At 42.2% G+C, this 127500-nt stretch overlaps 5 protein-coding genes and 1 long non-coding RNA gene across 14 annotated transcripts in view; 3 read left to right on the forward strand and 3 right to left on the reverse strand.

Moving 5' to 3' along the window:
• LOC126996022 (uncharacterized) overlaps positions 1-28 on the reverse strand; it is a 43244-nt gene extending 43216 nt beyond the window's left edge. For all 5 annotated transcript variants that reach the window (XM_050856015.1, XM_050856014.1, XM_050856012.1 and 2 more), the window contains exon 1: positions 1-28. This exon is cut by the window's left edge and continues 307 nt beyond it. The gene's annotated coding sequence lies outside the window, so the exon portion shown is untranslated.
• A 598-nt stretch (positions 29-626) lies between these two features.
• LOC126996026 (uncharacterized) lies at positions 627-2081 on the forward strand. Its single transcript, XR_007750878.1, has 2 exons — positions 627-1841; positions 1927-2081. It is a non-coding gene; the product is annotated as an uncharacterized LOC126996026 (long non-coding RNA).
• A 546-nt stretch (positions 2082-2627) lies between these two features.
• Positions 2628-11505, reverse strand: LOC126996025 (E3 ubiquitin-protein ligase RNF181-like). Of its 2 annotated transcripts, none has more exons than XM_050856017.1 (5): positions 11343-11505; positions 8531-8705; positions 7748-7856; positions 6910-7094; positions 2628-2725 (listed from the first exon to the last, which is right to left on the reverse strand). In XM_050856017.1, the coding sequence occupies exons 2-5, from the start codon at positions 8648-8650 to the stop codon at positions 2666-2668; spliced, it is 474 nt and encodes a 157-aa protein (XP_050711974.1). In that variant the 5' UTR covers positions 8651-8705; positions 11343-11505; the 3' UTR covers positions 2628-2665. The 2 variants fall into 2 exon arrangements, with proteins under 2 accessions (XP_050711974.1, XP_050711973.1); XM_050856016.1 differs by having other exon boundaries at positions 6910-7097.
• Positions 11506-12746: 1241 nt separating this feature from the next.
• On the forward strand, positions 12747-16723 carry LOC126996029 (uncharacterized). Its single transcript, XM_050856022.1, has 2 exons — positions 12747-13343; positions 14505-16723. The coding sequence occupies exon 2, from the start codon at positions 14525-14527 to the stop codon at positions 16706-16708; it is 2184 nt and encodes a 727-aa protein (XP_050711979.1). The 5' UTR covers positions 12747-13343; positions 14505-14524; the 3' UTR covers positions 16709-16723.
• Positions 16724-16845: 122 nt separating this feature from the next.
• Positions 16846-44587, reverse strand: LOC126996030 (mitochondrial folate transporter/carrier-like). Its single transcript, XM_050856023.1, has 7 exons — positions 44302-44587; positions 40213-40366; positions 26103-26240; positions 25632-25752; positions 25209-25322; positions 21778-21923; positions 16846-17403 (listed from the first exon to the last, which is right to left on the reverse strand). Exons 1-7 carry the CDS (start codon positions 44426-44428, stop codon positions 17211-17213), a joined length of 993 nt encoding a protein of 330 aa, XP_050711980.1. The 5' UTR covers positions 44429-44587; the 3' UTR covers positions 16846-17210.
• Positions 44588-44955: 368 nt separating this feature from the next.
• Positions 44956-98598, forward strand: LOC126996027 (uncharacterized). 4 transcript variants are annotated; one of them, XM_050856020.1, is made up of 26 exons: positions 44956-45044; positions 65165-65216; positions 69190-69281; positions 73267-73436; positions 73885-74132; positions 77468-77722; positions 78424-78552; positions 80341-80508; positions 80987-81130; positions 81631-81747; positions 82658-82837; positions 83243-83401; positions 84729-84936; positions 85609-85832; positions 86518-86811; positions 87597-87725; positions 88512-88634; positions 89142-89282; positions 89771-89970; positions 90538-90671; positions 91171-91308; positions 91961-92165; positions 92619-92759; positions 94440-94654; positions 95132-95176; positions 96082-96230. In XM_050856020.1, exons 1-25 carry the CDS (start codon positions 45031-45033, stop codon positions 95134-95136), a joined length of 3885 nt encoding a protein of 1294 aa, XP_050711977.1. In that variant the 5' UTR covers positions 44956-45030; the 3' UTR covers positions 95137-95176; positions 96082-96230. The 4 variants fall into 4 exon arrangements, with proteins under 4 accessions (XP_050711977.1, XP_050711975.1, XP_050711976.1 ...); XM_050856018.1 differs by lacking the exon at positions 95132-95176 and having other exon boundaries at positions 96082-98598; XM_050856019.1 differs by lacking the exons at positions 44956-45044; positions 95132-95176 and adding an exon at positions 51416-51565 and having other exon boundaries at positions 96082-98598.
• Positions 98599-127500: the final 28902 nt, after the last annotated feature.

Here is a 127500-nt window from a genome sequence, read left to right on the forward strand (position 1 = left end):
CCCCTGACACATCCTACGGGAGACTGGCTAACCTGGGAGCTTTTTCGCGTTAGGAGAGAGGGCGGGTTATCATCCTCCTCCCTCATTGGTTGGTTTGCCGTCCGCTCAGCCAATCAGAAGGGGCGTTATCCTCGTTCTTGGTTGTGATTGGGTGCCTTGGAGGAATTCTGACGCTGTGTTCGGTGTCGTGTTTTTTCTCTCGGCCGCCGCTGCCCACCTACCCAGGTATCCCGCGTTCGAACACCTGTCCAAGCGTTACCACACACCTCGCCTGAATGCTAACACACCCTTCCTTATAATGTCACATATATAACGGTAAAAACTATCAATAACACCTCATCTTAGCGTTAATCTTCCTAACTAACGAACTGACGTTATTTTCGTTCCGTGTTTCATTATTTCGTTACAGATTCACCTGGACGAACGCTATAACGCCCATCCCATTCACACGGCCGTCACCAACAAGCTCAGAGATAGGGAGAGAGAGATCACCCACCCACCAGCCTGCCTGCCTAACCCCCTCCTCCCCCCCGGACCTATGACAAGATAGCAATACGTAACTCACACTAGTTCATCGTCATCATTATTTACGCCTATTTTTTTTTTTTTTATGGTAGTACGCCTGTAGCGCCGGTAGGCTCTCTTGAGGGGCCTGGATGGAAGTCGGCCCCAGCCCGTCATGGCGCAGGCAAGTGTTTATAGTGGCGCCATCTTCTCTTGGCTCATGCTGCCGACCGGAACTCGTTCTTGATTCACTTGGACGGTTTCCTCTAGAGTCTGGGTTGATGGGTGGTCTTCAGGACAGCATGTGGGTAGTCTTAAGCCACTTGGCGGTGACCGAAAAATCCGAGGTGGTAGTGTGGGGATTCGAACCCGCGTCGTCCATCACGAGGTGAATGTAGGCCCAGCCCAGCAGTACCCATACGTATCTCACTCTTTAATTCATCACATGCAGTATTTCTTCTATTTTTCTTAGTTATCATTACGAGGTTAGGCTCTGAAATGTCTTTTCCCCAGATCTCTTATAATTCGTGACTCTTTTTTGCTTCAGCGTTTTTCGTTTTTTTTTTTTTTTTTTCCCCTTCTTACTTATCATGTCGAGGTTAGGCTTTCAATGGCTGTCCACCAGTTGTTTCCATTCGTCACTCATTTTTAAGTCCATCATCGTTCTTCATAGCTTTTTAGGTGCTGCCTAAAGCCCCGGTAGGTTTTCTTGAGGGCCTCTTGAACGACCCCAGCCCGTTAGTGGCGCAGGCGAATTTTATTTATAGTGGCTGCCGTGATGTATGATTCCTGCAGCTTGGCCTATGCTGCCCTCCGGTGTTCTACTTGATCGAAGTCGCTGAAGTTAGGGTTGGTTGAAGATCTTGGCAGCATGTGGGTAATATTCCTCCACTGGGCGATGGTTTGAAAAATTAGCGTGTTTCGGTGGGTCTCGAACTTACTTTGGTCCACGGACTCACCACGCCGGCACGCTAAACAGGTCACCGCCTCCTCCATATTAAGAGTGCAGACTTTTTATGTTCTACAATTGTCTCTTCATTAATTCTCCGGAGATAATTTGATTTAGGTGTGAAAGGGAATGGCACTCATACCTCACTCACTCAAGCTCATCTTTTATTATCTTTTTATTTCTTCAATTTTATTTATTATTTCACTTCATTCTTAACAGCTCATCAGAAGAGGTTAAACAAATTCAAGTGACTGATTTCAACATTATTTTTCTTTATTGAATAGAACAGTTAAAGTCTAGTAATTATGTAAATTCTAAGACTAGGAATGTTAAAGAAAGACTTACTGTGGAAATCATGAGAAGTGTAGCAATAGTAGTAGTAGTAGTAGTAGTAGTAGTAGTAGTAGTAGTAGTAGTAGTAGAAGTAGTAGTAGTAGTAGTAGTAGTAGTAGTAGTAGTAGTAGTAGTAGTAGTAGTAGTAGTAGTAGTAGTAGTAGTATAAGCAGTAGTAGTTGTAGTTGTAATATTTTTTGTTGTAAGAAATGATGGAAGGAAAGAAGAGAAGTAATGATGGACAGATAAAGGGTAGAAACAAATGAACAAAGAAACAAAAGGAAAAAAAAAATAATCCACATCTTTCATCCAAGATTTGAAAATGTAGATTCTATAGACTGCTGCTGCTATACACTCCTCCATCCATCTACCTAGTATCTACCCATCCATTTATTCACCCATACATCACATCATCCACCAAACCACTCAACCATCTACCTATCTACCCATCTTTATCCAGTTATAATTCACGCATACATTACAGCATCTGCTAACTCACTCATCCATCTACCTATCTAATACCTATCTTTATCCATCTATTAACTCACCCTTCTATCACAGCATCCACCAATCCATTCATCCATCTACCTATCTACCCATCTTTATCCAGTTATTATGCACCCATACATTACAGCATCTGCTAACTCACTCATCCATCTACTTTGTCATCCATCTACCTAAATAATATCTATCTATTAACTCACCCTTCTATCACAGCATCCACCAATCCATTCATCCGTCCTTCATCTCTTCTACGATCCATCGCCGTCACCGAAACAACTGGCCTACATGATGCATAACACTCCTCATGTGACCTTCAATACCTCATTATTAGGGGATATAAGAACTCTCTCTCTCTCTCTCTCTCTCTCTCTCTTGCTAGGAGAACATGGAGTGGTGGAGAATCTCAAGTTCAGCCTCTCTCTCCTTGGCCCTTTTCTGTGGAGAGAGAGAGAGAGAGAGAGAGAGAGAGAGAGAGAGAGAGAGAGAGAGAGAGAGAGAGAGAGAGAAAATAATATAAAATACTGATAAATATACAGTAAAGGTAACATTATTATACTATCATTCAAATATGCAAATATGTTATCACTTCTCAAACACTGTTGCAACTCACCTGTCAACACACACACACACACACACACACACACACACATATAATTCTACCCATACATACACCAGGAATGGAGTATTCGTATTCGGTATTCGTATTCAAATACATTCGAATGCCGTAGTTGGGTGTATTCGTATTCGAAATTTTATTGATAAAAATCAAAGTATTCTCATTTTTTATTCGACTACATGGGAAAAGTATTCGTACTCTGCGAATAATCTGACGAATTCTTCAATATTTATCATCAGAAATAACAGCCGTTGTTCCTCGCAACTCTAGCCTCCTGGTCGGACGTGTAATCGTCGTGTATAGTACAGAGTTCATGAGCTCATTTTACTGTTGCGTAATTTTAGAACAGTGCTATACCCAGTTATGTTAAGAAGGTATTTTTCAATGAAAGTATTCAGAATGTATTCATGAATACTTTCAAGAAGTATTCGTATTCGAAAGTTGAAAAGTTTCGTTTAGTCGGCGCAACATCTGTGGTCATATGCCGGAGAGACAGGAGGGGAAGGAATTATGGGAGAAGGGAACAGATCCCAGGAGACGGGACACAACCCCCGATTAATACCTGGTACCCATTCACTGCTGGGTGGACAGGGGTGTAGGGTATCGGAGAAGCCGCCCAAAATCTTCCACTCCGCCCGGGAATCGAACCCGGGCTCTCTCGGTTGTGAGCCGAGTGTGCTAACCACTGCACCACGAAGCCCCTATTCGTATTCGAATTAAAACCATTTCAGTGTATTCGAATTCATATTCGTTGCAATTTAACTTTCGTATTCGTATTCGAATTAAAACCATTTCAGTGTATTCGAATTCATATCCGTTGCAATTTAACGTGTTCGTATTCGAATACACATATTCACTCCATCCCTGAACCTAACCTAACAAAACCCCGAACAATTACCATACGTCATGACTCAGAAAAATTATATTTGCTTTCTTACTAATGATATTTTCTATATAACAAAGAGACCTCATTCCTTGTTGATTTATAACATAAGTCACTGGCTGTCGTGTGCTTGAAGAGACCCTTAACCTTAACTAACTATAACCTAAACAGTCACAACATATATGCACTCAAAAAATTCATAAATGCTTTCTTACTGATCAGACTCATTATCTGCGACAGTGATCTCTACCTTTGTTGATTTGTGACACAAGTTCCTGCCTATCATGTCTTTGAAGATATCCCAAACTTAACCTAACCTAACAAAACCCCAAACAATTATTAAAGGTTTTCACTCAGAAAATTCATCTATGCTTCCTTACTAATGAGACCTTCTATATAATAAACCGAATGCTTTCTTTGTTAATTTATGCTATAGTTTTCTGGATATCATGTGTTTGAAAACTCCCTAAACTTAACCTAACCTAACCTAACCTAATAAAACCCAAATCAGAAAAATCATATATTCTTTCTTCCTAAATGAGACTTTTTATATGACATAATGAGTTCTTCCTTTGTTAATTTATGTCATAATTTGCTGCCTATCATGTGTTTGAAAAATCTCCAACTTAAACTGACCTAACAAAACCCCTAAAAGTTACTATGTTTTTACTCGGAAAAATCACATATGCTTCCTCAGTAATGACTTATTATCTAACAAAGGGAGGTCTCTCTTGGTTAATAATTAATGCTACAAGTTTCTGTCTTTCTTGTATTTGAAGATACCCTAAAATGAACCTAACCTAACCAAGAACAGATACCATAATATAAGTCTTGACTCAGAAACATCATATATGCTTCCTTACTAATGAGACTTTTTATATAAAACACTGAAGTCTTTCTTTGTTGATTTTTACCTTAGGTTGCTGGCAGTCATGTGTTTGAAAATACCCTAAACTTAACCTAACCTAGCCTAACAAAACCCCGAACAATTACCATATGTCTTGACTCAGAAATTCCATATTTACTTCCTTACTAATTTATACCACAAGTCACTGGCTGTCATGTTCCTGAAGAGACCCTTAACCTTACCTAACTATAACCCAAACAGTCACTATATATATGCACTCAGTAAATTCAAAAATGCCTCCTAAATAATTCAGACTTATCATCTGACACAGTAAGCTCTTCCTTTGTTGATTTGTGCCATAAGTTCCCACCTATCATGTGTTTGAAGATACCCCAAACTTAACCTAACCTAACAAAATCCCAAAATACGTCTGTACCCAAAAAAACTCATTTATGCTTCCTTTCTAATGAGACCTTCTACATAATAAAGTGGAGGCTTTCTTTGTTAATTTATGCTACAGATTTCTGGATATCATGTGTTTGAAAATTCCCTAAAGTTAACCTAACCCAACTTTAAAAAAAAACTAAAAAAAAAAGTTACTCAGGAAAATCATCTATTCTTTCTTACTAAATGAGACTTTTTATATAACATAATGAGTTCTTCCTTTGTTAATTTATGCCATAATTTGCTGCCTATCATGTGTTTGAAAAATCTTTAATTAACCTAACTTAACAAAACCCAAAACAGTTACTGTATATCTTTACTCAGGAAAATCAAATATGCTTCCCCAGTAAATGACTTACTATCTAACAAAGGGAGGCCTTCCTTCGTCAATTTATTCTATAAATTTCTGGATATCATGTGTTTGAAGGTTCCCTAAACTTAACCTAAACTAATCAGGGATGGAGTATTCGTATTTGATATTTGTATTCAATTACATTTGAATACTGTACTTGTGTGTATTCGTTTTCGTATTTGAATAATTAATGATAGAAATCAAAGTATTCTCATTCATATTCAAATACAAGGGAAAAGTATTCATATTTGACAAGTAATCTGACAAATACTTTAAAATTTATCATTAGAAATAACAGCCGTTGTTCCTTGCAACTTTAGCCTCCTGGGCAGATATATAATCGTCGTGTAGAGTACAGGCTGATAAGCTCGTTTTGCTGTTGCAAACTATAGAATAATGCTATGCCCTGTTATGTTAAGAAGGTATTTTTCAATGAAAAATATTCATGAATGTATTCATGAATACTTTCAAGACGTTTTCATATTTGTACTTGAATTAAAACCATTTCAGTGCATTCAAATTCAATTTGTGTTTGTTGGAATTTGAAGTATTCGCATTTGAATACACAACTCTTGTATTCACACCCAGTGGCAGATCCAGCTCAGATGAAGGGGGGGATGATATACAAGATGGGTGCCATACCATACCATATCATATATATATATATATATATATATATATATATATATATATATATATATATATATATATATATATATATATATATATATATATATATATATATATATATATATATATATATATATATATATATATATATATATGCCTATTTCTTGTTTAATATTTGCTAACATTGCAATTAAATGTTAGATCTGTTAGATCTACATACTAAAGGAAAAAAGCAAAATTTGAATCCACCAAATCCATTTGGTGCCGCTTGGCGCTTTTTTTTTTTTTTTTTTTTAAAAAAAAAAAAACATAATGTCCACAATGTCTTTTATTTCCTTTGTATGTTTATCACTTCTTTTATTTTTATTATTATTATTATTATTATTAGTAGTAGTAGTAGTAGTAGTAGTAATAGTAGTAGTACTGTTATTATTATCATCATTATAATTAGTAGGCTAGTAGTAGTGTTCACAGGAATGATAGCCCCCCCCAGATCTCAGTGGATCTTTGAAAGGGTGCAATTTAGGTCCTGAGGCCCCCCCCCCTCCCCCCACATACCTGGACTCTCTTTTCTGTCCCACATCCGAATCAAACATACCACCTTACACCTTTCTCTGAACACACACACACACACACACACACATTACCAAAATTCATAGCTATCACCATAATCAACAATAAATATATTCTAAAGATTGCTTACTCTCATAATTTGTCTCTCTCTCTCTCTCTCTCTCTCTCTCTCTCTCTCTCTCTCTCTCTCTCTCTCTCTCTCTCTCTCTCTCTCTCTCTCTCTCTCTCTCTCTCTCTCTCTCTCTCTCTCTCTCTCTCTCTCTCTCTCTCTCACCTTCTCCTTCCTGTATTCCTCATAGTCTGGGTCATCAGTGGGCATCTCAAGGCGGCAGAGTGGGCAGGAGTTGGTGTGGGCAAGCCAGGGCAGGATGCAGGGTGGGTGGAAGATGTGGGAGCAGGGCAGCCGTTTCCCCTCCTCCTCCGCCTCCCACTCCTTCAGACACACTGCACACTGACTGCCTGCTGGAGAGCGGAGACAATGATGATGATGATGATGATAAAGGACTGCACTCTCTTCAAACTGACTTCACAAAATAAGTTCTATACATACTGGTCCTCAAAGCATCAGTATACATATTCATATATGCTTCCTTAGTACTGAGCCTTTCTAATAATGTGAAGTCTTTCTTTATTGATTTACTATGTTATAAGTTGCTGCCTATCATGTGTTTGAAGATATCATAAACCTAACCTAATGTAACACAAATCTGAATGGTTGCCTTATGTTGGAACTCAGGGAAATCATATATGCTTCCTTGGTACTGAGACTTATTACCTAACAAAGTGAGCTCTTTCTTTATTAATTGATGTTATAAGTTGCTAGCAAGCAGGTGTGTGAAATATCATACACTTGAGATTAGGATAACTTTTTTTCTTTCCTTCCCAGCGAGTGGTAGCAAGAAGCAATATGAAGGAAGATGAACAATACAAAACACATTAAATAAAAGCTTGACAAAGCAGCTACATTCAAACAACATTTTCCACTGCTGCAGCTTATTTTCTTTCTATCTGCCCCTTCCTGGCATACAGCAAAAGGCAGGAAGAAGGCAAGAGAGACAAGAGACAGCCACGATACCACCGCCAATACAGCGCAGCACCACACAGCTCCTCACCCTTTTTCTCCATGGTGACGGTGGGCAGGTCCTTCACAAACTCCTTGGAGGCTGGCGGTGGGGGCGACTCATCCGACCCGAATATTTGTGATATTTCCACCACGATGCCCTGCAGGAGGAAAAGCTGTTTTTGAGATGGAATATAATGGCAAGCTTACTTAATGTTACCCTGGAAGGTGGACATGGAGTGTTCTGGATTTTGTGTGCAGAACATTCTTGGCCTTTTTAACTTTCTGGTCTGGGATTGCCCCTTAGTGCAGCGGTTAGCACACCTACCTAAGAATCAGCGGGCCTGGGTTTGAATCCTGGCCTGGGCAGTCAGCATCCAGCTCACCCAGCCGTTCATCTTGCCTTTAGGGCTGATCCAAATGAGCACCTGGAGAAGGTAAACTCTGGTAACCCCGATGACACACCTGCCCTATGTCCCAGGGTAATGGGCTCTTACCCACCACAGACTCAAGGGCCAATGAGACAGACATAAGCCCCAAGACCACAAGCAGGGCAGCTGAACACCTGAGGAACTGTAGACTGACTGACATTACTGGTACCTTTTATAATAAGTGTCGTTCTCTGATTTGATTAGTCTTCCTACAGATATACAGATAAAAAATCTATTTCTGCTTGAACTCAATAGCAAAATAATAATAATAACAACAAAAGTGACTATTAAGAAGAGAAAGAAGAAAAAGTAGAAGAGAAAGAAAGAAAAAGAAGAATGAAAAGAAGAAGAAGAAAAGAAGAAGAAGAAGAAGAAAACTCTGCAGTGGAGCACGAGTGGGTTACCTCAACAGTCATCTCGGAGTAGCCAGCCTGCCTCAGTAAGCGAGCTATGTGCAGAAAATCATTGCGGGGCTCAGCAGGTGCGACAGGCTGGCAGTTGTGCTCATCAAAATAGGAGGTCATGGTGCCACTTCTGGGCTGCGTACTTCCTGTGTGGCTGTGTGGGCTGGGAGTTGGGCTGTAATGAGAGGTAAGATGAGTGGATGATTCTCTCTCTCTCTCTCTCTCTCTCTCTCTCTCTCTCTCTCTCTCTCTCTCTCTCTCTCTGTTCCTTGCTTGCTTCCACACACTTCAAATAAGACAAAAGAAAGCTATATACCTATGATCTACTACTAGTAAATGTGTAGTTAGCTCCGCCACCTCAAATACCATATACACTCTCACATTTCGGTTAAAGGGCAAAACTACGTACTTTTTAACCATAATATGAACACGCAAGTGGCTATAGACTAATCCATCCTGAGAAAATCTAACATAACCAACCATGCCAGCGTCGTCGATACATAAGAGGCAGTCGGGGTGGTGGCTGCAGTTCAGGGTGCATAAGTTAGGTTTGGTTAGTTTACAATAGTTTCTAACCCTAATATGAAGGCCCAAACTAACCTATCCTAAGCAAACCTAACGTGCCGGTATTATAGGGAAAAAAGAGCTGTAAAATGCAACAGCCTAAAGGGAAAATATAAATCCTTTTTTTGTGCCCTTGTGCTGTCTCCTTTGCGGTAAAAAAAAAAAAATAAATAAATAAATAAATAAATAAATAAAATATAAATAAAAGGAAAATAACCTGTAAAATGCAACAAAGGGAATAAATAACCAGAAACACGTAATATTGGGAAAACAACCTGTACAATACAATGGATGGAAAATATAAACCGTAAAAATGTAATATGGTGAAAAACAACCAGTAAACCGCAAGGTGAAAATTAAACCTCTGAAGAAATCACAAAGAAAAAATGAAACGGGAAGAACATAAACAGAAGGAAAAATTAAAACAGTAGGACATAAAGGGAAAATTAAACCAGGAAGATGCAAAATGAAGGAAAACCTAAACCAGAAAGACATAACTTGATGGAAAAAATAAACCCATCAGACTTGATAAAGGGAAAAATACAGTAAGGTGTAAAATGAGAGAAAACTAAATCTATAAGACTCATTAAGATAGGGTAGTGACCATAAGTTGTATAGATAGTAAAAGTAGTGTATATAGTATGATAGTAATGATTAAGAAAGTAATAGTAAGATGCAAAATAGAGAAAACTAAACCGATAAGACTCATTAATGGAATAAAATAAACCTGTAAAAGGTAATATAGGCATTCAAGGAAAAAAACCTAAACCTATAAGACTCATTAAGGGGATCAAATAAACTTGTAAAGTAGTATATGTAGTATAAGTAGTGTAGATAGTAAGATAGTAATGATTAAGGAAATAGTAAGGCACAAAATAGAGAAAACTAAACCAATAAGACTCATTAAGGGGATAAAATAAACCTGTAAAACGTAATAAAGGCATTGAAGGGAAAAAACTAAACCTATGACTCATTAATGGAATAAAATAAACCTGTAAAACGTAATAAAAGCATTCAAGGAATAAAACTAAACCTATGACTCATTAAGGGGATAAAATAAACCTGTAAAACGTAATAAAAGCATTCAAGGAATAAAACTAAACCTATGACTCATTAAGGGGATAAAATAAACCTGTAAAACGTAATAAAAGCATTCAAGGAATAAAACTAAACATAAAAGACTTATTAAGGGGATAAAATAAACCTGTAAAACGTAATAATGGTGTCCAAGGAAAAAAAAACTAAACCTATGACTCATTGAGGGGATAAAATAAACCTGTAAAATGTAATAAAGGCATCCAAGGAAAAAAAAACGGTTAAGATTCGTTTTAGGACCGTGCCAGTATCTCATTACCTACCTTATGAAACATCAGTAGCTCTTCATATATCTTTTCTACAAACCTTCAATAGTCATGGAAACGCTTTGAAAATCCAATGCAAGGCCTTTTTTTTTACTCTTGAAAATAGGGAATAATGTTTACAGGCTAAATCACCTCCTCTGGCAGTACCTCCTCGCTGAAATAAGACATATATATATATATATATATATATATATATATATATATATATATATATATATATATATATATATATATATATATATATATATATATATATATATATATATATATATGTATATATATATGTATATATATATATATATATATATATATATATATATATATATATATATATATATATATATGGGGGGGGGGTGCAGCCCCCCCCGTTAGTAGGTTGTAAAGTTCAGTTGGAGAAGTTTAAATATGCTCCCTGACCCTAAACCCTCTGTGAGCTATTTTGCGGCTACGCGGCTGCAGCGTCGCCGCGGCCGCCACCAGAGAAGGCGACGCGCTTTCGTAAACATTATTCCCTATTTTCAGGAGTAAAAAAAAAGTCCTTGAATTGGATTTTCAAAGCGTTTCCATGACTGTTGAAGGTTTGTAGAAAAGATGTATGAAGAGATAGTGATGTTTCATAAGGTAGATAATGAGATACTGGCACGGTCCTAAAACGAATTTTTACCAAAAAAACAAAACCTATAATTCATTAAGAGGATAAAATAAACCTGTAAAACGTAATAAAGGCGTTCAAGGAAAAAATTACACCATCTGCAACACAAGTGACTCAGCAGCACTCATGTTACCCCCCTTATCTCTTGTTTTGACTTATTTAATGGCGTGCAAATAGCCTTAAGGGGCTCTCCGGGTAGTTACAGGTATAAGGTGGCCACGAGTATTATATTTACCTTCCGCGGGAGGAGAAAAAGGGCAAAAAATAGAGGAGACAAGATTTTCACTGCCCAAAACAGCTGATTGCAGTGGCTGATCTTGATCTTGATGTCACAGGTGGCTTGAGATTTCTCCCCAGGCCTTTGTATCGGCAGCTCCTGTGAAGGGAAACAAAACACAGAAAGTCGGTGTTCAGCTACTCGGGGCAAGGTATCATTGCCTACACCTTGCACGCCACATGCTCTCCAGGAACTCTTTTTTTTCTTATTCTTCTATTGTCTTCTTTTTCCTCTTTCCTTTTTCTAACTTTTTCCTTTTGTTTTTCTCTTAATTCTTATTTTTTCCTCTTTTTCTTCTACTTCATCATCTTTATCATCATCATAATCATTTTCTTCTCCTTTTTCTTCTCCATCATCATCATCATAATAATCATTTTCTTCTTCTCCTTCTTTTTCTTCTTCATCATCATCATCATCTCGTCATAAAAGCATAACCGTCAATATCTCGGTCTCGGTCTGAGGATACATTTTCTTCATTTTCTCTTTTCTTTCTTTTCCGTGGCGTCACACTTTCTTCGGTTTTAAAATAACGTGCATTTCTTCCTGATGGAGGAGTAGTCATGTCGTGTACAGTACTTACCAAAAAAAAAAAAAAAAAAAAAAAAAAGTGTGTCATGAATTTCACAAAAGTTGATTATTTTTGCTCCTCACGGCTAGATTTCTCTTGTCAAAAAAATAAAATAAAATAAAATAAAAGGAAAGAAAAAAAAAACGGTCTAATTTTCCTTTGACTTCCTTAACTTTACACTTTTAATACCGTATATGTAGAATAACGAATAGATACAGGGTCTGCAAAACAGTAATTCCTTTTCTCTCTCTCCAAAATGGACCTTCGGAAATCAATTATGGTGAGGGTGATTTTGATGTATAAGCCTAAAATGTGTATTGATTTAGCTTTTTAATACCTGTCCTACTTTACTACGAGGTCACACACACCTACCTCTCTCTCCTACATCCCTTCCTTCCTCATCACCACATAACTATCATTCCCTTTCTCATCTTAACCTAAACATGGAAATTTCTCCCATATATTAATTCATTCCTTCTCCTCCCCATATATTATTCATTCCTTCTCCTCCCCCTCCATCTCTACCGTCCACTTCACCATTCCACCCTCGCGTTATTTACTCCTCCTTTTCGCTCCTCCTCCTCCACTTCAAGCCTCTTTTCTTCACTGAGCTTCTCCACAACTCTCCACTCAAGGCACCCACCTTTCGCATCTTCCTCCACCTCTGACGTTCATTTCCCTCCACCTTCACGTAGTACTCGTTAACCTGCTTGCCTCCTCCTCCACCCCTTCCACCCACTATACCTTCCTCCTCCTCCACCCCAACCTTAGGCCTTTCTCACATCCTCCACCCACACTTTCCTCCTTCATTTCCACCTCACATCTCTCTCGCATCTTGATCTTTCTCTCCATTTTCACCTTTCGTCTTTCGCACTTTGATCTTTTTCTCCTCCACTAGAAATCCCTCCTCTTCCACTTGCATCTTACGCCTCTCTCGGACACCTCCATATCTTTCCTCTCCAGTCCCTCCACCCACAATTCCACCTTACGTCTCTCGCCTCTCCACCTCCTCCCACACCTCCATCTCATTTTTCACCACCCACAATCCCTCCTTCATCTCCACTTCACTTCTCTCTCGCACCTCCATCCTTCTCCTCCTCCTCCTCCTCCAGCCACCTCCCACCCGTCCACCCCGCCAGCTTTCCCTCCCACTCCCAGATCCCGGTGGCTGTGGGGCCCAAGACTGGCTGACTGTGGTTTCTGGGGTTAGTTTGCTACTCACTACCCATGAACAAAGACAAGGGGCCACATCTCCTGCTCTCTTAGTGTGTCACATCTCTTCCACCACCCACTGATTGATATTCGCTGCCCATATTGAACATTGACCTTGACCTCGATTGCACGCCTCCTCCTCCATCTCCTTCTTCTCTTCCTTCAGTGAGTGAGTTTCGGTAAGTAGCTAAGTGGTTTGTTTCCTTGGGGTGCCGTATATGCAAATTGGTATACTATTGTTTTGTTTCGCTTTCGTTTTTATCTTCTTTTAATTGTTGAGGTTTGTTTAGAGTTCGGTAATTGGTTTGTTTTGCATGATTTCAGCGTATACGTGTTAGATTATTTTTTGTTATTAATTCTATGTGTGTGTGTGTGTGTGTGTGTGTGTGTGTGTGTGTGTGTGTGTGTGTGTGTGTGTGTGTGTGTCTTTAGTTAGTGGTTAGTTTGTGTTTAGGTCTGTTTTTCTTTATCTAAGCATGGATTTATTTTCTATTATTTTTCTGTGAGTGTGTTTATCTAATTAATTTCGCGTTTTTCTGTCTCCATATGTATTTTTTTTTATCTAATTTAGTATCAATATTACGTGTGTGTGTGTGTGTGTGTGTGTGTGTGTGTGTGTGTGTGTTGAGAGAAGAGTGCATTAGGGGTCGCCATGTCACTATACGCAAACGTCATATCATTAAACGTCGAAGAAAAATAAACATATGCAAACACACACTTCCGTATAACTTCTATCGGAGTGACCAGAGGAAAGAAAACAGGGAAAAAAGTGAGCACACAGAAAGTATACCTCCGTCTGGTAACATGTAATTCAGGTTAATGAGACGAGGAAAGTGCTGAGAAAATCCAGAAAACGACGAGGAAATAACAACTGAAATCCGTCGTCAGAGAGAGAGAGAGAGAGAGAGAGAGAGAGAGAGAGAGAGAGAGAGAGAGAGAGAGAGAGAGAGAGAGAGAGAGAGAGAGAGAGAGAGAGGCCTGAGGGAGATAACTGCTCCTCACAAAAATTTCTCCTCCCGAAGCTCCAATCTGACCCACTGCCTCCTCTCACTCTCCTCCGAGGCTGTCCCGCGGAAGGACTGAAGGAGGGCGAGGGTACTTTTATGACCCCTCTCTCTCTCTCTCTCTCTCTCTCTTTCTATTAGTTGTCTTTGCCGATTTCTAAAACTTTGCACAGGTGCTATTCTTCATTATCTGCCTGAAGAAGCGGGAGGTGGTGCGGGGGGGGGGGGGGGGCATGGGGGGGAGGGTAGATTGAATGCAGTGATGCTCTAATAACACTCTCTCTCTCTCTCTCTCTCTCTCTCTCTCTCTCTCTCTCTCTCTCTCTCTCTCTCCAGCCTCTCCACGCCCCGTCAGGATGGCCGGGGCGTGGCTGCCGTTGCTGCTGTGCGTGGTCGTAGCAGGAGCAGCAGAAGCAGGAGGAACAGGAGGATCAGCAGAACCAGCAGGAGCAAGCAGTGGCAGAGCAGGAAAATCAAAGAAAACGGAGATGCAAGATAACAAAAGGGGACGCTTGCTTAATGAGGATGAGCATTCGTTTGTAAACTACGGGAACTCAGTGGTCATTGGCCCCGCCCCACCCCGCCCCGAAGATACCCCGCCGCACACGAGAGCTAATTCGAAGTTTACGTCCAGCGAGCCCCCTACGTCACCCCCGCCGAAGGGACCGCCCAAAACACACATCTTCAGGACTTCGATCTCCTCCCCTTCGGCACCTCAAACAGACATGGCGGACATCCTCACCAACCTGCAGATCCTGAACATCCTCACGACGCAGGATTCATTTCCAAGACACCTCAAAAACGTCCAGCTAGGGGTGAGGAACGAGGGGTTGAGGCCACCGGAAGGGCAGATGGCTGGTGTGTATAATATCGCGGCGCGCAACACTATTCTCACAGGGCAACATCCCGCTTCGATGCTTCACCAGCTGCTCCTCAACCCCGCCCCTGACCCTGCCGGACCCAACCTCGCCTCCCCCTTCGAGCTGCCCCCCCTCCACACCCGTCCACTGCAGAATGAGTCCAATGGTTCAGTCTACTTCCCCGGCCTCGTCGACCCTCCAGACGTCACTCCAAACCCCACCCACTCCTTCCCAATCCCCACCCATTTCACTTCAAATCCCGCCCACTCCTTTCCAAGCTATGACCAACCCACTCCAAAGCCCGCCCATCCAGTCGTGACCCCCGTTCTGACCACTCCAAGCCCCCCTGCCCACTCCACCACTACTCCCACTAAGTCCTCGCCTGAAACCGTCCATTTCATCCTCGGTCCTGTCCCCATCCACTCCATCCCTAGCCCTTCTCACTCCTTCTTTGACGGTCCCCACTCCAACCCTACGCTCGCCCATCCTCCTAACTCCCCTCACTTTCCCATCGGTAACGCCCACTCCAGCCTATACCCCGCCCACTCCACCTTCAGACCCACGCCTTCAACCCCTAGCCCTACCCACACCCTTCCTTACCTCACCGTTACCCCTCCCCTCCCAACAACCAGCCCCGCTCCTCCTTCCCTGGGCGCGGCACCCCCCACGAGCAGCAGCCTGCTCCCCGTGGTTCCCCCGCCCGGCCTGGACTTGAGCCAAATCGTCAGCCAGCTGGCAGAGGCTAACATGGCCGGTCCCGCCCCTACCCCTGCCCTGCCCTCCCTCGGCCAGCTGACTGCACTCAGCCAGTACCTTCGGTGGCTCAAGGAGTTACACCAGGAACAGATGCAGCAGCTACAGCAGCAGCAGCAGCAGCAGGAGCAACAGGTGGAGTTGGATCTGGGGCCTGCTATCACCGAGGAGATGATCCTGGCCAGCCTTCTACACACCCACCACGTCCAGGAGGCTGACCAGGGCCCCCTGCCTCCCTCTATCGAAGCCCCCTATGTGCCTGCCCTGCACGGCCCCTTCAATGCAGAGCCCCCGGCCCCGCCGACCCCAGTCATGCCTCCAGCCCCGCCAAACTCCTTAGTGGATTTAATACCGCCGGATTATTTACTGACCCAGACTGACAACGGAAGTGTGGGAGGGGGAGGGGGAGGGGGAGGAAGCCTGCAGGATCTTTCGGTGCCCCAGGCTGACGCCGTGGGAGGTGGGGGAGGCCTGCAGGAGTGCGTCAAGAGCGGTGGCTGTGCCCTGCTGGCTGCCGGAACGCTGGCCGCGTTGCTCACTGGGGCACTCACCGTGCCCTTCATTTTTCCGGTCGCTGCTGCTGTCGGACTGGGCCGCCGCCGCCGGTCCTTAGAGAGTGAGGGCAGCGGCGTCGTGCTGGAGTACCTAAGGCAGAACCGCGGCGCCCTGCTTGCGGCGGGCATGGCACGGGTGGAGGCCGAGGTTGGGCGGTCCTTGGACCCCGCCCTGAGGCAGACACTGGAACAGAGCGACCCCCGGCACCTTCTGCCCTTACTGAGACACGCCCTCGCCGGCCGTGGCCCCCGCTCCTCGGGGCTCCTCAGGCAGATATGCGAGGCGGCGGCCTCTCCGGGGATGCCGCCCTCTATGCCCACGGTGGTCACGGCCCAGCACTGCCTCCTGCTGGCCGCCGCGGCTCACCTCTGACACCCTCACCCAAGATCTATATAATCTTGCCCTCACCCACCCGCCCCTGCCAGACACGCCCGCACCCTGACGCCAGCAGCTCGCAGCCCGGGAGCCCCCCCCCCCCCCCAACGCCACAAGGTTACTGACACAAGGAGGACACACAGATCAAAATAGTATTTACATTCACCTTGGCTCGTTTGAAGCAAACATAAAAGATGCGACAAGAACACTTTCCTCGACGAGAAATGGCAAATAAAACAAAATAATAAACAGCCGTGAGACTTCTCCAACCTTCAGCTGCTCTTTGGCGTGACTTGTCCTCGACGTGCAGCACAACCATCACCAGGGCAAGAGAAAGAGCAGAAGGGGGCGGGGCGGGCAGTCTTCCCGCGACCCCTCGAGCACCATTACCCCACTATACTGCCACAACACCGATGTCCCGCCGCGCCGCGACGTGCACGGTGCACCACAAGGCACACACAAGTTTAGGCAGTCGTTCCTTGCAGAGTGATCTTGACTCCTACTCGTCTGCCTTCTTGCTTTGGTCAGGGGCGGCGGGCTGGTCCTGGGGGGCTGGGGAAGAGTCGTCTGATCGCAACTGGAGGAGGAAGTGAGAGGTTTTCTCGTAGACTAGGAAGGTGAGGGCCGTGGCGGGCACCACGCGCATCAGGTTGGGGGACAGTCCCTTGTAGAAGCCGACGGGGCCGTGCTGTCTGCGGGGAGGAAACGTAGCAGTCAGAAACGGCAAGCTATGTTACAGTCCAATACGCCAAACTTGTAGGCTACCCAACCACACACAAAATACACGATGAAAGTTCCTTGCAGCTCTAGCGTCTGGCGTTGGTATATAAAGGATTTTTTTTTTTGTTTTTTTTTGGTATTTCGTTGGAGATATACCCCAATGGAGGAAGGCGGTGCATGCCGCGGAACCCCCCAGACGACTGGTAGAGAGATACCCAATTCTTCCAAGGAGGAGGCCCAACAACGGGGCTGAGGGTGTCGGAAAGAGCCCACCTTTCCACCCTCATGGTAACTGATAGATCTCGAACCCACGCCCCAGCAACCCGCCGAAGCACAAGGCGGAGACTCTACCGCGGGACCACGGGAGCCCCGCTATAAAGGAAGTAATTTTAGGGAACCACAGAAAATCTCTAATTGTATCTGGTATTGTGTGGTAATAACGGATCATTGTGGAGAATACGGTTTGGTGTGGGTGCTTGCAATGACTGTGTTGGAGCGTCGAACTGGCACAAGTTTAACACCGCACCTACCAAGCTGTGACTTCCTGCAGTGGTGAACCTGGGCCAGGAAACATTGTCCTTACGAGTGACAACTATTCCGTTCATTCTAAGTTTTGTTTTAATGTTTTAAATAGAGAGAATAGGTGCAGGCTGCCATTCTTTATTAGACAGGGTATTTGGAAAGTTATTTATTTATTTATCTGTGGCAGCCGAGTAAGCTGTCCTATCATGGTGTGACGTATTTGCAAGACTAATAGTGTAAAGGCGCAGGTAGCCTTCATATTGGTCTGTTTCCTGTTTATGTATTCATTGGTATCTGCGATGCAGTGACGTTCTTGTTCAGCAATGTTATGATTAGTCGTAAATAAAGAATACAAAATGCTGTTTCGCTGGTATAAAATAAGTCACTCCCACAGTCACCCACTCAGTTACCTCACTGACTACCCGAGATGCTTCACGCAAGGTAAGTAATGGATCGTTATGTCAGTGAGCTTCCCTGACCACCACAAGGGCACTGGCCGAAATAATAAGCTTAGTAGTACCTGTAATTAACAACTTGAAACTAATCTTACAGCATTTCTTACTCAAGAGACTACCAGTTTGTCAAATATTCCTAAAAACAACTTTCTAACTTTTTTTATATATAACTTATTAAAGAGAAGACTGCTTCATGTCACCAGTTTCCATTTTGCTTAAAATAAAAGATGATTCGTGCAGCTCATTGGAGACAGTCTGAAGTGCCTGGGACAATCAGGTTGACAAATCGTAAAAAAAATTGTAATCCTACCTACCTACTTACACTAAGCCATGCACTCAGTGATTAAAACCTGGCATTCCACATGATGGTATTATTGTCAGGAGCAGGAAGCTATGGCCTCAGTTGCTCATACTGCAGAATAACGCATGCAAAAAAAGCCAAGAAATAATTACGAAGTTCCAAAGACCAAGGTTATTAACATTAGTGAGCCGATTAGTCTAAAATCTGTCGCAAAGTAGTATTTATAAGTATTAGGTTTGCATTGCTGTGAGTGGTCTAGTTGCTAGAGAGGTAAAGTATGAGCTGCCATTGCCTTACCTGCCCTGGAGGTCCTTGTGTGCAAGACGGGGGAAAAAAACACAGATTTACTGCGGTTAAGTTTATATTTCTTTATATAAAATTCAGTGGTGGTATTAATGACAGTTTTCAATTGGGTTCATCCCTAAGGGTGTTGTCTATGTGTGAGAGGGAGTGGAGGCAGGTGGCAGAGCCCAGTACACCTGAGAACCTTTGAAGAAACATTATGCACATTATTAACACAAGTTCCTCATCATAATGACAAATCAACAATGCCCTTGCTTCTTAAAATAAAAAAAATATATAAATGAATTAAGTTACTCATCTCCCTTCACTTCTGATCATATACTTCACATAATTAATTCCCTTTGACAATTAAAAATTCTGAGAGGAAGATTTAAGACAATATCAATATATCACAGCAGCTGTCTCCACCTCACAAGGACCTCCTCCTGACAATAACACAAATAGTACAACTATGTATATACAACATTCACTGAGTAGGAAAATATATTTAAAAACTCGCTCCTCTGCTATCCCGGACCTTAACAACCTATCGCTTGCTGAGAACGATCCATGTGACTTGAGGGTAATGACGGGGGTGATAATGAGTCGTAGCAATGACGGGTAATACAGCGGTAGTGTGAGTTGCGGACACGACAACAACATATATAGCAGTGTTGAGGCCATGTCCTGCAGTGTTGCCATTCTCTTCAGTTAATGGAATACCTTACAACTATCTACACTTTACTCTGTGCTTGTACGCAAACAGGATATATGTCCAATGCTACACAGCCTCAGGACACGACCTGCATATACATGATCTTGGGAGCTGACAGTGCTGACTAGATAAGAGCTTAATGGTAGTGTACAAAGACATGGCGCTGACCACCAAGACTGACAACAACAGGGTGTACATGGGCATCAAGAAGGCTGGTGTGTAAACTGGTGGTGAGGAATGGCCAACTCCTCCTCCTCCTCCACCCTCACCTCCAGGGGACAATGTTTCCAGTAGTAACAGTGCCATTGATAAAAAGAGTATTGATAACAATGCCATGAACAGAAGACACACCCAGAATGCGTGCATGCACACACACACACACGCAAACACACACACTAACAATTTGCATTGAGATGCATTGCACCCGCTTTCCTCCATTGTCCCTCCAAGAATCATCGACAATTGTGAAAGGAGGAAAAGAAAATCTAATTATACAAGTCCACTGAATGTATGTACACACAACGCATATCAACCAGTTACTCACGCAACACATACCTAACAAGTGTTCCCTTCCACCGACTAAACAGATGCAAGTGTCTAACATGAAAAATAAAGGGGTGCAGAAAACACAACCAATGCCAAGCTCCAGGGTGGTACCATGCACCTCCCTGGCACAGCAATGCCTTTCCCTAGCTCCCTACAACTGAGCAGTCACTCCAAGCAACATGGGTTGAGCCAAGGGCGAGCAAGACTGACCTGCAGCCTTGAGCGGTAACTACACTGGCTGACCCTCTAATGAAACACTCATTAATGATCTATCTACCAGCTACATTATGCTTCACCTCATAAGATAATTCCTTTACCAATCACTCCAGGGTTCATCTATATCTAATCATCTAACAATTATCTAACATTTCATCACATTGATAACTAATTATCACTTTTCACATTAGTAATAAACAGAGAACCAATTATCCTCAGTTTTATTACTCAGCCATAGACTTAAGGGTGAGCATGTCTATAGTCAGTAGACATAGACACCCACAGTATGCCATCCACACACATCCCTTTGTGTAATCAACTCCCATCATCCAACCATTTCTGAACACCCGACTCGGCTAGACAGGTGTACAGTTGATTAAAAATCCTGATTATATTTTTCAATGTCTGACAAGCAATATTGAGGACAGCACAGTTACTACTAAAGGCTGAAGTGAAGCGAGGCGACACATGCCATCAGTGAATAAAATGTGGAATTGTTCCAATGCTCTGAAGAACACAGCATTCTTGTTTTTTTTAGACAGTGCTGGGAACAACTCAGACACAAGGGCAGTCTCATGACCCATCCACAGCTACCAACCGGGGAACAAGTAACCAGTAGCAGATTTTGTACCCAGCCATTCATTCAATCAATACAGTTTGCTTCTCTGATACAGCAGGTAAGCAATGAAAGACCTCAATGGAAGATAACCTAACTTGGAAAACCTTTGCCGCAAACTTAAAGCAAAGTCAGTGGCTAAAGGTTTACATACTGACCTGGGAACACCAGTGGAAAGCAAGAAACAGAATAACAAAGCCAAGTTCAGTGTGAAAATAATTTAAAGATGTGAATAGATGTGTATGGAAATAACTAACCACGCACATTCTCTCGCTCTCTCTCTCACACACACACACACACACACACACTTACTATATGGGAGATTTAAAGGAATAGTTCCCAGGGGTGTCAGTGCAATCTCACATTATAACTTAGAAACAGCACACAAGTGAAGACTGAAAAGTAAACAAAAAGAGCTACACAACAGTATGCACTTTGGGGGGTGGGGAGGAGCAATGAAGGATAGAAAAAGATGCAAGATGACACTGGCGCAGTAAAGACAATGAGTGAAGGTGGTGATGATGGTGGCAGCGGTGATGACAATGGTGGTGATAGCGCTAGAGCTAACGCAGCCCTCAGGAGTTGCTGCTCCCGGACACAGTCTCGTATATGAGGAAGACGAGGCAGATGTTGGGCATGACGTGGAGGAGGTAGGGGGAGAGGCCACGGTAGAAGCCTTGGAGACCTTCGTACCTCCAGGTCTCCTTGATGCAGTGCCGGAGGTTGTCGTAGTGGGCGTGCTGGTCCTGCATGCGGGCCCTCAGCACCTGGTAGGGGTAGGTGGTGACAGCGGCGAACAGCTTGGACAGGGAGGCGAAGGTGAGGTACTCCACCATAGTCTGCGGGAAAAGATGAGGCTGGGTTAGGCTCTCCTGCTGATCTGACCTGTACTTTAGCTTTAACTTTAACTAAAACTCATACAAGATAGAAGGTGAGGCACTCCACCCATAGTCTGTGGGAAAAGATGGGGCTGGGTTAGGCTGTCCTGCTGATCTGACCTGTTGACAACCTTGCTAAAACTCATACAAGAATAATATAAAGTGAAATTTAATAACTGGCCAATGTGAAAGATGGAACTAGATTAGGCTCTTTTTAATGTAACTTTTCTATATGCCTTGGAACAAAATCAAAACTTATTATTATTATTAGTGAGTTGATCTTGTGTAAAGCATGCCAAAACTAATGAAAGTAAAGTGCAAATCAACACTACCTAACCAATGGGAAATATGATACTGGGTTATGCTGTTATTGACTTGACCTGTAATAAAACATACTGAAACTAATAAAATAAATAAAGTAAGACTAAATACATAATAAGCACCTAGATGATAAAATTACTGAGGATAAGATTGCAAGGCTAGTCTCTTACTGATGGAATGCTGGTCAAGGACTTAAGAAAAAAAAAAAAAAAAAAAAATAAAAGAGAGAGAGAAGGAAGGAAGGTAAGAGGAGAGGGAGAGAATAAAGGGAAGAGAGGGAGAGCGAATCAGATCCAGGAAACATGAGAAGGCAGAAATGAGGAGCCAAGGGACTAGAATAAGAGGGGAAAAAGAGAAGAGAAACAGGTATGAAATAGGAAGAGGAGGAGGGAGACTAGTAATGGAGGAGGAAGAGACAGAAGGAAAGAAAAAGAGGGGAGAGAGAAGGGGAAAGACATATGATATAGCTCAGAGAAAAAGGGAAAGGGATGGAGAGGAACAGATAGGGAAAGATAAGAAAGGAAGGAAGGGAGGGAGGGAGAGGTGGGTAGTTTACTGTAGCTAAAACAGAGAAAGAGGGAAAGGGCAGGCAGGGAGTGATAAGGGAGGAAATGAAAGGAAAGGAAAAGGGAGAGGGGAGCTGTGGATAAGTTTCCTGCAAAAGGGAGGGAGAGGGAAAGGATCAGACAGGGAAGGAGAAAGAAGGAGAGGAAGGGATGAAGGGAGCTGTGTGTAGTCTGCTGTAAAAGGGAGAGAGAGGGAAAGGAAAAGGAGGAGGAGGGAAGGGAGATCGTCTACTGTAGCTAACTGACTGCTTGATTAAATTCCAGTTCAAGCCAGAATGACCCACGTGGAGGAAGAGGAGGAGTCCGCGCACTCAGTTAGGTCAAGCAGAAAATGGCAGGCACCCCCAGATACAAGGACAAAGAAAGGTTCAGAGCGCGGACGTGGTGAAGGACGACAAGTAGGGAAGGAAGGAGATTGGACAGCAGGTAGGATAGCTGTATGATGTGAATAGGAGATAGGGAAGAAATAAGGGTAAGAGAAGTAGATGAGAGTAACCGGTTATTGGGAAGAAGAAAATGTAAAGTGATAATGGAGAAGGATGATAAGTAGAAAATGAAGGAGATTGGACAGATTACAGAATGAGAATAGAAGAGAGGAAATAAATATGTGCAGGGTAGTGATAAAGAAGATAAGAGTAACAGGAGATAGAGAAGAAATAAGAGATAGGAGAGTGATAGAGAAGTAGGATGAGGGCATGACAGTAATAGGAGATAGAGATAAGGGATAAAGATAGAAGAGTGATATTGGAGAAAGATGAGAATAAAAAGGATACAGTATGAGTTACATGAGATAAAGAGAAGGGAGAAGAAAGGTATTATGAGTTACAGGAGATAGAGAAAAGGAAGAAGAAAGGTATAAGAATAAGAAGGGAGAAGAGAGTAACAGAAAATATTGAAAAAGAAGGAAAAAGAAAGGCGAGGGTGATAATGAGGAAAGAAGAGAAATGAATGAACAAGGAAGAAGGGAGGCAAGTAAGTGGATAGAACGAAGAGGAGGAGGAAAATGATGAATGAGAAAACGGTAGAAGCCAGGACGTGATTTTGTGGTAAGAAAAGAAGTTAAGAAGTAAAAGATATACCCAAGAGGAGAAAGGTGAGGAGAATAATAACAAGGAGGAGCAGACCAGACATTGCAAAGAGGAAAGTTGAGGCAATGAGGCAAGGAGTGATTGCAGTCATACAGAGAGAGTGGGGGAGCGGGAAAGGGTGAGGAGGTGAGCCCTGAATAATGCAAGCCAGGCCATCAAAAGTCAAGGGCAGGTGGCATTAAGAGTGAGATATGAGAGGAGGCACGTAGCTGGAGAACAGGAAAAAGCTAGGATGCTGGGAAAGATGTGAGAGCAGGCACATAACAGCAGAAGAGGATAAAGGAAGGACATTGAGAGAGATATGAGAGGAGGCACATAGCTGGAGAACAGGAAAAAGCTAGGATGCTGGGAAAGATGTGAGAGCAGGCACGTAACAGCAGAAGAGGATAAAGGAAGGACATTGAGAGAGATATGAGAGGTGGCACATAGCTGGAGAACAGGAAAAAGCTAGGATGCTGAGGAGAGCAGGCACGTAACAGCAGAACAGGAAAAAGGAAGGACGTTGGGAGAGAGATAAGAGCAGGCATGTAAATGGAAAACAGGAAATAGGTAGGATGCTGAGAAAGATGAGAGGGATAAACAAACACAAAACCTACACAAAAATTAATAAAAGGAAATGACCAAGGAGATAAGTGTCTGAAAGTAGTTAAAAGAAAAAGACGAAATGCATGTGTGAGACAGATAAACAGATGTAAAGGATTAAGAGGCTACCGATGCAGCACACAGGAAGGCAAAGATAATCATGAACAGCTGAGGTATACAACACATGCATACACTAGCAAAAGCTGTGATGGAGTGGTGAAAGCAGATGTTCCACTCACCAGCTTGGGAGGGATGACTATTACAAGGCAAAAAATATAAGGATAAGTAACATGTGAGAAGTATTGACGCAAGAACAAGTAAATACAAGCATAGTGATGGGAGGACATGAATAGAGACTGCATGTTATTCACTAGCAAGACAATACTGTACTGTTGATAGATGACTGGGAAGAATAATCTCTGAGCAGTTCTATATTGCCTTGCGTATAAAAACCACAGATGCAAGAGCGGGCATACATAAGGAGGAATAGTGAGAGAATAGAGCCAGTTACAAATGCACATAATTCACCAGCCTCATACTAATGGCAAGACAATTTTAGCACTGTTATGACGAGACGAGAAAGGATCATGCATATTGCCTCATGTATAAATAGCCTGCACACAAGAAAAGGTAGAACAGTAATGGATAGTGACAGACGACCCAAGACGAACACTCTGCATGCTACTCACCAGCTTGGCATCGATGGGGAGGTTGCGGTATCTGTTGTACTGTGCCTTCATCTCTTCGTATGCCATGAACTGCAGCGCCCCGTGACTCACGCCGAACACCCCCGGAACGAAGCCCTGCAACACGAGCAATGGGTTTGGTAAAGGGGAAATGTTGGGAAGAGCGTAAGTATTTAGGGAAAAAAATTGAAGACTTTAATTAAGAGCATGACAATAGTAGCAAAAGTGATAGCAAAGGTAGTTACAAGTAGTAGTAGTAGTAGTAATATGAAGGGGAAGAAAATAAGGTTAAAGATGAGAAGCAGAAAAAAATAAATAAATAATAGTAGACAGGGATGAAGAATTAATGGAAGGTCAAATCAGGAAAGCAAACTAATCAAGAAATATTACCACAAAACACCAACACAAGGCTGGGCTAATATTCACCTTGTAGAGGCCACGAACTCCCTCGTATTTGTAGGTCTTGATGAGTGCGTCCATCATGCCGTTGTAGTGAGTGGCACTCGTCGCCGCACTCGCACCCGCCTCTGTGTACTGGAGGCATAACCTGTGCGGAGGGGAAAAGGTATGAATGAGAGGGGATGTTACCTTTTCCTGTGTTGTCATATGCACTCCACCTGTGGCACACTTAACCTATCCACTAACTAGCCCTTGAGGATATATTTAGAAAGGAGACAACTGAAGGGCAAAAACCATAGCAGAGAAAAAACATGTCACTGCTCCCCAAAAGCAAAAAGTATAAGGATATCCAAATTCAAAATGGGTTGGGGAGGAAGTTAAGTCTTGAAGGAACTGAAGTTGTAGGCATGAGGAAATACATGAAGGAAGAGAGTATATGTAGAGGGAGCTGAGGAGTATACATAGGTCTCATGTGAAAATAAAAGGGCTGTAATTTACCTGGTTTTGACGACCCAGATGGGGTTGGTCATGACGAGAGTGAGCACGCCGGCCTCAGCAGCGGCCACCATATGAAGGCCGGGCCCCAGGTGGACTTTGCTGTTGCCGCCCTGTAGCCACGTCTTGATGGTGTTGTAGCTGAGGAAGAGAAGATAGAATACAAGTTAGTGAGGCTGCTGGGAAGTGCTGGTAGATGCTGTGGAGAGGAAGGAGTACACAGGTTAAAGAAGCAACCAAGAAGTAATGATTAAAATGGAGGATATTTTGAGATGCGAGGATGAAATGGTGATGACTGAGGCACTGAATAAACGAATGATTGTCTACAACTACATAAATAAGTAAATAAATCATCTGTTGGTTAGTGTGCTCTGTAAACTGGTTCTGTAAATTTAAACACAAAAAGTAAAGAACCATAAATAAATAACCCTACCAAAGTCAACTGCATCATAAAGTTGTCTAGTTATCTATTTATCATCCCACCCAAGGTTTTCTGTGTAATATTATCGGTCAATGTCACCTGGCCGGGAGGGTGAATACAATACAGCAATGAAGAGGGGAGGAAAGGGAAAGAAAGGTGATTATTGCAAAAGACTGGTGAGAAAAAAAATCGTAATCAGACCTTAGTGTGTACCTCGAGTGTTGTCTGTCCTTTTCTTATCTCATGCAAGGGCACATACACACACACTGATATTGACTGAAGGTTATAACCTTCAACATAGACAAAACACTTTACAGAGAGAGAGAGAGAGAGAGAGAGAGAGAGAGAGAGAGAGAGTACTTTCCCAGTGTAGGCCTATGTTCCTAAACTAAAAAAGATGGGGTATTGGAAAAAAAACAGCCCCATCTCCACCCATGGCCACGTGGCCCTTTATTTTTTCTAACCCCATAATCTCCACCATCACCTTCACCCCCTTATCTTCCTACTACTACTACTACTACTACGAAACATTTCAAAAGAACACCCCTTTCTCTTTTACTGAACCTGGCCTAACTTTATACACTTCCTCCTCTTCCTATTACGAAACATTCCATTATTTTTTATATATATATATTTTTTTAAATTTCTTCATTACCTTCAACCAACACCACAATCACTTCATCTACACCCTCTCCTTTCTCCTCTTTACTATTTCTACTTGCATTCCTAAGAGCCATTTCAAACTGCGTCGTACCTTCTCATATCCGTTCTACTACTACTACTACTACTATACTACTACATAACTACCACTACTACTATATCGCATCTAAACTTATATTACATAATACAAATTCACTACAGCTATGATATAAGAATAATATGAGGTATGGGCGCGTGAGGAAGGTAAGCGTGGGGGACAGTTGCCAAAATACACCCAGACATTCACGCATACATCTGTGGTCCTCCGTCCTTATGTAAGATACGATTACATAAGTTACGTCTTCGCTATACACACGCCCATGCCAACAATGAACTGCATACTCTCTCTCTCTCTCTCTCTCTCTCTCTCGTGTGTGTTGCTGGGCGTAAATCTGATATGTAAGGATTCAGTATAATAGCTCTTTCTCGTGCTGGTCACTGTGTGTGTGTGTGTGTGTGTGTGTGTGTAGGGATGGCAATGTCACCTTAAGAGGCTGCCTCACGTGAGGAAGGTGCCAAATATTCTCTCTCTCTCTCTCTCTCTCTCTCTCTCTCTCTCTCTCGAAACTGTGCCAACGTCTCGGTTCATACAAGACTGCTACATTTCTCTATCCAATTCATATGTCATGTCCTGTCACACACACACACACACACACGTATAAACGCACGCACACATGGAGAGCAGATATTGATGGAGTGTATGGGGCGGACGGAGTCGGGATGTTGCAGCCACGTGGGGGGGGGGGAGAGAGAGAGAGAGAGAGAGAGAGAGAGGAACGTTACACATAGGCCTATTGCAAGATGATCCAGGCCTTGACACACTAAACCCAGCCTATGAACGTATACTGCGGGCGTGACCCACTTCAGAGCAATCAATAATGACCTAACCGCCAGCAAAGAAGCCTCTCACCAGGGTCGTCATGCTAGAATGGGTGCAACACGAGGCACTTTCTTTTTTTATAACATATGGAGCAAGGTTACTATTCTTCCCTACACACACATACACACTGACACCTATGTAAGTCAATTTAGGGCACAGGTTATCATCTTACCTATCATCTTCGGGGTAAAAGAAGGAGGTAAATGAATTGGTATGGATAGGGGAGGTACAGGAAAGGATAGGAGGACGATCGCTTTCTTTCTGACAGCTAAAGAGAGAGAGGATGAGGAGCCAAGAGGGCGGTCAGCATGGAAACAGAGAGAAGGCAGGGGGGAGAGACATTGATCTTGCCCCTCTCTCTCTCTCTCTCTCTCTCTCTCTCTCTCTCTCTCTCTCTCTCTCTCTCTCATTTCGAATTCTCTGTCATCTCATGAATATATTATAACACTATCACTCTACAACAATCTCACTTCCGCTTCCCAGTCCTCCACACCCGTATGCATAACATGACCGAATAACCAGTAAATACAGGCGTCCAGCAATGCATGATAACGTTTCTTGCTGGACTTTGGATAACGTTAGACATGGCATGATATAAGAGGTAATGAGGGTGGGAGGAGGTGTGGGGGGGATATGCCACAGCTGCGCGTGGCCTCATTAAATCCTGAACGCACTGAACCCATAACATAAAGACACAAGATAATTGCAAGAAATGGGGAACGAAAATAGGAGTTAAAAAGAAGGCAGGTGCAAGATTTAATAGTGAAAAGGGGATAGGAAAAAGGGGTTAAATAGATGTCAGGGGCAAGATGATGGTAAAAAGGGAACGAAAAGGGGGTTACAAGGAAGGAAGGTGCAAGATATAGTAATGGTGAAAAGCGTAGGAGAAAGGAAAAAGGGGTTAAACTGAAGGAAGGTGCAAGACCAGAAAGCATGAATCAAAAGCTAACCTCCCCTCTTTGGTTGTACTGAAAATAGCAACAAAAAAAAAAGAGGGACACAGAGGTCGAGCTTCCCCCCACCTCCCTCTCTCTTCGTATTCTCTCAGCGGCAAGACTTGGGTGGCGAGAGCGCAAGGCGGCAGGTGATTGGTTGTCGTCAAGCCAAAGCAAGACTCGGCCCACGCTGCTCGCCCGTTGATTGGTGGATATTTTTAGAGTTGCATACACCCGCTCCCCATCTTTTATCACCATTTATCTTTACCGGCGTCAGGAAGACTACGAGTGCAGAGTGCTTGCCCAGACGACTGACAGACAGATCAGAGGGGTTAAAGGATGCCAACGGTGTGTGTAAGCTGTTGTCGAGTAATCTTAATCACACACACTGGGGTAAGGGGGTCCACATGGTAACGGAAGAGTAAACGCCTTGGTACACACACACACACACACGAACCCTGTCTCGCGTAAAGCAGGAAGGATAATAAAGTCTGCACCTAGTATCATAAAAACGGCAGAAGATAGATTGATGCGTATACAGGATTTTATTCGTTCCTGGGGAAAATTAACGAGTAAATGGTATAATGCTAATGAAGAGGTGATGTGTCTTCAGATAGTAATTAGTGAAAGGAAACCCTGTCAATTCTGTGGTGCACAAAGAGGCGATCAATAAAGGAAAGGCATAGTACGCGAAAGACATACCTATATAAAAAGTAATTGCAATAAAACCTAAGATACATAAGCAACTGGCCTGAATATAAGCAGCTAGTCCCATTATTTATCTATGCTTGTCTAATTATTCAGTAATAAGATCCCATTTAGTACTCAGCTCATACGGACTGTGTGTATGTGTGTGTGTGTGTGTGTGTGTTTGTGTGTGTGTGTGTCTGTAACTTTCGCTATCATTCACTCAGCACCTCCTTACTTTCCCTTAAAATACCACCTATCACACCAAGCGTAACTACGTACAAGATAAAAAAGCTAAAACAACACAAGGAAGAGGTTATGAGCTGGTGCAGGAGGACGGGGTAAAGGGAGGTGGAAGAGGTGGTGGAAGATAAGGTTAAGGATAACACAAAAATAAAAGAATATTGAACAAAATATAGATAGTAAACAGTAAGAAAACCCTAGAGCAAGCAAACAACTTTCAGAAGGATAGATGATGCCTATGTACGCTGCAAGAGAGTAAACTAGGGCGAATGAACGAGAGAGAGAGAGAGAGAGAGAGAGAGAGAGAGAGAGAGAGAGAGAGAGAGAGAATAATAAGGAGCGAAAACTCAACAAGCAAGACAACACGCACACACAAAAAATGTATATAATCTCAGACGAAAAAGAAAAATTAATTACAGAGGTCAAAGAACACACACGCACGAACAGCTCTCCAACATAAGCAATGATACGACTGGTTTACGAAACATACATACAGAGAGAGAGAGAGAGAGAGAGAGTAATGAATAAGGAACGAAAACTCAACAAGCAGACAACACGCACACACACAAAAAAATGTATATAATCTGACGAAAAATAAAAATTAATTACACGAATAGCTCTCCAACATGAGCAATGATACGACTGGTTTACGAAACACTTATAATTAAGATCAGAACATGCCCAAAATAATAAGCATATGTATATACTCTGTAGCCTGTAATTCAACACCACCAACAAAAATACCAAAAATCAACAAGAGCATCAACAACAACAACATTCCATTGAAAATTATTATGAGGATGAGCGTGGACCAAGCATTTACTCTGTCCTCGCCTCGCCTCCTCTCCTCTCCCCCGTCTCCCCAGCTACTCCACGACGCTTCTCTAAACAGTCAACAAAAAATAATCAAGGACTCTGGAGTGTTTTGGCGCGTAGAAGTGTTGTGGTAGTATTAGCAGTAGTAGAGGTGGTGGCGGGAAGTTAATTTTGTCGCAGTGGTAGTAGTAAACATTTTTTTTTTTTTTTAGTATTGACTGAAGTAGTATATAGTGGTAGTAAAAGGATTATTTTTTTGGTACGTCATAGAAGTATCATTCTCATCATACTATCAGGAAAAAAATAAAAAAATAAATAAATAAATAAAATAGCATCATCAGTACAGCAGCATCCCCTTCACCAACAACATCAAGCACCACAGAAAGCTACGCCACAAGCACTATCAGTGAAGACTAAGCCAAGGTCCATCTATTATCACCAACCTCATTCCGTCACATGCCCTCCCACGACAAACAACGGAGATGAGGCTACGCGCGTGTGTGTGTGCGCGTGTGAGTTGGAGGAGATAGAAATGCTGGAGAGTAAACAACCGAGTAAAGAAAGACGCAATGGGCTATGTGCGACGATACAAAAACTTATACACTTATTTCGTTAACTTATTAGGTAGTACTGATTTATCCTCCCCCCCTCCCCCTCTTCTTTTTCTATCCTTCTTACTTTACTGTCACTCTTAATTTTCCTATCTATGTGTGTTCATGGAGGGGCTTTTCTCGGGTCTGTATCAATTTTATTTTTTCTCCTTGCCCTTTCATGGGTCTCAACAATAATGATGATATTAATTCCTGTATTAATCTTTTATATGCCTCAAAGCAAATTATAACTGGTATTATCATTATGGAGATAAAGCAAAGGGAAAAGATAAGACGGATAGATTTGACATGATGATACTAATTCCTGTATTAATTTTATATATGCCTCAGAGCAAATTATAACTGGTATTATCATTATGGAGATAAAGCAAAGAGAAAGATAAGACGGATAGATTTGACAAAGACGCAATGACCTAACTGTTGAGTTCTACATACAGAAGAGCAGAATATGAAGGAGATGGTAAACAGATAGATAAGAAGAATAAAGCTGCATTGTACTGGGCGTGATAATAGCCACTGAGAGGGAGGAAATGCTAGTAATATCAGATAAAGTTTCAAAAATAGAGAAACCGTAATGTCTGTATGATCGTGAAAAAAATAAAAGCAAAATAGGATCGTGAAAATCAGATAAAAAAGCAATAACCTGCGTATGTATGTAAAAAGCAAAATGATAATACGAAGATGAACGAAGTACCACAACACGCAGTAGGTTTTCTTGGTGTGAGATAAAGGAACATACGACGGAGGAAAGAGCAAACACAAATACTGAGATAAGATAAAATCGAGGATACTTTTGAACTACATTCTACGCTCCATGGCCTGACTGGTTCAATGTCAATGGTCCCGCCACAAACACTGAATTGAAACGAACTTGAACCCCCCAAAAATGTGTAGTGCTTTATATTGTAGGAGAAATGCTGCGTTTTCTTGTAGCTATTTGTTCCTCCTTTTTTTTTCACCTTTCATTTGCCTTCTTTCCTTTGCCGTGGAAGAGAAAAATGTTCCTAGGTATATGAATTAAAACGTGAAGGATGGCTCATGGATATCAAATAATATACTGAGTTTGAAAAAAAAAAAAATTAGCTGAGATTATCAACAGATGTAGAGGTATGAGGTAAAAGTGGGATCCATATGCTAAATACACCCCCACCCACCCACACACATATGTAGAGGTATATGGTAAAAGTGGGACCCATATGCTAAATACACCCCCACCCACCCACACACACGTAAGCCATGACGCGGTGTACACCCCCACCCACCCACACACACGTAAGCCATGACGCGGTGTACATCTCCTGGGTAAACAGCACATTCAGCATTGCGCAGTGGCGAGATAAAATCGACGCACAAGACTAAACGGAGTGACCAAAGACCGAACCACACGCTACGTCATCCATCACATCCTCCCTCCCCTCCAATGCTACTCCTACTCCCCCGGCGGCGATAAGAGCTCATGTGTTGTGCAATGCGCCTGTTTTTACCCCGTCACACACACACACACACACACACTTCAGCAAAGGCGCCCGACAACCCGTACCCGACAAGCCGTAGTGGGCAGCGAAGGTCATCACTGGGCTAACATGGAGCTACCTTACAACTTTAGCCTGTATTCTCAGGTGCATTCGGCTCCACAACTACTACTTCGCAAGGCCACGAAGAAGTTTAGTCGGGTTCTCATGAGTGGGGTTTTGTTTCACATCCGTAGTGCAAAAGACTTGTCAAACTGTCACTAGGCTCATAAGACTTCCTTTGGAAATACTAACGGAAACTCTACGAAAGCCTTATCAAATGTGTGTGTGTGTGTGTGTGTGTGTGTGTGTTTACCTAGTTGTAGTTATACAGGGCCTGGGCTTACGCTCGTGTATTTGTCCAACTGTGTGTGGGTGGGGTGGGGGTTGGGAGGGGCGAAATATTTGAGAAAATGAATAAGTCCTCATCACCTGGTACACATCTTTGACCTTCACACACACACACACACACTAAAATAGCAAACTAAATGCACACGTGGGGCATATGTGTGCGTTCGTGCGTGCGCTACACATTGGTGCTTCTCCCTTTCTCCATACACGTGTGGCTTCTCATGGAGGCCTGCTGGAGGTCACCCCTGCCCCCCTCAAACCAACCCCCCATGACGTAAGCAACCGTCCTGCCTTGTGGTTGGTTACTGGCGGAGGAGTGGCGAGACGAGCCTCCAACCCCCAAAAACACCCCCTGCGTCCCCACCTACACACACACACACACACACACGGGCTTACGTTGTCCTTCACTTCTCTTCTTACAACAAAAACTACTTCTGTTACTTCTACTTGTTTCGTTTTGCGGCATAATTAATAATAAAGACGATAATACAAGTGAATACAGTACATACGTTGCATTGACAGTATTTAAAGTAGTAGTAGAAGTAGATTAGGTTTCTGGGGGTCGTTATGCGGGAATATGCTAAACACAACGTACTGCGCGGCCATGTTACTTTCTACAAGCGCGCACACACACAAACACACACACACACCTATTCGTCACCCACCACCACCTTCATTCTGACCTAAATACAATAGTAGCAAGTCAGCTTTCATCCTTTTATACAATGTTTCTTTGTACTCAGAGCAGCTCAACGTAATTGTTTCCTAGTCTAGGCCCTACTTCATTATCTCTTCTGAACGTTTTCCCATTTCCTTTTACCACATTTCCTCTCGTCAGTGATATATAACCCTTTTCTACTTGCTTTCTGCCCCTTTTATATTTCCTGTAAATTATTGAATGTGCAAACAACTTTTTCTACTTTACACACATTTTCCCTTTTTCTCTATTTGATAACAAATTCTGCATGGCTCCCAATATCTTCACTTTATCTCACATCCACCATTTCCTTACATCACTTCCTACACACCTCTGTTTGGCTCCATTTGTCACACCCGAGAACAACTTATTCAATCCATCTTCAACTTACTTTTATCATTTTAATATCTACCAAATCTCCATCTCTCCTAATCCACTATTTCCTTTCCTTATCTCTACATCAGCTTAGGTCTTTATCTGCCGTCGCCCGAGACAGCTCACCGGTTAGCACAGGAGAGCCAGCGTTCCAAAGTTCAAACCGTCCTTTACCTTCCAGTTCCAACCAGATTTACGACGAGGAACAGGCCTGGGAGAGAGCAAAAGAAAGGAAGGGACAAAGGGAGGCAGGCACGGCAGGGGGGAGTGAAATGAGGTTGGGATGGAGGGGAATTCCAAGAAACGATGTATGATTATTTCGACACAAGAGAAATTTTTCCTACTGATACGGGGTCACAACAACTGTCTTTTTCCTTGCCAATAATCCACAAATCCAGCTGCAGCGAGTTGTGCGACAGGCAGGCAGTGAAAGTTTCTGAAGATATACGGTCAGTGGTCACGGATTCATATTTTTCCTTGCAAAGAATCCACAAATCCGGGTGTAACGGTGTTCGATAAAGAATAAAGAATGCAAAATAAATAATGTTTTGATATAGGTAGTGATGCAAGTTTTGCTGAGATGTGTGCTTAAAAATTCATGAGTTTCCTAACAAAAAGCCCTCAAATTATAACGAGGTGTATAACAATAAAGTTAAGTGTTGCTTCGATATAGGTAGTGATAAAAGTTTTGCTACGAGATAATCAATGTGGTCACAGATATACAGGTTTGCCATACAAAGAGCCCCCAAGTTTTGCTGTAACGAGGTATATACGATAAGGAAAGCATAAGAAAGCAGAATTGGTCTGGTTTCGATGGAGGTAGTGTAATTTTTCTAGATATAAGTGGTCAGAGATTGCGAAGGGGCATGGTTAGATTTGTTTAGATTGAGGTGGTGAAAGATTTCTAGGTATATTACGTAACTGAGATGGCAATGAGTCCCTAAGTTTTGTTATAACCAGATCAAGGGGAAGTGAAGAAACGAGAGGGGGCAAGGGGGAGAGGGAAGTTCCAGGAAGGTGCGAAACGGGTGACGTAGAGAGGGGAGAGCAAGGCCTGGGAGAGAGGATGGATGTTGCGTCATAGGGGAAGAGAAAATTTTCCTAGATGTGTTTTTCTCCTTAACGGTCAAAACAACTCCTACCCCTTTCCCAATGCCCTTCCATTTGTCCCTGAGGCCTCGAGAAGTGAATAATATGACATTGGTGGAAGTCACTGGGAAGACACCAAGGACATTAAATTTATCGAAGAAGAGGAGTGTGAGCATCAGGCAAGCAGCGAGTCAGGGAGGGAGCGAGCAAGCGAGCGAGCCTGTCATGGTGAAATTCCCGTGTGGGAGAGTGACGTCAGCACAGCCCCGCGTTCCCATTGGCTACCGGCGGAGGCGTGTGCATGGAGGAGCCAATCACATGCCTTGTGCTGATATGTTGCAATTTCTCCCAGTGTCTAGACTCATTGCGATTTTGCAGACCGCTTTGTGTGTGTTTTGAGCGAGAGGTGGACGATGTATGACGCAACTATGTAGAAAATCGCTTATATTGGAGATTTGTGATATTAACGAGGTTTCCATTGTAGACGAGCTTGAATTCCATGTTATTGCTTCTATATTGATCAATCTCATATCTGCCAGACCTCACCTGATAGACTGTGTGTGTGTGTGTGTGTATCATCCTGCACGGACACATACTCAACCTGTTAGCATGCGCGCTGGTTTCTTCCATGGTAACACACACACACACACACACTGCAAGTCAAACCAAGATCTTTTTATCCAATATTCTCTTATCTTCCTCCTCTTCCTTTTCCCTCTCCTATGTTTCCTTTACACGCTTTCTTCCATCCTCCTCCTCGTCCCTTGCTGTGTACTTATCTCTGTAATCTTTTATTTTTTCTAACTTATCTTCCCTCCTCTCTTCCTTTATTTCCTTCTCTCCTCCTGCCTCCAATAGAAGTAGAAAAGGTAATGAATAAGAATAAGAAAAGTTATTGATGAAACAAGGAAGAAAAACATTATATATACCAACTCATTCTCTAACCTCCGAGAACAAACGGGGAGAGGAAAAAACCTATGTAGCATTCATCCTCTTCATTGTGTCCTCCTTTTAACGATTTTATCACCCTGGCGACCGTTAGTGTGAACAAAACTATATAGACGACGAAGAGAATTTGGAACGATTGTGAAACTGAAAATAATTAGGGAAGGAGAGAAGGGAGGGGGGGCGTTAAACTATAAAGCTAACCAGGTGGGCGGCGGCGGTGGTGGTGGTGACAATGCAGGTGGCACGTGTGTGTGTGTGTGTGTGTGTGTGCGTGAAAGATGGTATGCCTGAAAAAAATACTGGAGTAGCAACACAATAAAGAATAGTAAAATGAACCTTATCACCCTGTCACACGCACACACATACAGGAAGCAGGTCGCCAATAAACACATGAGGGACATACAAACAAGCACAATCAAGCACCTAGCAACGCCCTTCATGTCCCCCTTGTCACTTCCCCCCCTCTCTCTCTCTCAGCATGCATACCCCCTCTCTGGCACATAATTCTTTCTTCCTACCTTACCTTCCCCTCTTCTCTCCATCCTTTCTTTTGTCTTTTCCGCAAATAAAACCCTTCCCATTCCCTTTTTCGTCCCCTTCCTTCCAATTATATACCTATCTATATGTGCCTATTCCCTTTTTGTCCCCTATTCTCTTACGCCTTTCCTTTCTCCTCTCATCCTTTCCCTATTTGCCTGCCTTTCCAATCATTCTCAAATCAATGGGTGGAACTGATAACCATTTGTTAGACTGAACCAGAAGAGCAGGAGGAGGCTGTGGGACTGCGAAACATGAGAAGATAAACAACGATGTTGAGGCTAAAAATAAATGATGCTTTGGACTGGGTGAAGAGGACAAGATGAGGAACACTGTGGGCGGTAAGTGGAGGCTGAGGTCAATGAGAACAAGTGAATACAAGATATCGGTAAGGAATGGATAATAAATGGTTACGCAAGAAGGAGGAGGTTGTGGTAGAAGACGCAATAAGAGAAGAGGAGGTGGTAGGAAGACAAATGGTAAGAGTAAGCAAAGGTCACATGGAGGATGACTAGAAGCTTTGGAGGAGGAGAATACGAAAATAAAAGAAGAGGAGGAGGAGGAGGAGGACGAGGGGGAGAAGTGTAAGAGTGAGAAGGAATGAATAAATATTTCGATAACAGGAGGAAGAGGAGGAAAATGTTATACAAGCAGAGAGGGAGAGAGAAAGGAAAGAAGAAATATTTCGATAACAAGAGGAAGAGAAGAAGGAAGAGGAAGAATAGGGTAAGGTTACAGGGGTAGAAGCAAACACACACAGAGCCCGGATGAGGAAGTGTACATGCCTACGTGGACTCTTCCAGAAGGCCATCACACACACACACACACACACACATGTAAGCCTAAAGAACACACGCAAAACTTTTTTTTCTTCTTCTCAAGTGTTGTAATCTGCGGACACATCAATTAAGGGTCCTCGCCCCCCCCCCACTGACCGTCTCATACGCACACAAACACCTGGATGACCCCCGTAACCTCACCTTTACGATCTCTGACCTTTTCAAACGAACCTAGGGCTTTTTTTTGAGCCGTTATTATTATTATTATGGTATTGACAGACTGGCTAGACGAGAGAGGGTAGGCGACAGGTGGCATTGATGATGAAGGGTGTTGGTGGTGGTGACTGGTGGGGCCAGGCCACGCGCGCGTGTGTGTGTGTGTGGGGGGGGGGAAGTAGCCAAAATAACCCAAGTCACACCACTCTCTCCCTCTCGCTTCTGGACCTCCCTTCCTCAACTCCCATTACTTCTCTCCCTCCTCCTCCTCGTCCCTCTCTTCCTTACCTCTTCTTCCTCCCAATCACAGCCTCAAAACAACTGCCATTTTCTCCCCTCATTGGTCTCTTGTTAGTATCCTATCCCCTTTTGAAGACCCTCCCTTACCCCCATTCCCCTTATATAAATCACATTCTACTATCCGTTCCCATTTCCTCCCCTCCACCTCTATATCCATGACCCATTTCTATATTTTTTTCTTCCACGACTTTCTCCTCCGATGTTTTATTTTTATTTTTTATTTTTAGGAGGAAGGTGAATGTCTCGTGAGGAAGAGGAGGGAAAGGGGGTAGAAAATGAGGGGGGAGGGATGGGGTAGCCTAGTATAGATGCTCAAAAATGGTGTTTGTGAAATGAAGAAGAGGGAGGTGAGAGGGAGGGGGGACAATCAGAGAGAGAGAGAGAGAGAGAGCAAAGCAGCTGCATGTATGTCGCGTAGACGAACAATGTAAATGAATGAAACACACACACACACACCGATAGTCAGAGTCACATTTTTGGCAAGCCATGTATACCCTCACCCCCAGGCGCACCCCCCCTTTCCCTCCCATCACCCCCAACTTGGCAACACTGCAGGGCATATACTTTCTGTCCCTGGGCCCCACGTCCACAAAATATTTCACGCGAGGAGGAATAAAATGAGAGTAAATGATACAAAAATAAAAGCGATCTAAGGAGGGCAATAAACTCGGACCAGGAAGCAGATGGATAAGGACGGAGAAGAAACACATACAAAGATACCGATTTCACAGTGGCTTTGTAATCGCCCGAACCAAACTATTCAATCTTCTACACTCCATAATGGTTAAGTTTTCGATGCAAGGCCAGATACACAAGAGACTTATACATGAACACAAAACACCAAACAAGGAATTTTCGAAGTCTTTGGTATTGGTTTGGAGGCTTACTAACCCATCATGGCGAACTGTGAAAGTTGCCCTAGAGCACTGAGGGTGGGAATAGGAAAAATATATATATGCAAGAGCAAGTGAAAGTAGGAAAGAAGGGAGAGAGAAAGAGGGAGAGGGAGGGAGCAAGCACTATTGAAAGAGGAAGGTAAATCAAAGGCAGAAAGAGAAATATGGATAATCGACACACGGGAAATGAAGAGGAATGAGGAAAATGTGAAAGTATATAAAGAAAGAAGCAAAGGAAGCGAAAAATGGGCAATGGACAACAAAACAGAAGAATAGAGGAGGAAGAAAAGGAAGAAAAGAAGGAATACAAAACAGAGAAGGAATTGAGGAAGAAATAGTGAAGGAATAGGGATAAAGAAAGGAGAATAAAGAATGTATTGGAGGAATGAAGATAAATGAAACCGGAAATAGAAGATCTGAACCCCAAAAACATGAAGCCTAAAAAAATCTTTCTTCCCGTGAGATACGAGGCACGATAAGGCACAGGTGATCGCCAAGTGGGGTCTACACCTGTGCCGGGAGACGAAGTTTAACCCGAATGAGGTCACAGATACAGGCGCAGGTGTAAATGCTTTCGAAATCACAGGTAAGTGGTTTATTAGCCTACTGATTATTTATTACTTGATATGATGTATTCTTTCTATATTTGATTGTTTTTTCTCACCTTCTTGACTGTAAAGGAGGAGGAGGAAACAGAAGATATAACGAGAATAAGAAAAAAAAGGAGTAACAGGAAAAGAAAAGAAAAAAGCTCAACATTGTGGTGATAATATGAGGAAGGAGGAAAAAAGTAAGTAGATCAGGAGGAGGAAAAGGAAGTAGAAATAACAAGAAAGAGAGAAGAGAAGGAATAAGAGGAAGACAGAAACAAAAGGACTGAAACTTTGAAATATTGTAATGAAGGAGGAGGAAGAGGAGAGATCAGGAGAAAGAGGAAGTAGAAATAAGAAGCAGAATAATAAGAAAAAAGCCGTGACAGGTAGATAAAAAATAACTAACTTTTGTATGATGAAGACGGGGAAGGAGGTAGAAAACACAAAAGCACTCAAAAAACAAACCAAAACCACAACTACCCCCCTCCTCCTCCCCTCCCATAAAAACAGCATCGTCAGGAGTACTCACAAGAGGAAGTAGAAGCCCCACGCGGAGCCAGCGCCCCACACGTTGGGAGTGACGCCCCTGTAGAGGCCACGGATGCCCTCATGTCTGAAGATCTGTCCCATGGCTTGCGTCAGCCCTGTGTAGTGAGGCTTGGCAGAAGCAGCGCCATCACTAACTGTGGGAGAGACAAGAGAGACGGCCGTTAAAAAGTGTGAATGGACAGGGAGTGAGTGAGAGGGATGTTAGGTGTGAGTGAGAAGGAGAGATGAGTGATGTTAGGTGTTGGAAGGAGGTAAGGACAGGCAAGGATGTTGAGACTGAAGGAAGGAGGAAGGGAAAGGATATTAGGTATGGTATGGAGGGAGGGAAGGAGGGGAGGAATGTTAGCTGTGGGGTGAAGGAGAGAGGGATGTTAGGTGTGAAGGGTGTGTAAATGAAGGAAAGAGGGATGTTCAGGAGTATGAAGGAGGGAGAGAGAGGGTTGTTAGGAGTACGAAGGGATGCTGAGGTGGTGATGAAGAGCAAGTGAAGTGAGTACTGTTGAGATGAAGTGATGCTGTGAGTGAGATAGATAATGACATGAATTAGATGATGAGTGATTCTGGAACATGATAATGAAATGGGACTAGAGACCCGGGTACAAAAAGAGAAAAGAAATCAAAGCAATAGCAAATTTTGAGGGGCATAAAGGGGTATGGTAAGGTATGAAGGGAAGTGAGAACCTAGGAAGAGTGCCAAATCAGAGTAAGGGAGAGGAGAGGGAGAGAGGGGATAAAAGAGGGAGGGAAAGGAAGGTAAGGTGAAGGGTACGGTAACATAAATAGGAGTCACCAGGTGGGACAGATACTCAAGAAGGCCAAATGATAAGGTGACATTTATGAAGGCAACACATAAATGAAGATAATTAGATGTAAAAAGGTCAGACTTATGTGATGAACAAAATGATAGATGAATATAGAACATGTTGGGATGTAGAGATAGAAAAAAACACGAGTAGAGATGGACACAGATATAGAACAACAGCCAGAGAAAGAGAGAAGGTAAATATATAACAGGTCGACTGATGCAAGAGAGGGGAAAAACGAAAGATAAAGCATCACCAGGATAACTGAAGAAAAATAAGGTTGAAATAAAGAAAATTGTCCAGTAGAAATTAAGTTTGCGAGCAACATATGAATACACATATATAAATAAAAAGATAGCCTAAATAAGATGGTTACACAATAAAAAAAACATTATTAAAATTCTAGATTATACGAGAACTACCACTACTAATTCTACTACCATAGATTATACAATGATTACTATTACTACTACTACTTCTGCTACTAAAACAACCCTATCGATCACTACCAATACTCCTACTACTACTATTACAACCACAACTTCACTCACTACTACTCCACATTATTATCAGCATGGTCACTCTTATCTAATGACTAGCTTCAAGTCAATGCTCCCTCTAACTGGCAACCCTCCCTCGCAAGAAGTAACCAGGACAGATGATGATGCTCTCTCTCTCTCTCTCAGTACCCTGGCACGTGAAATGTTCATCGTGTAACTTATGACACAAATAAAAGGGAAAAAAAGGGAGGTAGTTACATAAGCAGACACTCTCATGTAATAGGGACTAGTCATGACACCTGCTATTTGTGAAGAGAAGGGGATAGGGGTGACTGATGTAACATTTTTTACTATCATTGTTATTTTTTTTCCTTCTTGACCCTTCTCTAGCTAGTTTTTCTTTACAAGTGTGTCTATAGTGCTAATTCTAACACACACAAAAATATATACCTAACAATAATATAACACTAATATGCTATTTGTTGAATGTTAGGTAAGAAATTAAGCCATGATGCCATCCACTTTAAATTTAATGGCGTCTATCTGGCCACGAGATGGTATGACGCAACACGTGTCTGTCTGTATGTATATATGTATGTCTGTCCTTCCATCACCTTGACTAGCATTACCTGGCAGGGACACAAACGAGGGTAGCGGAATATCACGAGACTATAAAAAATACGTAACCGGCCGCGGAGGACAGCACGAGAGAGTAAAGATAAACGAGAGAATGATAAGAGTGCGATAGGGAACATAACGTACTCCTTACACCACGCTACCCTATGTTAGATAAGAGTAAAGAGGGTGAGAAGGGTAAGGGCTGAATGTAGGACAGCTTAGGTTAGAGGCCACGGAGACGAAATGAGGGAATGGAATGAAAGATGGTTTGGACATGTGCAGAGGAAGGAGAAATGGTGGATATATCAGAGGGATGCTGTAGATATAGATTTAGATAGTTTGGACATATACGGAGAGGAAAGAGATGCTAGGTATATCATTAGGATGCTGGCGACGGTATGAAGATGCTTTCGACATGTGCAGAGGAAGGAGAGCTGATGGATATATAGATTAAGATAATTTGGACATACACGGAGATGAAAGAAATGTTAGGTATATTAGGAGGATGCTGGCGATGGGATGAAGGTGGTCTGGACATGTGCAGAGGAGATGAAGTTCACAGGCATGAGGATAAGAGTGAAGCCAAATAGGTATATAATTGGATGACGTGGGTGTAAATTCGTCCAGTATACTTCACCCTTTACAATATTCAGCCAATGAGCTTCATCAACGGCTGTGCTAAGCGTTAAAAAATCTTATCGTGTTGGGCCAGTGTTATATGCAAGTCAGCAGTAGTCAGCCGGTTACCGGACACGGTATTATATATACACACACACTTTGTACCCTAGGATTACTGCAACAGCCCCTTGAAAAATGAAGCACTTTCCTCAATTCTCTTTAACTATTCATGATAACTTAAGTGTAGGAGCCATGTATACTGCTAAATTATGTATACTCAGAGGGAAATACCAGAGCAAGGGGAATTCTAGGAAGGGAGGGCGCGCGCACATACACACACACACTTCCATAGCTACGTAAAAACAAGTATCCAATCGCGAATGTCATCCCAGCTCTGCAATTGTTGAAGGACACACACACAACTTCGTATAAACCCCTCTAAACAATAGTAAACCAACGTAAACTAAAGGAAATCAACTAAGCCCCAACAGGAGCACATCAATGTAAGATTCTGTTAATTAACCAAGGAAAATAAGATAAAGAGCTATCAAGTGTAAAACAACGCAACCTTCTGGTAACCGCAAATCAGCATCAAACTCCTCCATTCAAGTGTAAATCAAGGAAACTAACATCACCAACTCCCAGAAAGTATATATGTATATAAAAAAAAATCAACCTTAACACACACAAATCAAACTCAAGGTTAACCTAAACTGCTTCCTCCAACTGAAAACTCTTGTAAACCAGTGTAAATCAACGTAGGTAATTCTCCTCCAAACAATTGTAAATCAAGGTAAACTCCACACAAACCCTAAAGGGATCAGGTGAAGTCGGCGCACGGACGAACTCGGCACAAAAAAACTTTGGACTCCCATATCTCAAAAAGTACTGGTTCAATCTTCCTCAGATCCACTCTAAACACGTGAAGAGGAAGAATGGGAAGTAATATTGGAATTGAAAAGGAAGAGAAATAAAGGAAGGGTAAAGAAGGAATAGATGAATAGAATCAAAAACATGTGTAAATCTAGTCAGAGAACAGATAAAGGAGCAGAGGAAGCATATGAAGAAAGAAAAGGAAGAGGGAGGAACGGAGATGAAAACGAAAGAATAAAAATGAGGGAAGGAATAAATAAAGGGAGAAAGAGGAAGGAATATAGCAGAGAAAAAAAAGGAATACAGAGCGAAGAATACTGACAGACTCCACTAAAACCACAACCACAAAAATCCACATCCACTAACCGGTAAAGAGAAAAAGAGGGAGGAATGGAGAGGAAAACGGAATGAGGGAAGGAATAAATGGGGAAAAGAGGAAGGAATATAGCAGAGGAGAAAAAAAAGGAATACAGGGCGAAGAATACTGACAGACTCCACTAAAACCACAACCACAAAAATCCACATCCACTATGAAGATGAAAACGGAATGAGGGAAGGCATAAGGGGAGGAATATAGCAGAGAAACAAAAAAGGAATACAGGGCGAAGAATACAGACTCCACTAAAACCACAACCACAAAAATCCACATCCACTCACCGGCAAAGCGGATCTTGAGGAGGTCGAGCGGGTGGAGAATGAGAGTTGAGGCGACTCCTCCCGACACGCCCGCCACCAGGTGCTCGTAGCGGACGCCGGCGAACGGGCTCACCCTCTTGCTGGACATGGTGGTGGTGATGGTGTTAATGGTGTTGTGACGGTGTCTTCACGTGGGCGGGAAGCAGTCTAGAAGAGCATGATGAGGAGCAAGAAGGAGGAGTGACGCCGATGGACCTCTCACTATGACTGGCCAGCGAACACTGAGGCGCCGCGGCAATGGTGGGCCTCGGTGGCGGAGGGGATCACCGTTGACAGATTATCGCACTCAGAGCCTCGTATTTACCGGTTTCGGAGCCGTAGCTATTGTCAAAAACCACCAATAATTAACCATTTCAACGATAGCTATAATTGAAGGCAGTTATCGGGGTCAAGGAGGCAGTTTTTGGGTCGGAAATCGGCAAACATAGAAAGCTGAGTACGACAATCTGGCACCGTTGGAGGGGATGGCCTTTTCCGATGACGCAATCCACGGTGAACCTAAAGAAGGGGATTTTGAACTATATTAGACTACATGCACACTAGTAATTCTTTCATAAATCAAACTAGTAAAATAAAACATACAAGTGTGGTGCCGTATTCACCGGGAAGGGTATAATCGGTGTGGCAGTTGGAAAAAGAACCATCGGCCAAGGTCAACAAACCCGCCGAGCCGTTCAAAAGCCGAGGAGGATGCACCGCGTCAAGTGAGTACCGAGGCGGCCCTTATTATTGCGTTTCCTTGACTCGTGTGTGTGCTTCTCCCTGTGTTATGGTTGGGAAAGGTGAGGGAAGGTACGGAGGGTAATGAGGGTGTACAATAAGAGGGACGAAGGGGAGTTGGGAGCCGAGGAGGAGTGGCGGCGTGGCGGGCACCTGCCAGACAAGGGATCCTATACATTGTTCCCAAGGCCACGGAGAAGCTTCACCGGGTTTTCGTGGGTGATTCTTGCCGCCCATGGTGTAGAGGTCGCGTAAATCTGTCGTTCAGTTCACTTCAGTAGTAGGCATAAGCCTTGGCATCGGGTCCCACAAGGCTGTTTCTTTTGTTGTGCTGCAGTTCATGTGTTTTTCTGCGTCTCGCTTTCCAGATAGTTTTAATATATTCTTTTCTTTCTTGTATATCTTTGATTCTTTGTTCACCAAAAAGGAGTGATTCTGCTATTATTTATTTGTGTTGTGAGAAATTAATTGTATGTTAAATTTGTTTCTGATATCTTCATAACCTGTACATTCTAAAAGAAAATGTTCTAATGTTTCCTTGTCACAGTCATCATATGGACACTGCTCACTCTTTCCTTGGTAGCCGTTAAGATCACCCAGCAACTTCTATGAGACTTCAAATGGGCTAAGGCTAGAAGTAACGACGGGGCAGCAGGGCGACTCAATATGCAATACTTCCTGCACTCTTTATCCAGCACATGGGAAGGCGGTGGCTTACTAACAAAGCGGCGATAGGTTAGGTTAGCGGCGTAGAGCCTCACAAGTGAGACTTTATTGTTTGTTGGGTCCAAGCTACAATCAGGATGAGAGTATTTTTATCTGTGCAGTAATATCCCCATAGTTGCAAAATAAGCATCTTTGGTTCAGCATGACTGGTTTTCTAACATACTAGGAGCAACAAAAAGGCATAATGAGATACTACAAGCAACAAAAGAGCTCTCACTGTAAATAGGAGGCAGTTCTGGAAAATCACTTTACTCCTCCATCATTTACCCTTAGGAAAATAATTACCGGTAAAACTCCAGAATCACACACAAATCAATGTGGCAGAAAGGCCACTGCATACTGAACCCAAGTGTTACTACTTCACTTCTTTTAAACTAACAGAACCTCACTAAAACCTAACCGAGAGTGAAGTAACCTATCACCACTAAGGATAGTAACCAATCACCATAAACTAGTAGCACACCGTTGCTTATAAAGTTGTTCATATCTCAAAAAACGAGTAATTTGTGATGGCAAAGCAATAAAGCAGTGCGTTGTTCGTACACAGTGTTTTATATAGAGCAAAAGCGTCTTTTGTAGTGAGATGAGCCAGCTTCTGGAAAAATACCCTTACACCACCTGGTTGTGGGGAGGGCTGTCCAGACCAGTGAAACTGTGAGGTAAAAGTACACATTGCACTGATGTTCTTCAGTTGAAACTAAGTAATCTTCTGCAATACTGTAGGTGGAATTCAAATTATGTAAATAAATTTAGGTGTAATAGTGTTTGACAGTACAGAGTCTTGGACTTGACATCATTCTTTTATGACGATAGGTTAAATATAATTTCAACTAGGTGATTTGATAACTATTTAACAGATACCATTCAGCATGGAAAACTTTCTATCCAACACAAAAGGTATGAGCAATTAAAATGTCCTTTTGATTGCTTTTAGAAAGTTATGGCTTCATATTATACTTTAGTACATGTGTTTTGTTCCTTAAATGTAATATGTAGGTGAGATATTGTCTCTTGGAGGCACGGAGTGATTCTCCAGAGTTACCCAATATGGACTTTCAGATCCTACTTCTCTTGAATTCCAAGTTCACTGCTGTCATTATGACAGGTAGGTAGGTAGGTATACACAAGACAGGAAGGTAGGTATAGATGTGAAATTGAAGAGATAGATGGATAGGCATACACAAGTGAGCGGTAAATGGAAGAGCTTGGTAGGTAGGTATACACAAATGAATGAGAGGTGGAACAGATAGGTACCGTAGGTAGGTATGCGTGTATACACAAATGAGAGACGGAACAGATGGGTAGGTAGGTTTAAGCAAATGAAGGAGAGATAGAAGAGATAGGTAGGTATGGATACAAAAAAAGAATGGGGGATAGAAGAGCTTAAAGATTAATATATACAGTACTTTACATATAGTGGTATGTATAAATTTTCTATCTCCTCAATATGCTAGTAACGGTCTCATTTCAGTTACTTCTCATTTTGTCTATTGCCAAACCCATGTATGTAATGATCTGAGCCAGTGAATAAGATAGGTACTACATGAAGAAATATATGACAGAAGTAAAGGCTTGAAAGAAAAATATATGACAGCTTTTAACATGCCTTATTTATTTTAATGATGTTTTACTTTATCTCTTTTTTTCCTTTGATTTTTATTTTTTCTCTGTGCATCTTAGGTGTGTTGAGTTACAAGTTTTTGGAGCTTATAGTATTTGTTTTCCTGTCTCTACCTATTGTATGGTGATTGATAATAGTACCTACTAATAATGATAATGATAATAATAAGAATAATAAAAAGAAGAAAATGACTAATATGAATTCTTCTCATGATTTAGCAATGTTTGGTTTCTACCTCTTATATGAGTAATAATTTTTGTTCTCTGGTAGGAAGTATAAGTATAGTCACTCTCATGTAGATAGATTAGTAACAATGCACACAAAAAAACAGCAGATGATAATAACAAAACAAAAAAAATTATCTCATGGCAGTAATACCCACAAAAACAAGAGATAAGAATTACACAAAACATAACTAGTATCATTTGGTGGGCGGCTTTACCAGTCCCACCTAGTTATCTCTCCTTGGCGCCCCACGTTCTAAGGCTAAGCTATTATCTCCCCTCCAAGCGTGAGAGGATGTGGGTTGTTGCTGTCCTACTAAAAGGAGAGATTAAAGGAGACCAGAGTGGCGGGGATGCGTTAGTTGTGGTGAAGGTATATCCGGCGGGGGTTGTGTGCGTATGGGAGACTGACTTTGGCTCATACGCATTGTTCATTGACCTGTGTTTGTGTGCTGTTACTGTTTTGTGTGGTTGGTGCTGTTGTGGTAGTTTTGGGTTAGATAAAGTGTTGATTGTAGTCTTCGCCATTGCTTGTGTCGTGGATGCATGGTGAGTTGTTTCTTTTTGTTTTTTGTGGTTTTCGTTGTTATTGTTTTATTGTTTTCAACCTTTTCTCTTATTATTATTATTATCATTATTACTATGATTATAATTTTGATTGTTATTATTTATTCTCTGTCCTATTATTATAATAATGATATATTATTATTATTATTATTATAATTGATGTTGTCACTTCTGCTGTTGTTACTATTGTTCTCCTCCTCCTCCTTCTACTGCTACTACTACTACTACCGTTACCACTACTACTGTTACCACTACTACTGTTACCACTACTGCTATTACTACTACCACTTGTACTACTGCTACTACTACTACTACTACTGTCACTATTATTTCTACTACTACTACTACTACTACTACTGCTGCTGCTACTACTACTAATCTTACAACTACTACCACTACTATTACTACTACTACTTCTACTACTACTACTACTATTAATTCTACTACTAATATTACTTATACGACTACTACTACTACTCTTACTACTACTACTACTACTATTACATAAATGATACCTCCACCCACGTTTATTTTCCCGACACATAATCATGGAGGGCTCCATAGCTTGGAGGTCATTAGCCCCAACTCTGTTAGCTAACTACTATTTCTACTACTACAACTATCACCACCACTGCCATCACTATTGCTATCACCGTCATCATCAGTAATGCTCTACATTACCTTGCATTATTGGCCTAGTTATGACTGACAAGGATGCTGAGGACAACATCTAGTCCGCTATTAATAATACCACTCGCGCCTCCCTCGTGACGGGTTGCGAAACATTCATGGGCTGGTCAAGGTGGCGGCAGGACAGCTTCACCCACCGCCATTTCCTGCGCTTCCAATCCACACCGTACCCTTATTAGTTTCTGTATCCAGGCGTGCACGACGGGAATGGCGAAGGGCGATTTTGATGTTGCTATTATTTGCGATTAGGTGTCTTTGTGCGCGAGTGGTTGAAGATATCGGTGATAATCGTTATATTATTCGCGGTTTCATTGATTGTGATTGCGCACGGGAATTTCCACTAAGAAGAAAGTATACTGAGAGGTCCTTGTTGCATATTACACTTTGTTCTGCTTATGTGTTTTTCATAGTCATACGTAAGGGAGTATAACTAGAAAACGGTGAGCAGTACTAACCCTTTCAGCGTTATAAAAAAAGTGCATACTATCATTGTTGCAAAATAGATGTTCTACGGTTTTTTTAGCAATACTGGTGAAACATAACTTGAAAATGGTGATCAGTATTAACCATCTCAGCGTTACAATTAAACGTTCATATCATCCTGGTTGCAAAATATCTAGTCTACGGGTTTCTTAGCAATGCTGGTGAAAATATAAACTTGACAGGAATGGTCAGTATTTTTAGTTGCACCCATATTTTTACTTTTTACGTTTTATATCCATTTGAAGGTTCATTATATTATCTTTGTTGTAAAATATAGCGGACGCGTTTTCTTTTTAGCCATGGAGACGAAAATATGTCTTGACAACAGGGATCAGTATTAGTAGTTGGCTACCCCTTAATTTTAGCACTTCTGTTGCAACCCGGATTCATTACTCAACAGGCTCATTCATCTTAGTCTTGCGAAATATAGTGTAAGCGCTGGTGTTTATTTACTCATTTATTTAGCAACAGATGAAAATATTGTTCTCCTTCTGCTACTACTACTACTGTTACCACTACTGCTACTACTACTACTACTACTACTGCCACTATTACTTCTACTACTACTGCTACTACTACTACTGTTACCACTACTGCTATTACTACTACTACTACTACTACTACTACTACTACTACTACTGCCACTATTACTTCTACTACTACTACTACTGCTACTACTACCCTTATTTTTGGCACTTATGTTACAATCAGTATTCATTCAAAGGCTCATAATATTGTCAGCAGAATGTATAGTGTACCGTACGCGCTTTTTCTCTCGTTTTTAGCCATAGAGACATATATTAACATTACCCTTAGTTTTATGTTCCTTTACTCCCCATATCCATTAATCAAAGCCTCATGTCCTTGTTGCAAAATATAGTGTACGAGTCGGTTGTTATTTATATATTCATTTATCTTTTTTTCCCACGGCCGAAAATATATTAGTAGTACCCTTATTCTTAACTTTCATTTGCTCCCCATACCCATTAACTCAAGCCTCATATCACTGTTGCAAAATATATAATGTATGGGTTGATTTATATTATTTATGATTGATTGATTGATAGTTTAATTTTGCAAGTAAACAACAAAGGAGGAGGGAGGACCATGCCATCCCAACCCCCAGGCAGTACAGAGTGTGATTGTACAACTAAGGATACATGTGGAAGTAGCACCAGGAAACTAAAAAGATACAATGGTAGGGGATAAGTGCTAAAAAATAAAGGCCTTGATTTAGTCAGGGAAGCAGACATAAGGGACATATATATAGTGTTTGCGTTGATTTGTTATTTATTTATGTATTTATCTATTTTTCTAAGCCACGGACGGAAATATAACTTGCAGACAGCGCTCAATATTAACAGTAATCTTATTTTATTGCACTCCTGTCACATCCCATATCCTTCAATGGCTCATCCTCACCTTTTCAATGCATAATATCGTACGTTAGCTCCACCAAAAGACGGATTATCATGCACATGCACCTGGGAAGCGAACCAATGGCGGAGAAGGAAGAGGAAGGAGGGGGGGCGAGGGTGTGATGCAATAGGGAGAGAGTTGCCGGGTACTGTTATATATCGGTGTTTATTTTGTCAATACCTGCATTTTTGATATTGAAGCCCTCGTGAAACTAACCTTGATGGAGAAGTAGAGGAATAGAAAGAGGAAGAGGAGGAAAACGATGAGGAAGGAAGGAGAGGGAGAAGGATAGGCGGGGGGAGGGGGGAAGAGGGATAGTTGAGTTGCCAGCAGTTGTATTTCCTCGTTTTCTCATCTCAAACACCTGAATTTTCATGTTTTAATGCATTGGTAACAGTGAAATATACGGTTTGAAAATTTGGTGACATGGGAAAGTTGACAAAGTGGCGAGGAGGTGGAGGAGATGGAAGAGGAAAGATGTGGAGGAAGAAGAAGAGAGGAGGGAGTGGACGAGGAGGTGGAGATAAGGGAAGGAGTAAGGGGGGGGTGAGTGCGGGCGCCGGTGTGTCTGACTGTGATGTGTCAGTGTGGTGAAGTGTGTTGGTGAGAGTCCATAGACTTTACCTGTGCCTTCCTCCCCGCCACCACCACCACCACCTCCGGCCTCCACCTCCTGCTACTACTACTACTCCTACTGCTGCTGCTACTACCGTTATATCTACCCCACCCCTTGCTTCTGCTGCTGCTACTACTACTACTACTACTACTGCTGCCGGTACTGAGTGAGGGAGAGCTCTTGTGTTTACTGAATGAATGAATGGTGATTAAAGGGAATATTAATTAATACTGTCTACTACTACTACTACTACTACTACTACTACTACTACTATTACTATTACTGCTATTATTTCTGTCTTCGGTTGTCAATGAAGAAGAGAAATTGTGTTGAACTGGATGAATGGTGGACAAAGAAAATTACTACTACTAATGCTACTTCTACTATTACTACTACTACTATTACTGCTATCATTTCTGTCTTCGGTTGTCAGTGGAGAAGAGAAAGTGTGTTGAACTGAATGAATGGGGGACAAAAAAAAATACTACTAATGCTACTACTACTACTACTACTACTATTGATATGACTCATTCTCCTTCTGCTCATTCTCCTGCTTATGTTACTGCTACCATTGCCTCTTATCAGTGAAGGATGTTGTGTTTGAATGAGTGAAGATTAGTAACACTTGCAACTACAACCACTACTATTACTGTTACTATTGCACCTCTCTCCTTTTATCGTTACTACTATTTGCGATACCAGTGAGATAAGAATTGTTAACCATCTGATCTAATGGAGGAGAGAAAGAGTTCATGATAGCAATATTATTTGTTTCCAGTTGGTTAAAAAATGTCTTTCACCATTATTTTGATCTTTCTTCCTTTTTTTTTCCCTACTATCCTTCCTTTATCTAGAGACTTTTTTTTGCCCAGTGAGATAAGATAAATTGTATCTTTTTTTCCCTACTATCCTTCCTTTTAACTAGACTACTTTTGCCGCTACCAGTGAGATAAGAATTAACAATCTTCTTTTTTTCCTCCTATCCTTCCTTTTATCTAGACTACTTTTGCCGCTACCAGTGAGATAAGAATTGTTAACTATCTTTCTTCTTTTTTTTCCTACTATCCTTCCTTTTATCTAGACTACTTTTGCCGCTACCAGTGAGATTAGAATTAACTATCTTCTTTTTTTCCCTCCTATCCTTCCTTTTAACTAGACTACTTTTGCCGCTACCAGTGAGATAAGAATTAACTATCTTCTTTTTTTTCCTACTATCCTTCCTTTTAACTAGACTACTTTTGCCGCTACCAGTGAGATAAGAATTGTTAACTATCTGATCTAATGGAGGAGAAAGTTTTCATAACAGCAATGATATTTTCCCCTTGTTTCCCCTTGGTTAAAAAAAAATTACTTCATTATTTTTTAGCTTTTTCTTTCTTTTTTTCCCTCCTATCCTTCCTTCCTTCGTGCCTGCCTTCCTTCCTTCCTTCCCATGAGACTGCTGATTGAATCCTAATTGTCTGTCTGTCCTTGGTTCATGATTTGCTTCCTTTATCTCTCTGATGCTTAATTTTCTTCTGCAGCTCAAGGTCTGAAGTCGGTTATATTTTATTTATGATTGTAGTTTTCCTGTGTGTGTGTGTGTGTGTGTGTGTGTGTGTGTGTAATAAGGGGAGGGGGTGATGGTGGTGGTGGTTGTGGTTGTGACGTCAGGGGCACACTATTGAATTCTCTCTCTCTCTCTCTCTCTCTCTCTCTCTCTCTCTCTCTCTCTCTCTCTCTCTCTCTTCAGGGGTCACTGCACTCGCTATCAAGGATATCAGGGCGCGAAGAGAGAGAGAGAGAGAGAGAGAGAGAGAGAGAGAGAGCAAACTAACAGCAACAATAACATAATAAACGGTCTCACTTTTTACAAATTCTTTCGCTTCCGTGCTAAAGTTTTAATACCCTCTCTCTCTCTCTCTCTCTCTCTCTCTCTCTCTCTCTAAAATAGACACACCCGAGGCGGTTCTGACATTTCGTTAAGATATATTTAGAGAAGAACCAACCTTTTCAGTGAGAGAGAGAGAGAGAGAGAGAGAGAGAGAGAGAGATTCTGTTTAGATTACTTATGATTTGATGTTCGCTTCAGGTGTGTGTGTGTGTGTGTGCGTGCGTGTGTAGTTGAATTTTTTTTTCTCCCTCTTTCTCTCTGAAGGTTAAGGTCGACTCTAATCGTTGTGTATTTATGGGTCTCTCTCTCTCTCTCTCTCTCTCTCTCTCTCTCTGGCAAATATTTCCTCCCCAGCTTTCCTGCCACCTCGCTTTCATATATTCCTCCTCCTCCTCCTCTTCTCCCTTCCTCCCTCCCTCCTCCTCCTCCTCCTCCTCCCTTCCATTTCAATTGCCTGCCTTTCCCTTTCCTCCTCGTCTTTCTATCCTCTCTTCCTCCTGTCCTCTTCCTACTCCTCTTTCATGTCTCCTTCCTCTTCCTCCTCCTCCATCTATTCTTCCTCTTCGTTTTTCTCTTCCTCACCCTCTTACAGCAATATAAAATTCAATCTATCCCCCCCCCCCCCTCCTCTCTCTCTCACTCTCTCTCTCAGACTATCTGGAGCTTGTGTAGGCAGAAATTTGTGTGTGTGTGTGTGTGTTCTTATTGGATACGGAGCTGTGTGTACCTTGGACGTGTGAATACCTCTCTATATACGGAAATATTGTGTTGCATAACCTTGTGTATGGCGGAGTGTGCGTTTTTATGTGCGTGTGTGTATACCTGTTTCCTGTGTGCGTAACCTTGTATGGTCTATGTGTAGGTTTTTGTGTGCGTATAGTCCCTTATGTACGGAACTTGTGTGTGTGTGTGTGTAGCCTATAGTTCCTTATGTACGGAACTTGCATATATACATAGTACATACATACACACACATACATACGCACACAAGAGGGTCCATATGAACAAAACTCCTACATGTGTGCGTAAATAACGTCTAAATACCACCCTGTGTACGGTTATGTGCGTATCGCGTGCCGGGGCCATGTGTACCAAATTACATGGGGGAAAAGGATGTGTGTGTACGTAGAATTGTTGCGTGCGCATAATATATGATTTGGCGTCGTGTGCGTATAAATGTGCGTAAATTTGCCGTGTGTACTTTTCGTAATTACACCTATGTGCGTATTTTTTCGTGTGCGTTTCTCCCGATGTGCGAATGTCATGTACGTAGAAAATATCCTATGTGTACTTTTCTGTGGGTCGATTCTCCTATGTGCGTAATTTCATGTGTGCGAAATTTTCACGTACACGCCAAATCGAAATGTGCGTCTCCGTATGTGCGTAAAATCGTAGGTAAGCGTTTTTTTCTTTTCGCTATGTGCGTAAATTTTCAAAAGCGAGATATTGCGTGTGCGTCAATGCCAAATTTGTGTGCGTTTTTTCGTGTGCGCAGCGGGCGGGTTTGGTGGTGCGATCCGTTGTCTTATGTACGTCAGTGAAAGGTGTACATGTCTGACTGGGCGGGGCTGCTGAGAGGGGGGGGTGAGGAGGAGGGAGGTGACCTTATGATGAAGAGGAGGAGGTGGAAGAAGAGGAGGAGGAGGAGGGAGAGGAAGACTACCACCTTTTCAACTCTTCCTCCTCCCATTTTTCTTCCTCTATCTCTCCCTCCTCCTCCTCCTCCTCCTCCTCCTCCTCCTCCTCCTCCTCGAAACATCTGTAAGGAAAGGCTAAGGTGGAATTAATACCTGTGACGTAATTAACACCTGGAATACGTACCTCACCTGTGCTTTTGGGGAGGAGTCCACTTGGAGGGAGGGTGGAGAGTGGAAGATTGTGGATGGGTGGCGGGGGTGGAGGGAGGGAGGGAGAGAAGAGGGGGGAGGTGGGGGAGAGAAGCATATAGACAGGGGGAGGAAGAGGAGGAGGAGAGAATATGGAGAAAGTAAAAGAGAAAACACAGGTAAAGTAAATGGAATAGATGGAGAATAGATGAAGAAAGTAAGAGAAAAAACAGATAAACAGAATAAGGTGGAAATAGATTGATTAAGGAGCAGGAACGAAGAAAATTTGAGAGAAAACAGGTAAAAAAGAGGAGTAGGTAAATAGACACAGAGAAAAAGGTGAGAACAGGTTGACTAAAGAGCAGGTGAAAAGGTAGACAGGTAACCAGGTAGACAGAGGTATACCAGGTGTGGACTCTGGAGCAGGTGTGGACAGGTATGTGTGTGCCGTCCGCTGCCAGGTGAATCGAAAAAGGTAGTCGCTTGGGAACCCCTTTATATACTCCCGCTTTGATGGGGGATGGGGGGACAGGGGAGCAAAAACTGGACGTGGTGAACGGGGGAAGAAGGACGAGCTGGGGAGGAGAAGAAGGGGGAAGCAAGGTGACGAGGTTAAGACGTTATGGGGAGGAACAAAACAGACAGAGAGGAAGACATAGACAGAAGGAGGAGTTAGGAGATGAGAGAAGAATGGGAAGAAAATGACAGACAGATAGAAAGACAAACAAAACAAAAATAGATGGGATAAGTGGAAAAAAACCCCAGACAGGAGAAGAGGTAGACAGTCAGACCGGACAGGAAGAAGGGTTAGGATAGAGGAGGAAGGAAGGGAAAAGACAGAGGTAGACAGATAGACAGGAAAAAGAGTTAAAAGTTAAAAGATGGGAGAAGAATGGAAGGAAAAAAACAGACAAAGAAAGAGTGGTTAGGAGATGGGAGAATGGAGGAAGAGACAGAGAGGTAGACAGACAAAGAATGGTTAGGAGATGGAAGGGATGACAAAGACAGACATTAAGATAGACAGACAGAAAGAAAAGGGAGAAGAAAAGAATGAAAAGACAGAGGTATAATTATGGACATACAGATAGAAATAATGGTAAAGAGATGAGAAAAGAGACAAAAAAAAGGGAAATGGAAAGAAAAAGAGAGACAAAGGATGACTGGAAGAAGGAAGAAGAAAGGCAGGGACAATAAAAAGGAGTTTCATTCGTTTGTAAGTTCGTTTTACGGCTAACAAAATAAGAAACAAAAGAGGGGGAAGAGAAGTAGAAGGAGGGAGGAAGAGGGGAGCGGAGGGAGGGGGAAGGGAGGGGAGATGGTGTTTGGGGGAGAAGTTGATCTTGGGGAGAATGAACAATTTTGCGACGTAGTACATGTGTGTGTGTGTGTGTGTGTGTGTGTGTGTGAGATCGCCTTGTTGTTTGTTTACTTAAATTCGACGTGTCTGTGTGTGTGTGTGTGTGTGTGTGTGAGAGAGAGAGAGAGAGACAGATCGCCTTGTTGTTTGTTTACTTAAATTCGACGTGTGTGTGTGTGTGTGTGTGTGTGTGCGCGTTATTTTCTTGTTTATTTACTTAAATTCGAGGTTTATGTATGTGTGACGTGAGTGGGTGTGCTTGTGACGTGTGTGTGTTTTGCTTATTTTTGCATAATATTGGAGAGAGAGAGAGAGAGAGAGAGAGAGAGAGTAAATATTTTGTGAGATTAGAGAGAAAATTAAACCTCTCTCTCTCTCTCTCTCTCTCTTACCCTTAACCCATGATATATCGCTCAGTCACTCTTCAGTATATCCTTGTGTCCCGTTATTTGTCATTCAAAGTTATTATTAGTCTGTCTGTCTATCTGTCTGCCCCATACGTCTGTCTGTCTTAACATACCTCTATATCTGTCTGGGTCTAGAATTACCTGTTGGATGGATTTACCTGTGCGTTTGGTGTTTCTGTTTGTCTCCCTGTTTGTGTTTCTTTTCACCTGTCACTTTCTGTTTGTTGTTTTGATGTTGAAATTTATCTCTTTCTGTCTATGTATCTTTTTCTCTGTCTGTCTCCTATCTATGTATTACTATCTGTCTCTTTCGGCATCTCTGTCTAAGGTTCCTGTCTATTCATGTCTATTTGCTGTTTTTGTATGTCTTGAATAATAATTTTGTTTGCTTATCCACCTTTACCTGTCATTTAATTTGTCATTGTGATGCCATTTAAGGCTTTAGGCTTTTTTGGTGCTTGTTTAATGATATCTTGAATTCTTCAGCCTGTATTTTTTTTGTTTTGTTTTATTTCACGTTTATATTTGATCCATTTATCATTTCATTAGTCTGGGTTTGTCTGATTCCTCCTCCTTTTTATCCTCCTCCCCTTCACCTTCTCCTCCACTTCCTCTTCTTCCTTTCCTTTACTATATTATTCCTCCTCTTCTTCCCGCCAAATCCTAAGCTACACAATGAGACAGAAATCCTTGAGGTAACATTCTCCCTCCTCCTCCTCTTCCCCCTCCTACACTCCTTCTCCTCCTCCTCCTCCTCCTCCTTCGTAACCTTCAACCTGTACATTGACAGTTTGCTGTGTGTGTGTGTGTGTGTGTGTGTGTGTGTGTGTGTGTGTGTGTGTGTGTGTGTGTGTGTTAGATTTGCTCTGTACATAATTATCTAAGTCCAGTGCATGTTTTTATTTTTTATTTTTAGCTGTGTGCGTACTACAGAACCCGTGTGTGTGTGTGTGTGTGTGTCTTTTTTGCCGTATATGTGTCAAATCAGTGTTACCAGTCAAAAACACAACCTTGTCCCCTTCCTTTGAGTTGGTAACACTGCCGAACGTGCATGGGTGTGTATAGGCCTAGGCTGAAAGTAGGCCATTGTCAGCCCGTGATGATGTAGGCCAGTGTTGGAAAAGGCCAGGCAATTTCAGGTTTGTGTTGCGTCAACCGAGTTTAGGCGGTGGGCGAGGCTGGCGGGTGACGGGTGAAGGGAAGGCGGGTGGAGGCAAGGACTGCCGGTGGAGGGTTGTAGTGGTGGAAGGCGGGTAGTGGGGGTGGAAGGGGTGGGCGTGGTAGTGGTTGTAGTAAAAGGATGAGAAGGAGAATAAGTAACACAGTAGGCCTTAACCCTCGCTTCTACGGATTTCGATATAACGAATTTCGCCTTAAACGAACTTTTTAGCCTTTCCGATATGTTCGCGTATTTACTAAACAAGTTTGGTAATAAAGGTGTTATGTTCGGTGGTCCATCAGCGTAACACAGCGTTCAGTGTGTAATAATAATTGTTGTAATATCCCTTCATTTCTGTAGTTGTTTTTTTTTTTTTTTTTTTTTTTTTTTTTTTTTTTTTTTTTTTATATATATATATAACTAGAGGTAAAACTTTCATCTGATGTAACGAGCAAGCTTTGTTATATACGGAAATGGTCGGAAATAGCGAACTTTAAGCTTTTATAAGGTACAAAGTTTGTTATATATCTAAATTCGGATCCATTGGATATAACGGATTTTCTGATATGGCCCTTCCCCCCAACTGGGTCGTTAAAGCGAGGGTTTACTGTAGCCGTATAAGGATCATCATCATCATCATCGTTATTATTGAGATCCATTAAAGGGCATCAAAGGGGAAAAAAACCCATTCAAGTTCGTATTTTGAAACTCATCGGCGCCCCACTTCGCCTGTTTGAAAAGCCTCACGTAGAAGATGCTTTTTTTTATGGATTGTTTTCGGATGCAAGTGATAGTTTTACCCGACTTCCGCACCTTGAACGGGGAGAATAAAACCATGAAATCCCGGTTAATCTTATCTTACAGCCTAGGCCTTTACATACCCATACACGCTCGGCAGTATTACCAACTCAAAGGAAGGGGCTTTTATTTATTTATTTATTTATTTTTTTACTGGTAACACTGATTTGACACGTGTGGGCCTGGGAAATAGTCGTAAGGGGAGCCCGGTGCGTTTGAGAATATGGACCACAGACCTACACGGAGTCCCCTCGATGAGTAGACCTAATGGGAAATGAGTGACAGTAGAGCAAGAATAAAGAGGGATGGGGGGGGGGGGGTAAAATCAATACCTAATGAGTTGACAGGCGGGTGCTGACTTGCTTGCTTGCTTTTTTTTTTTTTTTTTTTTTTTTTACAGCACAGACAGCAACTCGAGGGCAACAAAAAGATGTAAAAAAAAAAAAAATAGCCCGCCAACTGTAGCTCTCATACAATGGTAAGTATAGAGTGTCCGAAAGAAAGATCAATTTCGGATGGAGAGGTGCCTTGATACACTTCTTGAAAGAGGTCAAGTCGTAGGCAGGAGGAAATGACTGTTAACCCGGTAGCTGCGGGGTCATGTTTCTTAGGTTAGGTTAGGTGAGGTTAGGCCCCTCTCGGCAAAATAATGAGAAAGAATCATCACTCACGCAAACCATTTCATAATTACATATCAACGCATTTGTGATCAGTTTATGCATCATCTATCTTGGGAGGTTTACATCGTGGCAGAAATTTGGCCCGTCGCTGGTACACGGTAAAGCCACAAATTTGGCCCATCGCTGGTACACGGTAAAGCCACAAATTTGGCCCGTCGCTGGTACACGGTAAAGCCACAAATTTGGCCCGTCGCTGGTACACGGTAAAGCCACAAATTTGGCCCATCGCTGGTACACGGTAAAGCCACAAATTTGGCCCGTCGCTGGTACACGGTAAAGCCACAAATTTGGCCCATCGCTGGTACACGGTAAAGCCACAAATTTGGCCCATCGCTGGTACACGGTAAAGCCACAAATCTGGCCCGTCGCTGCTTCCGGGTTAAGCCTTAAACTTATCGATGTCATAGTAAACCCACACTAGCAGACGATTGAGTTGTATTTTTAACCAATATAACTCTATCGTCTGCCAGTGTGGGTTTTATTTATACATCAAGAAATAACGTCAATGTCAGCCGCTCTATCCTTATGAATGTCAACAAGAGAAACAGTCTGATTCGAAAATACATTCCACATTTTAACCTAATTGCGGATAAATGCTCGTTAGTTAGTTAGTTGCGGGGAAAAAAATGTTAAAGAGCACGCTTATTGAATTGTTAACTGTGGCGTGCACGGCGAATAGACTGAAAATGAGGCGATATCGCGCTTTGAAAATTATTGAAAAAAAGCGTTCATTAGTATTACAATCTTAAAAGAAAACAAGACCAAACCATTCGACGTAAAAGTGATGTAGTAGCAGTAGTAGTAGTAGTAATAAGAGTAGAAGTAGTAATAGAAGTAGTAGTGGTGGTAGTGGAAGTAGTAGTAGGAGTAGTAGTAGTAGTAGTAGTAGTAGTAGGAGTAGTAGTAGTAGTAGTAGTAACAACAATAACAAATCCAATACCCAAACATTACCTAATACGTACTTTGAAGATGTCTCTCTAAACACACGCGAGAGATGACCCGACCGGTTGAGGAGCTGTGTGTGTCTGAAAGCAGCTGGGCCTCAATAGTCTATCTGTGTACTGTCTGTCGGAGGGGATTGGCGTCGATGATAAGGGGGAGGGAGATGGTGGTGATGGGGTGGTGGTGGTGATGTGCGCGTGGCTGGGCAAAGTGAGAGCCAAAGTTGCATCATCTAAGTGCGTGTTGTTCTTGTTTTCCACGCCGCATCCTCGTTCTGGCGGGGAAACACACACACACACACACACATACGCGAGTCACAAGGGAGGGTAAAAAATATTGTGAGGATGAAGGAATTGCAGATGTGTTTACCTATTTTCGTCTGTTTGTGTTTATCTTTGACGTCACGTGTGTTTACCCCCCCCTCTCTCTCTCTCTCTCTCTCTCTCTCTCTCTCTCTCTCTCTCTCTCTCTCTCTCTCTGTCTGTCTTATCGTCTGTCTCGTCATTCTTTTTATCCTTTGTTGCTTTTTTTTTTTTCCTTCCTCTCTTGTTGCTAAGCTTTTCTTCTCTTGGTCACATCCTCTGTCACACGAGCCTTTGTTGTTGTCATCAGCATGTCATTAGTGATTGTGTGTGTGTTGATGGTGTTGTTGTTTGTATTGTTTTGAGTTGATGAATGTGGTTACTTTTGTTTGTCTATATTACTGCCGCCCTTCCTTTTTGATAATTGAACAGCTAACATTTTTTTTTCGTTTCTATGTTATTCCCTCTTTTTATCTTTCCCTTTTTTCCTCTTTTCCATGCTTTCTTCTTTTTTATTATTTCTTCCCTGTTTATTTTTTTTATTTTCTTTCCATATCTCTACTTTTCTTAGTTCCCTCCTTTCTTCTCTTTTCTTTCTTTATCTATATTTATCTCTTTTCACCTTCCCCTTTTTTCCTATTTTCCATGCTTTCTTATTCTTTTTGTCCTATTTATTTATTCTTTCCCTGTTTATTTATTTTTTTCGTCCCACATCTTTATTTTTCTTAGTTCCTTCCTTTCTTCTCTTTTCTTTCTTTATCTGTATTTACTCACCCACCTACCTACCTACATACCCACCTACCTCCCTACCTGCCTACCTAGCAACCTGCCTCATTGCGAATTGCGTAGTTCCCAATCATCTTCTCCACGTTCCCCGCACACCCTCTCGTCTCTCTCCCTCCCTCCCTGCAGCCCCCTTGCACGTGAACACCAACAGAACCTTCACCTGACCACGTTAAGACCGACCAGACCACTTACGTCACACACACACACACACAGCATGTTCACCACGCCCGGAAACACGTGTACATTAACCTAGACACACACACACACACACACACACACACACACACACACAGTTGAAGAGGATGGATATTCAAGTGTATGCTATAGAAGAGAGAGAGAGAGAGAGAGAGAGAGAGAGAGAGAGAGAGACGTTGCGTGCAGATAATAATGATAACTTTTTTATATATATCGTACAAGTAATTACGAAACTAACGATGTTTGGTCGAGGAAAAAATCTGTTACACTCACTGAAGGAGAAAGAGGAGAGCAGAAGAGAAAAGAGGAGAAAAATAAAAGGAATAAAAGAAGCAGGAAAGGAAGAAGGAAAAAAGAATTGCTACTGTGCTGTGTTTGTGTGTTTTTGGTGTTTTATTATTCCCTCCTCCTCCTCCTCCTCCTCCTCCTCCTCGTCGTCCTCCAAGTCGTATTGCTTTAATGCTTTCGTCCTTCATGTTCATTTATCTTCATCATCTTTTATTTAATTTTTTTTTATTATTCTACATTAAATCTTTCATCTTTTTTTTCTACATCCAAATTACCCTTTTCCCTTTTTATTACACATCTACCTTCTACTTGTACTACTACTACTACTACTACTACTATTACTACAACTACTACTACTACTACTACTGCTACTACTACTACAGCATCGTCCTCGTGATCTTCGTGTCCTCGAACTTTCAGCTTACTTTTTATTGACGTGTGTGTGGATTTACATAGATTTACATAGAAAATCAGACCACACAGACCCCATGGTCCAGACTTGGTGGTCTGTCCTTAAACCTAAGTGATTTTACATTAATCAGAAGACTCCAAAACGTTGCATTTCTACTCTAGTTGATATTAAGTTGAAGGAAGTGACGGTCGAGCTTATTTTTGAAGGAGTCAATCGTGTTACACTGGACCACTGATGGTGGAAGCTTATTCCATTCTCGCACTACAACGTTGGTGAAGAAAAATTTGGTGCAATCTGAATTTACTTGTCTACATCTGAGTTTTACGCCATTGTTCCTCGTGCGCAAAGTGTCATCGATCATAAACAATATTGATCTGTCTACATTCGTGAAACCATTAAGTATTTTAAAACATTCGATCAATTTTCCTCGGAGGCGACGTTTCTCAAGAGAGAACATGTTAAGGATAGAAAGCCTTTCTTCGTAGGATTTGTTGCGCAAGGAAGGGATCATTTTCGTTGCCCGACGCTGAACACCTTCTAATTTAGCAATATCCTTTGCATGGTGGGGGGACCAAAACTGTACCGCATATTCCAAGTGGGGTCTGACTAAACTGTTGTAGAGCGAGTATTACATCTTTATTCTTGAATACAAAGTTTCTTTTAATGAAGCCCAACATTCTGTTCGCTTTATTTGCTGCATCGATGCATTGCTGTGAGAATTTGAGGTTTGACGCGATTTTGACCCCAAGTCTTTGACGCATTGAACGCTTTTGAGTTTAACGCCGCGCATTTCGTATTCGAACTTCTTATTCCTCGTTCCAACTTGAAGGACCTGGCACTTGTCTACGTTAAAGGGCATCTCCCATCTATCCGACCAAGCTGAAATTTTGTGCAAATCCTCTTGGAGGCTTTGCCTGTCTTCGTCAGTGAGAACCGAGTTACCAATCTTTGTGTCGTCTGCAAATTTACTAATGCGGTTATTGAGTCCAACATCCACGTCGTTGATGTAAATAATGAAGAGCACTGGGCCAAGGACCGAGCCCTGAGGGACGCCACTAGTGACAGGCGCCCACTCTGAGTTAAATCCGTCAATCACTACTCTTTGTTGTCTGTTGCTCAACCAATTCGCGATCCATTGGTTTACTTGACCGTCAATACCTATTTGCTTTAATTTGTAAAGTAATTTATGATGCGGGACTTTATCAAACGCTTTTTAGAGAGTGATCGACGGGCGAGGAGAGCTTTAAGTGATCATTCTATTTGGCAGAGAGAGAGAGAGAGAGAGAGAGAGAGAGAGAGAGAGAGAGCATGACTCATTCCTAGAGAGGTGGAGTGGTGTGGGAAGGGGAAGAGAGGAGGAGGAAGAGAGAAGGGGAGGGGAATGGAGGAAGGGAAGGGGAGAGAGAACGAGGAAGGGAAGGGAAGGGAAGGGGTGGCGGTGATGGTGGTGGTTGTGGTCGATAGCTACTGACCTTGTGGAGTTTGGAGGAGTCGTGTGTGGTTGTTATGGTTGTTATTGGTGGTGGTGGTGGTGATGACGGTGGTGGTGGTCATAAGGGTAATAGTTGTAAAAAAAATTGTTTTTGTCGAATTTTACTTCATGCAAATATCAACAACAACAACAACTACCAATACTGATAACACACCGTTCAGTTTGCCAGCAGTAGTAGCAGCAATAGCAGTAGAAGTAGTAGTAGTAGTAGTAGAGGTAGTAGTAGTAGAGGTAGTAGTAGTAGAGGTAGTAGTAGTAGTAGTAGTAGTAGTAGTCGTAGTCTTTCCTTTTCTTGTAAATCTTCTGTGACAATTTTTTTTTTCATCCATTTTTTATTCTTCCCTTCATATGTTCTTTTTTGCATTATTTATTTTTGCTTTCCTTCTGTTCCTTTTTATTTTTCTTGACAACAGTAACAGTAGTAGTAGCACCGGTCCACCACCACCACCACCACCAGTAGTAACCAGTATCAAAGAATTCATTATCTCACGTGAACTTCGGCTTACTCGTAGCTGCACACCTGTATGGATTATTAATTAGCGCCACACACAGGTGCTCGGTGTCACTCATTACTTGATAGTGCGGCTGATTAGTTAATTAAGGTGGCCTGTGTATTGTGGCTGAACATTGTGCACTGACGCTAGGGTGTATTTTAATGAGATGATATGGAGGTGTTATTATTATTGCTATTATTATTATTATCATCATCATTACTACAACTACTACTACCATTACTATTGCTACTACTACTACTTTTGTTCTTGTTTATTCTCTAGCTGAAGTAGTAGTAGTAGTTACTGTTGTAGTAGAAAGAAAAATGATGAGGTATAGAGAGGATGTAAGAGGTTGAGGGAAGATGTAGGGGGTTGTAGGGGTGGGGTTGGGGGTAGAGAGTATAAGATGGGTGTACGGGAATGTAGGGAGGGTGTCAGGGTGTGGAGTGGGGGTAGAGAGTATAGGATGGATGTACGGGGATGCAGGGACGGTGTAAGGCGGTTTGAAGTGGTATAGGGAGGTATCAAGCGCGGTCCAGTCAGGTCAGGTAACTGGGGACACTTGCGGAAGAGGAGGAGGAGGAGGAGGAAGATGAGGACGGAGTATCAGTTATCTCCCTCGTTAACTTCTCTTCTGCTCCTCCTCCTCCTCCTCCTTCTTCTCCTTTATCATCTTCTCCCTCATAACTTTCTTCTATTTAATATTTTTTCTCATTAATGTTTCTTGTTTTCATTTTTTCGTTGCAGAAACAGCGAGAGACTGAACCTGAGCTGCGGGACGCCCACTGCATCCAGCCGGGTGAGAGAGAGAGAGAGAGAGAGAGAAGTAAAAAAAAAAAGAGAAGGGAAGAGAGGAGAGCAGACGAAAGGAAGAATAGAGAAGGGAAGGGAAGGAAAGGAAAGGAAAGCAAAGTAGAGAGAGAGAGAGAGAGAGAGAGAGAGAGAAAGAGAAAGAGTTCCCTTGGTAACATTATGATTATATTTAGGATGTGCTCGAGGGAGGAAAAGAAGGGTAGGGGGAGGGGGTAGGAGAAAGGAAGGGGGATGGGAAGGGAAGGGGAGGGGAAAGGGGGGGTTACACATGGACAGGTAAACATATCCGGTGATAGTTACCTTCCTTCTCCTCCTCCTCCTCCTCCCCCCTCCTCCTCCTCCCGTCCCTGACCTCATGCTCGTATTATTTTTACCTTCAATTATTCTTTTCTTTCTTTAACCTCCTCGCCCTCCTTTCCTCCTCCTCCTCTTCTTCTTCCTCCTTCACCGCTCGCTCTTTCTCCCTTCCTCCTCCTCCTCTTCATACACTCTTTTATCCCCTCCAGACCAATCCTGTAAGTCCCCCCTCTCCCCCTCTTCCCTTCCTCCTCCTCCTCCTCGTATCTCCAACTGTGCTTTCCCTCTCTCCCTCTCATCCCTTCCCCTCCCTTTCTTTCTTCATCTCCTTTCTCCTCACTCTCCACACGCACACACAAGCGCACACACACACACACAACGCTAGTCTGCTTTGAGGTACGTACACACGTACACACACACACACACACACACACGATTTGATTTGCTGTGGCTGGGTGTATGGTAGTGTGTGTGTGTGTGTGTGTGTGTGTGTTGGGTAGTTTATTTTTAGTAGATAGTCATTTCTCTCATTTTTAGTTTATTTTTCTGTATTTTATTATTGTTTTATATCGTCAATTTGCTGTTTGTCTATCTTGGTTTTGTTATAGTCTGGGGTGAAGGGAATTTACTGTATAGCCTAGTGTATTATTTTGTGTATAAGTGTAAGGGTGTGTTGTATAGTGTATGTGTTGCTGTATTTGTGGTTGTATGACTTAATGTATAGCCTAGTGTATTATTTTGTGTATGGGTGTAAGGGTGTGTTGTTTAGTGTATGTGTTGCTGTATTTGTGGTTGTATGACTTAATGTATAGCCTAGTGTATTATTTTGTGTATAGGTGTAAGGGTGTGTTGTATAGTGTATGTGTGGTTGTATATTTTGTGTGTAGTCATAACGTTCCTGGATTTCTTCTTTTACAGTTCAAATATGTTCTTATCTCATTTACGTCATTGTGTTAATCCCATACCTCGCATTTTTTAAGATTATCGCTACTCTCATTATCATATTTCTTTATCGACACATGTAAATCCTTGGCAGTTAATTTTCCTACCTTATTCCCACGCAGCATATCATTATCGCTATTCTCTTCTTTATTATTGCATTAACAACATTATTTTTCTCCTCATTATCGTGTGTTATTGGACAAGCTGGAGTCAGTGTTCTTATCTCATTCACATGTAGCCTATCACATTCTTCCCGCTATTTCCCTCATTATTTTGATCTTTTTACAACGCTATCGATATTGTTCCCTTCATTATCATTGTTATCTGGTTAGGCTGGATTTAATTTTTGTAGTCGTGTGTCTGTCTTATCGCATACGTCGCATTGTTCTGATCTTCACTTTTGCATTATCTACAATTCTATGGTTACTGTTTTTTCATTATCATATGTTACCTGGTTAGGCTGGATTTTTTATTTTTTATTTATTTTTTTATTTTTTTAGTTCTATGTCTATCTTATTCACATACGTCATATTCTCCTTATCTCCGCTATTGCATTATCTACAATTCTATGGTTATTATTTTTTTCATTATCATATGTTATCTGGTTAGGCTGGATTTTTTTTTTTTTTTTCTAATTCACATACGTCACATTCTTCTCCTTATCTCCGCTATTGCATTATCTACAATTCTATGGTTATTATTTTTTTCATTATCATATGTTATCTGGTTAGGCTGGATTTTATTTATTTATTTATTTATTTATTTTTTTTTTTAGTTCTGTGTCTATCTTATTCACATACGTCACATTCTTCTCCTTATCTCCGCTACTGCATTATCTACAATTCTATGGCTACTATTTTTTCATTACCATATGTTATCGGTTTACCTGGATTTGATATATAGTCACTGATCTCTCATTGCATCCACATAAATTACATAATTATAGTTTTTTTTTTTCATTTTTTGTATCTTTTTCTCATATCCTTATCATAAAATCCTTCTGTGCTTATGTAATCTTGTCATCAGATTACCTGGATACCATTAACCAGTGAGTTTCTTGTATTACCCAGACACGTCACATTGCTATCGTTATTTTCTTCATTCTTGCATCATTTGCCGGCCGTCTGCTGATCTATGTTCGTAATCTTTCTTTCATTTATCTTATCGCAATGCTCTTCTGTTACATCATTTCGTCATCACCTCAGCTGGAATCCATATAGTACTCAATTTTCTTGTATTATCCACGTAGCTATATTCATCACATTATTGTCTATATTCTCTTCATTCTTGTATTTTTTCTTGCATTCTGTCATAAAATCCTTCCATTCTTATATAATTTGGTCAGAAGTTCAGCTGGAATCCAAATAGCTGTCGGTTTTCTTTTATCATCCACACACGTTTCAATGTTATCTTAATTTTTTACATCGTTTTTTTTAACTTCTTATATTCCGAAATCAATACTCTTATGTAATTTCGTCATAAATTCACCTGGATCACATATATTAGTCACTTCTTGTATTATCCAAACACATCACATTATACTTGTTCTGTTCTTCATTCCTACATTATTTTCCTTATATTCTTAAATCATGATGTTCAATTATATCATTTTACATCAGATATCTGGAAACCAAAGAGTTGTCAGTTTTCTTGCATTATTCACACTTTATCATCCTTCTTCTCTTCATTCTTACATCATTTCATCGGCCGTTTTTTTCTGTAATATAATTTTGTCATAAGTTCAGTTTGATTCCATTTATTATTCAGTTTTCTCGTTTTATCCCCACACCATTAACCAGTGAGTTTTTTTTGTATTACATCATTTTTGTATCATCATTCTCGTTCTTCTCTTCATTCTTACATAATTTCATCAGCCGTTTTTTTCTGTCATATAATTTTCTCATCAGTTTAGTTTGATTCCACTTAGTATTCAGTTTTCTCGTTTTATCCCCACAAATCACATCATTCTCCTTCTTCCCTTCATTCTTACATCATTTCATCGGGCGGGCTTCGATCAATGTGGACCGTTTTTTCTGTTATATAATTCTCATCAGCTCAGTTTTATTCCATTTAGTATCTAGTTTTCTTGTATCATGCACGTTGTCAATATTACTCGTCATTCTCCTCATTCTTACACCATTTCGTCGTGGGGCTCCGATCAATGTGGGCCGTTTTTCTCTTTTATAAAACTCATCAGTCCAGTTTGATTCCGTTTAGTATCTAGTTTTGTATCATGCACGCACGTCATATTACTCTCGTCATTCTCCTCATTCTTACACCATTTCGTCGTGGGGCTCCGATCAATGTGGGCCGTTTTTCTCTTTTATAAAACTCATCAGTCCAGTTTGATTCCATTTAGTATCTTGTTTTGTATCTTGCACGCACGTCATATTACTCTCGTCATTCTCCTCATTCTTACACCATTTCGTCGTGGGGCTCCGATCAATGTGGGCCGTTTTTCTCTTCTATAAAATTCTTATCAGTCCAGTTTGATTCCATTTAGTATCTAGTTTTGTATCTTGCACGCTCGTCATATTACTCTCGTCATTCTCCTCATTCTTACACCATTTCGTCGTGCGGGCCCCGATCAATGTGGGTCAAGGGGAAACACCGCCACGTAACCCATAAAACACAACAGCCGCCGTCATGCACCGCCCTGACGAGCTGACATCACGTGCGCATCTTTACCTCCTGACCCGCTCTCTCCCCCACGCACGCAGGGAGTCTTGCCATGGCGGGGACGTGACAGGCACACGGCCCACACTCTCGCCTTCGGAACACCTGGGTACCCCTCACCCCTTGACCGGCTGAGGTGAGTATGGCCTATATATTAACCTGTTTATTTGTTACAGTGAAAGAGGGATTTTGAGGACTATATAGGGTCATTTTGGTAAACATTTCTGCGTCCAAGCACACACACATTCGGTTTTCGTAAGGGTTTTGATTATATCCAGGGGTAGTTGTATGACCCTGGTGGTAGTTTGACCCTTCTTCTGATACCATGAACCTAATGAAGCACATGTTTGACAAGGCTTTCGTAGGAGTCGTGGGCATTTTCAGGAGCAGTTTTATGACCCTGGTGGTAGTTTGACCCTTCTTCTGTACCATGAACCTAAAGAAACACATATTTGACAAGGCTTTCGAAGGAGTCGTGGGGCATTTTCAGGAGCAGTTTTATGACCCTGGTGGTAGTTTGACCCTTCTTCTGTACCATGAACCTAATGAAGCACATATTTGACAAGGCTTTCGAAGGAGTCGTGGGGCATTTCCAGGAACAATTTTATGACCCTGGTGGTTGTTTGACCCTTCTGTACCATGAACCTATAAAAGACTCATTAGAACCTGACTGACCTCCTTTTTGGCCTTTGGAAAGATTGATTTTGAAAGCCGGAAGCATCTGATAATACCGACCAATGAATGTTAAAGGTAGATAATTATGGATGGATGGGTATAGTTCCCAAGTATAGTTTTAAATGGGTGTACCGTGTATAGTCCCCTGACAGGTAAGGTATCTCTTTGGGCACCTCTACCTGTCTTCTTTTTGCCCATGAATACATAACCCAATCAATCAGTTTTATTTTTTTCTGTTTATGATGCTTTTGAGCTGCTTCCATTGCTCTAAAAAGAAGTGAAGGGCAAAGGTGTGGTTATGTAGGTATAGTATTGGTGTACAAGTGTGGCGGGCATTTAAAAAGAAGTGAAGGGTAAAGGTGTGGTTATATAAGTATAGTATTTGTGTACATGTGTGGCGGGCATTTAAAAAGAAGTGAAGGGTAAAGGTGTGGTTATGTTGGTATAGTATTGGTGTACAAGTGTGGCGGGCATATAATTAGGCTACGTTCACAGGTGTAAAGTCCCAGGTAAACTACAGCCCCCACAGGTAAGAAGTCGCTATTCTTAAACTCTCTTGCATGAGTCATTTCTAAAGTCCAAAAAGGAGGTCAAACGCATCCCCATGACTGTTTCTTCACGTTCACGGTGCAGAAACTTTGTCAGACTGCCACCAGGGTCATAAAACTACCAATGGAGATCCCCACAACTCCTACGAAAGTCCCGTCAAATTTGTGTGCTGGGGCGCCGAAATGTTTTAAGAATATGACCCAGACGCTTCCTTCTCTTACATGAATCATCTCTTTAAGTCCAAAAAGGAGGTCAAACCAGACATGGGGCGATTTCTTATGTTATGTAATCGATTACGATTACTTCATATTTTCACGATTACGATTACAATAAAATTAGGTGTAATCGATTACGATTACATGATGTATTTAATCGTGATTACAATCGTGATTACAGGAAGGACTGAAAGGTGAACTTGCAAATTTCATACACATGTAGCATACTAAATATTTAATTGGTTGAATTACTACAGATATTTAGAGTACATACTTGCTGTACGAGAAACTATTAACTAAAACTTTGCTAATGTAATCGCAAAAGTAATCACGATTACGATTACATTTTTAATGTATTCGATTACGATTACGAGTACTTAAAAAATAAGAGGGTAATCGAGTATACGATTACTTGAAAAACTGTAATCGATTACGATTACAGATTACGATTACCCCATGTCTGGGTCAAACGCATCCCCATGACTGTTTCTTCGCGTTCACGGTGCAGAAATTTTGTCAGACTACCACCAGGGTCATAAAACTACCAATGGAAATGCCCACAAAGCCTATACGAAAGCCTTTTTAAATGTATGTCCTTGGGCGCCGAAAGGTTAAAGAATATGACCGCAAATCCTCCCCGCGGGTATAGGTTCCTCCGGTGATGTTATGTTCTCCCCCTCACGTCCTTGGTGCGGTGGTGCAGCTTGGGGCCATATTCGTAAACGTATCTTCCCCCAAGTAGCCTTCACATATTTGACAAGGCTTTCGTAGGAGTCGTGGGCATTTCCAGGAGCAGTTTTATGACCCTGGTGGTAGCTTGACCCTTCTTCTGTACCATGAACCTAAAGAAACACATATTTGACAAGGCTTTCGTAGGAGTCGTGGGCATTTCCTGGAGCAGTTTTATGACCCTGGTGGTAGCTTGACCCTTCTTCTGTACCATGAACCTAAAGAAACACATATTTATTTGACAAGGCTTTCGTCGGAGTCGTGGGCATTTCCAGGAGCAGTTTCGTGACCCTGGTGGTAGTTTGACCCTCCATGAACCTAAAAAAACACGAGAACCAGACTGATCCCCTTTTCGGCCTTTGTAAGTAGTGGCTGTGAGGGTGGAAGTGTGAGAATACCGACCTGCAGATTGAGGCGTGATAGCATGGCAGTATGACTTGAGTGTTGCTGAGGGATTAAGTGGGATGGCACGTAATGATAGACTTGGTAATGATGGTGTGTGTGTGTGTGTGTGTGTGTGTGTGTGTGTGTGTGTGTGTGTGTCCTTGTGGATGTCGATCTTAAAGAAAATAAAAAAGAGCAACACACACACACACACACACACACACACACACACACACACACACACACACACACACACAGGAGGTTTAAACTGGAGTGGAGTATTCCTATTTCTCTCAGACTGAAAGGAAGACATTGGCATATACAAGAAGAAATATATATACAATTGCCATACAGTTGAAAAAATAATAAGATAACTAGAAAATAAAGATAAGTAGGAATCACACGAAAGAAATACAAGAGCAAAATAATTACTAGTGTGTATATATCTTTTTTTATACACTTTAAATATTCTTGAAAATGTGATGAAAGAGAAATCCGGAATGGACTTTTTTTTTCTTTCTTCTTTCGATATTTTGTTTCGTTTTTTTTTTTTTTTTTTTCTTTCCTCTCCATTTTTTCCTTTTTTTTATTTTTTCCATTTCTTCCTTCCTTCCTTTCCCCTTTCCCTTCATTCCTTCCTCCTTCTCTTTGTCTTTTTCCTTTCTACTTTCCTTCCATCTTTTCTTTTTTTCTTTTTCCCATTCCTTCCTTCCTTTCCTCCTTCCCTTCATTCTTTCCTTCTTTTCATCCCCTCCTTCCTAACTATAAAAAAAATTAAAATTCTCTCTCTCTCTCTCTCTCTCTCTCTCTCTCTCTCTCTCTCTCTCTCTCTCTCTCTCTCTCTCTCTCTCTCTCTCTCACACACACACACACACACACACACACACACACACACACACACACATTACGGCACTCCCCCTTCAAGACGCTCCCGCCGCCTCGTTCCTTCACTCCACTTAATACTTGACACCAATATTCGCTCGCTCCTCACTGATCCTTCACCACCACCACCACCTTCATTATCATCATCATCATTATACCTCATCACTATCATTACCATCACTTAAGTACGATTCCAACCATCTCCTCACTATTATTTCATCATCATCATCATCATCATTATTATTGCTATTTCTTAACTATGAATCCAACCATCTTTTCACTATCACTTCATCATCATCATCATCATCATCATTATCTTTTCTTCACCACTGTCTTCTATTCCAACCACCTATTCACTATTACTTCTTCCACATCATCATCATCGCCATTATTATTATTATTATTATTAATATTATTGTTATTATTATTGTTATTGTTGTTGTTGTTCTTGTTTATTTATTTAAGACAACGGACAGGACTTGAATCATAAAGAAAGCCATTGTGAGCTTTTTTTATCTATATTTATTGGTCCAGTTCATATATTTATTAGTCCAGTGATGATCTTTTTTTATCATTGTTTTTCTTTCTTCTCTCTCTGTACTTCCTTTTAGAGGGGCCTTTAAGAGACATGATCCCCGCAGCTACCGGGCTAAACCTCCTTCCCTAATTCACCTCCCCATCCCCTAGACTGAGAAGGAAGGCAACGCAGTCACCCAGCTGGGGAAAGAATGCCTCCTTTTCCCACGTCCCCCGCCGCCACCACCCCCTTGAGGACCCCAAGCACCGCCACCTCCGCCCTGCCTCCACCACGCCCCTCCACCACACAGTCTCGACCCCTCGTCTGACTGCAATGCCAGGTGAGGTTATGTCAGGTGTGCACAGGTAAGGTATCTATGGGTCACTCAAACACCCTTCCTTTTACCCATGAATTTATAACCCAATCAATTAATCTTCTTTTTCTGTTTGTGATGCCTTTGAGCTGCTTCCCTCCATTGCTCAAAAATAAAATATGAAGGGTAAAGGTGTGGTTTTGCAGGTATTAAAGGGGACTAATGGTATGTGTGTAGGTGGTGGAGGAGGATGAAAGGGAATAGAATTTAAGGGAAGGGAAGGGAAGAATGAGTGAAAGGGGAATGGAGGAAAAATTGAGGTATGAGTGAGGAAGGAAGGAATGTGTAGAAGGAAAGGAATGAGAAGGAACTCTCCCACACTCACCCCTCTGCCCTCTCCCCTACTCACCCCTCTCTCCTCCCCCACTCCCCCCTCTCTCCTCCCCCCACTCACCCCTCTCCCCTCTCTCCCCAGGCGATGGTCTCCACAGCTTCAGCTACTCACCCCGCCTGGTCCGGGGGTCCTTCCACACTCACGACACCCCCACCAGCGGCCTCACACCCCACCAGCAGCGCCCCACCCCCGCCGCCCCCCTCCCGGGATACTGGCTCTTCCGTAGCTATGTGGGGGGCGGGGGAGGAGGGGGGGCAGGGGGATGCGCCTTCCCCTCCTCCATCTTCAACCCCAACAAGGCCGTTCTCACCCTCGACGCCTCCACCAGGGTTAGTTGGGGGGTTAATGGGGGGGAGGGTTAGGGTCAGGAAGGGTGGGGAAGTTGATGGGGGTGAAGGGAGGGTCAGAGGGGGGAGGTTGTTTGGGTGAAATTGAATTTAGGGGGTGATTGGGTGAGGGAAAGTTAGGGACTGATGGGGTGAAGGGAGGGTCGGATGGGGGGTTGCTGGGGTGAAGTTAGAAGTGTGGGTGAACAGGCTGGGGGTTATTGATAAGGGTATAATGTAATGAGAAAACAGTATGTGGGATAGAGCCACAAGTAGTGTATTGTAGTTTGGCTAATGAGTTGTATTGAATTTGATATGATGTAGTATTCATTTTGTTAATAGAAGTATAGTGTAAAGGGGCTCCAGTAGTATTCATAGAGTTTATTTATTATAGTAGAATAGTGGGAAAGTAGTTAACCTGGTAGCAGCGACGGGCCAAATTCGTGGCTTTACCGTGTACCAGCGACGGGCCAAATTTTTGCCATGATATAAACCTCCCAAAATAAATGATACATAAACTGATCACAAATGCGTTGATATATATTACGAAATGGTTTGTGTGAGTGATGATTTTTCTCATTATTCTTGCTTAGAGGGGCCTTTAAGAAACATGATCCCCGCAGCTACCAGGTTAAAGTAAAATATTAGTGTGTGTATACAAGACAAATGGGTGTATGATCACAAAATTAAATTACTAGTGACACTGGAATCTGTTAGTTGATATGGTTCAGTATTACAAGACAGTATCATGGTATCAGAGTCTATTTGTACCAGTTTAGTGAAGGGAAATAATATTGGTGAGACTACACTTACAGGCTAATGTCCATGATACAAGCTTTCCCTTCCTGAACCATTCCCTTGCCATCAGATCTAAAGCCACGACAACCCAGCGACTCCAGGAACACGAGGCCTTGGGTGTGAAATGTTGATATGAAAGGGTCTCACATAGTCTTTCCGATCATATGCGACCCTTCCACATCAAGATTTCGCACCCAAGACCTCGTATACCCCGAGTCGCTGTGTTGTCGTGGCCCAGAGTCGACACAGTGTGAACGGGGCTTAAGAATACCTATGCCAGACACCATTCCCTACAAGCTTTCCCTGAACCTCTCTTACGGGTCAGTGTCTACATCCAATAGTTGAATTATCTCTGCTAGTGATATAGTGAAAGTATGCCAAGAAAGAAATAATTGGAAGTGCAGTATATTGAATGGTATCAGAGGGGGAAATAATACACATACACTTGTCTCGTTCAGTGATAAAAGTTACTGAATGTTAAGACGACACTCACCGTCAAGCATTCTTTCCTTGCTCATTTTGACTCATAATTCCCTAGTTCACATCTTGGTATTTATGATTAGAAATAAACTAGTATCCTCCCCTCTTCCCATCCCATTAACTATTAACAGACATTTCTTATTAAGTGACAGCTTGGAATATGATCGTTGTACACTCATTCGACACTATACTACTATGAACACTGCCTGTAGTTTCTTCCATCCTCCTTACTACTGTGGGTCATCGTATAATGAATTCACATCCTCAGCTTTTGTTGTAGGAGCAGATAACTGAAATCTCTATATAAAGGAGAGCTTAGAATATGATCATTATACACTCAGTCAACACCATACTACTACTACTATGAACTGCCTTTGCTATTTTTTATCCTCTTTACTCCTGTCAATCAACATACAATGAATTCATGACCTCAGTTTTCATTGCAGGATTGTATTGTTAAGAGTTTTGTTATGTTAGGCTCTTTCCTCAGCTTTCTTCCTCAGTATACTATGCAGCAGTGTAGTACAGAGAGGATTTTATCATGTTACCTTCTCCAGCCGTCGGTCAATCTCCTGTTACTATAAAAAAATGTCGAGCAAGGCCAAGGCCATTTCTGAAAAGCATAAACAGGAAATGACTTCAGCTTATTCATTGTGATGGAAATGCACCAAGCACAGCCTCCAAACACTGTGGGAATATTAATGCTTCCATCTGACTGAGTACGACAACAACACCAAAAGAATAACATTGCTGCTTGTGAAGGGACAAGAGGAAAGTGTGTGTGTGTTCATGTGTGTTTTGCTTCCATGGTAAAGCATCCCACACAAACACACACACACACACACACACACACACACACACACACACACACACACACGCCTGTACTTACCTAGTTATTATCATTTCCTGTATATCTCAGCTAGGTAAATACACACACACCTCTCTAGTAGCTCAATCGGTTAGAGCGCCGCGCTGCAAGGCTTCACGGCCAAACAGGCGGCGGTTCGAGCCCCGCTCAGGCCGGATTCTTTCCGTTGACTAGGAGTGGTTACTGTCCCCCCTTGAGCAAGGGGGATGGGGTGTGTGGTGTGTGAGGTATTGGCAGTACCCAGAGATCGAAAATAATGAGCATTTGCTCACATCGGGAGGGTACCTGCTGGCGAAAGCGAGTCCAACTCGTGATCAGGCCTTGGTGAATTACACAAGCTCACACATACACTTGTCTCGTTCAGTGATAAAAGTTGCTGAATGTTAAGACGACACTCACCGTCAAGCATTCTTTCCTTGCCCATTTTGACTCATAATTCCCTGGTTCACATCTTGGTATTTATGATTAGAAATAAACTAGTATCCTCCCCTCTTCCCATCCTCCTCCCTCCCCCTCACCCCCATCACCCTCTCCTTTCCCCTCACCCCCTTACCCCCTTGATGTCTTAGGTAACTTTAAAGCACTGATATATTTTTTTTCTCTTCTTCCTCTCTCTCCGCTTTCACTGGCGAGCAGGACTGTTATCAAGGTACTGTGTGTGTTTGTCCTTGCCTTCCTTCCTCCCTCCCTTCCCTACTTCCTTCCTTCCTTCCCCATTTCCTTCCTTACTTCCTTCCTTCCCACCTTCCTTCCTTTTTACTCCATTTTATCTCAAGCCGACTGTTTTATCTTTTTTACATGTGTCTGTCTGTGTGTGTGTGTGTGTCTGTCTGTGTGTGTGTGTGTGTGTGTGTGTGTGTGTGTGTGTACTCTTACTTATCCACTCACCCACCCGTTCACACTACACATCCACCTATTCCCACTACAAACAAACACACATTAAGACTACACACAAACACTTGCACATCCCACATTAACTCATTCACACACCCACACACAAACATCCATTCACACCCCCCACCCACATCACACACACACTCATACACACCCCAAACCAGCCCTCAAAACACCCATCACTCACACCCACACACAAACATCCATTCACATACCCCACCCACATCACACAGACACTCACATGCCCCAAACCAGCCCTCAAAACACCCATCACTTACCCCATCCCCACCCCATACAGATCCTGACAGCCAATGACATGTGTTCGCTGCTGCTGGGAGAGGCGGAGGAGAAGCTGTGCGGGGGCTCGAGGCGACTCACGGACTTCATCTCCTGTCCCGCCACGGCCCGCTACCTCGCCTCCCTTGCCCCCGACATCCCCGAGGAGGAGATGATCACTGTCGCCAACTCCCTCACATCGCCGCCCCTTCCCACGCCCCAAGACCCAGCAGGGGTGACCGATTTCAAGGGGGGAGTAGTGTTTAGTGGGCGAGTGGTGAGTGGCTTGTGATTCAGTCATGTTAAACAAAAAAAGTTATTTGAGGGAGAAAGAGGAATAGGGAGTTAGTTATATGAGGGGAAAAAATAATAGAAGATCAGTAATGTGAGGGAGAATGATTTAGTTATGGAAATCTACAGAGAAGGTCAACAAAGAGGAGAAGGAAAGAAGCTGCGTGGAAACCAGATTAGTATAGTAGTTATTTGAGGGAGAAAGGAGAATAGGGGACTAGTCATATGAGGGGAAAAATAGATTATAGAAAAGATCATACACTGAGCAGTTCGGTAATAAGGAGAAGGAACGAAGCCTTGCAGAAGTCAGAAGAGTATTATAGTTGTTATTTGAGGGAGAAAGGAGAATAGGGGACTAGTCATATGAGGGGAAAAATAGATTATAGAAAAGATCATACAGAGAACAGTTCAGTAATAAGGAGAAGGAACGAAGCCTTGCAGAAGTCAGAAGAGTATTATAGTTGTTATTTGAGGGAGAAAGGAGAATAGGGGACTAGTCATATGAGGGGAAAAATAGATTATAGAAAAGATCATACAGAGAGCAATCATAAGTCAGAATGAAATGGGGTTGTACAGAGTCAGAAGAGTATTATTAATAAGAGACAAAAATTAAGTTAAGGAAAAGCTGATCAGAGCAGACACACTTTTACCTGCCCACCTTGACACCATTAACGACCTCTTCCTCAGGTGAGCGTTGAGACAGGTGAGAACGGGAGTCAGCTGTGCTCGCTATGGCTGAAGGGACTGCCGCGGGAGGCTGGCCAGGAGCAGCGGTGGGTGGCGGTGCTGGAGCCTATCGAGATCACACAGGCTAAGGTTCGTATGTTTCTCCCCCTCTTCACTATACACCCTTCTCCTCCCCTCTTTGTTTTAGCCTTTCTTTATTTTCTTCCATTCACCACACTCATCATTTAGCTTTTCTCTTCTTTATACTCCTCCAGCTTCATCTTTTCCCCCCCATCCTGTTCTTTTGCTTCCTTTATCCACATCCTTTATCCTCTTCACCATTCACCCTTCCCCACTCTCTTTATTTATCCTCATTCTTTATTTTCTTCCATGCACCACATTCATCATTTACCTTTTCCTCTTCTTATCATTATATTCCTCCAGCTCTATTTTTTCACCCCATCCTGTTCTTTTGCTTCCTTTATCCACATCCTTTATCCTCTTCACCATTCACTACCTTCATTGTTTTCCTCTCCTCTTCCTTCTCCTCCTTGGCAGTGCTGGAGCCTATTAAGATCACTGGCCAAAGTTCGTATGTTCCTCCTCCTCCTTTTCCTCCTCCTCTTCTCTTCTCTTTCACCTGGTTTGTCTCATTAGCTTCACCGTTGTATATCCTTCTTATACTCTTCATTATTCACCCCATTATTATCCTTTTTGTTTTCCTTATCGTCCTCCATCTTTTCATTCTCCTTTATTCTTCTCCATTCATCACTCCGTTCCATTGCCTTTTCCTCTTCCCTATTTTCCAGCTTTTACCCTTTTCCTCATACTTTATCCTCTTCCATTTACCCCTCAAATCATTTTCCTTTTCCTCTTCCATTCACCCCTCAAATCATTTTCCTTTTCCTCTTCCATTCACCCCTCAAATCATTTTCCTTTTCCTCTTCCATTCACCCCTCCCATCATTTTCCTTTTCCTCTTCCATTCACCCCTCAAATCATTTTCCTTTTCCTCTTCCATTCACCCCTCCCATCATTTTCCTTTTCCTCTTCCATTCACCCCTCAAATCATTTTCCTTTTCCTCTTCCATTCACCCCTCAAATCATTTTCCTTTTCCTCTTCCATTCACCCCTCAAATCATTTTCCTTTTCCTCTTCCATTCACCCCTCAAATCATTTTCCTTTTCCTCTTCCATTCACCCCTCCCATCATTTTTCTTTTCCTCTTCCTTCTCTTCCTTATATTCCTCTATCTCTTCACTCCTGTCGTCATCTTCACTTTCATTTGTCCACGTCCTTCATTCTCTTCACCATTCACCACCCTCGTCGTTTTCTTTTCCTCTTCCTTCTCTTCCTTCTACTTCCTTCACACCTCCATCATTTTTTTTTCCTTTTCTCTTCTTTATATTAATCCATCTCCTCACCCTCATACTCAACTTTACTCTCCTTTTCCTTTATCCTCATCACCATCCATCATTTTCCTTTCCCTCTTCCATCTCTTTCTTATCCTCCAACTTTCACCTTCTTCCTCATCTTCATCCTCTTTTTCCTCTTCCATTCATCACCCATCATTTTTCTATTCCTTTTCCATCTCCTCTTTATACTTTGCCATTTCCCCCTTTTGATCTTCTTCACTATTCATCCCTCTTTCGGCCACCTCTTTGGATTCTTTTTAGGAGCAGTGAGTAGCAGGCTTTTTTTTTTTTTTTTTTTTTTTTTTTTTTTTTGTGTGTGTGTGTGTGTGTGTGTGTGTGTGTGTGTGTGTGTGTGTGTGTGTGTGTGTGTGTGCCCTTGAGCTGTCTCCTTTCTTTAAAAAAAAAATAAAAAAATACTCCAATCCTCTTCCTCTTTCTTCCCTTCCTCATTCTTCAGCTTTTCTCCACCTCTTCCTCAACCTCACCCTCCTAAATCCTTATCCTTTATCTTCCTCTTCCACACAGGCAACAGTGGACTACAGCGGAGCCATTCTGGAGCACGACGAGGCCTTCCGGACCCTCTTTGGCATCCCCGAGGCCTTGCACATCACCCACCTCGATGATATCCACAACGTCATCCCCAGCCTGCAGCTTCCCCCGACCCCCGCCTCATCCTCGTCCTCCCCGCCCCTGGTGTGTGTTGGGGTGTTGTGATTTTATTTTTTATTTTAGTTCAGTTATTTTTTTATTTATTTTTTTACTTTGTTTTATTTGTTTTGTCAGTCTGTTTATCCATGTGGAGACGAGGTAAAGCGGGAAGATGTATAAGAGAAATGGACTTCATGTTTGCTCATATTTTATCGCTTATTTTATTTTATGTAGTTTATAGCCACACATTTTTTTTTATTTATTTATTTATTTTTTTTTATGTCGTTTTAGTCAACTCTTTCATATAGTTTCCTCGTGAGTCGGATGAGTTATGTGAGTGCGTGTGTGCGTACTTATGTATTAGTAATTGCATGTGTACTTTTGTGTGTATATTTGCCTATTTATAGTATACAGGCTCAAGCTCGGATAGTCTTGTCTCCCAATCTATATTTGTCCAACTTTTCCTTCATTTTATGGTGTGTGTGTGTGTGTGTGTGTGTGACCAGCTCTTCTACACCCTCAGGAGTTGGAGCAGCAGCAGTGTACCGGGGTGAGTGTGGAGGGCAGTGACGGTAGCTTTCCTCTGTGTGTGCAAGTCTCCCAGCACACACCCGACCCCTCCACACCTGCTGCCTCGAACACACCCGCTCTGGACCTTGATATCCTGGTGAGTGAGGGAGGGTGTGTTGTCTTGCTTCTTGGTGTACGTGTGTTGTGTTATGTGTTACTATGTTTTCTGTGAATTTGTGTTATTCTGTTATTTTTGTGTGTGTTATGTTATGTGTTATAGTTTTCAGGTTTGTGTTTGTGTCATCTTTTGTGTTACTCTGTCGGTTTTTAAGTTTGTTTGTGCATGTGTTATGTATCGTGTTATGTGTTATTCTATGTTATTATAAGTTTGTGTATGTGTTATGTTATGTGTTACTCTGTCTTGTCTGTGAGTTTCATTTTTTGTTACTATTTGGTAGTTTGTGTATGTGTGTGTTGCTGTGTCATGTGTTACTCTGTCTATCTGTGTATAAGTTTGTGTATGTGTGTGTGTTTCTAAGTAGTGATCCCCCTCTGCTCTTGTGTTAGTGTTACTGTTATCATATCAGGTATTGGCATCTGTTATCACAAGGCTCTGGGATGTTGTATTGATAGTGTTGTTGTTGTGTCTCCTCTCAGGTCTTCTCCAACATCAGCGGCTTGGTGGTGCTGGACGCTGCAGGGAACATCACCGACTACAACTACAACTTCACGCACTTCCTCTTCGGGTACGGACAAGGAGAGCTGGAGAAGAAGGTGAGGAAGAGATGGAGTGGTTCGTCTTACTTCCTCTGTGGTTGATGGTTTTGATGTTTTTCCTTTCCTAGTTTTTCCTTTATACCTTCAATAACTTTTCTTAGAAGGTGAGGAAGAGGTGGAGTGGTTTGTCGTACTTCCTCTGTGATTGATGGTTTTGATGTTTCTCCTTTCCTAGTTTTTCTTTTGTACCTTCAATAACTTTTCTTAGAAGGTGAGGAAGAGGTGGAGTGGTTCGTTGTACTTCCTTTGTGGTTGATGGTTTTGATGTTTCTGCTTTCCTAGTTGTTCTTTTATACCTCAAATAACTTTTCTTTAGCTGTTATTTTCTACGTTCCTACTTTTCCTTTTTTAATATCATTCATTTATTTATTCATTTATTTATATTTTTTTTACCTTTATAATTCCTTTTCTTTGGCTAAAAATTGTTATGTTCTTCCTTCTCTATTTTTTTTTTTTTTTTTTTTTTTTTTTTTTTTTTTTTTTTTTCCCGTAATTCGGCTGGTAATTTTGAAACACCTCTTTTCCCAGTTATTCATTTACCTCAAAATCTCATTAGCTTGGCTGGAAATTGTTACATTCCTGCTCTTGCTTATCCACAGTGTGCTTAGTAATTGAAGTAAGGCTGACTTTGGGATCTATATCAAGGCTGAGAATGTGGTTACAGTTACTTATCTATTTATTTTACCTATTTTCTTATGTTATTTCTGTTTGTTTTCTTCTTTCATGCTTTCGGTCTTTCTTTCCGTTCTTTGTGTTAGGTTACTTTCTCCTTCTCTGTATGTTCTTTCGTCCCTTTTTTTTTTATTACATTTTTCATTACGGTCTCATTTACATCATCCCAGCTTATTAACACCATAGTGACACTGGGAATGAAGTTTAATCAAGTCACCCTTCACATTCTTCACAGAGCATCACACACCTCATCCCCACCTTCTACGAGGACATGGGGCAGGGGCAGGAGTTTGCCTTTGAGGACGAGGTGTCCACGGGGAGCTACTGGGAAGAGGAGAAGGAGGAGACGGAGGAGAGCGAGAGGCAGACTACAACCAGGAAGGAAGCCGAGGATGTCCAGAATGAAAATGAGAAGGTAAAGGAAAAGGAAGAATGTGGAAGAGTTTTAACGTCCTTTAATTTGTATTTCTTTATCTTATATAATTTCCTGTGCCTTGGAAACAAATGACATCTCCTGCAGGGAATTAATAATACCTGATTTTATTTATTTTATTATTTTTTTTCATCAAAGGATACGGCTTAAGGGCAACAAAAAGTGAAAAAAAAAAAATGCTTCTCGCCGCTCCCACAAAAGTAAAAAAGTAAAGAGTACCCAAAAGAGAGGTCAATGATTGATGATTTTCCAGGTTGTAAGATCGTGATTTTTGTTTTGTTATGTACAGTAAAAGACATTTGATTTTGGCTTTTCCTGATAACTTCCTGCATCTTGGGAACAACCGACCTATCCTGCCTGATGCTGATGATTGTGATGGTATTGCAGGTTGAGAGACAAGGCAAGTCACCCAAACCAGCACCTGAACAGAACAAACCCAGCAACAACACCATCAACACCACCACCACCGCCGCCACCACACCACACACCCAGGCCATGAGGGACATCACCAACTCCCTCAACTCGGTGGACCTCAAGCCACAACAGGTGAGTCACTAAAGTCGTTAAAGGGGCTATTACACTGGGCAAATTTTCCGTGGATCTTCAGTCAAACAACGATTTCCGCTGGCGTGGTTCTCATATTTCCGTGGTTTTCTGACGTGTCCACGATCTTCCAAAGCTACGGTAGACTTCACCAAAGGACGACGGTATTACTCACCATTATCATCAGCAGCAATAACAAGAAACAAATGAGAACCACGCCAGCGGAAATCGTGGTTTGACCGAAGATCCACGGAGAATTTGCCCAGTGTAATAGCCCCTTAAGTCTGGCAAGGTGTTTCAGGTATACCCCCACACATGTTTACCAACCACAGACTCAAGGGACAATGAGGTGGAGATGAGCAGTGAGGCGATGCGCAGCTGTACCATTTATTTTATTTTATTTTATCTTATTTTTTTCAGAAGAGAAGGCGGTCAAGGAGGAAAAACATATGAATAAAAAAATTGCACAAACACTGCCCCTCAAGAAGTGAAAAGTAGAATTTTTGTCTCGAATTTCAATAAACATAGGGGGCAGTAAGTAGTGGCTTTTTTTTTTTTTTTTTATTTTTTTTTTTTTTTTATTTATTTTTTTTTTTTTTAAGCCCTTGAGCTGTCTCCTAGCTGTAAAAAAAAAAAGACAGAATTCTTTATATCAAATTCTTTTCATTTCTATTATTCATTTATTTATTTTCCTTTGAGCTGCCTCCTTTACTATAAAAATAATAATAGTGAAATCTACATTTTATATGATTACCTCTATTTATTTATTTTTTCTATTTTACTGTAAAAATAATAATAATGAAGTCTACATTTTATATGATTACCTCTATTTATTTAGTTTTTCTATTTTACTGTAAAAATAATAATAATGAAGTCTACATTTTATATAATTACCTCTATTTATTTCATTTTTTTCCTGGGCTGCTTCCTTTCCTGCAGTAATAATAATAAGTTACAATTATATCGCCTCCCTTCTCCTTTGTTGTTGACCTGCAACGATAAACTATCAATCAATCAATCTGTTTCTTAAAATTACCTCCATTTATTTAATTTATCTATTTATTTTATATTTTACTTCTATATTTTTGCCATTGAGCTTCCTTCTTTAGTGTAAAAATAATAACAACAATAATAATAAAATATAAACTTCTCTTTGATTACTACCTCCATTTATTTGTTTCTTCTTCCTTCTCTTCTTTTTCTTCTTTTTTATTATTATTTTATTTGTTTTTGCCTTTGAGCTTCCTCCTTCAGGGTAAAAAAAAATAGTGATAACAGTGATAACAAACTCTGCATTGCTAACCCTTACCTCCGTCCCCCTCACCACCAGTGCCTCTACAACACCTGGGTGGACGACAAGGGTATGGAGGGGGAGGTGAAGCCATCAGTGGTGGGGGGCGTCATCACCTCCACACCCTCTGCCCCCTCCAAGCGGTGCCCCCCGAACGCCAGGCCCCCCGTCACCACCACCATCACAATCCCCATAGAGCAAGGCACATTCTTTGGCACTGGCAGGCACAGGGACGGCTCAGACCTAAGTGAGTGTGTGTGTGATAATAATGATAATAATAATAAACGGTTTATTTAGTTTTGGCGGCTGTTAGGCTGAAAATTCACATATTACGGATACATTTTAAAGTTTATATTCGTACAAGGAACAAATACAAAAAGGGGGTCAGGGTTTAGGGGTATAGTGTATCTGTGGGAAGGTTGGGAAGATGGTGCTTGGGGGGTGGAGGAGGGGATGTGGAGTGCAGTGTGGTGGGGCTGTTGAGGGGAAGGGCAGCCTCTTCCACATGGCAGCAAGGTGTTAGGTGCAGGTCATCTTCATGTCAGACAGTGTGTGTGTGTGTTTCATTATGCTTAGGGTGTGTGTCAGTGTGCATTTGTTTCTTTATACTTACGTGTGTTGGTGTGCATGTGTGTGTGTATTTACCTAGTTGTAGTTTTACAGGGCCTGGACTTACGCTCCTGTGGTCCCGTCTCCGTATCTGTATTTGTCCAACTTTTCCTTGAAGCTTTGCACACTCTTCGCCGATACTACAGCCTCACTTAGTCTATTCCAAACCTCTATATTTCTTTGCGGAAGCTATATTTCTTTATGTCTCTCAAGCATCGTCCTTTCCTCAGCTGTGTGTGTGCGTGTGTTTTATCCTTGTGTCTTATTCTTATCCACTGTAATATAAACCAAACATAATTTTCCCTTCCAGGACTCATCTACCAAATAAGACGCGTGGAGGTGGAGGACAATGACGAGAAGGAGGAGGAAATCAGCGAAAAGGAGCTCAATAAAGAAGTAGGAGAAGGACGCACCTCCACCTATTACTACATGTGGATCCTGAACGACAAGGATGGGATGATGGATGATGCGCCCTCCACCCTGGACCTCACCCGCGCCTCACTCCACGACACCACAGAACCCTCGCTTGGCCATGTGGGTGCCTCCAGTTTGTCTGCTTACCTTCATTTATTTATACTTACTCCCTGACCCTCATCCCTCACTTTAATCCATATATTCCATGTCATTATTATCTAAAAACATGCATATCTTTGTACAGTAGACCCTCCATTTTGTCACATTGCCCTATAACACGCCCTTGAGCTAACTCTTTCTCACACACACACACACACACACACACACACACACTAGAGGACATAGTAAAAAGTTGAGGAAGGGAAGATGCTCAAGAGACATAAAGAAATTTAGCTTCCTTCAAAGAAGTATAGAGGTGTGGAACAGACTAAGTAAAGAAATAGTATCGGCGAAGAGTGTGCAGAGCTTCAAGGAAAAGTTGGATAATTATAGATACGGAGATGGGACCACACGAGCGTAAGCCCAGGCCCTGTAAAATTACAACTAGGTAAATACAACAAGGTAAATACACACACACAAAAGAAGTCCCACTAGTCATAATAATAAATCCCTTTGAAATAACACCCCTATTTAGCACAACTATATTTGGTACCTATCCTGCATTAAATATAGGGGGCTAGAGTAGGTTTTATGTGGGCTATTTCTACCCATTGGCTTTTTTTTATGTTTGCTTCCTTTGGTGTAAAAAATAGATAAGACTGAAGATTAGTAAACCATTAACCATTACATAACCATTTTCTTTCAGGCCATCGCTAGGAAGGCACAGCAACAAGAGAAACAGCAACAGGAGGAGGAGGATGAGCAACACAAACAGAAGAACAGAAAGAACAAGAAGAAAACAAAGGAGGAGGAGGAGGAAGAGGATGACGAGGCAGGGGACGAAACGGTAGACTCCTCCTACTGCCCCTCCTTCAGCTCTTCCTCGGAGTGTGAGGGCGACGGGGAGGACCTCAGCCACAGCCAGACCTGCACGGATGGCAGCTCGGGGGCGGAGTACTCCCTCAACCACTCACGGCGGGGACGACACTCATCCGCCTCGGTGAGTGTTCGTTCATCCGCTTGTCTCCTGTCATCCTTCACTTATTGTCATCAGTCTTCTATTTCTTCTTTGTTTTTGTGTGTGAATGTCATCCATGTGTTTTTTCCTCTGTCAGAATTCATCCATGTGTTTTTTCCTATGTCAGAATTCATCCATCGTCCTGTCGACTTTGACTATTTTCTCTTTGTCTTCTTTACTCCATTTGCTTTGTTTTTGTATTGACGTTCACCAAGTCATTCATCAGTGTTTCTCTCATTCTTGCCTAGCTGCCTTTATGTACGAAGCCCCATATTCTCAGACGTCTCCGGGCTCACACATCCACGTTTGATGAGGTTTCATGGATGTTGTGAGCAATTTCCGTGTGTAGTTTTTATGAGCTCTGTGATAGTTTGACAAAGCTTCTACACCGTGAATGTGAAAAACACTCATGGGAAACTGACTTAATATCCTTGGTGGCTCTTGGAAATAGTTGGTGTGAGAGCCCAAAGCATCTAAAAATATGGGCCTTAGTGTCTGCTCAACTAATCTCCCTTTGTAGCCCTTGGAAGTTGTTGGTGTGAGAGCCCAAAGCATCTAAAAATATGGGCCTTAGTGTCTGCTCAACTAATCTCCCTTTGTAGCCCTTGGAAGTTGTTGGTGTGAGAGCCCAAAGCATCTAAAAATATGGGCCTTAGTGTCTGCTCAACTAATCTCCCTTTGTGGCCTTTGGAAATAGTTGTTGATGGATCTGAAAGGGTCTGAGAATATGGAACGAAGTTAATGTTATCCTCGTGTCTCCCTCACAGGCACCAGACGGGGAGAGGGAGCTACAGGAGGAGGGGGAGTACAGCCAACACTACCGGGTGCTGAAGCAGATCGGGAAGGGTGCGTTTGGGTGTGTCAAGCTTGCCTACCGATATTCTGATACCCTGATGGTGAGTGTGTCCTCTTTATCTACCCATTTTCCTTACACCTTCCCTCCTTCACCTGGTTTTGTTATACCTTAAGTTTTGTTTTGCTTTCACTTTCCCTCCTCTACCTGGATTTGTTCTTACACTCTTCCTTCACCTGGTTTGTTCTATTTTAAGGTTTTGTTTTCCTTACTCTATCCCTCCTCTACCTGGTTTTGTTCTACCTTCAGTGCTGTTTTCATGCTTATTCCTTCAGTACTGTTCTTCTTACACTCCTATCTTCAATCCTGTTATTATACTCTCCCTTCTCCACCTGATTCTCTTCTACTTCCGTCTCTGTTCTCTTTACACTCTCCTGCACCTGGCTCTCATTCTTCACTTGTCTTACACTAACTCCTTCCCCTGGTTTACTTCTATTATCAGTTTTTTTCTATCTCACTCCTATCTTTAGTTCCATTTTCCTTACATTTTCCTGCCTTCAGTTCTTTTCTTACACTTTCCTACATTCAGTTCTGTCTTTACACTCCCCCTTTCACCTGGTTTTATCTCCCTTTAATGCTGTTCTTGTATTCCCTCCCTGACCTGTTTTCTCCTATATACAATACTAGTGCTGTTCTTAGTGGGCTTTTTGTTTCCTATTTTTTTTGCCCTTGAGCTGCTTCCATTGCTATAAAAATAAAAATCCTACTTCACCTGGTTCTCCCCCTTCATTTCTGTTATCCTTTGAGTGACAGTTCAGTCCCTCCTTCAACTGCTTCTCTCCTTCTTACACTCTCCCTCCCTCACCTGGTTTTATCTCCCCTCCCTCAGGTGGTGACCAAGTTCATCAAGAAGTCCAAGGTGTACCGGGACAGCTGGGTGGACGACATGCTGCTCGGTCGACGGGTGCCCCTTGAAGTGTCCCTCCTCATGAGCCTCGACCACCCCAACATCGTGAGTGCTGGCGGGTGACTTGGGTTGTTGGGCTGGTGTTTGTGTCTTTGATTTTGCCTTCACTCCTGATTATTTCTTCATGACTGTTTGTTGGGGGTGTTTTGTGTGTTTGTTTTCCACTGTCATTCCTTCTGTTTTCCGTAATGACTGTTTTTTGGGGAGGCTGTTTTATATGTTTTTTTTTTTTTTTTTTTTTTTACCTCATTCCTTCTGTTTATCCCTTAGTGACTGTTTATTGGGATCTTTATTATGTGCTTTTTACCTTCATATCTCCTGTTTATTCCTTAATGATTGTTTGTTTTTTGGACTGTTTAGTGGGTGTGTTTTTGTTTACCTTCATTCCTCCTGTTTATTCCTTATTGGCTGTTTATTTGTTGGGCTGGTTTGTTTATTTACCTTCATTCCTCCTATTTATTCATTTACATTTCCCTTTGTTTTGTTTCATCGTCTCCCCTCTTCACAATCACACTTGTTCCTCCTCTCACCCATTCTCCTCTTCCCTGGCAGGTGAATGTGTTGGACGTCTTCGAGAACGACGACTACTTCCAGCTGGTGATGGAGAAGCTGGGCTCAGGGATGGACCTCTTTGAGTTCATTGACCGCAACCCCAGACTCGATGAATTCCTGGCGGCGCATATCTTCCGACAGGTGTGTGTGTGTGTGTGTGTGTGTGTGTTTAACTTGTAATGTCATCTTGTATCACCTCCCACTCTTCCTGTTTTTCCTTCTCCTTCTTTTTCTTTGTCATCTTCCTTTTTCACCCTCTCTTCTTCCTCTTTCTTTTTCATCTTTTACCTCCTCCTCTTCCTTTTTCGTCTTTTACCCCCTCCTCTTTCTTTTTCTCACTCACTTTCTCATCTTTCTTCTCCTCTTTCTTTGTCATCTTCTACCTCTGTTTCTTCCTTTTCCTCCATTATTTCTTCCTTTTTCTTAACCTTTTGCTCGGTCACTTCCCACCTACCTTTTTTTTTCCCCCTCTTTCTCCTCTTTGTCATCTTCCACCTCCTCATAATTTTTTTTCCACACTTCCTCTACTTTCTTAACCTCTTTCTCCATCCTCTTCCTTTCTCCCTTATTTCCTCCCTTTTCCTAACTTCTAACATCATCATCCGTCCCCTCTGTCATCCGCCCCTCAGATCGTGGCCGCCCTCACCTACCTGCACTCCCTCAACATCATCCATCGCGACGTGAAGGATGAGAACGTGATCATGGACAACCGGTTCCATGTCAAGCTCATCGACTTTGGCTCCTCGGCGTTCACCTCCCCCGGCAAGGAATTCTCTCAGTTTGCCGGCACGGTGGAGTACTGCAGCCCCGAGGTTCTCATGGGCAACAAGTGAGTGATGGTTGTGGTGCTTATTTGGTATTTATTTGAGGCTTGCTTAGGGGGATCGTCTGGGCTGGAGGTGGTGAGTGAGTGAAGCAATGCACCCCCTGGCGTATGATTCCCATTAGCTATTAGTTAGTTATTCTGTTTGTATGTCTGTTTCAATATATGTTCTATTTTCATTTCTTTTCTATATATTTTTTTATAGTAAGACAGCTCAAGGGCAAAAAATTAGTGATAGAAGATGAAGGTCATGAATAAGAGCTTGCCTTCATTGTGTGTTTGAGAGAGTTTGTTTTGTGTTTGTACGTTTGTGTTTTTTCGACTTTCATGGATAACAAGTGTGATGGTGAAGAGGTTGTGGGGGATTGTTAGAGAGAGTTTGTTTCATGTGTTTGTTGTGTTTGTGAGTTGTAAACAAACATGAATATTCTGTTTCATTCCTCTGTGACTCCTTTTCATGCTACCATCACTTTCTCCTTCTTTCCTCTTGAATATAACCCCTCTTTTTTCCCACCCTATAACCTCCTACCTTTTCCTTCGTTAACCCAGCTCCCTCCCTCTCCTTCCACACAGATACACAGGCTATGAGGTGGAGGTGTGGTCTCTGGGCGTGACTCTCTACACCCTCATGTACTGGGAGAACCCTTTCTATGACGTGGACGAGATCATCAAAGGGGTCCTCAACATACCCTACGAACACTCCACGGGTAAGGCCTCCGCCCCTCACCTTCCTCCCCTGATGCTAGTGTTGGATGGCTTTGTGTTGTGTTGTCTGTTTTTCCTTCCTGTTACTTGTGGGATTTCTTGGTTACCGCTTTTTATTTTGTTGATATGAAACATCTGGAAGAGAGTAACGGGCCTTTATTTTCATTATTACCTTTTTTTTTCCCTTGAACTGTTTCCTCTACTGTAACGGACAAAGTTATTTTTTCTTGGGCTTGCACTAGGAAAGGCAGACTGCATTTCCCAGGGAGAACAAGATATAAATTTCTAGGGATAACGATCTTCAGTACACTAAATACAAGGTCACATATCCTTGCAACTTGATTCTTGTTCTCCCTGCAGTGTGTAACCTGTCTTTCCTACTGCAAACTAGAAAAACTTGCTCTCTCCCATATGCCTTTTCTCTTCTGGATGTCTCAGTTATGTCAGTCGTATTTTTTTCAATGTTTTATTTATTTATCCACTCTAATCTTTCCTCCTCAGAGCTGACGTCACTCCTGAAGGGCATGATGGAGAAGGACATCCAGACCCGCCTCACCCTGGCCCAGGTGGAGCAGCACCCCTGGACGCAGCTCCCCTGTAACCCCGAGAGCTACGTCTTCCATCGCGTGGTGCCCTGCAGTGAGTCACCCCTACCCTGTGTGTCTTGGCCCTTTCCTGTTGAGTCACCGTTACCTCTTTTATGTTGATTTCCCCTTCCTTCCTTCCTATATTGTGGCCCTTTTCTGTGGAGTTACCCTTACTCTCTATGTCCCGGGTCCTTTCCTCTTGTTATTCTTTTCTCTTCAGTCACCCTAACCTATGTCTTGGGCCCTTTCCTGTTGACCCACCTTTACCTCCCATGTGTTGAGTCACCCTTATCTTCTGTATGTTGAGGTCCTTTCCAGTTCAGTCATCCTTACTTTCAATGTTCTGGGTCCTTTCCTGTTGTTATCTTTCCTCTTCAGCCACTCTTGCCTCCTATTTCTTGGGCCTTTTCTTGTAGTCACCCCCACTTTCTATGTCTTTGGTCCTTTTTGCTTGAGTCACCGTTATCTTCAGTGTGTCTGCTCTTTCCTCTTTAGCATCCCTTACTTTTCATGGCTTAGTCCTACCCATTTTCTTTCCCCCACACCACAATAATAATGATAGTACTTGTTAGGTTATTGGTTATTATGGTAGTTAGATATTTGATAGGTAGGTTGTCAGGTTCGTTTGTTTGTTTTGCTGCTTCCTCTGCTGTAAAATACTAACAACATAACTTTTTTCCCTTCCCTTCCTTCCCCCAACGCAGCCAAGATGGAGCGTAACCCCAAGCACTACCTCAAAGACTACCTGAATCTCACCAACGACGACATCGCCAACTCAAGCAGCTTCCTGGACGAGGACGGAGTGCCCACCAACCGCGCCATCACCCCCATGCCGACCTCCCCCTACCAGTCCTTCCGCCGCACCACCTCCGCCACAACCCCGCGCCGCCCCACCCACTCCGGCATAACGTGAGGCCCTGATGCTTTTATTGTGTGGGGGGGGATCCTCATCTATTAATTTTTTTAGCCAGAATCAGGAAACGCCATTTTGTTTCCATTTTATTTTGACGTCAAGAGGGAAATATACAAAAAACATCAATTCTATACTTTACAAAACAAATTCTTTAAAAGTGCAATAAAAACAAACTCTGACTCTTTCTCATTTCTCATTCTCATTCTTCTTTCTCTGACTCTTCATCATTTATGCCCTGGAGCTTTAAACAGAATAATCGAATAGAAATAAAAACAAAATACAATAAAATACAAATAAAAACGGATTACTATCTAACAAACTCCCAATTTAGACTACACTTGTTTTCCATATTACATTTTTTTCCTTGAGACTCCCACCCAGCCATGTCTTTTGTCTCGTTTGTGATTTTACTTTATATTGCTTTTTTCTTCTTCCCCTTTCTGTTCCAGCCATGAGAGGTTATGGTCGGCCAACCCCCTCAGCATGCATCCCCCGCCAGAGGAGGGCAACCTTCTGTACTGCCGCACCCCCAGCGTCACCTGCTCCACGCACTCCCGGGCCTCCACTGCACACTCCCTCTCCTCCATCAAGCAAGTGTCCCTTCCTCCAATCTCAGTACATACACTCATAACTTCATCATCATAATTGTCATCATCAAGATACTCGATATAATATAGTCAGGGTTCAGAATCAGCTAGTCCCTTAAAATTCTTGAAAACAGGAAACCATAATGAAATAAAAAGTAATCCAAATTTCTGAAGGGAAGAGAAACATGAATAAAAAATGTCGACTTTCTGATGTCTGGAGTTCAGGAAATTACAAAACAAAGAAGAAACTTATTAATTTGAGCTTTTTTTGTTGTATTTTTTATTTTCTTTACTATTCACTGTAGCAGCAATGTAATTTCTTTGCTGTTGTAGTTATTTCTGCTTTGTTATTGAGATCCATAAAAGGGTATCAAGTGAAAACAAAAAAAAATCATATACCCAAACAGAGTCATGATGAGCAGAGCGATGTGAAAAATAAAGAGATCCAGTGACAGTAAAGTAAGAATTAGAATGAAAATAAAGAGATCCAGTAACAGTAAAGTAAGAATTAGAATGAAAATAAAGAGACAGTGACAGTAAAGTAAGAATTAGAATGAAAATAAAGAGACAGTGACAGTAAAGTAAGAATTAGAATGAAAATAAAGAGACAGTGACAGTAAAGTAAGAATTAGAATGAAAATAAAGAGACAATGACAGTAAAGTAAGAATTAGAATGAAAAAAAGAGACAGTGACAGTAAAGTAAGAATTAGAATGAAAATAAAGAGACAGTGACAGTAAAGTAAGAATTAGAATGAAAATAAAGACAGTGACAGTTAAGTAAGAATTAGAATGAAAATAAAGAGATCCAGTGACAGTAAAGTAAGAATTAGAATGAAAATAAAGAGATCCAGCGACAGTAAAGTAAGAATTAGAATGAAAACAAAGAGACAGTGACAGTAAAATAAGAATTAGAATGAAAATAAAGAGACAGTGACAGTAAAGTAAGAATTAGAATGAAAACAAAGAGATCCATTGACAGTAAAGTAAGAATTAGAATGAAAATAAAGAGACAGTGACAGTAAAGTAAGAATTAGAATGAAAATAAAGAGATCCAGTGACAGTAAAGTAAGAATTAGAATGAAAATAAAGAGACAGTGACAGTAAAGTAAGAATTAGAATGAAAATAAAGAGACAGTGACAGTAAAGTAAGAATTAGAATGAAAATAAAGAGACAGTGACAGTAAAGTAAGAATTAGAATGAAAATAAAGAGACAGTGACAGTAAAGTAAGAATTAGAATGAAAATAAAGAGACAGTGACAGTAAAGTAAGAATTAGAATGAAAATAAAGAGACAGTGACAGTAAAATAAGAATTAGAATGAAAATAAAGAGACAGTGACAGTAAAGTAAGAATTAGAATGAAAATAAAGAGACAGTAACAGTAAAGTAAGAATTAGAATGAAAATAAAGTGATCCAGTAACAGTAAAGTAAGAATTAGAATGAAAACAAAGAGACAGTAACAGTAAAGTAAGAATTAGAATGAAAATAAAGAGACAGTGACAGTAAAGTAAGAATTAGAATGAAAACAAAGAGACAGTGACAGTAAAGTAAGAATTAGAATGAAAACAAAGATATCCATTGACAGTAAAATAAGAATTAAAATGAAAATAAAGAGACAGTGACAGTAAAGTAAGAATTAGATTGAAAATAACTAACAACTCCATCCCTTCCCGTCCCTGCAGGAGCACCATCACCGTGGACTCCGCCTCTTTCTCCGGCCCCTCCTCCTCCTCCCCCTCCTGCTCCTCTGCCACCCCCTCTTCCGCCACCTCCCCCTCCACCACCCCCACCACCGCCACCGCCTCAGAGTGGGCCAACACGCAGCTCAAGTCCGCCTGTGCCTCCTCCACCTGCCAGGGCTCCTCCACGCCTCTGTCGGATAGCACACCCAGCTCAGGTAAGGTGGAAGGGGGACATTTTTTATTCATTTATTTGTCTACGTTTATTTTATTCTTATTTCTATTTGTTTTAGTTTACTTTTTTGTCGTTATTTATTGTGGGAAGAGGATAGTTCATGTAGGAAGTGGAGAAACTGAGAGATAAGTTAGTCATTTGTTTATCTATGTGTGTATCTGTGTATGTGTGTGCGTGTGGTGAATAGGTGAAAAATTGCAAGTTATTTTAGTTTCTGTTCTGTATAGTATTTATTTTACCTTGAATACCTTGCTTAAGAATTGTACCCTTGAGTTGAAAGGTTGCATTAGTCTTGTGTACAAAAAAAGTCCACTGGTATTAAGTTTTTTTTCTTATTTATTTTCAACAATTCAGATTTTACTTTTTTTCTCATTACATTTTTTTTCTTTAAGACCTGCATCCATTCCTGTCTTTGTCTTGCTTGTGATTTTACTCCATGTTCTGTTTTTCCTTTATTTAGATTAGAACAACTGTACCAGAGAGGGAGAGTGTGAGGGGAGCTGAGGTGAGTTTGTGGTGTTGTGTTTGTTTCTTTTATTTTAGTTTTTATTCATATCTTGTGTTTTACTTTTTGTTATCTCAGTTATAATTCTTTATTCACCTAATTCCCACCTTGTCATTGTAGGTCTGTGGTTGAAGAGATTTTCACAAACACACTTTCTTCGATGTTTCTGGGAGTAAGTTAGTATCTGTGTGTGTTTAATATATTGTACTTGTTCACTCCGTATCTGCTGTTTGATTCCCAGCCATCTTTCATCGAGGCCATATTGTTTGCCTTTAACCGTGTAGCAGCAATGGGCCAAATTTGTGGCTTTACCATGTAGCAGCGACGGGCCAAATTTGTGCCATGATATAAACCCCAAAAAATAGATGATACATAATCTGATCACAAATGCTTTAATATATATTATGAAATGGTTTGTGTGAGGGGTGATTTTTTCTCATTTTTCTCGCTTGGAGGGACCATTAAGAAACATGATCCCCGCTGCTACCCGGTTAATATGTTGTACTTGTTCACTCCGCATCTGCTGTTTGAGTCCCAGACATTTTTCATCAGGGCCATATTATTTGCCTTTAAGAAATTTTAACTAATATTTGTACCTGTTGAGATGTCTAAATTCCTGTTCTGTGTCCTCATCTCCACTCATGTATACCTATCTTTGCACCATCTCTCAACACTGGCACCTCTCGAACCATATCTGAATAATCATTTGGCATTCTCAATCACTTTTCATTTTTGGGAGCAGTAGTTGTGCGAGCCTTTTTTTCCCCCATTGGTTTTTGTGTGCCCTTGACTACTTCTTCAAATGTAAGAAAAGAATAATAAACAGCTACCTTCAAATGAGCACCAACCACAACAACCCAACCCTTCTACCAGAGTATTAAAGGCTTCATCATCATCTTCCATAGGTTCTCCTGGCAGCCACGACACCCCTGAGATAGGCCCCCTGAGCCCCTCCCCCACCAGCACCTCCTCCTTTCGACACTCCAGCAGAAGGGAGCTGAGGGAGGGCTGCGGACGGGGCTGTCACCACCACCACCAGTGTGAGTCATGTTGTGAGGACCGGAGTGAGGCGCCACACACCACCAAGGACGCCTCGTACTGTGAGGACAGAATCACCAGCTGGAGGGACAACACTTCAAGGTCCACCTCGTCGTCACAGCGAAGGAGGAGCAAGCAAAGTTTCCTCGCATCCTTGTTCTCGTACTCTTCTTCATCATCTTCCTCGTCATCCTCTCGTTCTTCCTCCCCCTCCCCCTCCTCATCCTCGTCCTCATCCTCCTCCTCTTCCTCCTTTTCATCCCCGGAAGCCAGCCCACACAAGAGCCCAAAACCATCGTCAACATCAGCCTTCAGCGGTGACCCGATATTCTACAGTGAACCACTGTCCTTCAGTGACCTGCTCTCCCTCACTGACCTTGACCTGATGGAGGGGGTTCTGCCTGGCCCCTGTGACCCCCTCTGGGATGACACCAATCCTGACAGCCCCTAGTGACTGGTCCCTTCAAGTTGACCTCATTTTGTTCACACAGGGTCATACCGCATTATATATTTTTTTTTACAGTAGCATAACGTTCATGATTCCCAACACATTTTTATCAGCCTCCCATTATCTTGTTGCTTCTGTCCTTATTCTTGTATTGTATATATTTTTATTCACAAATTGAAAATGTTCATCTCTGCTTTGACTGAGAATCCAGCCATTATTTTTGTATGGGAGTTGAGACACTGTCATAGTATACATGTTCTTATCAGGAGGAGCCTGGAGGAGGGGGAGACCTAGGTACTTTTAAAGGAGGAGCAGAGAGGAGGGTGATCTGAGCCCGGCAAAGACTACGGGACTATGACGTTGCCTTTTTTACTTAGAAGAATTGTCAGGGATGCTATTTTGTTTCCTTCCATTTGTTCCCTTTTAGTTTCTACGGGGCAACATGTACGTAGAGATCTCCATCACGAGTCTTGGCTTTCAACTCACCCGCATGAGTCACCAAATACCATGAAACATAATAGTATGCCACGTATGTATACTCGGAGGGTACATTAAGCTGTGTATGTGTATAGTCTGAACCTAATGAGTCAGTGGATGAGTGAGTGGTCATTGTCATCATCACAAATGTTTTTAAGTTGTTCAAAATGCAGTGCCACAAACTTAGTAATAATCGTATACTTACAAACTACTAACGTGTATCCCTAGCGAGGAGACTCCATAGACTTATCACTGGAGGCTTTGACAAAGAAGCCTTGCATACATATACTCTAGTTTTCCAGCCTTTGTGTAGGTGCAATTCTCATTAAGCAACATTTATATAGCGTTAAGAGGAAGAGTAACAATCTCAGTGTGCATGCAAGGTCACACACACACCACAAGGCCTCACTGTATGCCTCACCGTAACCCCAACACAGCGTTTCTTAGTCTTTGAGCTTAACGCCTCCTTGAACGTTGGCGCTCATGTCCCTGTATCCTTTGAAGTCATGTTTTTAAAAGTTCCTCAGTGCCCCTCTCATTTGTGATAGATTCATAAAGATAATATAAAACTTGTGGATGGTTTACTTAATTCTGTGTAGATGTAAGGCATAAAAAGCATCATTAACAAAATTGATAAGGAATTGGTTGTTTGTTGAGAAAGGTCACTTCTTAAACCCATTCCCAGTGCTGCCAAAACTTGATCTTGGTCCCGAAAGCTAAGAAACGCTGCCCTAACACAATCACTCACTTTACCCTTCACCTGTTGCCTTCCCACCCATCACTTCCACTCCCTTACACCTTCCTCCACCCACCCTCACCTTAGCTCCACATCACCTTCACCCACTACCTTACCTTAGCTCTCTCTCACCTCACTCACATCTTCCCCTCACCCACCCCCACCTTAATTAGCTCTCTCTCACCTCACTCACATCTTCCCCTCACCCACCCCCACCTTACCCCTCTCTCACCTCACTCTCACATCTTCCCCTCCTTATCTTTCACCTTCCCACCCACCATCACCCTAACACCTTCCTCTACCCACCACCCCCACATTAACTCTCTCACCTTCCCACTCACCACCTTCACCTTAGCTATCTCACCTACCCACCCATCCACCATCACCTCCTACCCCGCCCACCAACCCACTTTAGCTCTCTCACTGCCCCTTCGTGCCAGCAGAGCCACGGCCGCTACCTTGCCAGCCCAGCAGCCCCGCACACCCTTCACACAGGTAGCCGCAAGAATGAGTAAGCTGGTCATGCAACCTCTGTCTCTGTTAGGTCACTGTTTTATTTTTGTGTGTGTGTGAGCTGGGAGGTCAACAAACAATGATAATGCAAACTCTCGTACAATTTTGTGTAGCGATAGGAAGAGCACGCGCTGTATCCTTGCAAGGCTCTCATGTTTTATTTTTATTTATTTATTATTTTTTTTTATGCTGAAGGGAAGGCCGTTTTGCTTTTTTTTTTTAAATTATTATTATTATTATTATTATTATTATTATTATTATTATTATTATTATTATTCTCAGGTGTGTATTGATGATTGTTTATGTTGAGGTCAGGTTCAGGAATGTTTTTAAAAGGCTCGAAATGCTCTCGTGTTTCATTGTTTTTGCTGAAGGGAAGGTCATTTTGCTTTATTTTTTATTATTATTGTTCCCAGGTATGTATTGATGATGGTTTATGTTCAGGTCAGGTTCAGGAATGTTTTAAAAGGCTTGAATTCCTCTCGCGTTTCGTTGTTTTGCTGCCAGAAAGGTCGATTTGCTTTTAATTTTTCCCTCAGATGTGTATTGATGGCAGTTCATGTTCAGGTTAGAATCCGGAATGTTTTAAAAGGCATGAATTGGCCTTGTATTTCTTTGTTGTGCCGAAGGGAAGGTCAATTAGTTTCTATTTTTCTCATCAGGTGTATCGCAGGCGTGTGTTGACGGGTTCTGTTCAGGTTCTCCATGCAAATGTTTTTAAAAATGCTCAAATTGCTCTCATGTTTTGTAGTTTTTGTGAAAGAAAAGGTCGTTTCGCTCTTATTTTTCTCGTCAGGTGTGTCGCAGGTGTGTACTGGACGGGTTATGTTCAGGTCAATTGTGCAAATGTTATAAGGCACAAATTGCTCTCGTATCTTGATTTTGCGATAGGGAAGGTCATTTCGCTTTTATTTTTCTCGTCAGCTGAGTCACAGGTGTGTGCTGATGACGGGTTATGTTCAGGTTCATCGTGCAGTTTTTCAAAGGCTCAAATTGCTGCTCTCTTAATTTGCTCACAGGTTAAGGATTCATGTGTTCACTCCCTTGTACTGGTTATTTTATGTTCCCATTCTGAGGTGTTAAGCTAAGGTGTGGTGTGCTGATTGATTTAGGCCCTATTCTAGCACAGGTTCATTTTTCATACATTGCAAATTAAAGGATAGCATATATTCTTTTATCTTCCTATCACTATCTCTCACCCTCTATATCTGTCTCCCTATCACCATCACCCTCTTTATGTCTCTCTACCTGTCGCCTTCTCTATAGGAGGAAAAAGGAAAGTGGAAGGGTTGGTGAGCTGTCATGAAGTTCCCTCCCATATCTCTCCTTTCCTCTCTTCTTTCTTTTTTCTTTCTTCCTTTTTCTTCTTTCATCCTTTCTGTCTTTCCTTCCTTCTTCTTTTCAATCTTATCTTCCTTTTTTCCTTCCTTCATACCTATCTTCCTTTTCTTTTTCCTCTTCCATATGTCTCCCCCTTCCTTTCTGTCTTTCCTTCCTTTTTCTTTTTAGTCTATCCCTTTTCTTTTCTTTTTCCTTCACACATATCCTTTCTTCCTTCCCTTCATTCCTACCTATCTTCCTTTACTTTGTTTTCTTTCACATAACTCCCCTTCCTTTCCTTCCTTTCTTCTTTCCCTCCTTCTTATCTTTCCTTTTCTTTTCCTTTCACATATCTTTCTTTCCTCTCTTCCTTTCCTTCCTTCCTTCTTTCTTCCTTTCTATCCGTCTGTTTTCCTTTTTTCCTTCCTTCCTTCATACCTATTTTCCTTCTTATTTTCTTTCACATATCACCCCTCCCTTTCTTCCTTCCTTCCTTCCTTCCTTCCTTCCTTCCTTCCTTCCTTCTTCCTTTCTATCTATCTGTCTTCCTTTTTTCCTTCCTTCCTTCATACCTATTTTCCTTCTTATAATACCCAAGGAAAGGAGAAGCTAGTCAGTGTTGCCTTACATACTTTACTATACATACACCGTAGCGATAGACAGACATAGACTATACTTCCTGTCTCTGTCTCTGTATGTGTGTGTGTGTGTGAGTGTAGTTTGCCTGAGTCACCTGGGCCTCGAGTGATTTTTTTGTTTGTTTGTTTCTCCGTCAGTATACATAAAACACCTGTATGTATGTTGGTCTTTCTATACATAACATCTTGGTTCGGAGTGTTAATTTTTTTTCTTCTTCGAGCTACACAAAACACCGTTCCTCCTATGCATAATTTCTGCATTCGGAAAGTTCAGTATTATTTTTTTCTCTGCAATGGTACCGGTATTTTTCTAGTTTATGCCACATGTGTTCAGTTCTGTTCTCCTTTTCTTTTTTTTTTTTCTTTTTTCTTTTTTTTATGTCTGCTTGGGGTGATGAGTTGTGCTTTGGTCTGTCTTGTCAGCGAGGGAGTGACACTTTTTTTTCTTTCTTTTTCTTTTTTTTTCTGTGGTGCTTTTTTTTTTTCAACATTCCAAACAAGATTGTGTCGCGGTACAAATTATGGTTTAAGTTGCTTCTTGCCATCTTGAAATGATATTGTTTTATTATTTTTATTATTATTATCTCAATATTTTTATAAGATAGAGGCATTTTTACATATGTACATAATAATTCTTTTAGTTTCATTACTTTTATTGCATGAGAAGTGGAGTTTTCTGCATTTTTTACTCTTAGTGATATTGAATGTGTCTGCATTTTGTATTTGTGTGGCCATTTTCCATTATTTGTAATTGAACAAAAGCTGCACCTTCCACACCAACACCAACAGGCAGGTAACTTATGCAATCACAGTCAGACCCAACAATCAGCCACCACAAGACAGGTGAATCTCCTACTTCCTAAAGAGGGTGAAGATTTATTGCTATATACACGTATTTCGGTGAGGGTCCAGCATTTCTCAGAGCTGTGGCGCTGAATCATGAACACACACACACACACACACACACACACACAATGAATAGCAGTGGAAGAGAACACGAATTTAAGTTGAAGAAGCGTAAATGTAAAAAAACGATCAATACATTTAAGGGGGAAATTTATGAGTTGAAGGATAAATTTGATAGATGTGGAATATATGGGCAGGGCAATAGGAGAGTGACTTGAGTCTTGTAAGGTGCAACTAGATAAACACACACACACACACACGCACAGGTGATACATTCCGCAGGTAACTCTCATACCTGTGTGTCGAGGCAGGTGTTAGGGCAATCATTAACAACCACCACAACTACTACTATTACTACCACTAATATTACTGCTACTACGTACTACACTTATACCCACAAAGAGGTGATGTTACAGGACGTGATATATTAGAACTGTATTTAGGCGTTTCTGATATAACAAGTGTATTTATTATCTTTATTATTATTATTATTATTATTATTATTATTATTATTATTAGTCAGATGAAAAAGCTGTTGAAGAAGCTGAGTTTTCATAGTATATTATAAGAATAGTTTTCATAATGCTCGTCACTCCACAGAAATAAAGACAAAGATTTAGAAAAAAAAATATTCATACCGTGTCTTGTTTTCCTGGAAGTGTGGGAGGATAAGAGAGAGAGAGAGAGAGAGAGAGAGAGAGAATGCAAGTGCACCCTTTTTTTATTCTTTCAGTTCTTTCTTCCTTCCTTTCTTTCTTGACTTGTTATCTGGCGGCAGGATTTTGTTTTATTTTGTTTTCCTTTCCTTTTGCATATGTCTTGAATGTTTAATTGTGCGGAGGTTCGGTTTTTCTTCCTTCCTTCCTTCCTCTCGCTCTTGTCTTGTAACCTGGTGGCATTATTTTTTGTTTTGTTTTGTTGTTTTGTTTCCTCCTGCATATGACTTGAATGATTGTTGTGCGGACGTCCGATTTTTCTTCTTCCTTCCTTCCTCTCGTTCTTGTCTTGTAAACCGGTGGCATTATTTTTTTGTTTTGTTTTGTTGTTTCCTCCTGAATATGACTTGAATGTTTGGTGCGTGCGTCAGGTTCTCATAACAACAGAGTGAGTGGACGAAGTGAGTTCATTGGAGACGTGAATCGATAACAAACTACGTCTAATATGCACTACTATTTCTACTACTACTACTACTACTACTACTACTACTACTGTTAATTATAATGCTTCCATCAATATTACTGCTATAAATACTACTACTATTTCTATATTTTCTCTATTTAATTTCCTCCTTCCTTCATCTTTTCCTCCTCCTCCACTTTTCATTGTCTTTTTCCTCCTCCTGTTTCTTCTACACTTCCTTTTCCCTTTCGTCTTCGTCTCTTTCACCTCCTCCACTACTACTACTACTACTACTACTATTAACTCTTCCATTCCATTTCCTCCTTCACTTCTTGTCCATCTCCTCCACTTCCTTTTCCTTCTTTTCCTCCTCCTCCACTTTCTTGTCTTCCGCCTCCTCCAATTTCTCGTTCCACACTTCTTTCTATTTCTATTTCTCCTTCGTTTATTATTCTTCCTCCACCTTCCCCAATTTCTCCCACACTTCCATTTCCCCCTTCGTTTTTCCTCCCTCCTCCTCCAACTTCTCCTTTACACTTCTTTCTATTACTATTTCCCCTTTGTTTCTTCTCCCTCCTCTTCCACCACCACCACCACTACTACCACTACTACTACTACTACTACTACTACTACTATCATCCAATACCGCTATTCGTATCACTACCACCTGCCATTATTTCCTCCCCTCGCCCATTGTTCTTACCTATAATAGAGGGAAGAAGGGGAGCAGGAGGAGGAGGAGGAGGAAGGGGAGGGCAGTGGAGTGGTTTGGTGAGCTACGATTAAGTTCCCTTCCTTTCTCCCCTTTCCTCTGCCTCCCTCCTCCTTCCTTCCTTTCCTACTTATTTATCTTCCTTTAATTCCTTCATTCATCTTCCTTATTTCCTTATTTTTCGTGTTCTTCCTTCCTTTCTCCTTTCTCCTCTTCATTCATATCTTCCTGTCTTCCTTTCTTCCATCCTACCTATCTTCCTTTTTTTTCGTTTGTTTTCCTTCCTTTTCTGCGTCTCTTCCTTCCTTCCTTTCTTCCTCGCGTTGTTTATCTTTTTTCTTCGTTCATTTCTTCATTTCTTTTTACTCTTCTTCCTTTCTTACATTCTTCCTTCCTCTTTCGCTTCTAATGTCTGTTCTCACTTTCTCCCCTTCCTCCTCCTCCTCCTCCTCCATTCCTTCTCTTCCCTTCTTCCTTCATACATTTTCTACCTTTCTTCCTTCCTCCTTTCTATCCTCCCATTTTCCTTCCTTCTTCCTTCTCTTCTTGCATTCTTCCTTCCTCCTTCCTTCTGTCTGTTTTCACCTCTCGCCCTTCTTCCTCCTCCTCCTCCATATTCCTTCTCTCTTCCTTTCGTTTTCTTTCTCATTTCTTTCCTTTCATCTTCCTTCTTTCCTTTGCATTATTCCTTCCATCCTCTTTCGCTTCTGTCTGTCCTTATTTCCTCCCCTTCCTCCTTTTCTTCTTCCTCCTCCTCCATCTTCCTTCTTTTCCTTTCTTCCTTCCTTTCTCTCGCTTCTAATGTCTGTCCTCACTTCCTCCCCTTTCTCCTTTTCTTCTTCCTCTTCCTCCTTTCTTCTCTTCCATCTTCCTTCTCTTCCTTTCTTCCTTCCTTTCTCTCGCTTCTAATGTCTGTTCTCACGTCCTTCCTTTCCTCTTCCTCCTCCTTCTGCTTCCCTCTCTTCCTTTCTCCCTTCTTTCTTTCCTCCGATTTTCCTTCTTTCCTTCGCATTCTTCCTTCCTCCCTCTCGCTTCTAATGCCTGTCCTCACTTCCTCCCCCTCCTCCTCCTCCTCCTCCTCCTCCCTTAACCGCCTTGCCTTTTTCTGTCCCTTACTAACTTCACCTTAATTTAACTTCCTTCATTAACTCCTTACCTTACCATCTTCCTCCCATTCCCTCCTTCCTCACCTCCTTCCCTCCCTCTCCTTCCCCCTTTCTTCCTCCTCGCCTTACTTGAGATCTGGAATATTCATGTTTGGGAGGAGGAGGAGGAGGAGGAAGAGGGTGGGACTATATTGATAACCTGTCGTCCCCTTACCTTCTTCTTCCTCCTCCTCCTCCTCCTCCTCCTCCATCTTCATCTCTTCCTTACGTCACAATATCTCCACCTTCTTCCTCGTTTTCCAGTTTCATACCCTTTTTTTTGTACTTTCTCTCACCTCCTCCTCCTCCTCCTCCTCCTCCTCCTTTGTCTTCCTCTTCTCTTCGTATTTTCTTCATCCTCTTCATCATCTTCCTCAACCACATCCAAGACCTCTTACTCCTCCTCCTCCTCCTCCTCCCTTTTTTCCTCGTCTCCCTCTCACCTCCGTTTCCCTTTCTGACGTAACCTAATCTATAGACAGCCCAGTTCTCCTTTGTATGAAACCGTAATAGCTTTTTTTTTCCTTATAGCTTTTCCTTTCGTCCAATTCCCGCCATATCAACACCTCCTCCTCCTCCTCTTCCTCTTTCTCTCACTCGTTCTCTGTCTCTGTCTCTCTTCATCTTCTCCTGTTCCTCCTTTTTATCTTCTTCATCAGACATCACCTCTTCCTCTTACTATTCCTTCTCTCTCTCTCTCTCTCTCTCTCTCTCTCTCTCTCTCTCTCTCTCTCTCTCTCTCTCTCTCTCTCTCTTCTTCTCCTCCTTCACTGACATCAGTATTTTCATCCCCTCCCTTTTTATCTTTATCTTTATGTATTCTTTCTTTCTTTTCTCTTTGTCTTTTTTTCTTTTTCTCGTGTTCGCTATTCTCTTTCCTTCTTTCATTCTGTTTTCCTTCTTTCCTTCACCCTATCTACTGTATCCTCTTCTTTTCCTCCTCCGCTTCCTTTTCTCTCCATCTTCTTCCTCCTCCATCACTTCCATTGCGAATTCCTCCTCCTCCTCCTCCTCCTCCATTCCTGACATCACTCTCATCTCCATATCTTCCTCGTCTCCTCTCTTCTCATCTCTTCCATATCCTCTTCCTCCATCACCACCTCCTTCTCCTCCTCTTCCTCCATTCCTGACATCACTTCCATCATCTCCATATCTTTTTCGTCTCCTATCTCCTCATCTTTTCCATATCCTCTTCCTACATCACCACCTCCTCCCCCTCTTCCTCTTCCTCCATTCCTGACATCACTTCCATCATCTCCATATCTTCCTCTCCACTCCTCCATCACCACCACCTCTTCCGCCTCCTCCCCCTCCTCCTCCTGTCACGTCACCCGAAGTCTGTCTGGCGGGGCTCCAACACCCACGGAATTGGTATTGGTGATCGCCGCTGCAAACAAGAGAACATCGGGATAGGGAGGGTGTTGCGACGTTGCCATAAGCCTGTTCTATACCCCCCTACTCCTCCTCTTCCTCCTCGATCCTCTCTCTCTCTCTCTCTCTCTCTCTCTCTCTCTCTCTCTCTCTCTCTCTCTCTCTCTCTCTCTTATCTTTTCTCTACGTGTATATGCATAACCATTTTCGCTCTTTCCTCTCTCTCTCCTTCTTCCTCCTCACTATTTATTCTTTCGTTCTTTTCTTCTTCGTCTTTTTCTTTTGCTTTTTCGTGGACTTTATTCTCTTTTTTAGTCTGTTTTCCTTCTTTCTCTTCTTTATCCATTTTTTCTCTTTTCTTTCTCTTTTCTTAATAACTTGTTCTTTTGTTCTTTTCTTCTCCTTTTTATTTTATTTTTCCTGCACGTTATTCTCTATTTTTTTTAAGTCTGTTTTCCTTATTTCCCTTCTTTATCCATGTTTTTTCTCTTTTCTCTCTTTTCTTCATAATTTCTTTCGTTTTTTCTCCGTCTGTCTTTTTCATTTCTTTCATGCGCATTATTCTTTTTTTTTGTCTGTTTTCCTTCTTTCCCTTGTTTATCCATGTTATCTCTTCTCTCTCTTTCCTCATAATTTATTCTTTCGTTCTTTTCTGCGTCTTTTTTTCATTTCTTTCATGCGCATTATTCTCTTTTTTTTCTGTTTTCCTTCTTTCCTTTCTCTACACATGTTTTTCTTATGCTCTCAATATTTCTTTTTCTCTTTCTGTTCTCCTCCTCCTTCCCCTTCTTCACCCATCTCTCCATCTTCATTTCACCCATCTTTAAAAATCTGTCACTTTCCCTTCCAGACACCCATTCTCTCTACTTCCGTCTATTCTTTTATTATCCATTGTTATTTTCTATCAATTAATGTAGTTACCCCCTCTTAAATCCCCTACTCTCCCCTCTCACTCACTCAAATTCATCCCTTCCCTTTCCTTCCTTTCTCGTTCTGCATATCGTTCTTCATTTTTTTCTTCTTTTTCTTTCTCACCTTCCCTGTATATCCTGCTCTCCCATTGCTGTCTTTCTCTCTTTCACTATCCATTGTCATTTTCTATCAATAAATGTAGTTACCCCCTCTTAAATCTCCTTCTCTCCCCTCTCACTCACTCAAATTCATCCCTTCCCTTTCCTTCCTTTGTCGTTCTGTATATCCTTCTCTCCCGTCGCTGTCTTTCTCTCTTTCTTTTACTATACATTGTCATTTTCTATCAATTAATGTAGTTACCCCTTCTTAAATCTCTTTCTCTCTCTCACTCGCTCAAATTCATCCCTTCGTCTTCCTTTCTCTCGTTCTGCATATCGCTCTTCATTTTTCTTCTTTTTCTCTCTCACCTTCTCTGTATATCCTGCTCTCCCATTGCTGTCTTTCTCTCTTTCACTGTCCATTGTCATTTTCTATCAATAAATGTAGTTACCCCCTCTCAAATCCCTTTCTCCCCCTCTCACTCGCTCAAATATCCTTCTCTCCCATTGCTGTCTTTCTCTCTTTCTTTTACTATAAATTGTCATTTTCTATCAATTAATGTAGTTACACCCTCCCCTTCTCTCCCCTGTCACTCACTCAAATTCATCCCTTCGTCTTCCTTTCTCTCGTTCTGCATATCGCTCTTCATTTTTCTTCTTTTTCTCTCTCACCTCCTCTGTATATCCTTCTCCCCCATCGCTGCCTCTCTCTCTTTCACTCTCTTGTCTATGCAATAACAATGGGATCCAACTCTCTCTCCCTCCCTCACTCTATCAACCCTTTCGCTTTTCCACTCTCTCTCCATATCTCTCTTTGTCTGTCTCTCTCCCTTTATGCCTCTTTTTCTCGATCTCCCTCTCTTCATCTCTCTGTCTGTCTTCCTCCGATTCTTTGTCTTTCTCCCGCCAATTCCATTTTTACCTGTCTTTTCTTTACCTGTTTCTCTATTTTCATTCTCTCTCTCTCTCTCTCTCTCTCTCTCTCTCTCTCTCTCTCTCTCTCTCTCTCTCTCTCTCTCTCTCTCTCTCCCTTTACCTCTGTTTCTCTCCTTTCATCTCTATCTTTCTTCTTCCTTTCTCTGTCTGTCTGTTTTCCTTCATCTCTTAGTTTGTCTCTCCCTCCATTTTTTTTTGCTGTCTCTCTCCCTTCATCTCTTTCTCTGTCTCTTTCTCTGTCTTCTTCCCTCCATCTCCTTCTTTATCTTTCTCTTTTCTTTCATCACTGTCTCTCTTCCTCCATCTTTCTTTGTCAGTCCCTTTATCTCTTCCTCTGTCTCTCCATTTTCTTTACAATCTCTCTCCCTTCATCGCTTTCTGTCTTCTTCCCTTCATCTCTTTCTCTGTCTTTCTCTTTTCTTCCATTACTTTGTCTCTCTTCCTCCCTTTATCTCTTCCTCTATCTGTCTCCCCATCTCTTTCTCCCGTTCATGCAATCACCACCACACTCCTTCTCCACCTCCTCCACCTGTCTTCTCCCAGGCGTACACACACACACACACACACACACACACACACACACACGCAGTTATCCACCCACTCAACCACATGTATAACGTTATCGCGGTGTGGCTTTAACCGAGGTGTGACGAAGCCTCTAGCTAACGTAACAGTATACAATCATAAAAGAGGTGGTATGTTTGTAGTGTGTGTGCGTATGCCTGTTTGTGTGTGTGTGTGTGTGTGTGTGTGTGTGTGTGTGTGTGTGTGTGTGTGTGTGTGTGTGTGTGGTTGGCTGCCGGCTGTCGCTACCACATGTTTATATTCTCTTTTGTAATCAGCCATAACACTCGTAAGTAAGATGGATGTGAACGAAGAATGGCGCAGAGAAGTAAAGGAAGGAAGAGAGAAGGAGAAGGCCAAAAGATGGAGTTGAAGGAGGAGGTTTTAACTCTCATAACTTAACCTTTGCTTCAGTTAATGTTCTGTATTAAGTGTTAGGTAAGGTTGCATGCAAAAGAAGAAAAGGAAAGGAAGGAAGAAAGGAATAGAAAAGGAAGATGGAGGAAGAGGAGAAGGAGGAGGCCATCACTTTTGTAAGGAAAAGAAACGAAAGAAAGGAAGATAGCTAGAATGAAAGAAAGAAAAAGAAGAAGACATGAATGAAGAGAGGGAAGGAGTAAGGAAGGAAGAACACGAAGAGTAAGAAAGAGAGAAGGAAGTTGGAGAAGAAGAAAAAGAGAAGGAGGAAGAAAGGAAGAGAAAAAGAGAGAAAATGGAGAAGGAGGAATAGGCCTTAACATCCATAACTTAACTTTTGCTTGTTAGTGTTCTGTATTAAGGAACGGGAAGGAAGGGAAGGAAAATAAACGAAAAAAAAGGAAGATAGCTAGAATGGAAGAAAGGAATAAAGGAAGATATGAATGAAGAAAGGAAAGGAGTAAGGAAGGAAGAACACGAAAAGATTAAGAAAGAGAGAAGGAAGATTGAGGAGAAGGAGAAAAAGAGAGAAAGAGGGAAAATGGAGAAGGAGGAATAGGCCTTAAAAAAGAAGATAGCTAGAATGGAATAAAGGAATAAAGAAAGATATGAATGAGGAGAGGAGAGGAGTAAGGAAGGAAGAACACGAAAAGAGTAAGAAAGAGAGAAGGAAGATGGAGGAGGAGAAGAAGATGGCAATAACACTCATAACTTCACTTTTGCTTCAGTTGGTGTTCTATTTAAAGTGTTAGGTAAGGTTGGGTGAGGTAAATGTTCTTCTTGGATTGTGGGTGATGATGGATGATGGGGGTGATAGCGTGAGTGTGCGTTGGTTTACTCATATGTCAGTGTTCTCAGACTTCAGGCGCGCACATCAATAAATTCCAGCGGCCTTAAAAGAAGTTAGACGCGTTCTCGTGAGTGCTTTTGCAACGTTCGTGGTACAGAGGCTTTGTCAGACTACCACCAGGATCATAAACCTTCCCGTGGAAATGCCGCGAACTCCCACGAAAGCCTTGCTAAATACATGTGTTTTGGCCGCCGAAGCGTTGAGGAATATGTCTCGTTAGTTTTACTTCTTAACTTCGCCGCAGTGTTGGTTCTCTTTCTATCTTCTATTGATATTTTCATGCTGACTGCTCTTCTAAATTCGCGAACTGCATACCTCTCCTCCTCCAGCTTCCCCACTGCACACGACTTCCTACTCTATCCAAATCCCTTATGCAAGAGTTAACCAGCATCTTCATTCTTTCATCACTTTCGCTGGTAATCTCAGTAGCAGCCTTTCTTTGTCTATATTTCCTCCTGCCTACGACTTGAATTTTCGAGAGAATATCAAAACAACTCTCCACTCAAAATTGACCCTCTTCTGGTCTCTCAGTTTTGTTGCCTTTTACACGAGCAGCGCTTAAACGGATTCTATTATTATCATTATTATTTTCTTTTTTGTCCTTCAGCTGCTGCCTACTAGTTCATTAGCGTTAATTAATGATAAGATAAATGTTAGTTAAATGTTCATAATGGTGTTGGTTATTAGGCGGTTCTGGGATGTTTGTGTTTTGTTATTATTAAACGTCTTCGTGGAATTGTTTACTAATTAAGGGTCGTTATGTAATTTTGGTCTTAGTTTGGGATTTTTGTTTCTTCTTCCTCATCCTCATCATTATCTTTTTCTTTTCCTCCTCCTCCTCCTCCTCCTTTTCTTCTTTTTTCTTTTTCTTCATTTCTTCTTTTTGCTTCTTTTTTCTTCTTTTCTTCTTTTTTTTCTTTTTCTTTTTCTTTTTCTTCTTCTTCTTCTTCTTCTTCTTCTCCTCCTCCTCCTCCTCCTCCTCTTTCCCGGTTTAACGACAAAATCACTTGTCAATAATTATAATCTCTTTTGATGCTGATTTCGCGTTATTAATTTTTAACACGATTACTATTTTGTCTTCCTCTTCTTCTTCTTCTTCTTCATCTGCATTTTGTACTTGTTGTTGTTGTTGTTGTTGTTGTTGTTGTTGTTGTTGTTGTTGTTAATCTTCTTCTTCTTCTTCTTCTTCTTCTTCTTCTTCTTCTTCTTCTTCTTCTTCTTCTTCTTCTTCTTCTTCTTCTTCTTCTTCTTCTTCTTCTTCTTCTTCTTCTTCTTCTTCTTCTTCTTCTTCTTCTTCTTCTTCTTCTTCTTCTTCTTCTTCTTCTTCTTCTTCTTCTTCTTCTTCTTCTTCTTCTTCTTCTTCTTCTTCTTCTTCTTCTTCTTCTTCTTCTTCTTCTTCTTCTTCTTCTTCTTCTTCTTCTTCTTCTTCTTCTTCTTCTTCTTCTCCTTCTCCTTTTCCTTCTTCTTCTTCTTCTTCTTCTTCTTCTTCTTCATCATCATCAAAATCATCATCTTCTCTCTAATTGATCAAACGAAGAGCATTAACATTCAATCATCTCTTGGTATAGATTCCGAAACCAAGCTTGTTGTTGTTGTTGTTGTTTACACTAAGAAAACAAAACAAAACAAAAACAACTCGAACATACTATAAACACCGAAAGCAACAAATAAATCCTACACCGCTGTCCCTCGCGTCTTTAATCTCAACCGCACTAAAACATTTAAAAAGCAACCAAACCCGCGCAATGCAGTCGTAAATAATGCATAATAATAAGCCTCCCATCACTCAGCCGACGCACGCAAATTCACGGTGAGAACAACTAATGAATCCAGTGGTTTTCTCGACACCCTTCACTCACTCGTCCATTTGTCATACGCTAATAGATGGCGCCGTTTAGTAAGCCTGTAATTTACGCTGATTAGCCCTTAATTGCCTCATGTAACACCGAAATTACCCTTAGCGTGTTCGGACAATAGCGGCAGCGGAAGCGTTTTTGTATTTTGTCCTTCTGCTTCTGCTTCTGCTTCATTTTTTTTTGTTCTCTTTTTATTCGCTTCTTTTCGGTCGTCTCTTAATCTTTTCTTGTACCCCAGTTTTGTTTTCATCTTCTCTTTTCTCCTATCCTTTTTTTTTCCTTTTTTTTATCTCTTCTTTTTCCTCCTGTCCCTTCTCCCTCATCTTCTCTCCTATCCCCTTTTTGTTCTCTCTTCTTTCCTTATACACCCTTTTTCGCTGTCTACTTCTCTTTTTACTTATATCCATTTCTCTCTCCTTCCTCTCCTCCTCTTCTCTGTGTTGGTCTTTGTTTTCGTTTTCACTTGCTCCTAAAAAAAACTAAACGTGTGTCCCTGGGTTCGAATCCTGGTCATGGGTACAGGTAGACAGACAGGTAATTGGTGGTGATTAGAAGGGAGAGTGAGTAAAGGTGGTGATGGGAATGATGGGGCGGTAGGGGGAGGCACAGTTGAGAGGGGAAAAGAATAAATGGTTGATATAGCAATGCGAGTACTGTACAGATAGTGATGGGGCTCCAGCATGGGGGTGATGGGGGACGGAATTAATGGGTGAGAATGGGGAAGACGGGTCAGGCTAAGGTCCAAACTGCTCCAAAGAATGTTAATTGGTTTGAGAATGTAGACAGAGATGGATAGATAGGCTTGTGGTGATGGCAGGCGAAAAACGAGAAAAGAAAAAAAAGAGAGAAAGAGAAAGAGGGAAGCTATGGACGGTGAATGAGAGGATAAGGGAAATGGGTGGATAATGAGGATGTGAGGAGTGAGGAAGAGGATGATGATGGTGATGATAGTGGGGCTGGTCAAGCAAGGGAGGTGAGGCTGGGGGGTTGAGGGGGTACTGGTCGTGGAGGGAAGAGGTTAAAAGCAGAGTGGAGGAAGTGGGGATGGGGTGGAGGTGGAGAGGGAGGCTGTGTGTGGGTGTGGATGTGGGTGTGGGTGGTAGTGGTGGTGGAAACAGGATCTTATAAGGCAGACAGACAGTGGTTGGTTAGATAAGGCCTGGCTTACCACCACCATCACCACCACAAAAAACACTACTTCACTACCACCACCACCAACACCACCACCACCCAAATGTGTCTCCCTTATTCCCTACACCACCCAGCTGTCCCACCACCACCACCTAGCTGTCCCACCACCACCTCCACCACCACCACCATCCAGCTGTTCCGCGGGTTGGTCGATAAACGGGTGTCTGGGGGAGGGTGAAGTGTGGTTACCCGGATGTTACAGTCCCCCCTCCGCCCCCTTCCCCCCGCGAGGGTTGCCTGCTCACCTGCCCGCAGCACCACCTGTATGCCTGAAGGGGAGATAATTGCCTTCTTACCTGCCGCACGACCACAAGCTTACCTGGAGCGAAGAGGACTGTCGCACCTGATACTGGAGGTAATTGCTGCTTTTTACCTGTATGAGGAGGTAAGAAGATTGAAGTTCACCTGTATATACCTAAAGGAAGAGACAATTACCTTCATACCTGCTTACCTTTATACCTGCTCTTTTACCTGAAGGAGAATGATTCGCACCTGATAAAGAAAGATATTTATTTTCACCTGAATAAGAGGAGGTAAGAAGATTGAAGCTCACCTGTATATACCTAAAGGAAGAGACAATTACCCTCATACCTGCTCTTTTACCTGAAGGAGAATGATTCGCACCGGATAAAGAAAGGTGATTTATTTTTACCTGAATAAGAGGGGATAAGAAGATTCAAGATCACCTGTACACACCTGAAGGAGGAGACAATTACCTTCCTACCTGCTTACCTTTATACCTGCTCTTTTACCTGAAGGAGAATGATTCGCACCTGATAAAGAAGGTAATTAATTTTTACCTGAATAAGAGAAGGTAAGAAGATTCCTCCACACCTGTACACACCTGAAGGAAGAGGCAATTACCTTCATACCTGCTTACAACACCACCAGTTTACTTGAAGGAGAATGACTCACACCTGATAATGGAGGTGATTTTTTTTCTTACCTGGAGACAAGATGATTCAAGCTTACCTGTATACACCCGAGGGGAGATAATCACCTTCATACCTGCTTGAAACATCGTCTTTTACCTGAAGGAGGATGACTGTTGCACCTGACACTGGAGATGATTGTTTTTTTACCTGTACGAGAGGAGACAAGATTCCTTCACATCTGTATACACCTGAGGGGAGACAATCACCTTCATACCTGCTTACAATATCGTCTTTTACCTGAAGGAGGATGACAGTCGTGCACTTGATACTGAAGATGTTTATTTTTTGTTTTGTTTTTCACCTGCAGACTAGAAGATTCCTCCACACCTGTATACACCTGAAGAAGGAGACCATTACCTTGACACCTGCTTACAACACCGTCTTTCACCTGAAGCGAGAATGACTGTCTTGCATCTGATACTGGAGATGTTTTTTTTCTACCTGTAGGAGAAGAGGTAAGAAGACACCTGAAGGGGAAGATAACTGATACCTGTTCACACCACAATTTTACCTGAAGCGAAGATGACTTACCTGTACGTGTATATACTAGAGATGAATGTTTTCTACCTGTATGAGAGGAGGTAAGAAGATTCCTCCGTACCTGTATACACCTGATGGGAAGATAATTACCTGGATACTTGCTCACCTCACCACCAGTTTACCTGAAGGAGAATGACCCTGGCACCTGATACTGGAGATGATTTTTTTTACCTGTATGAGAGGAGGTAAGAAGATTCCTCCGTACCTGTATACACCTGAGGGGAAGATAATTACCTGGATACTTGCTCACCTCACCACCAGTTTACCTGAAGGAGAATGACCCTGGCACCTGATACTGGAGATGATTTTTTTTACCTGTATGAGAGGAGGTAAGAAGATTCCTCTGTACCTGTATACACCTGAGGGGAAGATAATAACCTGGATACTTACGCACCTCACCACCAGTTTACCTGAAGGAGAATGACCCTCGCACCTGATACTGGAGATGATTTTTTTTACCTGTATGAGAGGAGGTAAGAAGATTCCTCTGTACCTGTATACACCTGAGGGGAAGATAATAACCTGGATACTTGCGCACCTCACCACCAGTTTACCTGAAGGAGAATGACCCTCGCACCTGATACTGGAGATGATTTTTTTTACCTGTATGAGAGAAGGTAAGAAGACACTTGAGGGGGAGACAATTACAGTGATACCTGCAACAATTACCTTGATACCTTGATGCCTGCAACAAGTTTACCTCAAGCGAAGAAGACTCTCACCTGTTACGTGTATATACTGGAGAGGATTGTTTTCTACCTGTATGAGAGAGGTAGGAAGATTCCTCCGTACCCGTATACACCTGAGTGGGAGATAATTACCTTCAAACCTGTTCGTACAACCGTTTTTTACCTGAACCGAAGACGACTTACCTGTACGCGAAAGTGATTGTTTTTTTTTACCTGTATGAGAGGAATGAGAGGAGGTAAGAAGGCTCGTCCACACCTGTATACACCTGAGTGGGAGATAATTACCTTGATACCTGTTCATACTACCGTTTTTTTTTACCTGAACCGAAGACGACTTACCTGTACGCGGAAGTGATTGGTTTCTTTTACCTGAATGAGAGGAGGTAAGAAGGCTCGTCCACACCTGTATACACCTGAGTGGAAGATAATTACCTTGATACGTGTTCATACTACCGTTTTTTTTACCTGAACCGAAGACGACTTACCTGTACGTGGAAGTGGTTATATTTTTACCTGCATATGAGAGGAATGAGAGGAGGTAAGAAGGCTCCTCCACACCTGTATTCATCTGAGGGGGAAATAATAACCTTGATAGTTGATATATACCTTTTTTTTTTTTTTTTTACCTGAAGCGAAGATTACTCTCACCTGTCCATAAATACTTCAGGTGATTAAGAAGCTTGACACATCTTTGTACCTCATGAAATCCTTTACCCCGGGGCATCTGCCAGTACCTCATGAAATCCTTCTCCCCGGGGCATCTGCCAGTACCTCATGAAATCCTTCTCCCCGGGGCATCTGCCAGTTCACAGGCGACAGGTGACCCCCAGGTGCCACCCGCCCCACCTGCCACTCACCCCTGATGCCGCGACCTTAATTGACCACATCCCCGAGTGTGCGTGATGCCATACTCCCCCCGCCCCGGCCTACCCATCCCCCCCCCCCGCCTACCCTGACCTCCCCCCTATTCCCCCCTCTCAGAATGCTCTGTGTGTGTGTATGTGTGTGTGTGTGTGTGTGTGTGTGTGTGTGTGTGTGTGTGTGTGTGTGTGTGATTTACCAAAGGTTTGATTGCGTGTTGGACGTGTGATCGCCGCCCCTGTTTGTGTGTTTGTGTTTGTGTGTTATTAATTTTGTCTGGCTGTCTGCTAAACTGCATATGTCTGTCTGGGTCGGGTCTGTTTTCTTCTTTCTTTCCTTCTTTCTTTCTTTTTATTTTCTCTCTTTCTTTTTTTATATTCTTTCTCATTATTTTTTTGTCTTACTTTCTTTTTTCGTCCTCTCTCTCTCTCTCTCTCTCTCTCTCTCTCTCTCTCTCTCTCTCTCTCTCTCTCCAGACACACACACCGCTATAGATCCAGACAGATTAAAAAAGAATGCTACACACACACACACACACACACACGCTTCGGGTAATTACACAGGCGACAAAAAATGGATAATTATAATAAAAATAAAATAGAGAAAGGAGAGTCAGAACAAAGACCGACAAACAGACTAAGCAAACACGAGGGGAGGAAAAAAGGAGGAGGAAAAAAAATAGTTAATATCCTCCGGCAATTAAGACGAACCAACATGAAGGGAAACGACGAGGAAGAGGAAGAAAAGAACATCTCAGCCTGGGAACCGTAACCTCTCTCGCGTGTTGGGCGGGGTAAAATGGCGGATAATCCCCCTCATCTCTCCCTCCCGTTTCCCCCTCATCGCTCACGACCTTACGGAGCCCGGATGACCATGAGACGTGGGTTATTTGGCATCATTATCCTGCTCCTGGTGACTATGACTCGGCCCTGGTGACTGGGAGGGGGATGATGGCGGTCTCGTCCCCTCAAGTGGTGGCCTGGGCTGACCAAGATGGCGTCCAGACACACCACATCGCGTGACATGGTGGACTCTATATTTGTGGGGGTGGAGGTTACCTTGTTTGTGTTTTCTGTTTCTGTTATTGTGGCTACTACTGCTGGTGTTACTACTGGTATTTCCTACCCATCTCAGGTTCAAGGGGTAATGGGACGGAGATGAACACCGAAGCAACGCGCAGCTACGGCATATGCCCCCAACTATACCTTTACCTAACTGCTACTTAAAGATCTTTACAACAACAATAACTACAACAGTAACACCAATAACATTACCTAACTACCACTACTTCCACTCCTCCTCCTCCAACTACTACTCCTACTGCTACTGCTATTACTACTTCTACTACTGCTGCTTCTACTACTACTACTACTACTACTATTACTACTGCCACTTTTACTTCTGAGCTGCTGTTGCCATTATTAACTTTTTCGTTCCCTGGGTATGAGGAAAATTAGCATAACATTTCAATTTCCACACACACACACACACACACACACGGAAGCTGGACGGGGCGTAGTATTTAAAGATAAAATTAAATTTCCATGAGGAGAGAGAGAGAGAGAGAGAGAGAGAGAGAGAGAGAGAGAGTCGTTCACCGAGGAGCTGAATAACGCGTCGAATAACGTCGCTCAGCCCTCCATCAGGATAATGAAAAGCGACGAAACGTTACGGAAGATGAGAACGGAGGCGGAGGATGGGAGACTTTACGTAACAGACACACCGTCGCCTCCAACCTCTTTAAAAGTCTGCTGTGTGCGTGGAAGCAGTGCACACGAGACACTATGGTGTACACACACACACGCACACATATACAGCATTGTTTGTTTATTCATCAGCCGTGGCATGGCAGGGCAGGGCTGGCCGTGGTGGCGGGCGGCGGCGGGCAGCCCTTGTTTTGGAAAGACCTTTTGTCCTCACGTCTTCCTCCACCAGTGTTGTCGTTTTGTGTACCACGGGACGACGGGATGTGTCGCTCTTAGACATCTCGTGTGAGTGTGTTTGTGTGTGCAGGGCCCGACAGCCTCGCTGGGGCCATAATGGAAACACACAAGTGTGAGGGTGAAAAATGTCCACAGGAAATGGAACGCCGCCCCGGGGTCGTGCCCCTCGCCAGGCTTTGGTGTGACTCGCCCACGCTGGCCCAGTAGCGTTATTCATAATACTTTTTATCTGTGTATCCTGCGAACCACGAGTGTGTGTGTTTGTGTGTGTGTACGCGCCGCGGACGCCCCCACGTGCCAGATTTTCAAACCTTACGTTTAGGAGTCAAATCTTTTCGGCCGCTCCTGGGCCTGGCGCGGAGTTTCCTGGGGCTGCCCTGCAGCCCAGGGCACGGCCGTGCCTCGCCGAAGGCTGGTGGCGAAGGTTGGGGGGTTAGGGGCCCTGTGGCGTGGAAATATGGAGTGTTAAAGTCCCACTTGTTGAGCTGGGGCGGCGCGGGCGGCACTCCTGCTTTGAATGAACGTGGCGGGGCGGGGGCGGCGCGTGGTTGGCTGAGCCGCGGCCCCGGCGGCGCGCTGGGCCAATGGGCGCGGCGGGGCCGGGCGGGCGTGGGGAGTTTGAAAGGTGCGGCGCGGCACGAGTCAGTGTGTGTGGTGCCCCGCCGACGAGAGGTGGCGTGTCGCGGTGATCCCTGTGCAGTGCTGTGTGAGGATGGCGGCAAGCTCCACCGATGCCTTCAGCACGCAGCAGCAGCTGGGCAGCAGCATGCAGCTGTACAGCAACTACTCCCTGGTCTCGGTGACCACGGGGGCCGCCTTCTGGCCAGGCGAGGACTCGGCCTCACCCCCGGCATCGGACAACAACACCTGGGAGGTGGACGAGGAGGAGGCCATCAAGAGGAGGATCTACGAACTCAAGAGGCAGTTCCACAACGGCCGCTACCTGCTGGTGCGGCACCTCCCCCGCGACGCCTCTGAGCAGGCAAGTACTGGTGCCCACACCCACACCCTTCCGCCCTCCCTCACCTTGTTCCTTAGCCCTCCTTACACGCAGCGACACCCACCCACCCCTCACACACACACACACACACACACACACATCAAAACCACGCGGGAAATACCTGACACGTAATATCAGCCAGACACACACGCTGCCGCCAGGCAGTCAGGCGGGCGGCAGGAGACATCACCACCACCACCTCCTCCACCACACATCTCAACCACGCGAGAAATATTTGACGGTATTTCACCTCCACACACACACACACACACACACCGCCGCCATCACCGTCGTTCCCGTCCCTCACCGCCTATCGATGTCTCTGAGCGAGCGGCAGCAGCGGCGAACAAGACAAAAAGGAAGACAAACCAAGAGTAGAAAAAAAGTCGAGATTAGTTTGCAAGTTTTACGTTCGCATCGCGGCGAGAAACAGCGATTACGTCTGACAGCCCGGGGGGGAAAAATAGCGAAACAATAAAAAGATGATAGAACAGCGAGCGAGGAAAAAAGTTAGAGCGAAAAACAGAACTGATAAAAATATTGAAACGGAATAGACGAGCGAAAAAAGAAGTCATCTGTTACTTTTATCACAGCTTCAAAACGACCTTACTTATAACATGCTCGTGATAGAAATTGAAGTGAGGAGGAGGAAGGGAGGGATTTTGAGAAGGGGGACGTCTCATCTACCATTTTTATTGAGGAAAACCTTTAGTTTTGCGAATGTTTTATGATCTAGGGATTTTGTGTGTGTGTGTGTGTGTGTGTGTGTGTGTGTGTGTGTGTGAATGAGGAGGGAGGGAGGGGGAATAAGGTGGAAGGAAGAATGAAGAGGGAGGAATAATGTGGAGGTGAAAGATGGAAGTGGAGGTGGAGGGGGTGTGTTTTTCTCCTACTCCTCCTCCTCCTCCCTCCCCTTCCTCGTGTGTATGTGTGTGTGTGTGTGAGGACGGACATGCTACCAAGGCCACCCTCCCCCCCCACGTCCCCCCCAAACAGGTTTAAAGGGAGGGGAAGGGGAGGAGGCGGAGGGAGGGTGGGAACAGGCAGGCGGGTTCACCACTACCTCCACCACCAAAGTTGCCACTCACACCACCACCTTACTTCTCTCTCTCTCTCTCTCTCTCTTCCTGGACGAAGGTTGTGGAGCGGAAGTGAACTTAGTAATTTATCTCATGACCTTTAAGCGGCGATTTAAGGTCAGACGGAGTGTGTGTGTGTGTGTGTGTGTGTGTGTGTGTGTGTGTTCAAGCTATAATCTACGGCACCTGTCCTGTTTTGGGTGGATCTAAAAATGCACACACACACACACACACACACACACACACACGAGAAGGAGGTAGCAGAATACATTTTAGGATCTATCGCCATTCACCAGCGAGATTAAATTTTTATGAATACTATTTCTAAACTTTTAAATATAGGCTTCTACTTTTTTTAACCGTCATTTATGGATAGCCGGAGCGCGCATCAATATATCGCTTCACCTAACATTAAATTAAAAAAAAAGGCGAAAAATGGGAGAATGAGGAGGGGGAGGAGGAGGAGGAGGAGGGTACAATGGCAGAATTTACGAGCTATATTTTAATGACTATTTTAAACGATCATTAGCAACACAAAACTAATAGGCTTGAGAGAGAGAGAGAGAGAGAGAGGACTGCTTGCTCTTTTTTCCTCAGCTTAATACATGACCTAAGAGAATATCGCAGGTACTTCAAGCCACGATATCTTTTCAAGGGTTGAGTCTGTCTGTTCGTGTTTGCGTGTCTTGTTTTTGTCACACACACACACACACACACACACACACACACACACACACACAGCAGGTTAGCAAGCAGGAAGTAGGTATTAGTATTAACGAAATTGTATGATAATTTCGCCTCTGCTTCGACCATTCCCTGTGTAGTACGAAATGAACGTTGCGAAATAATTAGTAAGTCTGTCTGCCAGGCTCTCTCTCTCTCTCTCTCTCTCTCTCTCTCTCTCTCTCTCTCTCTCACCGGAGGCCTGTAACGGGGTTGGAAATTCATTAATAACTTTTGCACGGAATTCATGGGCGTGTTTGAGGCTACCACATATAACAGTTTTAAGCACCCCCGCGAGAGAGAGAGAGAGAGAGAGAGAATGGTAGTGGTGGCATGTAAGGTTAAAATTTTCAAGGTCACAAGCATTGTTTCGTAATAATGCGACTGTGAAAAGGAAAAAAAAATGATGGAAGAGAGAAAAAATAATGAATACTGGATAAAAGTAACCCACACATACACACACACACACAGACACACAGACAGACACACACGCACGCCCTTGCCTCTCTCAGTCATTAATATCGGTGCGTGTCAGGTCCATAAAGTTTGCGCGCCTGGATGAATGGATGAAAATGTTGCTTGTAGTCAGTCCGCCTGCTGGAACGGACGGCGGAAAGGGGAAAATATGCATGAACATCAACCACCACCACCGCCACCCACCACTACCCGTCCAGTCACCTCCATCACCACCCACCACCTCCACCACCGACACCCACCCACCCACCACCTCCCTCTCTCTCACCCACCCAGCCACCCAAACATGCTATTAATTATTAGTATTCCAATTCTCTTCCTTCTCCTTTTCCTCTTGTTCCTCCTCCTTCTCCTCCTCCTCCTTCAGTTATTATCACACCTCCTCTCCTCGCTCTCCTCTTTTCTCCTTTTCTGTTCCTCGTGCGTTTTTTTTTCTTCTTCTCATAATTGGTTCCGTCATTTATTCATATCTTGTCAATTTTGCTATTCATTGTTTTGGTGTTTTTCGTTATTGGTTCGTATCTATATTCATTCATTCTTTTTTTTATATTCATGTTATGTATGTTTATTATTTTTTTCTCCACGCTTCGTCTCCATTATTCTTGCTTTCTCTCATTCATTAATTTATTCATTAGTTTATTCATGTTCCCCTTTTGTTCTTTCCACACCTTTTCGTTTCTTTCATATTATTATTCTCTTTATTAATTTATTCTCCTGTTGTTTCTTCCTTTTTTACTCTTGTTCCCATCCCTCGTCCTTCGCTATTCTGCTTTGTTCTTCCCACCTGTTCGTTTTCCCATATTTTTATCATCATTTTCTTATGCTCCTATTCTTCCTGCCATCCTCCTGTTCCCATCCCTCGTCCTCGTTATCATCAACACCACCACCATCATCATTCCTCCTATAATACAACACAGGCTGTCAGAAAAATACTAATAATATATACATTCAGCATGGCGTTACAAATATATATATTGCTCTCTGTGCAATATTTCGCCCGTGTAGTGAGTGAAGTTTTGTTTAGTATTTTTGTGTCATACGAAATTATTATTGCGATGTATTTTTACTTTGTTTACCTTAGCCTCGTGTGTGTGTGTTTTATGTTCCCGTTAAAATGAGAGGACGAGTTTGAATTGAATACATTAAATGTGATGACAAAAATGAGTAATAAAAGGAGGAGAGGAAGGAGAGGAGAACGAATGCTGGATGTAACAATAATGAGAAGATAGGTAGAAGAACGAGAAGCTGGGAAGTAGGAGGAGAGGAAGAAGAGGAGAACAAGATGCTAGCTGTGACAATGAGAAGAGAGGTAGAAGAACAAGCTGGGAAATAGAAGGAGAGGAAGAAGAGAACAAGATGCTGGCTGTGACAGTAATAAGAAGAGAGGTAGAAGAGAACAAGAAGCTGGGAAGTAGGAGGAGAGGAAGAAGAGGAGAACAAGATGCTAGCTGTGACAATAATGAGAAGAGAGGTAGAAGAACAAGCTGGGAAGTAGGAGGAGAGGAAGAAGAGGAGACCAAGTTGCTGAATGTGGTAATAATGAGGAGAGGAAGAACACGAGAAACTGGATGTGATAGTAAAAGTAAAGATGAGAATGGGAAATAGGAGAGGAGAAGAGGAGAACAAGATGCTGAGTGTAATGAGAGTGAGATGAGAGAAAGAGGAGAACGAGAACGTGGATGGATTAATAATAACTGAAAGAAGAAATGAAAGTTGAGAATAATGAGAAACGATGTAATAATAAAAAAATAATGAGAAGAAATGAAGGAAGAAGAGAGGAAAAAGAGAACGAGAAACTGGTTGCAATAATAACGAAAAGAAGAAATGGAAGAAGAAAATAGGAGAACGAGAAATGATGTAATAATGACAATAATGCGAAAAAGCAATGAAAGAAGAGAGGAAAAACAGAACAGTTAACTGGATGTAATAATAATAATAACAAGAAACATGAGAGGAAGAGGAGAACGAAAACGAAGACACAAACAGCAGCATAAAACAATACAATTAATAACGGTAGAAATAATACTGATAATAATAATAATAATAGTAATAATATTTGATGGCTCGGTCCATAAACTTTAATGATGTGTGTCTGTGTATATAGTCATCGCTATTAATGTTGCGATAATAGCTATTGGGTTAATACAAAACTTTTAAATTGAAGTATTATTATATGGAGGCAAAAAAGGTGTATTGTTATAGCGATAAAAAATACTACAATAATAATGATGATGATGACGATGATGATGATACTACTACTACTACTACTACTACTACTTAAATGATAATAGTGATGCTGATGATGATAATGATAGCCTTAACGTCAGCCATTACATGAACAACTGTAATAATTTCCTCTTCTGCTTTAGTCAACACACACACACACACACACACACACTGCAGATGTCGCTCCCCTCTCCCACGCATCCCCCATCTCCCCTCTCTTTCCCTCCCTCTCCCCACTCCCCACTTTCCCCTCTCACCCCTTTCCTTCTCCTCTCCCTCTCTCCCTAGCCGACCTGCGCTTCTATTAATTGCAAGATGATTTATTTCGCTAGTAATTACGTGCCATTTTGCCATCCTTTTCGTGTCCCCAATTACTTAATTTCTTTGTCATTCTTTCACGTTCCCGGGAATGTTCAATTAGGGATATTTTCTGTGCCCCTTCGTCTCTCTCTCTCTCTCTCTCTCTCTCTCTCTCTCTCTCTCTCTCTCTCTCTCTCTCTCTCTCTCTCTCTCTCTCGTGTTTCATGTTTTGTTTTGTTATATATTTTTGTTGATATTTGTTGTAGTTTTTTGTTTATTTTCTTTTTTTTGTGACGGAAACGGCCATTCTTCATGCATGACTGTGTGTGTGTGTGTGTGTGTGTGTGTGTGTGTGTGTGTGTGTGTGTGTGTGGTGTACATGCGTGACTGTGTGCGTGTGATTCGTCAGTGTTTATGTACGTTTTTCCTGTGTACGTTTCTTTTGATCAGCATGTGTGTGTGTATGTATGTGTGTGTGTGTGTGTGTGTGTGTGTGTGTGTCAAGGAGCAGAAGTTAAATGTGAGATTCAGAGTTAATTAAAGTGTTATTTATGAGAGAGAGAGAGAGAGAGAGAAACCGACCCATCTTCATAAAACAACCTGCTCCTCTTGATTACACGGCCACACACACACACACACACACACACACACACACACACACACTTAACCACAAACGTACACAGCCACGCATACACACATACGCACACTTTGTCACGTCCATGTAGGCTTCAAAGAGCGAATTTATATACGCAGAGAGAGAGAGAGAGAGAGAGAGAGCAAACTTATGTATCTCGTCAGCCAATTAGTATACAACATAAGAATAACAATTTTTTCCTCATAAGCAACACAGTAAAAAATATTAGCAACACAAAACTCTGAACTTCATCATTTTTAGTCATCATCATCATCATCATCATTATCATCATCATTGTCCTTTCTTCTTCCTTCCTTTCATCTTCTATTTCCTCTCCTCTTATTCCTTTTCTTCATCATCATCATTATCATTCTCCTGTTTTCATTTTCATTTTCTTCATCTTCTATTTCCTCTCCATCTTTCTTCTTCCTCTTCTCAACTCTCACCACGAAACACAACACACACACACACACACACACACACACACACACACACACACACACACACACACATACACACATGACCACCTCTCATTCACTAACACAACTCAACACAACATCGCAAGTAACACAATTTTTCCTCCACGCATCACTGGAGCGAAAGATTGAAACCGCAGTGTTGCCATTAAGGGTCACGCAACACACGACATCTGCAGCACACACACACACACACACACACACACACACACTAGTTCCTTCTCTGCGTCCTTGTTTTCCACGCAACACATAACAACACACTTCCTCTTTTACCAGTAACGGAAAACCTGTAACACATTTCCTGTCCTCTCCTACACTCGATGCAACACACAGCAACACTTTTTTCCACTATAATAGCAACACAAAACTAGATTCTGTCCTTTTTCTTATCCTTCTCTTCCTCTTCATTCCCTCCTTCTCTTCCTTCTCCTTCACCTACTTCTCTCATTCGCCTTCTTCTCCTCTTCCTCCTTCTCCTTCTCCTCGTTTCATTCTCCTACTCCAACTCCTCCTCCTCCTCTCCAATCACCAAAATTACAGAAGGAAACTCAGAAATACACATCAGTCATATCTTCGTCCTCTTCCTCTTCTTCTCTATTCCTCCTCCTCCTCCTCCTCCTCTTCTCCTTCAATCACCAAATCACGGAACTTCGCTATACAAATCCTCCTCCTCGTCCTCGTCCTCCTCCTCGTCTCCTCGTCCAATCAAAACATGACTTGGCAACACAATACGCCTGCCGCTCCACCAATGACAACTCGCGGACAGGACACAGCCTTCCGCCAATCACAAAGGCGGAATAAAGTCAGGCTTGATTGAAGGCACCAGAAAGAAGAGGAGGAGGAGGAGGGGAAGAAGGAGGAGGGGGGTTTTGATGGAGGTGTTAAAATGACTATATCTGTCTTTTAAAGCGGGTATTGTTCCTGGATATTCTCTCTCTCTCTCTCTCTCTCTCTCTCTCTCTCTCTCTCTCTCTCTCTCTGAGTCAGACCATTCATCTCTCTCTTTCCAGAACGATAGGAGGTTAAAATGATGAAGTGAGAGAGAGAGAGAGAGAGAGAGAGAGAGTTTTTGTATTCTTCAGTTGTTCATTCTTATCTCTAGTTGCTGTGATTGACGTGTGTGTGTGTGTGTGTGTGTATACGCTTGAGTTATCACCCTTGCTTCTTTTCTTAATAGGTATTTCTCTCTCTCTCTCTCTCTCTCTCTCTCTCTCTCTCTCTCTCTCTCTCTCTCTCTCTCTCTCTCATCACCCTATCTGCCTGTCTGTTAGCATCGTCAGCACCACCACCACCACCACTATCACTACCACCACAATCTCTTCCTCTTCTCACTCAGCACAATTCTCTCTCTCTCTCTCTCTCTCTCTCTCTCTCTCTCTCTCTCTCTCTCTTCGCTGACTTGCAGATACATATTCATACTGCCGTCTCTATTTTGGGTGAAGAGGAGGAGGAGGAGGAGGAGGAGGAAGGAAGGAAGGACGAAGATGAAGGGGGGAGGAAGAAGAAGAAGAAGGAGGAGATTTTAATATTCATAATTGCAACCTCTACTTGAGTTGTTATATGCATGCGCGCACACACACACACACACACACACGTATTCATTCTTACATACCAAACAAAACATACATACTTAAAATATACTCATAGAGTCATAATGACTAAGTGGAAGGCGCGCCCCACCTCACCACCCCCAGTCTCTCTCTCTCTCTCTCTCTCTCTCTCTCTCTCTCTCTCTCTCTCGGCACATTAATATCCAGCACGAACGGTTTTAGCAGGGGAGTAGCCATGCATGTATTGATCATTCAGCCAAGCGTGCATACATTCATACATTATTTATACGTCACTACGGTTAGGACGCTACCGCCTGTATTTTAAACCCCCCGTGTGCCAGGTAATGAAGAGCGTGGGAAGGGGGAGGGGGGTGGGGGGTGTAATGAATGTTTTTTGTGTGCTTGGATTTATGATTTGTGTGTGGATAGGTTTGTGTCTATGATTTGTGTGTGTGTGGTTTGTATAGGGTTAGATTTTTGTGGTAATATATATTTTTTTATGTTGTTTAATTAATGAAATGTAGGAAGTGGGATTGTAGTGATTTTCAGGCTGGGTTTAATTAAGGTGTTTTTATTTGCTTATTTACCTGTGTGGGTCATGTAGATTGTAGAGTGATGTTTATGTGTGGTATTTCCCTTCTTTCTAATTTCTTTCCGTCTTTCCTTCATTCTTTGTCATCTTAACATTCGTCTTTCTTTTCCTCTTCACTTATTATTCTTGTTACCAAACCTATGATGACACGTTCTATAAGGGTGTGTGTGGTGTTTGTCTTTTCTCATACATATACATACACACAATTCTTCTTTTTCTTCCTCGTCTTTTTTCCTTCATTTTTCTTTTTTCTTTTTCTTCCTCTGCGTCGTTTTCTTCTTCTTCTTCTTCTTCTTCTTCCTCTTCTTCTGCGTCGTTTACTTCTTTTTCTTCTTCTTCTTCTTCTTCTTCTTCTGCGTCGTTTTCTTCTTCTTTTTCTTCTTCTTCTCCTTCTTCTTCTTCTTTTTCTTCTTCTATTTCCTCTTGTTTTTGTTCTTGTTCTTTTCCAGTTCTTCTTCTTACACTACTACTTCCAATTCTTCTTTATACATACATACACATATACACACATACAGCTCTTAATTCATGCACATACAAACATACACATACTTCTTCAGGTTAACCAATATTAGACTCTGTTCATGCTAGCCTACGCCTACCACAAGTTTACAGGGCCAATGCAACGGGGATGAGCACCGGAGCCACGCGCATCTACGACGTATGCGCCCACCTATACCTTTAGGGGGTGCAGGGGCAAGGGTGGCATGTGAGTGGCCTGGAATATCTCTCTACTACGTCGCTCTCTGGACGGGGCTATTTTGGGGTTGGATTCTAATGCGATCACGCGAACCCTCCCTTCTTCGGTTTGGATTCTGTTTATCGCCGCGGCCGCCAGAGTGGGTAATGGTGTTTTTTGGCGGGTATTTTTAGATTAATTTAACTTTGTTCGTTTTTTTTTTTTTATCTATGTATGGTATGTGTTATTTTGTAGTGTTTTCTGGCGGGTACTTTTAGAATAATTTTACTTTGTTCGTTTTTTTTATTTTTTTATTTAGGCATGTTTTTTTGTGTGCGTTTTCTGGTGGGTATTTTTAGATTAATTTTACTTTGTTCGT

Source organism: Eriocheir sinensis, chromosome 9 (assembly GCF_024679095.1).
Source record: "Eriocheir sinensis breed Jianghai 21 chromosome 9, ASM2467909v1, whole genome shotgun sequence".
NCBI lineage: Eukaryota > Metazoa > Arthropoda > Malacostraca > Decapoda > Varunidae > Eriocheir > Eriocheir sinensis.

What these genes read in the sequence shown, in the direction of transcription:
- LOC126996025 (XM_050856016.1), bottom strand. Translation starts at nt 8,650, where the DNA reads ATGACCTCCTATTTTGATGAGCACAACTGCCAGCCTGTCGCACCTGCT. An exon ending in ACTCCGAGATGACTGTTGAG is followed by an intron (nt 7,857 to 8,530) that starts GTAACCCACTCG and finishes TTCCTCCTGCAG; the next exon opens with GGCATCGTGGTGGAAATATC. An exon ending in AGGAATACAGGAAGGAGAAG is followed by an intron (nt 2,726 to 6,909) that starts GTGAGAGAGAGA and finishes CTCTCTCCACAG; the next exon opens with AAAAGGGCCAAGGAGAGAGA.
- LOC126996029 (XM_050856022.1), top strand. Translation starts at nt 14,525, where the DNA reads ATGGCCGGGGCGTGGCTGCCGTTGCTGCTGTGCGTGGTCGTAGCAGGA.
- LOC126996030 (XM_050856023.1), bottom strand. Translation starts at nt 44,428, where the DNA reads ATGTCCAGCAAGAGGGTGAGCCCGTTCGCCGGCGTCCGCTACGAGCAC. An exon ending in CCTCAAGATCCGCTTTGCCG is followed by an intron (nt 40,367 to 44,301) that starts GTGAGTGGATGT and finishes TCTCTCCCACAG; the next exon opens with TTAGTGATGGCGCTGCTTCT. An exon ending in ATCTGGGTCGTCAAAACCAG is followed by an intron (nt 25,753 to 26,102) that starts GTAAATTACAGC and finishes CCCTCCGCACAG; the next exon opens with GTTATGCCTCCAGTACACAG.
- LOC126996027 (XM_050856018.1), top strand. An exon ending in CCTCGTCCTCCCCGCCCCTG is followed by an intron (nt 80,509 to 80,986) that starts GTGTGTGTTGGG and finishes CTACACCCTCAG; the next exon opens with GAGTTGGAGCAGCAGCAGTG. An exon ending in CCCACCCACTCCGGCATAAC is followed by an intron (nt 92,166 to 92,618) that starts GTGAGGCCCTGA and finishes TTTCTGTTCCAG; the next exon opens with CCATGAGAGGTTATGGTCGG.